This window comes from Chiloscyllium punctatum, chromosome 13 (genome assembly GCF_047496795.1).
Source record: "Chiloscyllium punctatum isolate Juve2018m chromosome 13, sChiPun1.3, whole genome shotgun sequence".
NCBI lineage: Eukaryota > Metazoa > Chordata > Chondrichthyes > Orectolobiformes > Hemiscylliidae > Chiloscyllium > Chiloscyllium punctatum.
The window spans coordinates 70614773-70758951 of NC_092751.1; positions in this window are offsets into that span (position 1 = coordinate 70614773).

The following is a 144179-nucleotide window of genomic DNA, read 5'->3' on the forward strand; positions in this document are numbered from 1 at the left end:
GAGGGGAGAAGGAGAGAGAGAAGGGAAGTGGGAAGGAGAGAGGGGAGAAGGGATGAGGTGAAGGAAGGGGGGATGAGTGAGGTGAGAAGGATGGGGGAAGGAGACAGTGGAAAAGGAGAGGGGGAAAGTAAAGGGGAAGGAGAGAGGGGAAGGAAGAGGGAAGGAGAGAGGGGAGAAAGAGAGAGGGGAGAAGGAGAGAGGGGAAGGAAGGGGGAGAAGAGATGGGAGAAGGAGAGGGGGGGAAGGAGAGAAGGAATGGAAGAGGGAAGGAGAGAGGGGAGCAGGAAAGAGGCGAGAAGGAGAGGGGGCAAGGAAGCGGAAAGGCGAGAGGGGAGAAGGAGAGGGAGAAGGAAAGGGGAGGAGAGAGAGGAGAAGGAGAGGGGGTAGGAAGGGGGAAGGGGAGAGGGGAGAAAGAGAGCGGAGAAGGAAGGGGGAAGAAGGGAGAGGAGAAGGAGATGGGGGAAAGAGAGATGGGTTAAGGAGAGAGGGGAAGGAAGGGGGAAGGAGAGGTGGAGAAAAAGAGTGGGGGGTAGGAGAGAGAGAGAGGGGAAGGAAAGAGGGGAAGGTCCAGGGAAGGAGAGAGGGGAGAAGGAGAGAGGAAAGAAGGAGAGGGGGTGGAGGGGGAGAAGGAGAGAGGGGAGAAGGAGAGGATGGTAGGAAGGGGGAAGGGGAGAGGGGAGAAAGAGAGGAGGGAAGGAAGGGGGAAGGAGAGACGGGAGGAAGGAGAGGGGGTAATGAGAGGGGGAAGGAGAGAGGGGTGAAGGAGAGGATAGAAGGAAGGGGTAAGGAGAGGGGGGGAAGGAAAGGGGAAGGAGAGAGGAGAGAAGGAGAGAGGGGGTAAGGAAGGGGTAAGGAGGGAGAGGAGAAGGAGACAGGAGGAAAGAGAGATGGGTTAAGGAGAGAGGGTATGGAAGGGGGAAGGGGAGGTGGAGAAAAAGAGAGGGGGGAAGGAGAGAGTGGTGAAGTAGAGGGGGGAAGTAGAGAGTGGGGAAGGAGAGAGGGGTGGAAGGAGCGAGGGGGGAAGGAGACGGGGGCGAAAGAGAGGGGAGGGAAGGAGAGTGGGGGGAAGGAGAGTGGGGGGAAGGAGAGTGGGGGGAAGGAGAGAGGTAGGAAGGAGAGAGGGGAGAAGGAGAGAAGGGGAAGGAACGAGGGAAGAAGGAGAGAGGGGGGGAAGGAGAGACCGGAATGAAGGGGGAAGCAGACAGTGGGGAAGTAGAGAGGGGGAAGTAGAGAGGGGAGAAGGACAGAGGGGTGGAAGGAGCGAGGGGGGGAAGGAGACGGGGGCGAATGGGAGGAGAGGGAAGGGGAGAGGGGGAAGGAGAGAGGGGGAAGGAGAGTGGGGGAAAGAGAAAGGGGGAAGGAGAGAGGGAGAAGGAGAGAGGGGAAGGAGAGAGGGAAGCAAGGGGGAAAGAGAGAGGGGAGAAGGAAGGGGGAAGGAGAGGGAAAGGAAGTGGGAAGAAGAGAGGGGAGAAGGAGAGAGTGAAGGATGAGAGAGTGGAAAAGGACGGGGAAAGAGTGGGGGAAGGAGAGGGCGAAGGAGAGAGGGGTGAAGGAGAGAGGAGGATGAGAGAGGGGGGAAGGAGAGAGGAGGGAAGGAGAGGAGGGAAGGAGAGAGGATGGAAGTAGAGAATGGGGAAGGACAGAGGGGTGGAAGGAGATGGGGGCGAATGAGAGGAGAGGGAAGGAGAGAGGGGGAAGGAGAGGGGCAAAAGAGAGAGGGGGAAAGAGAGAGAGGAAGGAAGGGGGTACGAAAAGAGTGGAAAAGGAGAGAGGGGTGAAGGAGAGAGGGGAAGGAAGGGGGAAGGAGAGAGGAGAGAAGGAGAGAGGGGAGGAGAGGGAGAAGGGAAGGAGGAAGGTGAGAGGAGAGAAGGAGAGGGAGAAGGGAAGGGGGAAGGAGAGAGGGGAGAAGGAGTGTGGGGAAGGAAGGGGGAAGGAAGGGAGGAGAGAGGGGAGAAGGAGAGAGGAGGGAAGGAGAGAGGGGAGGCAGAGAGGGGGAGGAGTGAGAGGGGAAGGAATGGGGAAGGAGACAGGGGGAGGAAGGGGGAAGGAGAGAGGTGAGAAGGACAGAGGGCAAGGAAGGGCCAAGGTGAGAGGGGAGAAGGAGAGAGGGGGAAGGAAAGAGGAGGGAAGCAGAGAGAGGAAGGAAGGGGGAAGGAGAGAGGGGAGAAGTAAGAGTGGGGAACGAGAGGGGGAAGGAGAGGGGGAGAAGGAGAGGGTGGAAGGAAGGGGGAATAAGAGAGGGGTGAAGGAGAGAGGGGAGAAGGAGAGAGGGGAGAAGGAGGGGGGAAAGGAAGGGGGGAAGGTAGAGGGGGCAAGGTAGAGAGGGAAGGAGAGAGGGGAGAAGGAGAGAGGGGGAAGGAGAGAGAGAGGGAAAGGACAGAGGGGAAGAACTGGGGAAGGAGAGAGGGGAGAAGGAGAGAGAGAGGGAAAGGACAGAGGGGAAGAACTGGGGAAGGAGAGAGGGGAGAAGGAGAGAGAGGGGTATGAGAGGGGGGGAATAAGAGAGGGGGATGGAGAGAGGGAGGAGGAGGAGAGAGAGAGGGGAAGCAGCGAGGGGAGAAGGTGAGGGGGGAGGAGACGGTGGGGGGGAAAAGGAGAGAGGAGAAGGAAGGGGGAAGGAGAGAGGGGAGAAGGGACAGAGAGGGGAAGGAAGGGGGGAGGAGACAGTGGAAAAGGAGAGGGGGAAAGGAAGGGAGAAGAAGAGAGGGGAATGAAGGGGGAAGGAGAGAGGGAAGGAAGGGGGAAGGAGAGAGGGGAGAAGGAGAGAGGGGAAGGAAGGAGGGAGGAGAGAGGGGGAAGAAGAGAGGGGAGAATGAGACAGGGGGAAGGAGAGAGGGGAGAAGGAGAGGGGGAAGAAGGGGGAAGGAGAGAGTGGAGAAGGAGAGGGGTGAAAGAGAGAGGGGAAGGAAGGGGGGAGGAGCGAGAGGAGATGGAGGGCAGGAAGGAGAGGGGGAACGAGAAAGGGGAGAAGGGAGGGGAGAAGGAGAGACGGGAAGGAGAGAGAGGAGAAGGAGAGACGGGAAGGAAAGGGGAAGGAGCGAGGGGAGAAGGAGAGGGGGGAAGGAGAGTGGGGACGAGAGAGGGGAGAAGGAGGGGGGGAAAGGAAGGGGGAAGGAGACGGGAAGAAAGAAAGAGGGGAGAAGGAGAGAAGGGAAGAAAGGGGGAAGGAGAGAGGGGGAGAAGGATAGAGGGGGTATCAGAGAGGGGGGAATGAGAGGGGTTAAGGAAGGAGGAAGGAGAGGGGGAAGGAGAGAGAGGAGAAAGAGAGGGGGGAAAGGAGAGAGGGGGAAAGGAGAGAGGGGAAGGAAGGGGGAAGGAGAGAGGGGAGAAGGAGAGAGAGAGAAGGGAAGTGGGAAGGAGAGAGGGGAGAAGGAGAGAGGTGAAGGAAGCGGGGAGGAGTGAGGTGAGAAGGAGGGGGGAAGGAGACAGTAGAAAAGGAGAGGGGGAAAGTAAAGGGGAAGGAGAGAGGGAAAGGAAGAGGGAAGGAGAGAGGGGAGAAGGAGAGAGGGTAAGGAAGGGGGAGAGGAGAGAGGGCCGAAGGAGAGGGGGGAAGGAAGGGGGAGGAGAGAGGGGGGAAGGAGAGAGGGGAGAAGGAGAGATGGGAAGGAAGGGGGAAGGAAAGAGGGGAGAAGGAGAGAGGGGAGAAGAAGAGAGGGGAAGGAAGGGGGAGAGGAGAGAGGGCCGAAGGAGAGGGGGGAAGGAAGGGGGAGGAGAGAGGGGGGAAGGAGAGAGGGGGGAAGGAGAGAGGGGAGGAGAGAGGGGAGAAGGAGAGATGGGAAGGAAGGGGGAAGGAGAGAGGGGAGAAGGAGAGAGGGTAAGGAAGGGGGAGAGGAGAGAGGGCCGAAGGAGAGGGTGGAAGGAAGGGGGAGGAGAGAGGGGGGAAGGAGAGAGGGGAGGAGAGAGGGGAGAAGGAAAGATGGGAAGGAAGGGGGAAGGAGAGAGGGGAGAAGAAGAGAGGGGAAGGAAGAGGGAAGGAGAGAGGAGAGGGGGGTAGAAGAGAGGGGGGAAGAAGAGAGGGGAGAAGGAGAGAGGGGGAAAGAGAGATGGTTTAAGGAGAGGGGGGAAGGAAGGGGGAACTAGAGGGGAAGAAGGAGAGAGGTGAAGGAAGGGGGAAGGCGAGAGGTGAGAAGGAGAGAGGGGAAGGAAGGGGGGAGGAGAGAGGGGAGAAAGAAGGGGGAAGGAGATGGGGGAAGGAGAGAGGGGAAGGAAGAGGGAAGGAGAGAGAGGAGAAGCAGAGGGGGGTAGGAAGGGGGTAGGGGAGAGGGGAGAAAGAAAGAGGAGAAGGAAGGGGGAAGGAGAGAGGGGAGAAGGAGAGAGGGGAAGGAAGTGGAAAGGAGCGAGGGGAGAAGGGGAGAAGAGAGGAGGGAGGAGAGAGTGGAGAAGGAGAGGGTGGGGGAAGGAACAAGGAGAGACAGGAATGAAGGGGAGAAGGAGAGAGGGGAGAAGGAGAGAGGGGAGAAGGTGGGGGGGAAAGGAAGGGGTAGGAGAGAGGGGAATGGACAGAACGGAAAGACGGGGGAAGGAGAGAGGGGAGAAGGAGAGGGGCGAAGGAAGGGGGAAGGAGAGAGGGGAGAGGAGAGAGGGGAGAAAGAGAGGGGGAGGAGGGGGGAGTGGGGGAACGAGAAGGGAGGGAGGAGAGAGTGGGGGAAGGAGAGAGGGGGAGAAGGAGAGAGGGGAAGGAAGGGGGAAGGGAAGGAGTATAAATGTCCTCGTAATATATATTTAACCAGCCAGCGCAGATTAAGTGCCGTAAACTGAGGAGAGTGGAAATCTGCTGGTTATATATATTTAACAAGCCAACACAGTGTCAGTGCCAGAAACTGCGGGAAGTGTAAATCTCCTGGTTTTATATATTCAACCAGCCAGCATAGAGTCAGTTCCCTTACCTGAGGAGAGTGTATACCTCCTGGTTATGTATATTTAACCAGCCTGCACATAGTCAGTGCCCTGAACAAGGGAGAGTGTAAATCTCCTGGTTTTACATTTATTTAACCAACCAGCACAGACTCAGTGCCCTAAACTGAGGAGAGTGTAAATCTCCTGGTTATATATATTTAACCAGCCTGCACAGAGTCAGTGCGCTGAACTGAGGAGAGTGTAAATCTCCTGGTTTTACACATATTTAACCAGCCAGCACAGACTCAGTGCCCTAAACTGAGGAGAGTGTAAATCTCCTGGTGATATATATTTAAACAGCCAGTACAGAGTCACTGCCCTAAACTGAGGAGAGTGTAAATCTCCTGGTTATATATATTTAACCAGACAGCACAGATCAGTTCCCTAAACTGAGGAGACTGTAAATCTCTTGGTTATCTATATTTAACCAGTCAGCACAGAGCCAGTGCCATAAACTGCGGAGAGTATAAATCTCCAGGTTTTATATATTTAACCAGCCAACACAGAGTCAGTGCCCTAAATTGAGGAGAGTGTAAATCACCTGGTAACATATATTTAACCAGCTAGCACAGAGTCAGTGCCCTAAACTGAGGAGAGTGTAAATCTCCCTGGTGAGATTAATTTTACCAGCCAACACAGACTCAGTACCCTAAACTGAGGACAATGGAAATCTCCTTGTTGGATACATTTAACCAGCCAGCGCAGAGTTAGTGCGCGAAACCGAGGAGAGGGTAAATCTCCCAGGTTGTATAAATTTAACCAGTCGGCACAGTCAGTGCCCTAAACTGAGGAGAGTGTAAATCTCCTGGTTATATATATTTAACCAGCCAGCAAAGACTCAGTGCCCTAAAATGAGGAGAGTGTAAATCTCCAGGTTATAAATAATTAACCATCCAGCACAGAGTCAGTGCCATAAACTGAAGAGAGTGTAAATCTCCTGGTTATATATATTTAACCAGCCAACACAGAATCAGTGCCCTAAACTGAGGAGAGTGTAAATCCCCTGGATACAAATACTTAACCATCCAGCACAGAGTCAATGCCCTAAACTGAGGAGATTGGAAATCTCCTGGTTACATAAATTTAACCAGCCAGCGCAGACTCAGTGCCCTAAACTGAGGAGAGTGTAAATCTTCTGGTTATACATATTTAAACAGCCAGCACAGACTCAGTGTCATAAACTGAGGAGAGGGTAAATCTCCTCGTTATATATATTTTACTAGCCAGCACAGAGTCAGTGCCATAAACTGCGGGAAGTGTAAATCTCCTGGTTTTATATATTCAACCAGCCAGCATAGAGTCAGTTCCCTAAACTGTGGAGAGTGTAAATCTCCTGGTTTTACCTTTATTTAACCAGCCAGCACAGACTTAGTGCCCTAAACTGAGGAGAGTGTAAATCTCCTGGTTATATATATTTAACCAGACGGCACAGACTCAGTGCCATAAACTGAGGAGAGGGAAAATCTCCTGGTTATATATATTTAACCAGCCAGCGCAGAGTTAGTGCCCTAAACTGAGGAGAGTGCAAATCTCCTGGTTATATATAATTATCCAGTCAGCAGAGAGTCAGTGCCCTAAACTGAGGAGAGTGTAAATCTCCTGGTTAAATATATTTAACCAGCCAACACAGAATCAGTGCCCCAAACTGAGGAGAGTGTAAATCCCTGGATACAGGTACTTAACCATCCAGCACAGAGTCAGTGCCCGAAACTGCGGAGAGTGTAAATCTCCTGGTTACGTAAATTTAACCACCCAGCAAAGAGTCAGTGCCCTAAACTGAGGAGAGTGTAAATCTCCTGGTTATATATATTTCACCAGACAGCACAGACTCAGTGCCATAAACTGAGGAGAGGGAAAATCTCCTGGTTATATATATTTAACCACCCAGCAAAGAGTCAGTGCCCTAAACTGAGGAGAGTGTAAATCTCCTGGTTATATATATTTCACCAGACAGCACAGACTCAGTGCCATAAACTGAGGAGAGGGAAAATCTCCTGGTTATATATATTTAACCACCCAGCAAAGAGTCAGTGCCCTAAACTGAGGAGAGTGTAAATCTCCTGGTTATATATATTTAACCACCCAGCAAAGAGTCAGTGCCCTAAACTGAGGAGAGTGTAAATCTCCTGGTTATATATATTTAACCAGCCCGCACAGACTCAGTGCCCTAAAGTGAGGAGAGTGTAAATCTTCTGGTTATATATATTTAAACAGCCAGCACAGACTCAGTGTCATAAACTGAGGAGCGCGTAAATCTCCTGGTTATATATATTTAAGCAGCCCGCACAGAGTCAGTGCCATAAACTGAGGAGAGTGTAAATCTCCTGGTTAGGAATATTTAACCACCCAGCAAAGAGTCAGTGCCCTAAACTTAGGAGAGTGTAAATCTCCCTGGTTATATGTATTTAACCAGCCCGCACAGAGTCAGTGCCGTAAACTGAGGAGAGTGTAAATCTCCTGGTTATACATATTTAACCAGCCAGCACAGACTCAGTGCCATAAACTGAGGTGAGGGTAAATCTCCTAGTTATATATATTTAACCAGACAGCACAGACTCAGTGCCATAAACTGAGGAGAGGGTAAATATCCTGGTTATATATATTTTACCAGCCAGCACAGAGTCACTGACCGAAACAGAGGAGACGAGAAACCTCCTGGTAATATAAATTTAACAAAACAGCACAGAGTCAGTCCCCTAAACTGCGGAAAGTGTAAATCTCCTGGTTATATATATTTAACCAGCCAGCTCAGAGTCAGTTCCCAAAACTGAGGAGAGTGTAAATCTCCTGGTTATATATATTTAACCAGCCAGCAAAGACTCAGTGCCCTAAAATGAGGAGAGTGTAAATCTCCAGGTTATAAATAATTAACCATCCAGCACAGAGTCAGTGCCATAAACTGAAGAGAGTGTAAATCTCCTGGTTATATATATTTAACCAGCCAACACAGAATCAGTGCCCTAAACTGAGGAGAGTGTAAATCCCCTGGATACAAATACTTAACCATCCAGCACAGAGTCAATGCCCTAAACTGAGGAGATTGGAAATCTCCTGGTTACATAAATTTAACCAGCCAGCGCAGACTCAGTGCCCTAAACTGAGGAGAGTGTAAATCTTCTGGTTATACATATTTAAACAGCCAGCACAGACTCAGTGTCATAAACTGAGGAGAGGGTAAATCTCCTCGTTATATATATTTTACTAGCCAGCACAGAGTCAGTGCCATAAACTGCGGGAAGTGTAAATCTCCTGGTTTTATATATTCAACCAGCCAGCATAGAGTCAGTTCCCTAAACTGTGGAGAGTGTAAATCTCCTGGTTTTACCTTTATTTAACCAGCCAGCACAGACTTAGTGCCCTAAACTGAGGAGAGTGTAAATCTCCTGGTTATATATATTTAACCAGACGGCACAGACTCAGTGCCATAAACTGAGGAGAGGGAAAATCTCCTGGTTATATATATTTAACCAGCCAGCGCAGAGTTAGTGCCCTAAACTGAGGAGAGTGCAAATCTCCTGGTTATATATAATTATCCAGTCAGCAGAGTGTCAGTGCCCTAAACTGAGGAGAGTGTAAATCTCCTGGTTAAATATATTTAACCAGCCAACACAGAATCAGTGCCCCAAACTGAGGAGAGTGTAAATCCCTGGATACAGGTACTTAACCATCCAGCACAGAGTCAGTGCCCGAAACTGCGGAGAGTGTAAATCTCCTGGTTACGTAAATTTAACCACCCAGCAAAGAGTCAGTGCCCTAAACTGAGGAGAGTGTAAATCTCCTGGTTATATATATTTCACCAGACAGCACAGACTCAGTGTCATAAACTGAGGAGAGGGAAAATCTCCTGGTTATATATATTTAACCACCCAGCAAAGAGTCAGTGCCCTAAACTGAGGAGAGTGTAAATCTCCTGGTTATATATATTTCACCAGACAGCACAGACTCAGTGCCATAAACTGAGGAGAGGGAAAATCTCCTGGTTATATATATTTAACCACCCAGCAAAGAGTCAGTGCCCTAAACTGAGGAGAGTGTAAATCTCCTGGTTATATATATTTAACCACCCAGCAAAGAGTCAGTGCCCTAAACTGAGGAGAGTGTAAATCTCCTGGTTATATATATTTAACCAGCCCGCACAGACTCAGTGCCCTAAAGTGAGGAGAGTGTAAATCTTCTGGTTATATATATTTAAACAGCCAGCACAGACTCAGTGTCATAAACTGAGGAGCACGTAAATCTCCTGGTTATATATATTTAAGCAGCCCGCACAGAGTCAGTGCCATAAACTGAGGAGAGTGTAAATCTCCTGGTTAGGAATATTTAACCACCCAGCAAAGAGTCAGTGCCCTAAACTTAGGAGAGTGTAAATCTCCCTGGTTATATGTATTTAACCAGCCCGCACAGAGTCAGTGCCGTAAACTGAGGAGAGTGTAAATCTCCTGGTTATACATATTTAACCAGCCAGCACAGACTCAGTGCCATAAACTGAGGTGAGGGTAAATCTCCTAGTTATATATATTTAACCAGACAGCACAGACTCAGTGCCATAAACTGAGGAGAGGGTAAATATCCTGGTTATATATATTTTACCAGCCAGCACAGAGTCACTGACCGAAACAGAGGAGACGAGAAACCTCCTGGTAATATAAATTTAACAAAACAGCACAGAGTCAGTTCCCTAAACTGCGGAAAGTGTAAATCTCCTGGTTATATATATTTAACCAGCCAGCTCAGAGTCAGTTCCCAAAACTGAGGAGAGTGTAAATCTCCTGGTTATATATATTTAACCAGCCAGCACAGAGTCACTGACCGAAACTGAGGACAGTGTAAATCTCCTGGTTTCATATATTTAACCAGCCAGCAGACAGTCAGTGCCCTAAACTGAGCAGAGTGTAAATCTCCTGGTCATTTCTATTTAACCAGCCAGCACAGAGTCAGTGCCCCAAACTGAGGAGAGTGTAAATTTCCTGGTTAAATAAATTTAAACAGCCAGCACAGAGTCAGTGCGATAAACTGAGGAGAGGGTAAATCTCCTCTTTTTATATATTTTACGAGCCATCACAGAGTCAGTGTCATAAACTGCGGGAAGTGTAAATCTCCTGGTTTTATCTATTCAACCAGCCAGCATAGAGTCAGTGCCCTAAACTGAGGAGAGTGTAAATCTCCTGGTTATATATATTTCACCAGACAGCACAGACTCAGTGCCATAAACTGAGGAGAGCGAAAATCTCCTGGTTATATATATTTAACCAGCCAGCAAAGAGTCAGTGCCCTAAACTGAGGAGAGTGTAAATCTCCTGGTTATATATATTTAACCAAACAGCACAGACTCAGTGCCATAAACTGAGGCGAGTGTAAATCTCCTGTTTATATATATTTAACCAGCCAGCACAGAGTCACTGACCGAAACTGAGGAGAATGTAAAACTCCTGGTTATATATAATTATCCAGCCAGCAGAGAGTCAATGCCCGAAACTGAGGAGAGTGTAAATCTCCTGGTTATATATATTTAACCAGCCAGCACAGAGTCAGTTCCCTAAACTGAGGAGAGTGTAAATCTCCTGGTTATATATATTTGACCACCCAGCAAAGTGTCAGTGAAATAAACTGAGGAGAGTGTAAATCTCCTGGTTATATATATTTAACCAGACAGCACAGACTCAGTGACCTAAACTGAGGAGAGTGTAAATCTCCAGGTTATAAATAATTAACCATCCAGCACAGAGTCAGTGCCATAAACTGAAGAGAGTGTAAATCTCCTGGTTATATATATTTAACCAGCCAACACAGAATCAGTGCCCAAAACTGAGGAGAGTGTAAATCCCCTGGATACAAATACTAAACCATCCAGCACAGAGTCAATGCCCTAAACTGAAGAGATTGGAAATCTCCTGGTTACATAAATTTAACCATCCAGCACAGAGTCAATGCCCCAAACAGAGGAGAGTGTAAATCTCCCTGGTTATATAAATTTAACCAGCCAGCGCAGACTCAGTGCCCTAAACTGAGGAGAGTGTAAATCTTCTGGTTATATATATTTAAACAGCCAGCACAGACTCAGTGTCATAAACTGAGGAGAGGGTAAATCTCCTCGTTATATATATTTTACTAGCCAGCACAGAGTCAGTGCCATAAACTGCGGGAAGTGTAAATCTCCTGGTTTTATATATTCAACCAGCAAGCATAGAGTCAGTTCCCTAAACTGTGGAGAGTGTAAATCTCCTGGTTTTACCTTTATTTAACCAGCCAGCACAGACTTAGTGCCCTAAACTGAGGAGAGTGTAAATCTCCTGGTTATATATATTTAACCAGCCAACACAGAATCAGTGCCCTAAACTGAGGAGAGTGTAAATCCCTGGATACAGATACTTAACCATCCAGCACAGAGTCAGTGCCCGAAACTGCGGAGAGTGTAAATCTCCTGGTTACGTAAATTTAACCACCCAGCAAAGAGTCAGTGCCCTAAACTGAGGCGAGTGTAAATCTCCTGGTTATATATATTTCACCAGACAGCACAGACTCAGTGCCATAAACTGAGGAGAGGGAAAATCTCCTGGTCATATATATTTAACCACCCAGCAAAGAGTCAGTGCCCTAAACTGAGGAGAGTGTAAATCTCCTGGTTATATATATTTAACCAAACAGCACAGATTCAGTCCCATAAACTGAGGAGAGGGAAAATCTCCTGGTTATATATATTTAACCAGCCAGCACAGAGTCTGTGCCCTCAACTGAGGAGAGTGTCAATCTGCTGGTTATATATAATTATCCAGCCAGCAGAGAGTCAGTGCCCGAAACTGAGGAGAGTGTAAATCTCCTGGTTATGTATATTTAACCACCCAACAAAGTGTCAGTGCCCTCAACTGAGGCGAGTGTAAATCTCCTGGTTATATATATTTAACCAGACAGCACAGACTCAGTGCCCTAAACTGAGGAGAGTGTAAATCTCCTGGTTACATAAATTTAACCAGCCAGCACAGACTCAGTGTCATAAACTCAGGAGAGGGTAAATCTCCTCGTTATATATATTTTACGAGCCAGCACAGAGTCAGTGCCATAAACTGCGGAAGTGTAAATCTCCTGGTTTTATATATTCAACCAGCCAGCATAGAGTCAGTGCCCTAAACTGAGGAGAGTGTAAATCTCCTGGTTATATATATTTAACCACCCAGCAAAGAGTCAGTGCCCTAAACTGAGGAGAGTGTAAATCTCCTGGTCAGATATATTTAACCAGCCAGCGTAGAGTTAGTGCCCTAAACTGAGGAGAGGGTAAATCTCCTGGTTATATATATTTAACCAGCCAGCACAGAGTCAGTGCTGTAAACAGAGGAGAGTGTAAATCTCCGGGTGACATAAAATTAACCAGCCAGCACAGACTCAGTGCCGTAAACTGAGGAGTGTATAAATCTCCTGGCTATGGATATTTTTCCAGCCAGCACAGCCTCAGTGCCATAAACTGAGGAGAGGGTAAATCTCCTCGTTATATATATTTTACCAGCCAGCACAGAGTCACTGACCGAAACTTAGGAGAGGGTAAATCTTCTGGTTATATAAATTTAACTAAACAGCACAGAGTCAGTTCCCTAAACTGCGGAGAGTGTAAATCTCCTGGTTATATATATTTAACCAGCCAGCACAGACTCAGTGCCATAAACTGAGGAGAGTGTAAATCTCCTGGTGATATATATTGAACCAGCCAGCACAGACTCAGTGCCATAAACTGAGGAGAGGGTAAATCTCCTGGTTATATATATTTAACCAGACAGCACAGAATTATTGCCATAAACTGAGGAGAGGGTAAATCTCCTGGTTATATATATTTTACCAGTCAGCACAGAGTCACTGACCGAAACTGAGGAGAGTGTAAATCTCCTGGTAATATCTATTAAATCAGCCAGCACAGAGTCAGTTGCCTAAACTGAGGAGAGTGTAAATCTCCTAGTTATATATATTTATCCAGCCAGCACAGAGACAGTGCCGTAAACTGATGAGAGTGTAAATTTCCTGGTTAGGAATAATTAACCACCCAGCAAAGAGACAGTACCCCAAACTGAGGAGAGTGTATATCTCCTGGTTATATATATTTAACCAGCCCGCACAGAGTCAGTGCCGTAAACTGAGGAGCATGTAAATCTCCCTGGTTATATATATTTAACCAGCCCGCACAGAGTCAGTGCCGTAAACTGAGGAGCGTGTAAATCTCCTGGTTATATTAATTTAACAAGGCAGCACACACTCAGTGCCATAAACTGAGGAGAGGGTAAATCTCCTGGTTAGGAATATTTAACCACCCAGCAAAGAGTCAGTGCCCTAAACTGAGGAGAGTGTAAATCTCCCTGGTTATATATATTTAACCAGCCCACACAGAGTCAGTGCCGTAAACTGAGGAGAGTGTAAATCTCCTGGTTATATATATTTAACCAGCCAGCACAGACTCAGTGCCATAAACTGAGGAGAGGGTGAATCTCCTAGTTTTCTATATTTAACCAGATAGCACAGACTCAGTGCCATAAACTGAGGAGAGGGTAAATATCCTGGTTATATATATTTTACCAGCCAGCACAGAGTCACTGACCGAAACGGAGGAGAGTATAAATCTCCTGGTAATATAAATTTAACAAAACAGCACAGAGTCAGTCCCCTAAACTGTGGAAAGTGTAAATCTCCTGGTTATATATATTTAACCAGCCAGCACAGATTCACTGACCGAAACTGAGGAGAATGTAAAACTCCTTGTTTCATATATTTAACCAGCCAGCAGACAGTCAGTGCCCAAAACTGAGCAGAGTGTAAATCTCCTGGTCATTTCTATTTAACCAGCCAGCACAGAGTCAGTGCCCCAAACTGAGGAGAGTGTAAATTTCCTGGTTAAATAAATTTAAACAGCCAGCACAGATTCAGTGCCCTAAACTGAGGAGAGTGTAAATCTACTGGTTAGATATATATTTAACCAGCCAGCACAGACTCAGTGCCATAAACTGAGGACAGTGTAAATCTCTTGGTTACATATAATTATCCAGCCACCACAGTCTCTGTGCCAGAAACTGTGGAGAGTGTACATCTCCTGGTTATATATATTTTAGCAGCCAGCACAGAGTAACTGACTGAAACTGAGGAGACTATAAATCTCCTGGTAATATAAATTTAACAAAACAGCACAGACTCAGTGCCATCAACTGAGGCGAGTGTAAATCTCCTGGTTATATATATTCAACCAGTTAGCGCAGAGTCAGTTCCCGAAACTGAGGAGAGTGTAAATCTCCTGGTCATAGATATATAACGAGCCAGCTCAGACTCAGTGCCATAAACAGACGAGAGGGTAAATCTCCTGGTTATATATATTTTACCAGTCAGAACAGAGTCACTGACCGAAATTTAGGAGAGGGTAAATCTTCTTGTTATATAAATTTAACTAAACAGCACAGAGTCAATGCCATAAACTGAGGAGAGTGTTAATCTCCTGGTTATATATATTTAACCAGCCAGCACAGAGTCAGTTCCCTAAACTGAGGAGAGTGTAAATCTACTGGTTATATATATTTAACCAGGCAGCACAGACTCAGTGCCATAAACTGAGGAGAGGGTAAATCTCCTGGTTAGGAATATTTAACCGCCCAGAAAAGAGTCAGTGCCCTAAACTGAGGAGAGTGTAAATCTCCCTGGTAAAAATATTTAACCAGCCAGCACAGACTCAGTGCCATAAACTGAGGAGAGGGTAAATCTCCTACTTATATATATTTAACCAGACAGCACAGACTCAGTGCCATAAACTGAGGAAAGTGTAAATTTCCTGGTTATATCTATTTAACCAGACAGCACAGAATCAGTTCCCTCAACTGAGGAGAGTGTAAATCTCCTGCTCATATTTATTTAACCAGCCAGCACAGACTCAGTGCCATAAACTGACGAGATGGTAAATCTCCTGGTTATATATATTTTACCAGTCAGAACACAGTCACTGACCAAAACTTAGGAGAGGGTAAATCTTCTGGTTATATAAATTTAACGAAACAGCACAGACTCAGTTCCCTAAACTGCAGAGAGTGTAAATCTCCTGGTTATATGTATTTAACCAGCCAGCACAGACTCAGTGCCATAAACTGAGGAGAGGGTATATCTCCTGGTTATATATATTTAACAAGCCAGCACAGAGTAACTGACTGAAACTGAGGAGACTATAAATCTCCTGGTAATATAAATTTAACAAAACAGCACAGACTCAGTGCCATCAACTGAGGCGAGTGTAAATCTCCTGGTTATATATATTCAACCAGTTAGCGCAGAGTCAGTTCCCGAAACTGAGGAGAGTGTAAATCTCCTGGTCATAGATATATAACGAGCCAGCTCAGACTCAGTGCCATAAACAGACGAGAGGGTAAATCTCCTGGTTATATATATTTTATCAGTCAGAACAGAGTCACTGACCGAAATTTAGGAGAGGGTAAATCTTCTGGTTATATAAATTTAACTAAACAGCACAGAGTCAATGCCATAAACTGAGGAGAGTGTTAATCTCCTGGTTATATATATTTAACCAGCCAGCACAGAGTCAGTTCCCTAAACTGAGGAGAGTGTAAATCTACTGGTTATATATATTTAACCAGCCAGCACAGAGTCAGTTCCCTAAACTGAGGAGAGTGTAAATCTACTGGTTATATATATTTAACCAGGCAGCACAGACTCAGTGCCATAAACTGAGGAGAGGGTAAATCTCCTGGTTAGGAATATTTAACCGCCCAGAAAAGAGTCAGTGCCCTAAACTGAGGAGAGTGTAAATCTCCCTGGTAAAAATATTTAACCAGCCAGCACAGACTCAGTGCCATAAACTGAGGAGAGGGTAAATCTCCTACTTATATATATTTAACCAGACAGCACAGACTCAGTGCCATAAACTGAGGAGAGGGTAAATATCCTGGTTATATATATTTTACCAGCCAGCACAGAGTGACTGACCGAAACGGAGGAGACTATAAATCTCCTGGTAATATAAATTTAACAAAACAGCACAGAGTCAGGGGTCCCCTAAACTGCGGAGAGTGTAAATCACCTAGTTATACATATTTAACCAGCCAGCACAGACTCAGTGCCCTAAACTGAGGAGAGTGTAAATCTACTGGTTATATATATATTTAACCAGCCAGCACAGACTCGGTGCCATAAACTGAGGAGAGTGTAAATCTCCGGGTTATATACAATTATCCAGCCACCACAGTGTCTGTGCCCGAAATTGTGGAGTGTGTAAATCTCCTGGTTTAATATAATTATCCAGCCACCACAGTGTCTGTGCCCGAAATTGTGGAGAGTGTAAATCTCCTGGTTACATATATTTTACCAGCCAGCACAGACTCAGTGCCCGAAACTGAGGAGAGTGTAAATCTCACTGGTTATATAAATTTAACCAGCCAGCGCAGACTCAGTGCCATCAACTGAGGCGAGTGTAAATCTCCTGGTTATATATATTTAACCAGACAGCACAGAATTATTGCCATAAACTTAGGAGAGGGTAAATCTCATGGTTATATATATTTTACCAGTCAGCACAGAGTCACTGACCGAAACTAAGGAGAGTGTAAATCTCCTGGTAATATAAATTTAACAAGCCAGCACAGAGTCAATGGCATAAACTGCGGAGAGTGTAAATCTCCTGGTTAAATATATTAAATCAGCCAGCACAGAGTGAGTTGTCTGAACTGAGGAGAGTGTAAATCTCCTAGTTATATATATTTAACCAGCCCGCACAGAGTCAGTGCCATAAACTGAGGAGAGGGTAAATCTCCCTGGTTGTATATATTTAACCAGCCACCACAGTGTCTGTGCCCGAAATTGTGGAGTGTAAATCTCCTGGTTACATATATTTTAACAGCCAGCACAGACTCAGTGCCATAAACTGAGGACAGGGTAAATCTCCTGATTATATATATTTAACCAGCCAGCACAGTGTCAGTGCCCTAAACTGAGGAGTGTGTAAATCTCCTGGCTATATATATTTTCCCAGCCAGCACAGCCTCAGTGCCATAAACTGAGGAGAGGGTAAATCTCCTGGTTATATATATTTATCCAGCCAGCACAGAGTCAGTGCCGTAAACTGAGGAGCGTGTAAATCTCCTGGTAATATAAATTTAACAAAACAGCACAGACTCAGTGCCATCAAATGAGGAGAGTGTAAATCTCCTGGTTATATATATTTAACCAGGCATCACAGACTCAGTGCCATAAACTGAGGAGAGTGTAAATCTCCTGGTTAGGAATATTTAACTACCCAGCACAGACTCAGTGCCATAAACTGAGGAGTGTGTAAATCTCCTGGTTACATATATTTAACCAGCCAGCACAGAGTCAGTGCTCTAAACTGAGGAGAGTGTAAATCGCCTACTTATGTAAATTTAACAAGCCAGCACAGAGTCAGTGCCATAAACTGCGAAGTGTGTAAATCTCCTGGTTATATAAATTTAACCAGCCAGCGCAGAGTCTGTGCCCTAAACTGAGGAGAGTGTAAATCTCCGGGTTACATATATTTAACCAGCCAGCACAGACTTAGTGCCCTCAACTGAGGAGAGTGGAAATCTCCTGGTCATATATATTTAACCAGCCAGCACAGAGTCAGTGCCATAAACTGAGAAGAGTGTAAATCTCCTGGTTATATAAATTTAACCAGCCAGTACAGACACAGTGCCCTAAGCTGAGGAGAGTGGAAATCTCCTGGTCATATATATTTAACCAGCCAGCGCAGAGTTTGTGCCCTAAACTGAGGAGAGTGTAAATCTCCTGTTTATATATATTTAACCAGCCCACACAGAGTCAGGGCCCTACACTAAGGAGAGTGTAAGTCTCCTGGTTAGAAATATTTAACCACCCAGCAAAGAGTCAGTGCCCAAAACTGAGGAGAGTGTAAATCTCCCTGGTTATATATATTTAACCAGCCAGCACACACTCAGTTCCCTCAAATGAGGAGAGTGTAAATCTCCCTGGTTATATATATTTAACCCGCCCGCATAGAGTCAGTGCCCTAAACTGAGGAGAGTGCAAATCTCCCTGGTTATCTATGTTTAACCAGCCCGCACAGAGTCAGTGCCCTAAACTGAGGTGACTGTAAATCTCCTGGTTATATATATTTATCCAGCCCGCACAGAGTCAGTGCCGTAAACTGATGAGAGTGTAAATCTCCTGGTTAGAAATATTTAACCACCCAGCAAAGATTCATTGCCCTAAACTGAGGAGAGTGTAAATCTCCCTGGTTATATATGTTTAACCAGCTCGCACAGAGTCACTGCCCTAAACTGAGGAGAGTGTAAATCTCCCTGGTTATATATGTTTAACCAGCCCGCACAGACTCAGTGCCCTAAACTGAGGAGGGTGTAAATCTCCTAGTTATATATATTTAACCAGCCAGCACAGACTCAGTGACATAAACTGAGGAGAGAGTAAATCTCCGAGTTATACATATTTAAACAGACAGCACAGACTCAGTGCCCTAAACTGAGGAGAGTGGAAATCTCCTGGTCATATATATTTAACCAGCCAGTGCAGAGTTTGTGCCCTAAACTGAGGAGAGTGTAAATCTCCTGTTTATATATATTTAACCAGCCCGCACAGAGTCAGGGCCCTACACTGAGGAGAGTGTAAATCTCCTGGTTAGAAATATTTAACCACCCAGCAAAGAGTCAGTGCCCAAAACTGAGGAGAGTGTAAATCTCCCTGGTTATATATATTTAACCAGCCAGCACACACTCAGTTCCCTCAACTGAGGAGAGTGTAAATCTCCCTGGTTATATATATTTAACCCGCCCGCACAGAGTCAGTGCCCTCAACTGAGGAGAGTGTAAATCTCCCTGGTTATATATATTTAACCCGCCCGCACAGAGTCAGTGCCCTAAACTGAGGAGAGTGTAAATCTCCTGGTTATATATATTTAACCACCCAGCAAAGAGTCTGTGCCCTAAACTGAGGAGAGTGTAAATCTCCTGGTCATATACATTTAACCAGCCAGCATAGAGTCAGTGCCCTAAACTGAGGAGAGTGTAAATTCCACGTTACATATCTTGAACCAGCCAGCACAGAGTCAGTGCCCTAAACTGAGGACAGTGGAAATCTCCTGATTATATATATCAAACCAGCAAGCACAGAGTCAGTGCCATAAACTGAGGAGAGAGTAAATGTCCTGGTTGTGTATATATATAACGAGACAGCACAGTCTCAGTGCCATAAACTGAGTAGGGTGTAAATCTCCTGGTTACATATATTTAACAAGCCAGCACAGAGTCAGTGCCCGAAACTGAGGAGAGTGTTAATCTCCTGGTAATATAAATTTCACCAGCCAGCACAGACTCAGTGCCCTAAACTGAGAGTGTAAATCTCCTGGTTAAATTAATGTAACGAGCCAGCACAGATTCAGTGCCCTAAACTGAGGAGAGTGTAAATTTCCTGGTTATATATATTTAACCAGCCATCACAGAGTCAGTTCCCGAAACTGATGAGAGTGTAAATCTCCTGGTTAGAAATATTTAACCACCCAGCAAAGAGTCAGTGCCCGAAATTGAGAGGAGTGTAAATCTCCTGTTTATATATGTTTAACCAGCCAGCACAGAGTCAGTTCCCGAAACTGAGGAGAGTGTAAATCTCCTGTTTATATATATTTAACCAGCCAGCACAGAGTCACTGACCGAAACTCAGGGGAGTTTAAATCTCCTGGTTATATATATTTAACCAGCCAGCAAAGAGTCAGTGCCCTAAACTGAGGGGCGTGTAAAACTCCTGGTTATATATAATTAACCAGCCAGCAGAGAGTCAGTGCCCTAAACTGAGGACAGTGGAAATCTCCTCGTTATATATATCTAACCAGCCAGCACAGAGTCAGTGCCCTAAACAGAGGAGAGTGTTAATCTCCTGGTCATATATATTTAACCAGCCAGCGCAGACTTAGTGCCCTCAACTGAGGAGAGTGTAAATCTTCTGCTCATATATATTTAACCAGCCAGCACAGAGTCAGTGCCCTAAACTGAGAAGAGTGTAAATGTCCTGGTTATATAAATTTAACCAGCCAGCACAGACACAGTGCCCTAAACTGAGGAGAGTGGAAATCTCCTGGTCATATATATTTAACCAGCCAGCGCAGAGTTTGTGCCCTAAACTGAGGAGAGTGTAAATCTCCTGTTTATATATATTAAACCAGCCAACACAGACTCAGGGCCGAAAACTCCGGAGTGTGTAAATCTCCTGGTTATATATATTTAACCAGCCAGCACAGACTCAGTGCCCTAAACTGAGGAGAGTGTAAATCTCCTGGTTAGAAATATTTAACCACCGAGCAAAGACTCAGTGCCCTAAACTGAGGTGACTGTAAATCTCCGGGTTATATATATTTATCCAGCCAGCACAGAGTCAGTGACGTAAACTGATGAGAGTCTAAATCCCCTGGTTAGAATTATTTAACCACCCAGCAAAGAGTCATTGCCCTAAACTGAGGAGAGTGTAAATCTCCCTGGTTATACATATTTAACCAGCCCGCAACAAACTCAGTGCCATAAACTGAGGAGGGTGTAAATTTCCTAGTTATATATATTTAACCAGCCAGCACAGACTCAGTGCCTTAAACTGAGGAGAGGGTAAATCTCCTGGTTATGTGTATTTTACCAGCCAGCACAGAGTACTTACCGAAACTGAGGAGACTATAAATCTCCTGGTAATATAACTTTAACAAAACAGCACAGAGTCAGTTCCCTAAACTGCAGAGAGTGTAAATCTCCTGTTTATATATGTTTAACCAGCCAGCACAGAGTCAGTTCCCGAAACTGAGGAGAGTGTAAATCTCCTGGTTATATGTATTTAACCAGCCAGCACAGAGTCATTTCCCGAAACTGAGGAGAGTGTAAATCTCCAGGTTGAATGTATTTAACCAGCCAGCAAAGAGTCAGTGCCCTAAACTGAGGAGCGTGTAAAACCCCTGGTTATATATAATTAACCAGCCAGCATAGAGTCAGTGCCCTAAATTGAGGAGAGTGTAAATTTCCTGGTTAAATAAATTTAACCAGCCAGCACAGAGTCACTGACCAAAACTGAGGAGAGTGTAAATCTCCTGGTTATATATATTTAACCAGCCAGCACCGACTCAGTGCCATAAACTGAGGAGAGAGTAAATCTCCTGGTTGTATATATTTAACGAGACAGCACAGACTCACTGCCCTAAACTGAGGAGAGTGTAAATCTCCTGGTTATATATGTTTAACCAGCCCGCACAGAGTCAGTGCCCGAAACTGAGGAGAGGGTAAATCTCCTGGTTATATATATTTAAACAGACAGCACAGACTCAGTGCCATAAACTGAGGAGAGGGTAAATCTCCTGGTTATATATATTTTACCAGCCAGCACAGAGTCACTGACCGAAACTGAGAAGAGTGTAAATCGCCTGCTGATGTAAATTTAACAAGCCAGCACAGAGTCAGTGCCATAAACTGCGAAGTGTGTAAATCTCCTGGTTATATAAATTTAACCAGCCAGCGCAGAGTCTGTGCCCTAACCTGAGGAGAGTGTAAAACTCCTGGTCATATCTATTTAACCAGCCAGCACAGACTTAGTGCCCTAAACTGAGAAGAGTGTAAATCTCCTGGTTATTTCAATTTAACCAGCCAGTACAGACACAGTGCCCTAAGCTGAGGAGAGTGGAAATCTCCTGGTCATATATATTTAACCAGCCAGCGGACAGTTTGTGCCCTAAACTGAGGAGAGTGTAAATCTCCTGTTTATATATATTTAACCAGTCCGCACAGAGTCAGGGCCCTACACTGAGGAGAGTTTAAGTCTCCTGGTTAGAAATATTTAACCACCCAGCAAAGAGTCAGTGCCCAAAACTGAGGAGAGTGTAAATCTCCCAGGTTATATATATTTAACCAGCCAGCACACACTCAGTTCCCTCAACTGAGGAGAGTGTAAATCTCCCTGGTTATATATATTTAACCCGCCCGCATAGAGTCAGTGCCCTAAACTGATGAGAGTGTAAATCTCCTGGTTATATATATTTAACCACCCAGCAAAGAGTCTGTGCCTTAAACTGAGGAGAGTGCAAATCTCCCTGGTTATATATGTTTAACCAGCCCGCACAGAGTCAGTGCCCTAAACTGAGGTGACTGTAAATCTCCTGGTTATATATATTTATCCAGCCAGCACAGAGTCAGTGCCGTAAACTGATGAGAGTGTAAATCTCCTGGTTAGAAATATTTAACCACCCAGCAAAGAGTCATTGCCCTAAACTGAGGAGAGTGTAAATCTCCCTGGTTATATATGTTTAACCAGCTCGCATACAGTCACTGCCCTAAACTGAGGAGAGTATACTTCTCCCTGGTTATATATATTTAACCATCCCGCACAGACTCAGTGCCATAAACTGAGGAGGGTGTAAATCTCCTAGTTATATTTATTTAACCAGCCAGCACAGACTCAGTGACATAAACTGAGGAGAGAGTAAATCTCCGAGTTATATATATTTAAACAGACAGCACAGACTCAGTGCCCAAAACTGAGGAGAGTGGAAATCTCCTGGTCATATATATTTAACCAGCCAGTGCATAGTTTGTGCCCTATACTGAGGAGAGTGTAAATCTCCTGTTTATATATATTTAACCAGCCCGCACAGAGTCAGGGCCCTACACTGAGGAGAGTGTAAATCTCCTGGTTAGAAATATTTAACCACCCAGCAAAGAGTCAGTGCCCAAAACTGAGGAGAGTGTAAATCTCCCTGGTTATATATATTTAACCAGCCAGCACACACTCAGTTCCCTCAACTGAGGAGAGTGTAAATCTCCCTGGTTATATATATTTAACCCGCCCGCACAGAGTCAGTGCCCTCAACTGAGGAGAGTGTAAATCTCCTGGTTATATATATTTAACCACCCAGCAAAGAGTCAGTGCCCTAAACTGAGGAGAGTGTAAATCTCCTGGTAATATACATTTAACCAGCCAGCATAGAGTCAGTGCCCTAAACTGAGGAGAGTGTAAATTCCACGTTACATATCTTTAACCAGCCAGCACAGAGTCAGTGCCCTAAACTGAGGACAGTGGAAATCTCCTGATTATATATATCAAACCAGCAAGCACAGAGTCAGTGCCCTAAACTGAGGAGAGTGTAAATTTCCTGGTTAAATATATTTAACCAGCCAGCACAGGCTCACTGCCATAAACTGAGGAGAGAGTCAATCTCCTGGTTGTGTATATATATAACGAGACAGCACAGACTCAGTGCCATAAACTGAGTAGGGTGTAAATCTCCTGGTTACATATATTTAACCAGCCAGCACAGAGTCAGTGCCCGAAACTGAGGAGAGTGTAAATCTCCTGGTAATATAAATTTCACCAGCCAGCACAGACTCAGTGCCCTAAACTGAGAGTGTAAATCTCCTGGTTAAATTAATGTAACGAGCCAGCACAGATTCAGTGCCCTAAACTGAGGAGAGTGTAAATTTCCTGGTGATATATATTTAACCAGCCAGCACAGAGTCAGTTCCCGAAACTGAGGAGAGTGTAAATCTCCTGGTTATATATATTTAACCAGACAGTGCAGACTCAGTACCATAAAGTGAGGAGAGGGTAAATCTCCTGGTTATATATATTTTACCAGCCAGCACAGAGTCACTGACCGAAACTGCGGAGAGTGTAAATCTCCTGGTTATATATATTTAACCAGTCAGCACAGACTCAGTGCCATAAACTGAGGAGAGGGTAAATCTCCTAGTTAGAAATATTTAACCAGACAGCACAGACTCAGTGTCATAAGCTGAGGAGAGGGTAAATATCCTGGTTATATATATTTTACCAGCCAGCACAGAGTCACTGACCGAAACTGAGGAGACTATAAAGCTCCTGATAATGTAAATTTAACAAAACAGTACAGAGTCAGTTCCCTAAACTGCGGAGAGTGTAAATCTCCTGGTTATATAAATTTAACCACCCAGCAAAGAGTCCGTTCCTTAAACTGAGGAGAGTGTAAATCTCCTGGTCATATATATTTAATCAGCCAGCGCAGATTTAGTGCCCTAAACTGAGGAGAGTGTAAATCTCCTGGTTAGAAATATTTCACCACCCAGCAAAGAGTCAGTGCCCTAAACTGAGGAGAGTGTAAATCTCCTTGGCGAGTTAAATATACATAACCAGGGAGATTTACACTCTCCTCAGTTTAGGGCACTGACTCTGTGCAGGCTGATTAAATATATGGAACCAGGCGATTTACACTTTCCTCAGTTTAGGGCACTAACTCTGCGCTGGCTGGTTAATTATATATAACCAGGAGATTTCAACTCTCCTCAGTTTCAGTCACTGACTCTGCGCTGGCTGGTTAAAGATATATAACCAGGAGATTTGCACTCTCCTCAGTTTAGCGCACTGACTCTGTGCTGGCTGGTTAGATATATATAATCAGGAGATTTCCACTGTCCTCAGTTTAGGGCACTGACTCTGTGCTGGCTGGTTAAAGATATGTAACGTGGAATTTACACTCTCCTCTGTTTAGGGCACTGACTCTGTGCAGACTAGTTAAATATACATCACCAAGGAGATTTACACTCTCCTCAGATATGTAACTGAGGAGAGTGTAAATTCCACGTTACATATCTTGAACCAGCCAGCACAGAGTCAGTGCCCTAAACTGAGGACAGTGGAAAACTCCTGGTTATATATGTCTAACCAGCCAGTACAAAGTCAGTGCCCTAAACTGAGGAGAGTGCAAATCTCCTGGTTATATATGTTTAACCAGCCCGCACAGAGTCAGTGCCCTAAACTGAGGAGAGTGTAAATCTCCCTGGTTATAGATATTTACCTAGCCTGCACATAGTCAGTGCCCCAAACGAAGGACAGTGGAAATCTCCTGGTTATATGTATCTAACCAGCCAGCACAGACTCAGTGCCATAAACTGATGAGAGTGTAAATCTCCTCATTATATATATTTAACTAGTCTGCACAGAGTCAGTGCCATAAACTGTGGAGAGGGTAAATCTCCTGGTTATATATATTTTACCAGCCAGCACAGAGTCACTGACCGAAACTGAGGAGACTATACATCTCTTGGTAATATAAGTTTAACAAAACAGCACAGAGTCAGTTCCCTAAACTGCGGAGAGTGTAAATCTTATGGTTATATATATTTAACCACCCAGCAAAGAGTCTGTGCCTTAAACTGAGGAGAGTGCAAATCTCCCTGGATATATATGTTTAACCAGCCCGCACAGAGTCAGTGCCCGAAACTGAGGTGACTGTAAATCTCCTGGTTATATATATTTATCCAGCCAGCACAGAGTCAGTGCCGTAAACTGATGAGAGTGTAAATCCCCTGGTTAGAAATATTTAACCACCCAGCAAAGAGTCATTGCCCTAAACTGAGGAGAGTGTAAATCTCCCTGGTTATATATGTTTAACCAGCCCGCACAGAGTCAGTGCCCTAAACTGAGCAGAGTGTGAATCTCCCTGGTTATATATGTTTAACCAGCCCGCACAGACTCAGTGCCCTAAACTGAGGAGAGTATAAATCTCCCTGGTTATATATATTTAACCAGCCCGCACAGACTCAGTGCCATAAACTGAGGAGGGTGTAAATCTCCTAGTTATATATATTTAACCAGCCAGCACAGACTCAGTGACATAAACTGAGGAGAGAGTAAATCTCCTAGTTGTATATATTTAAACAGACAGCACAGACTCAGTGCCCTAAACTGAGGAGAGGGTAAGTCTCCTGGTTATATATATTTAACCAGCCAGCACAGAGTTCGTGCCCTAAACAGAGGAGAGTGTAAATCTCCTGGTCATATATATATTTAACCAGCCAGCGCAGACTTAGTGCCCTCAATTGAGGAAAGTGTAAATCTGCTGGTTATATGGAATTAACCAGCCAGCAGACAGTCAGTGCCCAAAACTGAGCAGAGTGTAAGTCTCCTGGTTATATATATTTAACCAGCCAGCGCAGAGTTTGTGCCCTAAACTGAGGAGAGTGTAAATCTCACTGGTTATATAAATTTAACCAGCCAGCACAGACACAGGGCCCAAAACTGCAGAGAGTGTAAATCTCCTGGTTATATATATTTAACTAGTCTGCACAGAGTCAGTGCCCAAAACTGAGGAGAGTGTAAATCTCCTGGTTAGAAATATTTAACCACCCAGCAAGGAGTCAGTGCCCTAAACTGAGGAGAGTGTAAATCTCCCTGGTTATATATGTTTAACCAGCCCGCACAGAGTCAGTACACTAAACTGAGGAGAGTGTAAATCTCCTGGTAATATAAATTTAACCAGCCAGCACAGACTCAGTGCCCTGAACTGCGGAGAGTGTAAATCTCACTGGTTATATAAATTTAACCAGCCAGCGCAGACTCAGTGCCCTAAACTGAGGAGTGTGTAAATCTCCTGCTTAAATAAATTTAACAAGACAGCACAGAGTCAGTGCCAGAAACTGCGAAGAGTGTAAATCTCCTGGTTATATAAATTTAACCAGCCAGCACAGACTCAGTGCCCTCAACAAAGGAGAGTGTAAATCTCCTGGTTATATATATTTATCCACCCAGCAAAGGGTCAGTGCCCTTAACTGAGGAGAATGTAAAACTCCTGGTCATATATATTTAACCAGCCAGCACAGAGTTAGTGCCCAAAACAGAGGAGAGTGTTCATGTCCTGGTCATATATATTTAACGAGCCAGCGCAGACTTCGTGCCTTCAACTGAGGAGAGTGTAAATTTCCTGGTTATATGTAATTAACCAGCCAGCAGACAGTTAGTGCCCAAAACTGAGCAGAGTGTAAATCTCCTGTTCATATATATTTAACCAGCCAGCACAGAGTCAGTGCCCTAAACTGAGAAGAGTGTAAATCTCCTGGTTGTATAAACTTAACCAGCCAGCACAGACTCAGTGCCCTAAACTGAGGAGAGTGTAAACCTCCTGGTTAGAAATATTTAACCACCCAGCAAAGAGTCAGTGCCCAAAACTGAGGAGAGTGTAAATCTCCCTGGTTATTTATGTTTAACCAGCCCGCACAGAGTCAGTGCCCTAAACTGAGGAGAGTGTAAATCTCCTGGTTATATATATTTAACCAGCCAGCACAGACTCAGTGCAATAAACTGAGGAGAGTGTAAATCTCCTGGTTATATATATTTAAACAGACAGCACCGACTCAGTGCCATAAAGTGAGGACAGGGTAAATCTCCTGGTGATATATATTTTACCAGCCAGCACAGAGTCACTGACCGAAACTGAGGAGAGTGTAAATCTCCTGGTTATATAAATTTAACCATCCAGCGCAGAGTCCGTGCCCTAACTGAGGAGAGTGTAAATCTCCTGGTTGCATGTATTTAACCAGCCAGCACAGAGTCTGTGCCCTAAACTGAGGAGAGTGTAAATCTCCCTGATTATATATATTTAACCAGCCAGCACAGACTCAGTGCCCTAAACTGAGGAGAGTGTAAATTTCCTGGTTATAAATATTCAACTAGCCTGCACAAAAACAGCATCCTAAACTGTAGAGTGTGTTAGTCTTCTGTTTATATATATTTAACCAGCCAGCACAGAGTCACTGACCGAAACTCAGTGGAGTGTAAATCTACTGGATATATATATTTAACCAGCCAGCAAAGAGTCAGTGCCCTAAACTGAGGAGCGTGTAAAACTCCTGGTTATATATAATTAACCAGCCAGCACAGAGTCAGTGCCCGAAACTGAGGAGAATGTAAATCTCCTGGTTATATATATTTAACGTGCCAGTACAAATTCAGTGCCCAAAAACTGAGGAGAGGGTAAATCTCCTGGTTATATATATTGAACCAGCCAACACAGTGTCAGTGCCCTAATCTGAGAAGAGTGTATAACTCCTGGCTATATATATTCAACTAGCCTGCACAAACTCTGCCCTAAACTGTAGAGAGTGTTAAACTTCTGTTTATATATATTTAACTAGCCAGTGTCGTAAAATGAGGAGAGGAGAAATCTCCTTGTTATATATATTTCACCAGCCAGCACAGAGTCATTGCACTAAACTGAGGAGAGTGTAAATCTCCTGGTTATATATATTTAAACAGCCAGCACAGAGTCAGTAACCTAAGCTGAGGAGAGTGGAAATCTCCTGCTTATATATTTTTAACGTGCCAGTACAAATTCAGTGCCCTAAAACTGAGGAGAGGGTAAATCTGCTGGTTTTATATATATATTTAACCCGCCAGCACAGAGTTAGTGCCCTCAACTGAGGAGAGGGTATATCTCCTTGTTATATCTATTTAACCAGCCAGCACAGAGTTCGTGCACTAAACTGAGGAGAGTGTAAATCTCCTGATTGCGTATATTTAACTAGACACCAGAAAGTCAGTGCTCTAAACTGAGGAGAGTGTAAATCTCCTGGTGATACATATTTAACCAGCCTGCAGAGTCATTGCCCTAAATTGAGGAGAGTGAAAATAACCTGGTTATATATATATTTAAACAGCTTGCACAGAGTCAGTGCCCTAAAATGAGGAGAGTGTAAATCTCCTGGTTATATGTATTTAACCAGCCAGCACAGAGTCAGTGCCCTAAACTGAGGAGAGTGTAAATCTCCTGGTAATATATATTTAACCAGCCAACACAGAGTCAGTGCCCAAAACTGAGGAGAATGTAAAACTCCTGTTTTCATATATTTAACCAGCCAGCACAGAGTTAGTGCCCAAAACAGAAGAGAATGTTAATGTCCTGGTCATATATATTTAACCACCCAGCGCAGACTTAGTGCCCTAAACTGAGGAGAGTGTTAATCTCCTGGTAATATATATTTAACCAGCCACCACAGAGTCAGTGCACTAAACTGAGGAGAGTGTAAATCTCCTGGTTATACATATTTAAACAGACAGCACCGACTCAGTGCCATAAAGTGAGGAGAGGGTAAATCTCCTGGTTATATATATTTTACCAGCCAGCACAGAGTCACTGACCGAAACTGAGGAGACTGTAAATCTCCTGCTTATATAAATTTCACAAGCCAGCACAGAATCAGTTCCATAAACTGCGAAGAGTGTAAATCTCCTGGTTATATAAATTTAACCAGCCAGCACAGATGCAGTGCCCTAAACTGAGGAGAGTGGAAATCTCTTGGTCATATATATTTAACCAGCCAGCACAGAGTCCGTGCCCGAAACTGAGGAGAGTGTAAATCTCCTGGTTACATATATTTAACCAGCCAGCGCAGAGTCCGTGCGCTAAACTGAGGAGAGTGTAAATCTCCCTGGTTATATAAATTTAACTAGCCAGCACAGACTCATTGCCATAAACTGAGGAGAGTGTAAATCTCCTGGTTATATATATTTAACCACACAGGAAATAGTCAGTGCCCTAAACTGAGGAGAGTGTAAATCTCCTGGTTATATGTATTTAACCAGCCAGCACAGAGTCAGTGCCCTAAACTGAGGAGAATGTAAAACTCCTGTTTTCATATATTTAACCAGCCAGCACAGAGTTCGTGCCCAAAACAGAAGAGAGTGTTAATGTCCTGGTCATATATATTTAACCACCCAGCGCAGACTTAGTGCCCGAAACTGAGGAGAGTGTAAATCTCCTGGTAATATATATTTAACCAGCCAGCACAGAGTCAGTGCCCTAAACTGAGGAGAGTGTAAATCTCCTGGTGATATATATTTAACCAGCCAGCACAGAGTCAGTGCCCTAAACTGAGGAGAGTGTAAATCTCCTGGTTATACATATTTAAACAGACAGCACCGACTCAGTGCCATAAAGTGAGGAGAGGGTAAAAAATCTCCTGGTTATATATATTTTACCAGCCAGCACAGAGTCACTGACCGAAACTGAGGAGACTGTAAATCTCCTGCTTATATAAATTTAACAAGCCAGCACAGAATCAGTGCCATAAACTGCGAAGAGTGTAAATCTCCTGGTTATATAAATTTAACCAGCCAGCACAGACGCAGTGCCCTAAACTGAGGAGAGTGGAAATCTCCTGGTCATATATATTTAACCAGCCAGCACAGAGTCCGTGCCCTAAACTGAGGAGAGTGTCAATCTCCTGGTGATATAAATTTAACTAGCCAGCACAGACTCAGTGCCCTAAACTGAGGAGAGTGTAAATTTCCTGGTAATATATATTTAACCAGCCAGCACAGAGTCAGTGCCCTAAACTGAGGAGAGTGTAAATCTCCCTGGTTATATATATTTAACAAGCCTGCACAGAGTCAGTGCCCTAAACAGAGGAGAGTGTAAATTCCTTGTTACATATCTTTAACCAGCCAGCACAGAGTCAGTGCCCTAAACTGAGGAGAGTTTAAATCTCCCTGGTTATATATATTTAACCAGCCAGCACAGAGTCAGTGCCCTAAACTGAGGAGAGTGTAAATCTCCCTGGTTATATATATCTAACCAGCCAGCATAGTGTCAGTGCCATAAACTGAGGAGTGTGTAAATCTCCTGGTTACATATATTTAACCAGCCAGCACAGAGTCAGTGCTATAAACTGCGGAGAGTGTAAATCTCCTGGTTATATATATTAAATCAGCCAGCACAGAGTCAGTTCACTAAACTGAGGTGACTGTAAATCTCCTGGTAATATAAATTTAACCAGCCAGTACATACTCAGTGCCCTAAACTGAGGAGAGAGTAAATTTCCTGGTTAAATTAATGTAACCAGAAAGCACAGATTCAGTGCCCCAAACTGAGGAGAGTGTAAATCTCCTGGTTATATATATGTAACCAGCCAGCACAGACTCAGTGACATAAACTGAGGAGAGGGTAAATATCCTGGTTATATATATTTTACCAGCCAGCACAGAGTCACTGACCGAAACTGAGGAGACTATAAATCTCCTGGTAATATAAATTTAACAAAACAGCACAGAGTCAGTTCCCTAAACTGCAGAGAGTGTAAATCTCCTGGTTATATATATTTAACCAGCCAGCAGAGAGTCACTGATCGAAACTCAGGAGAGTGTAAATCTCCTGGTTATATATATTTAACCAGCCAGGACAGACTCAGTGCCATAAACTGAGGAGAGTGTAAATCTCCTGGTAATATAAATTTAACCAGCCAGCACAGAGTCAGTGCCCTAAACTGAGGAGAGTGTAAATCTCCCTGGTTATATATATTTAACAAGCCTGCACAGAGTCAGTGCCCTAAACAGAGGAGAGTGTAAATTCCTTGTTACATATCTTTAACCAGCCAGCACAGAGTCAGTGCCCTAAACTGAGGAGAGTTTAAATCTCCCTGGTTATATATATTTAACCAGCCAGCACAGAGTCAGTGCCCTAAACTGAGGAGAGTGTAAATCTCCCTGGTTATATATATCTAACCAGCCAGCATAGTGTCAGTGCCATAAACTGAGGAGTGTGTAAATCTCCTGGTTACATATATTTAACCAGCCAGCACAGAGTCAGTGCTATAAACTGCGGAGAGTGTAAATCTCCTGGTTATATATATTAAATCAGCCAGCACAGAGTCAGTTCACTAAACTGAGGTGACTGTAAATCTCCTGGTAATATAAATTTAACCAGCCAGTACAGACTCAGTGCCCTAAACTGAGGAGAGAGTAAATTTCCTGGTTAAATTAATGTAACCAGAAAGCACAGATTCAGTGCCCCAAACTGAGGAGAGTGTAAATCTCCTGGTTATATATATGTAACCAGCCAGCACAGACTCAGTGACATAAACTGAGGAGAGGGTAAATATCCTGGTTATATATATTTTACCAGCCAGCACAGAGTCACTGACCGAAACTGAGGAGACTATAAATCTCCTGGTAATATAAATTTAACAAAACAGCACAGAGTCAGTTCCCTAAACTGCAGAGAGTGTAAATCTCCTGGTTATATATATTTAACCAGCCAGCAGAGAGTCACTGATCGAAACTCAGGAGAGTGTAAATCTCCTGGTTATATATATTTAACCAGCCAGGACAGACTCAGTGCCATAAACTGAGGAGAGTGTAAATCTCCTGGTAATATAAATTTAACCAGCCAGCACAGAGTCAGTGCCCTAAACTGAGGAGAGTGTAAATCTCCCTGGTTATATAAATTTAACTAGCCAGCACAGACTCATTGCCATAAACTGAGGAGAGTGTAAATCTCCTGGTTATATATATTTAACCACACAGGAAATAGTCAGTGCCCTAAACTGAGGAGAGTGTAAATCTCCTGGTTATATGTATTTAACCAGCCAGCACAGAGTCAGTGCCCTAAACTGAGGAGAATGTAAAACTCCTGTTTTCATATATTTAACCAGCCAGCACAGAGTTCGTGCCCAAAACAGAAGAGAGTGTTAATGTCCTGGTCATATATATTTAACCACCCAGCGCAGACTTAGTGCCCGAAACTGAGGAGAGTGTAAATCTCCTGGTAATATATATTTAACCAGCCAGCACAGAGTCAGTGCCCTAAACTGAGGAGAGTGTAAATCTCCTGGTGATATATATTTAACCAGCCAGCACAGAGTCAGTGCCCTAAACTGAGGAGAGTGTAAATCTCCTGGTTATACATATTTAAACAGACAGCACCGACTCAGTGCCATAAAGTGAGGAGAGGGTAAAAAATCTCCTGGTTATATATATTTTACCAGCCAGCACAGAGTCACTGACCGAAACTGAGGAGACTGTAAATCTCCTGCTTATATAAATTTAACAAGCCAGCACAGAATCAGTGCCATAAACTGCGAAGAGTGTAAATCTCCTGGTTATATAAATTTAACCAGCCAGCACAGACGCAGTGCCCTAAACTGAGGAGAGTGGAAATCTCCTGGTCATATATATTTAACCAGCCAGCACAGAGTCCGTGCCCTAAACTGAGGAGAGTGTCAATCTCCTGGTGATATAAATTTAACTAGCCAGCACAGACTCAGTGCCCTAAACTGAGGAGAGTGTAAATTTCCTGGTAATATATATTTAACCAGCCAGCACAGAGTCAGTGCCCTAAACTGAGGAGAGTGTAAATCTCCCTGGTTATATATATTTAACAAGCCTGCACAGAGTCAGTGCCCTAAACAGAGGAGAGTGTAAATTCCTTGTTACATATCTTTAACCAGCCAGCACAGAGTCAGTGCCCTAAACTGAGGAGAGTTTAAATCTCCCTGGTTATATATATTTAACCAGCCAGCACAGAGTCAGTGCCCTAAACTGAGGAGAGTGTAAATCTCCCTGGTTATATATATCTAACCAGCCAGCATAGTGTCAGTGCCATAAACTGAGGAGTGTGTAAATCTCCTGGTTACATATATTTAACCAGCCAGCACAGAGTCAGTGCTATAAACTGCGGAGAGTGTAAATCTCCTGGTTATATATATTAAATCAGCCAGCACAGAGTCAGTTCACTAAACTGAGGTGACTGTAAATCTCCTGGTAATATAAATTTAACCAGCCAGTACATACTCAGTGCCCTAAACTGAGGAGAGAGTAAATTTCCTGGTTAAATTAATGTAACCAGAAAGCACAGATTCAGTGCCCCAAACTGAGGAGAGTGTAAATCTCCTGGTTATATATATGTAACCAGCCAGCACAGACTCAGTGACATAAACTGAGGAGAGGGTAAATATCCTGGTTATATATATTTTACCAGCCAGCACAGAGTCACTGACCGAAACTGAGGAGACTATAAATCTCCTGGTAATATAAATTTAACAAAACAGCACAGAGTCAGTTCCCTAAACTGCAGAGAGTGTAAATCTCCTGGTTATATATATTTAACCAGCCAGCAGAGAGTCACTGATCGAAACTCAGGAGAGTGTAAATCTCCTGGTTATATATATTTAACCAGCCAGGACAGACTCAGTGCCATAAACTGAGGAGAGTGTAAATCTCCTGGTAATATAAATTTAACCAGCCAGCACAGAGTCAGTGCCCTAAACTGAGGAGAGTGTAAATCTCCCTGGTTATATATATTTAACAAGCCTGCACAGAGTCAGTGCCCTAAACAGAGGAGAGTGTAAATTCCTTGTTACATATCTTTAACCAGCCAGCACAGAGTCAGTGCCCTAAACTGAGGAGAGTTTAAATCTCCCTGGTTATATATATTTAACCAGCCAGCACAGAGTCAGTGCCCTAAACTGAGGAGAGTGTAAATCTCCCTGGTTATATATATCTAACCAGCCAGCATAGTGTCAGTGCCATAAACTGAGGAGTGTGTAAATCTCCTGGTTACATATATTTAACCAGCCAGCACAGAGTCAGTGCTATAAACTGCGGAGAGTGTAAATCTCCTGGTTATATATATTAAATCAGCCAGCACAGAGTCAGTTCACTAAACTGAGGTGACTGTAAATCTCCTGGTAATATAAATTTAACCAGCCAGTACAGACTCAGTGCCCTAAACTGAGGAGAGAGTAAATTTCCTGGTTAAATTAATGTAACCAGAAAGCACAGATTCAGTGCCCCAAACTGAGGAGAGTGTAAATCTCCTGGTTATATATATGTAACCAGCCAGCACAGACTCAGTGACATAAACTGAGGAGAGGGTAAATATCCTGGTTATATATATTTTACCAGCCAGCACAGAGTCACTGACCGAAACTGAGGAGACTATAAATCTCCTGGTAATATAAATTTAACAAAACAGCACAGAGTCAGTTCCCTAAACTGCAGAGAGTGTAAATCTCCTGGTTATATATATTTAACCAGCCAGCAGAGAGTCACTGATCGAAACTCAGGAGAGTGTAAATCTCCTGGTTATATATATTTAACCAGCCAGGACAGACTCAGTGCCATAAACTGAGGAGAGTGTAAATCTCCTGGTAATATAAATTTAACCAGCCAGCACAGAGTCAGTGCCCTAAACTGAGGAGAGTGTAAATCTCCCTGGTTATATATATTTAACAAGCCTGCACAGAGTCAGTGCCCTAAACAGAGGAGAGTGTAAATTCCTTGTTACATATCTTTAACCAGCCAGCACAGAGTCAGTGCCCTAAACTGAGGAGAGTTTAAATCTCCCTGGTTATATATATTTAACCAGCCAGCACAGAGTCAGTGCCCTAAACTGAGGAGAGTGTAAATCTCCCTGGTTATATATATCTAACCAGCCAGCATAGTGTCAGTGCCATAAACTGAGGAGTGTGTAAATCTCCTGGTTACATATATTTAACCAGCCAGCACAGAGTCAGTGCTATAAACTGCGGAGAGTGTAAATCTCCTGGTTATATATATTAAATCAGCCAGCACAGAGTCAGTTCACTAAACTGAGGTGACTGTAAATCTCCTGGTAATATAAATTTAACCAGCCAGTACAGACTCAGTGCCCTAAACTGAGGAGAGAGTAAATTTCCTGGTTAAATTAATGTAACCAGAAAGCACAGATTCAGTGCCCCAAACTGAGGAGAGTGTAAATCTCCTGGTTATATATATGTAACCAGCCAGCACAGACTCAGTGACATAAACTGAGGAGAGGGTAAATATCCTGGTTATATATATTTTACCAGCCAGCACAGAGTCACTGACCGAAACTGAGGAGACTATAAATCTCCTGGTAATATAAATTTAACAAAACAGCACAGAGTCAGTTCCCTAAACTGCAGAGAGTGTAAATCTCCTGGTTATATATATTTAACCAGCCAGCAGAGAGTCACTGATCGAAACTCAGGAGAGTGTAAATCTCCTGGTTATATATATTTAACCAGCCAGGACAGACTCAGTGCCATAAACTGAGGAGAGTGTAAATCTCCTGGTAATATAAATTTAACCAGCCAGCACAGACTCAGTGCCCTAAACTGCGGAGAGTGTAAATCTCCTGGTTATATATATTTAACCCGTCAACACAGAGTCAATGCCGTAAACTGAGGAGAGTGTAAATCTCCTGGTTATATATACTTTACCAGTCAATGCAGATTTAGTGCCCTAAACTGAGGAGAGTGTAAATCTCCTGGTTAGAAATATTTAACCACACAGCAAAGAGTCAATACCCTAAACTGAGGAGAGTGTAAATCTCCCTGGTTATATATATTTAACCACCCAGGAAAGAGTCAGTGCCCTAAACTGAGGAGAGTGTAAATCTCCTGGTAATATACATTTAACCAGCCAGCAAAGAGTCAGTGCCCTAAACTGAGGAGAGTGTAAATCTCCCTGGTTATGTATATTTAACTAGCCTGCACAGAGTCAGTGCCCTAAACAGAGGAGAGTGTAAATTCCACGTTACATATCTTTAACCAGCCAGCACAGAGTCAGTGCCCTAAACTGAGGAGAGTGCAAATCTCCTGGTTATATATCTTTAACCAGCCAGCGCAGAGTCAGTGACTGAAACTGAGGAGAGTTGAAATCTCCTGGTTATATATAATTAACCAGCCAGCGCAGAGTTAGTGCCCTAAACTGAGGAAAGTGTAAATCGTCTGGTTACATATATTTAATCAGCCAGCACAGAGTCAGTGCCCTAAACTGAGGAGAGTGTAAATCTCCCTGGTTATATATATTTAACTAGCCTGCACAGAGTCAGTGCCCTAAACAGATGAGAGTGTAAATTCCTCGTTACATATCTTTAACCAGCCAGCACAGAGTCAGTGCCCTAAACTGAGGAGAGTGCAAAACTCCTGGTTATATATATCTAACCAGCCAGCACAGAGTCAGTGCCCGAAACTGAAGAGAGTGGAAATCTCCCTGGTTATATATATTTAACCAGCCCGCACAGATTCAGTGCTCTAAACTGAGGAGAGTGTAAATCTCACTGATTATATAAATTTAACCAGCCAGCATAGACTCACTGCCCTAAATTGAGGAGAGTGGAAATCTCCTGGTTATTTAAATTTAACCAGCCAGCACAGAATCAGTGCCCACAACTAAGGAGAGTGTAAATGTCCTGGTCATATATATTTAACCAGCCAGCACAGAGTCCGTGCCGAAACTGAGGAGAGTGTAAATCTCCTGGTTACATATATTTAACCAGCCAGCGCAGAGTGCGTGCCCTAAACTGAGGAGAGTGTAAATCTCCCTGGTTATATAAATTTAACTAGCCAGCACAGACTCAGTGCCATAAACTGAGGAGAGTGTAAATCTCCTGGTTATATATATTTAACCACACAGGAAATAGTCAGTGCCCTAAACTGAGGAGAGTGTAAATCTCCTGGTTATATGTATTTAACCAGCCAGCACAGAGTCAGTGCCCTAAACTGAGGAGAATGTAAAACTCCTGTTTTCATATATTTAACCAGCCAGCACAGAGTTAGTGCCCAAAACAGAAGAGAGTGTTAATGTCCTGGTCATATATATTTAACCACCCAGCGCAGACTTAGTGCCCTAAACTGAGGAGAGTGTAAATCTCCTGGTAATATATATTTAACCAGCCAGCACAGAGTCAGTGCCCTAAACTGAGGAGAGTGTAAATCTCCTGGTGATATATATTTAACCAGCCAGCACAGAGTCAGTGCCCTAAACTGAGGAGAGTGTAAATCTCCTGGTTATACATATTTAAACAGACAGCACCGACTCAGTGCCATAAAGTGAGGAGAGGGTAAATCTCCTGGTTATATATATTTTACCAGCTAGCACAGAGTCACTGACCGAAACTGAGGAGACTGTAAATCTCCTGCTTATATAAATTTAACAAGCCAGCACAGAATCAGTGCCATAAACTGCGAAGAGTGTAAATCTCCTGGTTATATAAATTTAACCAGCCAGCACAGACGCAGTGCCCTAAACTGAGGAGAGTGGAAATCTCCTGGTCATATATATTTAACCAGCCAGCACAGAGTCCATGCCCTAAACTGAGGAGAGTGTAAATCTCCTGGTTATATAAATTTAACTAGCCAGCACAGACTCAGTGCCCTAAACTGAGGAGAGTGTAAATTTCCTGGTTAAATAAATTTAACCAGCCAGCACAGACTCAGTGCCATAAACTGAGGAGAGTGTAAATCTCCTGGTTATATATATTTAACCACACAGGAAATAGTCAGTGCCCTAAACTGAGGAGAGTGTAAATCTCCTGGTTATATGTAATTAACCAGCCAGCACAGAGTCAGTGCCCTCAACTGAGGAGAGTGTAAATCTCCCTGGTTATATAAACTTAACTAGCCAGCACAGACTCAGTGCCCTAAACTGAGGAGAGTGTAAATTTCCTGGTTAAATAAATTTAACCAGCCAGCACAGACTCAGTGCCATAAACTGAGGAGAGTGTAAATCTCCTGGTTATATATATTTAACCACACAGGAAATAGTCAGTGCCCTAAACTGAGGAGAGTGTAAATCTCCTGGTTATATATATTTAACCACACAGGAAATAGTCAGTGCCCTAAACTGAGGAGAGTGTAAATCTCCTGGTTATATAAATTTAACTAGCCAGCACAGACTCAGTGCCCTCAACTGAGGAGAGTGTAAATCTCCCTGGTTATATAAACTTAACTAGCCAGCACAGACTCAGTGCCCTAAACTGAGGAGAGTGTAAATTTCCTGGTTAAATAAATTTAACCAGCAAGCACAGACTCAGTGCCATAAACTGAGGAGAGTGTAAATCTCCTGGTAATATATATTTAACCACACAGGAAATAGTCAGTGCCCTAAACTGAGGAGAGTGTAAATCTCCTGGTTATATGTAATTAACCAGCCAGCACAGAGTCAGTGCCCGAAACTGAGGAGAGTGTAAATCTCCTGGTAATATATATTTAACCAGCCAACACAGAGTCAGTGCCCAAAACTGAGGAGAATGTAAAACTCCTGTTTTCATATATTTAACCAGCCAGCACAGAGTTAGCGCCCAAAACAGAAGAGAGTGTTAATGTCCTGGTCATATATATTTAACCACCCAGTGCAGACTTAGTGCCCTAAACTGAGGAGAGTGTAAATCTCCTGGTAATATATATTTAACCAGCCAGCACAGAGTCAGTGCCCTAAACTGAGGAGAGTGTAAATCTCCCTGGTTATATATATTTAACAAGCCTGCACAGAGTCAGTGCCCTAAACAGAGGAGAGTGTAAATTCCTTGTTACATATCTTTAACCAGCCAGCACAGAGTCAGTGCCCTAAACTGAGGAGAGTTTAAATCTCCCTGGTTATATATATTTAACCAGCCAGCACAGAGTCAGTGCCCTAAACTGAGGAGAGTGTAAATCTCCCTGGTTATATATATCTAACCAGCCAGCATAGTGTCAGTGCCATAAACTGAGGAGTGTGTAAATCTCCTGGTTACATATATTTAACCAGCCAGCACAGAGTCAGTGCTATAAACTGCGGAGAGTGTAAATCTCCTGGTTATATGTCATTAACCAGCCAGCACAGAGTCAGTGCCCGAAACTGAGGAGAGTGTAAATCTCCTGGTAATATATATTTAACCAGCCAACACAGAGTCAGTGCCCAAAACTGAGGAGAATGTAAAACTCCTGTTTTCATATATTTAACCAGCCAGCACAGAGTTAGCGCCCAAAACAGAAGAGAGTGTTAATGTCCTGGTCATATATATTTAACCACCCAGTGCAGAATTAGTGCCCTAAACTGAGGAGAGTGTAAATCTCCTGGTAATATATATTTAACCAGCCAGCACAGAGTCAGTGCCCTAAACTGAGGAGAGTGTAAATGTCCTGGTCATATATATTTAACCAGCCAGCACAGAGTCCGTGCCCGAAACTGAGGAGAGTGTAAATCTCCTGGTTACATATATTTAACCAGCCAGCGCAGAGTGCGTGCCCTAAACTGAGGAGAGTGTAAATCTCCCTGGTTATATAAATTTAACTAGCCAGCACAGACTCAGTGCCATAAACTGAGGAGAGTGTAAATCTCCTGGTTATATATATTTAACCACACAGGAAATAGTCAGTGCCCTAAACTGAGGAGAGTGTAAATCTCCTGGTTATTTGTATTTAACCAGCCAGCACAGAGTCAGTGCCCTAAACTGAGGAGAATGTAAAACTCCTGTTTTCATATATTTAACCAGCCAGCACAGAGTTAGTGCCCAAAACAGAAGAGAGTGTTAATGTCCTGGTCATATATATTTAACCACCCAGCGCAGACTTAGTGCCCTAAACTGAGGAGAGTGTAAATCTCCTGGTAATATATATTTAACCAGCCAGCACAGAGTCAGTGCCCTAAACTGAGGAGAGTGTAAATCTCCTGGTGATATATATTTAACCAGCCAGCACAGAGTCAGTGCCCTGAACTGAGGAGAGTGTAAATCTCCTGGTTATACATATTTAAACAGACAGCACCGACTCAGTGCCATAAAGTGAGGAGAGGGTAAATCTCCTGGTTATATATATTTTACCAGCCAGCACAGAGTCACTGACCGAAACTGAGGAGACTGTAAATCTCCCGCTTATATAAATTTAACAAGCCAGCACAGAATCTGTGCCATAAACTGCGAAGAGTGTAAATCTCCTGGTTATATAAATTTAACCAGCCAGCACAGACGCAGTGCCCTAAACTGAGGAGAGTGGAAATCTCCTGGTCATATATATTTAACCAGCCAGCACAGAGTCCGTGCCCTAAACTGAGGAGAGTGTAAATCTCCTGGTTATATAAATTTAACTAGCCAGCACAGACTCAGTGCCCTAAACTGAGGAGAGTGTAAATTTCCTGGTTAAATAAATTTAACCAGCAAGCACAGACTCAGTGCCATAAACTGAGGAGAGTGTAAATCTCCTGGTAATATATATTTAACCACACAGGAAATAGTCAGTGCCCGAAACTGAGGAGAGTGTAAATCTCCTGGTAATATATATTTAACCAGCCAACACAGAGTCAGTGCCCAAAACTGAGGAGAATGTAAAACTCCTGGTTTCATATATTTAACCAGCCAGCACAGAGTTAGCGCCCAAAACAGAAGAGAGTGTTAATGTCCTGGTCATATATATTTAACCACCCAGTGCAGACTTAGTGCCCTAAACTGAGGAGAGTGTAAATTTCCTGGTTAAATAAATTTAACCAGCCAGCACAGACTCAGTGCCATAAACTGAGGAGAGTGTAAATCTCCTGGTTATATATATTTAACCACACAGGAAATAGTCAGTGCCCTAAACTGAGGAGAGTGTAAATCTCCTGGTTATATGTAATTAACCAGCCAGCACAGAGTCAGTGCCCTCAACTGAGGAGAGTGTAAATCTCCCTGGTTATATAAACTTAACTAGCCAGCACAGACTCAGTGCCCTAAACTGAGGAGAGTGTAAATTTCCTGGTTAAATAAATTTAACCAGCAAGCACAGAATCAGTGCCATAAAGTGAGGAGAGGGTAAATCTCCTGGTTATATATATTTAACCACCCAGCGCAGACTCAGTGCCCTAAACTGAGGAGAGTGTAAATATCCTGGTAATATATATTTAACCAGCCAGCACAGAGTCAGTGCCCTAAACTGAGGAGAGTGTAAATCTCCTGGTGATATATATTTAACCAGCCAGCACAGAGTCAGTGCCCTAAACTGAGGAGAGTGTAAATCTCCTGGTTATACATATTTAAACAGACAGCACCGACTCAGTGCCATAAAGTGAGGAGAGGGTAAATCTCCTGGTTATATATATTTTACCAGCCAGCACAGAGTCACTGACCGAAACTGAGGAGACTGTAAATCCCCTGCTTATATAAATTTAACAAGCCAGCACAGAATCAGTGCCATAAACTGCGAAGAGTGTAAATCTCCTGGTTATATAAATTTAACCAGCCAGCACAGACGCAGTGCCCTAAACTGAGGAGAGTGGAAATCTCCTGGTCATATATATTTAACCAGCCAGCACAGAGTCCGTGCCCTAAACTGAGGAGAGTGTAAATCTCCTGGTTATATAAATTTAACTAGCCAGCACAGACTCAGTGCCCTAAACTGAGGAGAGTGTAAATTTCCTGGTTAAATAAATTTAACCAGCCAGCACAGACTCAGTGCCATAAACTGAGGAGAGTGTAAATCTCCTGGTTATATATATTTAACCACACAGGAAATAGTCAGTGCCCTAAACTGAGGAGAGTGTAAATCTCCTGGTTATATAAATTTAACTAGCCAGCACAGACTCAGTGCCCTCAACTGAGGAGAGTGTAAATCTCCCTGGTTATATAAACTTAACTAGCCAGCACAGACTCAGTGCCCTAAACTGAGGAGAGTGTAAATTTCCTGGTTAAATAAATTTAACCAGCAAGCACAGACTCAGTGCCATAAACTGAGGAGAGTGTAAATCTCCTGGTAATATATATTTAACCACACAGGAAATAGTCAGTGCCCTAAACTGAGGAGAGTGTAAATCTCCTGGTTATATGTAATTAACCAGCCAGCACAGAGTCAGTGCCCGAAACTGAGGAGAGTGTAAATCTCCTGGTAATATATATTTAACCAGCCAACACAGAGTCAGTGCCCAAAACTGAGGAGAATGTAAAACTCCTGTTTTCATATATTTAACCAGCCAGCACAGAGTTAGCGCCCAAAACAGAAGAGAGTGTTAATGTCCTGGTCATATATATTTAACCACCCAGTGCAGACTTAGTGCCCTAAACTGAGGAGAGTGTAAATCTCCTGGTAATATATATTTAACCAGCCAGCACAGAGTCAGTGCCCTAAACTGAGGAGAGTGTAAATCTCCCTGGTTATATATATTTAACAAGCCTGCACAGAGTCAGTGCCCTAAACAGAGGAGAGTGTAAATTCCTTGTTACATATCTTTAACCAGCCAGCACAGAGTCAGTGCCCTAAACTGAGGAGAGTTTAAATCTCCCTGGTTATATATATTTAACCAGCCAGCACAGAGTCAGTGCCCTAAACTGAGGAGAGTGTAAATCTCCCTGGTTATATATATCTAACCAGCCAGCATAGTGTCAGTGCCATAAACTGAGGAGTGTGTAAATCTCCTGGTTACATATATTTAACCAGCCAGCACAGAGTCAGTGCTATAAACTGCAGAGAGTGTAAATCTCCTGGTTATATATATTAAATCAGCCAGCACAGAGTCAGTTCACTAAACTGAGGTGACTGTGAATCTCCTGGTTATATATATGTAACCAGCCAGTACAGACTCAGTGCCCTAAACTGAGGAGAGAGTAAATTTCCTGGTTAAATTAATGTAACCAGAAAGCACAGATTCAGTGCCCCAAACTGAGGAGAGTGTAAATCTCCTGGTTATATATATGTAACCAGCCAGCACAGACTCAGTGACATAAACTGAGGAGAGGGTAAATCTCCGAGTTATATATATTTAACCAGAAAGCACAGACTCAGTGCCATAAACTGAGGAGAGTGTAAATATCCTGGTTATATATATTTTACCAGCCAGCACAGAGTCACTGACCGAAACTGAGGAGACGATAAATCTCCTGGTAATATAAATTTATCAAAACAGCACAGAGTCAGTTCCCTAAACTGCGGACAGTGTAAATCTCCTGGTTATATATATTTAACCAGCCAGCACAGAGTCAGTTCCCGAAACTGAGGAGAGTGTAAATCTCCTGGTTATATATATTTAACCAGCCAGCAGAGAGTCACTGATCGAAACTCAGGAGAGTGTAAATCTCCTGGTTATATATATTTAACCAGCCAGGACAGACTCAGTGCCAAAAACTGAGGAGAGTGTAAATCTCCTGGTAATATAAATTTAACCAGCCAGCACAGAATCAGTGCCCTAAACTGCGGAGAGTGTAAATCTCCTGGTTATATATATTTAACCAGCCAGCACAGACTCAGTGCCCTAAACTGCGGAGAGTGTAAATCTCCTAGTAATATATATTTAACCAGCCAGCACAGAGTCAGTGCCCTAAACTGAGGAGAGTGTAAATCTCCTGGTTATATATATTTAACCAGTCAACACAGAGTCAATGCCGTAAACTGAGGAGAGTGTAAATCTCCTGGTTATATATACTTTACCAGTCAATGCAGATTTAGTGCCCTAAACTGAGGAGAGTGTAAATCTCCTGGTTAGAAATATTTAACCACACAGCAAAGAGTCAATACCCTAAACTGAGGAGAGTGTAAATCTCCTGGTTATATATATTTAACCACCCAGAAAAGAGTCAGTGCCCTAAACTGAGGAGAGTGTAAATCTCCTGGTAATATACATTTAACCAGCCAGCAAAGAGTCAGTGCCCTAAACTGAGGAGAGTGTAAATCTCCCTGGTTATGTATATTTAACTAGCCTGCACAGAGTCAGTGCCCTAAACAGAGGAGAGTGTAAATTCCACGTTACATATCTTTAACCAGCCAGCACAGAGTCAGTGCCCTAAACTGAGGAGAGTGCAAATCTCCTGGTTATATATCTTTAACCAGCCAGCGCAGAGTCAGTGACTGAAACTGAGGAGAGTTGAAATCTCCTGGTTATATATAATTAACCAGCCAGCGCAGTATTCGTGCCCTAAACTGAGGAAAGTGTAAATCGTCTGGTTACATATATTTAATCAGCCAGCACAGAGTCAGTGCCCTAAACTGAGGAGAGTGTAAATCTCCCTGGTTATATATATTTAACTAGCCTGCACAGAGTCAGTGCCCTAAACAGATGAGAGTGTAAATTCCTCGTTACATATCTTTAACCAGCCAGCACAGAGTCAGTGCCCTAAACTGAGGAGAGTGCAAAACTCCTGGTTATATATATCTAACCAGCCAGCACAGAGTCAGTGCCCGAAACTGAAGAGAGTGGAAATCTCCCTGGTTATATATATTTAACCAGCCCGCACAGATTCAGTGCTCTAAACTGAGGAGAGTGTAAATCTCACTGATTATATAAATTTAACCAGCCAGCATAGACTCACTGCCCTAAATTGAGGAGAGTGGAAATCTCCTGGTTATTTAAATTTAACCAGCCAGCACAGACTCAGTGCCCACAACTAAGGAGAGTGTAAATGTCCTGGTCATATATATTTAACCAGCCAGCACAGAGTCCGTGCCCGAAACTGAGGAGAGTGTAAATCTCCTGGTTACATATATTTAACCAGCCAGCGCAGAGTGCGTGCCCTAAACTGAGGAGAGTGTAAATCTCCCTGGTTATATAAATTTAACTAGCCAGCACAGACTCAGTGCCATAAACTGAGGAGAGTGTAAATCTCCTGGTTATATATATTTAACCACACAGGAAATAGTCAGTGCCCTAAACTGAGGAGAGTGTAAATCTCCTGGTTATATGTATTTAACCAGCCAGCACAGAGTCAGTGCCCTAAACTGAGGAGAATGTAAAACTCCTGTTTTCATATATTTAACCAGCCAGCACAGAGTTAGTGCCCAAAACAGAAGAGAGTGTTAATGTCCTGGTCATATATATTTAACCACCCAGCGCAGACTTAGTGCCCTAAACTGAGGAGAGTGTAAATCTCCTGGTAATATATATTTAACCAGCCAGCACAGAGTCAGTGCCCTAAACTGAGGAGACTATAAATCTCCAGGTAATATAAATTTAACAAGACAGCACAGAGTCAGTTCCCTAAACTGCGGAGAGTGTAAATCTCCTGGTTATATATATTTAACCAGCCAGCACCGAGTCAGTTCCCGAAAGTGAGGAGTGTGTAAATCTCCTGGTTATTTTTATTTAACCAGCCAGCATAGAGTCACTGACCGAAACTCAGGAGAGTGTTAATGTCCTGGTCATATATATTTTACCAGCCAGCGCAGACTTCGTGCCCTAAACTGAGGAGAGTGTAAATCTCCTGGTTAGAAATATTTAACCACCCAGCAAAGAGTGAGTGCCCTAAACTGAGGACAGTGTAAATCTCCTGGTTATATATATTTAACGAGACATCTCAGACTCAGTGCCATAAACTTAGGAGTGTGTAAATCTCCTGGTTACATATATTTAACCAGCCAGCACAGAGTCAGTGCCCAAAACTGAGGAGTGTGTTAATCTCCTGGTAATATAACTTTAACCAGCCAGCACAGACCCAGTGCCCAAAACTGAGGAGTGTGTAAATCTCCTGGTTATATATATTTAACCAGCCATCACAGAGTCAGTGCCCAAAACTGAGGAGTGTGTTAATCTCCTGGTTATATAACTTGAACCAGCTAGCACAGACCCAGTGCCCAAAACTGAGAAGAGTGTTAATCTCCTGGTTATATATATTTAACCAGCCAGCTCAGACTCAGTGCCCTAATTTGAGGAGAGTGTAAATCTCCTCGTGAGAAATATTTAACCACCCAACAAAGAGTCAGTGCCCTAAACTGAGAAGAGTGTAAATCTCCTGGTTATATATATTTACCCAGTCAGCACAGACTCAGTGCCCTAAACTGGGGAGAGTTTAAATCTCCTGGTTATATATATTTAACCAGCCAGCACAGAGTCAGTGCCATAAACTGAGGAGATGGTAAATCTCCTAGCTATATATCTTTAACCAGCCAGCACAGACTCAGTGCCATAAACTGAGGAGAGGGTAAATCTCCTGGTGATATATATTTTACCAGCCAGCACAGAGTCACTGACCGAAACAGAGGAGACTATAAATCTCCAGGTAATATAAATTTAACAAAACAGCACAGAGTCAGTTCCCTAAACTGCGGAGAGTGTAAATCTCCTGGTTATATATATTTAACCAGCCAGCACAGAGACAGTTCCCGTAACTGAGGAGTGTGTAAATCTCCTGGTTATTTTTATTTAACCAGCCAGCACAGTGTCACTGACCGAAACTCAGGAGAGTGTTAATGTCCTGGTCATAGATATTTTACCAGCCAGCGCAGACTTCGTGCCCTCAACTGAGGATAGTGTAAATCTCCTGGTTATATGTAATTAACCAGCCAGCAGACAGTCAGTGCCCAAAACTGAGCAGAGTGTAAATCTCCTGGTTATATATATTTAACCAGCCAGCACAGAGTCAGTGCCCTAAACTGAGGAGAATGTAAAACTCCGGGTTTCACATATTTAACCAGCCAGCACAGAGTTAGTGCCCAAAACAGAGGAGAGTGTTAATGTCCTGGTCATATATTTTTAACCACCCAGCGCAGACTTCGTGCCCTCAACTGAGGAGAGTGTAATTCTCCTGGTTATATATATTTAACCAGACAGCATAGACACAGTGCCATAAACTGAGGAGCGGGTAAATCTCCTGGTTATATATATTTAACCAGACAGCACAGACTCAGTGCCATAAACTGAGGAGTGCGTAAATCGCCTGGTTACATATATTTAACCAGCCAGCACAGAGTCAGTGCCCTAAACTGAGGAGAGTGTCAGTCTCCCTGGTAAAATATATTTAACCAGCCTGCACAGAGTCAGTGCCCGAAACTGAGGAGAGTGTAAATTCCTGAGGAGAGTGTAAAATCTCCTGGTAATATAAATTTAACCAGCCAGCAAAGAGTCAGTTCCCTAAACTGAGGAGAGTGTAAATCTCCTGGTTATATATATTGAACTAGCCTGCACAGAGGCAGTGCCCGAAACGGAGGAGAGTGCAAATTGCTCGTTACATATCTTTAACCAGCCAGCACAGAATCAGTGCGCGAAACTGAGGACAGTGGAAATCTCCTGGTTATATATATCTAACCAGCCAGCACAGACTCAGTGCCATAAACTGAGGAGAGGCTAAATCTCCTGGTTATATATATTTTACCAGCCAGCACAGAGTCACTGACCGAAACTGAGACTATAAATCTCCTGGTAATATAAATTTAACAAAACAGCACAGAGTCAGTTCCCTAAACTGCGGAGAGTGTAAATCTTATGGTTATGTATATTTAACCAGCCAGCACAGAGTCAGTGCCCGAAACTGAGGAGAGTGTAAATCTCCTGGTTATATATATTTAACCCCACAGCAAAGAGTCAGTGCCCTAAACTGAGGAGAGTGTAAATCTCCTGGTTATGTAAATTTAACCACCCAGCACAGTGTCAGTACCCTAAACTGAGGAGAGTGTAAATTTCCTGGTTATGTAAATTTAACCAGCCAGCACAGACGCAGTGCCCTGAACTGAGGAGAGTGGAAATCTCCTGGTCATATATATTTAACCAGCCAGCGCAGAGTTAATGCACAAAAGTGAGGACAGTGTAAATCTCCTGGTTACATATATTTAACCAGCCAGCACAGACTCAGTGCTCTAAACTGAGGACAGTGTAAATTTGCTGGTTAAATAAATGTAACCAGACAGCACAGACTCAGTGCCATAAACTGAGGAGAGGGTGAATCTCCTGGTTACATATATTTAACCACCCAGCACAGACTCAGTGCCCTAAACTGAGGAGACTGTAAATCTCCCTGGTTATATATATTAAACCAGCCCGCACAGAGTCAGTGCCCTAAACTGAGGAGAGTGTAAATCTCCTGGTAATATATATTTAACCAGACAGCACAGGCTCAGTGCCCTGACCTGAGGACTGTGGAAATCTCCTGGTTATATATCTTTAACCAGCCAGCACAGAGTCAGTAACATAAACTGAGGAGAGTGTAAATCTCCTGGTTATATATATTTAACCAGCAAGCACAGGCTCAGTTCCATAAACTGAGGAGAGGGTAAATCTCCTGGTTATATATATTTTCCCAGACAGAACAGAGTCACTGACCGAAACTGAGGAGAGTGTAAATCTCCTGGTTATATATATTTAACCAGCCAGCACCGAGTCTGTGCCCTAAACTGAGGAGAGTGTAAATCTCCTGGTTATACATATTTAACCAGCCAGCACAGACTCAGTGCCATAAACTGAGGATAGAGTAAATCTCCTGGTTAAATAAATTTAACCAGCCCGCACAGAGTCAGTGCCCTAAACTGAGGGGAGTGTAAATTTCCTGGTTAAATAAATTTAACCAGCCAGCACAGACTCAGTGCCCTACACTGAGGAGAGTGTAAAACTCCTGGTTATATATATTTAACCAGCCAGCACAGACCCAGTGCCCAAAACTGAGGAGAGTGTAAATCTCCTGGTTATATATATTTAACGAGACATCTCAGACTCAGTGCCATAAACTTAGGAGTGTGTAAATCTCCTGGTTACATATATTTAACCAGCCAGCACAGAGTCAGTGCTCTAAACTGAGGAGAGTGTAAATCTCACTGGTTATATAAATTTAACCAGCCAGCACAGACTCAGTGCCCTAAACTGAGGAATGTGTTAATCTCCTGGTTATATAAATTTAACCAGCCAGCGCAGACCCAGTGCCCAAAACTGACGAGAGTGTAAATCTCCTGGTTATATATATTTAACCAGCCAGCACAGACTCAGTGCCCTAATCTGAGGAGAGTGTAAATCTCCTGGTTAGAAATATTTCACCACCCAACAAAGAGTCAGTGCCCTAAACTGAGGAGAGTGTAAATCTCCCTGGTTGTATATATTTAACCAGCCCGAACAGACTCAGTGCCATAAACTGAGGAGAGTTTAAATCTCCTGGTTATATATATTTAACCAGCCAGCACAGACTCAGTGACATAAACTGAGGAGAGGGTAAATCTCCTAGTTATATATATTTAACCAGACAGCACAGACTCAGTGTCATAAACTGAGGAGAGGGTAAATATCCTGGTTATATATATTTTACCAGCCAGCACAGAATCTCTGACCGAAACACAGGAGACTATAAATCTCCTGGGAATATAAATTTAACAAGACAGCACAGAGTCAGTTCCCTAAACTGCGGAGAGTGTAAATCTCCTGGTTATATATATTTAACCAGCCAGCACCGAGTCTGTTCCCGAAACTGAGGAGTGTGTAACTCTCCTGGTTATTTTTATTGAACCAGCCAGCATAGAGTCACTGACCGAAACTCAGGAGAGTGTTAATGTCCTGGTCATATATATTTTACCAGCCAGCGCAGACTTCGTGCCCTGAACTGAGGAGAGTGTAAATCTCACTGGTTATATATATTTAACCAGCCAGCACAGACTCAGTGCCCTAAACTGAGGAGAGTGTAAATCTCCTGGTTAGAAATATTTAACCACCCAACAAAGAGTGAGTGCCCTAAACTGAGGAGAGTGTAAATCTCCCTGGTTGTATATATTTAACCAGCCCGAACAGACTCAATGCCATAAACTGAGGAGAGTTTAAATCTCCTGGTTATATATATTTAACCAGCCAGCACAGACTCAGTGACATAAACTGAGGAGAGGGTAAATCTCCTAGTTATATATATTTAACCAGACAGCACAGACTCAGTGTCATAAACTGAGGAGAGGGTAAATATCCTGGTTATATATATTTTACCAGCCAGCACAGAATCTCTGACCGAAACACAGGAGACTATAAATCTCCTGGGAATATAAATTTAACAAGACAGCACAGAGTCAGTTCCCTAAACTGCGGAGAGTGTAAATCTCCTGGTTATATATATTTAACCAGCCAGCACCGAGTCTGTTCCCGAAACTGAGGAGTGTGTAACTCTCCTGGTTATTTTTATTGAACCAGCCAGCATAGAGTCACTGACCGAAACTCAGGAGAGTGTTAATGTCCTGGTCATATATATTTTACCAGCCAGTGCAGACTTCGTGCCCTGAACTGAGGAGAGTGTAAATCTCACTGGTTATATATATTTAACCAGCCAGCACAGACTCAGTGCCCTAAACTGAGGATAGTGTAAATCTCCTGGTTAGAAATATTTAACCACCCAGCAAAGAGTGAGTGCCCTAAACTGAGGAGAGTGTAAATCTCCCTGGTTATATATATTTAACCAGCCTGCACAGAGTCAGTGCCCTAAACTGAGGAGAGTGTAAATCTCCTGGTAAAATAAATTTAACCAGCCAGCACAGACTCAGTGCCCTAAACTGCGGAGAGTGTAAATCTCCTGGTTATATATATATTCAACCAGTCAGTGCCCTAAACTGAGGAGAGTGTAAATCTCCTGGTTATATATATGTCACCACACAGGAAATAGTCAGTGCCCTAAACTGAAGAGAGTGTAAATCTCCTGGTTATACATAATTAACCAGCCAGCACAGAGTCAGTTCCCTAAACTGAGGAGAGTGTATATCTCCTGGTTATATATATTTAACCAGTCAATACAGAGTCAGTGCCGTAAACTGAGGAGAGTGTAAATCTCACTGGTTATATATATTTAACCACCCAGCAAAGAGTCCGTTCCCTAAACTGAGGAGAGTGTAAATCTCCTGGTCAGATATATTTAACCAGCCAGCGCAGATTTAGTGCCCTAAACTGAGGAGAGTGTAAATCTCCTGGTTAGAAATATTTAACCACCCAGCAAAGAGTCAGTGCCCTAAACTGAGGAGAGTGTAAATCTCCCTGGTTATATATATTTAACCCGCCCGCATAGAGTCAGTGCCCTAAACTGAGGAGAGTGTTAATCTCCTGGTTATATATATTTAACCACCCAGCAAAGAGTCTGTGCCCTAAACTGAGGAGAGTGTAAATCTCCCTGGTTATATAAATTTAACCAGCCAGCATAGACTCAGTGCCCTAAACTGAGGAGAGTGTAAATCTCCTGGTGATTTAAATTTCACCAGCCAGCACAGACTCAGTGCCCAAAACTGAGCAGAGTGTAAATCTCCTGGTAATGTAAATTTAACAAGCCAGCACAGAGTCAGTGCCGTAAACTGATGAGAGTGTAAATCTCCTGGTTAGAAATATTTAACCACCCAGCAAACAGTCATTGCCCGAAACTGAGGAGAGTGTAAATCTCCTGGTAATATAAATTTAACCAGCCAGCACAGACTCAGTGCCCTAAACTGCGGAGAGTGTAAATCTCCTGGTTATATATATTTTCCCAGACAGAACAGAGTCACTGACCGAAACTGAGGAGAGTGTAAATCTCCTGGTAAAATAAATTTAACCAGCCAGCACAGACTCAGTGCCCTAAACTGCGGAGAGTGTAAATCTCCTGGTTATATATATATTCAACCAGTCAGTGCCCTAAACTGAGGAGAGTGTAAATCTCCTGGTTATATATATGTCACCACACAGGAAATAGTCAGTGCCCTAAACTGAGGAGAGTGTAAATCTCCTGGTGATTTAAATTTCACCAGCCAGCACAGACTCAGTGCCCAAAACTGAGGAGAGTGTTAATCTCCTGGTAATGTAAATTTAACAAGCCAGCACAGAGTCAGTGCCGTAAACTGATGAGAGTGTAAATCTCCTGGTTAGAAATATTTAACCACCCAGCAAACAGTCATTGCCCGAAACTGAGGAGAGTGTAAATCTCCTGGTAATATAAATTTAACCAGCCAGCACAGACTCAGTGCCGTAAACTGAGGAGAGAGTAAATTTCCTGGTTAAATTAATGTAACCAGCCAGCACAGATTCAGTGCCCTAAACTGAGGAGAGTGTAAATCTCCTGGTTATATATATTTAACCAGCAAGCACAGAGTCAGTTCCGAAAACTGATGAGAGTGTAAATCTCCTGGTTATATATATTTAACCAGCCAGCACAGAGTCAGTGCCATAAATTGCAGAGAGTGTAAATCTCCTGGTTATATATATTAAACCAGCCAGCACAGAGTCAATTCACTAAATTGAGGTGACTGTAAATCTCCTGGTTGTATATATTTATCCAGCCAGCACAGAGTCAGTTCCGAAAACTGATGAGAGTGTAAATCTCCTGGTTATATATATTTAACCAGCCAGCACAGAGTCTGTGCCCTAAACTGAGGAGAGTGTAAATCTCCCTGGTTATATAAATTTAACCAGCCAGCACAGACTCAGTGCCCTAAACTGAGGAGAGTGTAAATCTACTGGTTAAATAAATTTAACCAGCCAGCACAGACTCAGTGCCCTAAACTGAGGAGAGTGTAAATCTACTGGTTAAATAAATTTAACCAGCCAGCACAGACTCAGTGCCATAAACTGAGGAGTGTGTAAATCTCCTGGTTACATATATTTAACCAGCCATCACAGACTCAGTGCCATAAACTGAGGAGAGAGTAAATCTCCTGGTTGTATATATTTAACGAGACAGCTCAGACTCAGTGCCATAAACTGAGGAGTGTGTAAATCTCCTGGTTATATATATTGAACTAGCCTGCACAGAGGCAGTGCCCTAAACGGAGGAGAGTGCAAATTGCTCGTTACATATATTTAACCAGCCAGCACAGAGTCAGTGCCCAAAACTGAGGAGTGTGTTAATCTCCTGGTTATAGAACTTTAACCAGCCAGCACAGACCCAGTGCCCAAAACTGAGGAGTGTGTAAATCTCCTGGTTATATATATTTAACCAGCCATCACAGAGTCAGTGCCCAAAACTGAGGAGTGTGTTAATCTCCTGGTTATATAACTTTAACCAGCCAGCACAGACCCAGTGCCCAAAACTGAGGAGAGTGTTAATCTCCTGGTTATTTTTATTTAACCAGCCAGCACAGTGTCACTGACCGAAACTCAGGAGAGTGTTAATGTCCTGGTCATATATATTTTACCAGCCAGCGCAGACTTCGTGCCCTCAACTGAGGATAGTGTAAATCTCCTGGTTATATGTAATTAACCAGCCAGCAGACAGTCAGTGCCCAAAACTGAGCAGAGTGTAAATCTCCTGGTTATATATATTTAACCAGCCAGCACAGAGTCAGTGCCCTAAACTGAGGAGAATGTAAAACTCCGGGTTTCACATATTTAACCAGCCAGCACAGAGTTAGTGCCCAAAACAGAGGAGAGTGTTAATGTCCTGGTCATATATTTTTAACCACCCAGCGCAGACTTCGTGCCCTCAACTGAGGAGAGTGTAATTCTCCTGGTTATATATATTTAACCAGACAGCATAGACACAGTGCCATAAACTGAGGAGCGGGTAAATCTCCTGGTTATATATATTTAACCAGACAGCACAGACTCAGTGCCATAAACTGAGGAGTGCGTAAATCGCCTGGTTACATATATTTAACCAGCCAGCACAGAGTCAGTGCCCTAAACTGAGGAGAGTGTCAGTCTCCCTGGTAAAATATATTTAACCAGCCTGCACAGAGTCAGTGCCCGAAACTGAGGAGAGTGTAAATTCCTGAGGAGAGTGTAAAATCTCCTGGTAATATAAATTTAACCAGCCAGCAAAGAGTCAGTTCCCTAAACTGAGGAGAGTGTAAATCTCCTGGTTATATATATTGAACTAGCCTGCACAGAGGCAGTGCCCGAAACGGAGGAGAGTGCAAATTGCTCGTTACATATCTTTAACCAGCCAGCACAGAATCAGTGCGCGAAACTGAGGACAGTGGAAATCTCCTGGTTATATATATCTAACCAGCCAGCACAGACTCAGTGCCATAAACTGAGGAGAGGGTAAATCTCCTGGTTATATATATTTTACCAGCCAGCACAGAGTCACTGACCGAAACTGAGACTATAAATCTCCTGGTAATATAAATTTAACAAAACAGCACTGAGTCAGTTCCCTAAACTGCGGAGAGTGTAAATCTTATGGTTATGTATATTTAACCAGCCAGCACAGAGTCAGTGCCCGAAACTGAGGAGAGTGTAAATCTCCTGGTTATATATATTTAACCCCACAGCAAAGAGTCAGTGCCCTAAACTGAGGAGAGTGTAAATCTCCTGGTTATGTAAATTTAAGCAGCCAGCACAGAGTCAGTACCCTAAACTGAGGAGAGTGTAAATTTCCTGGTTATGTAAATTTAACCAGCCAGCACAGACGCAGTGCCCTGAACTGAGGAGAGTGGAAATCTCCTGGTCATATATATTTAACCAGCCAGCGCAGAGTTAATGCCCAAAAGTGAGGACAGTGTAAATCTCCTGGTTACATATATTTAACCAGCCAGCACAGACTCAGTGCTCTAAACTGAGGAGAGTGTAAATTTGCTGGTTAAATAAATGTAACCAGCCTGCACAGACTCAGTGCCATAAACTGAGGTGAGGGTAAATCTCCTGGTTGTATATATTTATCCAGACAGCACAGACTCAGTGCCATAAACTGAGGAGAGGGTGGATCTCCTGGTTATATATATTTAACCAGCCAGCAGAGACTCAGGAACCGAAACTGAGGAGAGTGTAAATCTCCTGGTTACATATATTTAACCACCCAGCACAGACTCAGTGCCCTAAACTGAGGAGACTGTAAATCTCCCTGGTTATATATATGCAACCAGCCCGCACAGAGTCAGTGCCCTAAACTGAGGAGAGTGTAAATCTCCTGGTAATATATATTTAACCAGACAGCACAGGCTCAGTGCCATAAACTGAGGAGTGCGTAAATCGCCTGGTTACATATATTTAACCAGCCAGCACAGAGTCAGTGCCCTAAACTGAGGAGAGTGTCAGTCTCCCTGGTTATATATATTTAACCAGCCTGCACAGAGTCAGTGCCCTAAACTGAGGAGAGTGTAAATTCCTCGTTACATATATTTAACGAGCCAGCACATAGTCAGTGCCCTGACCTGAGGACTGTGGAAATCTCCTGGTTATATATCTTTAACCAGCCAGCACAGAGTCAGTTACATAAACTGAGGAGAGTGTAAATCTCCTGGTTATATATATTTAACCAGCAAGCACAGGCTCAGTTCCATAAACTGAGGAGAGGGTAAATCTCCTGGTTATATATATTTTCCCAGACAGAACAGAGTCACTGACCGAAACTGAGGAGAGTGTAAATCCCCTGGTAATATAAATTTAACAAGCCAGCACAGAGTCAGTGCCATAAACTGCGGAGAGTGTAAATCTCCTGGTTATATATATTAAACCAGCCAGCACAGAGTCAGTTCACTGAACTGAGGTGAGTGTAAATCTCCTGGTTGTATATATTTATCCAGCCAGCACAGAGTCAGTTCCGAAAACTGATGAGAGTGTAAATCTCCTGGTTATATATATTTAACCAGCCAGCACCGAGTCTGTGCCCTAAACTGAGGAGAGTGTAAATCTCCTGGTTATATATATTTAACCAGACAGCACAGACTCAGTGTCATAAACTGAGGAGAGGGTAAATATCCTGGTTATATATATTTTACCAGCCAGCACAGAATCTCTGACCGAAACACAGGAGACTATAAATCTCCTGGGAATATAAATTTAACAAGACAGCACAGAGTCAGTTCCCTAAACTGCGGAGAGTGTAAATCTCCTGGTTATATATATTTAACCAGCCAGCACCGAGTCTGTTCCCGAAACTGAGGAGTGTGTAACTCTCCTGGTTATTTTTATTGAACCAGCCAGCATAGAGTCACTGACCGAAACTCAGGAGAGTGTTAATGTCCTGGTCATATATATTTTACCAGCCAGCGCAGACTTCGTGCCCTGAACTGAGGAGAGTGTAAATCTCACTGGTTATATATATTTAACCAGCCAGCACAGACTCAGTGCCCTAAACTGAGGAGAGTGTAAATCTCCTGGTTAGAAATATTTAACCACCCAACAAAGAGTGAGTGCCCTAAACTGAGGAGAGTGTAAATCTCCCTGGTTGTATATATTTAACCAGCCCGAACAGACTCAATGCCATAAACTGAGGAGAGTTTAAATCTCCTGGTTATATATATTTAACCAGCCAGCACAGACTCAGTGACATAAACTGAGGAGAGGGTAAATCTCCTAGTTATATATATTTAACCAGACAGCACAGACTCAGTGTCATAAACTGAGGAGAGGGTAAATATCCTGGTTATATATATTTTACCAGCCAGCACAGAATCTCTGACCGAAACACAGGAGACTATAAATCTCCTGGGAATATAAATTTAACAAGACAGCACAGAGTCAGTTCCCTAAACTGCGGAGAGTGTAAATCTCCTGGTTATATATATTTAACCAGCCAGCACCGAGTCTGTTCCCGAAACTGAGGAGTGTGTAACTCTCCTGGTTATTTTTATTGAACCAGCCAGCATAGAGTCACTGACCGAAACTCAGGAGAGTGTTAATGTCCTGGTCATATATATTTTACCAGCCAGCGCAGACTTCGTGCCCTGAACTGAGGAGAGTGTAAATCTCACTGGTTATATATATTTAACCAGCCAGCACAGACTCAGTGCCCTAAACTGAGGATAGTTTAAATCTCCTGGTTAGAAATATTTAACCACCCAGCAAAGAGTGAGTGCCCTAAACTGAGGAGAGTGTAAATCTCCCTGGTTATATATATTTAACCAGCCTGCACAGAGTCAGTGCCCTAAACTGAGGAGCGTGTAAATCTCCTGGTAAAATAAATTTAACCAGCCAGCACAGACTCAGTGCCCTAAACTGCGGAGAGTGTAAATCTCCTGGTTATATATATATTCAACCAGTCAGTGCCCTAAACTGAGGAGAGTGTAAATCTCCTGGTTATATATATGTCACCACACAGGAAATAGTCAGTGCCCTAAACTGAAGAGAGTGTAAATCTCCTGGTTATACATAATTAACCAGCCAGCTCAGAGTCAGTTCCCTAAACTGAGGATAGTGTATATCTCCTGGTTATATATATTTAACCAGTCAATACAGAGTCAGTGCCGTAAACTGAGGAGAGTGTAAATCTCACTGGTTATATATATTTAACCACCCAGCAAAGAGTCCGTTCCCTAAACTGAGGAGAGTGTAAATCTCCTGGTCAGATATATTTAACCAGCCAGCGCAGATTTAGTGCCCTAAACTGAGGAGAGTGTAAATCTCCTGGTTAGAAATATTTAACCACCCAGCAAAGAGTCAGTGCCCTAAACTGAGGAGAGTGTAAATCTCCCTGGTTATATATATTTAACCCGCCCGCATAGAGTCAGTGCCCTAAACTGAGGAGAGTGTTAATCTCCTGGTTATATATATTTAACCACCCAGCAAAGAGTCTGGGCCCTAAACTGAGGAGAGTGTAAATCTCCCTGGTTATATAAATTTACCCAGCCAGCATAGACTCAGTGCCCTAAACTGAGGAGAGTGTAAATCTCCTGGTGATTTAAATTTCACCAGCCAGCACAGACTCAGTGCCCAAAACTGAGCAGAGTGTAAATCTCCTGGTAATGTAAATTTAACAAGCCAGCACAGAGTCAGTGCCGTAAACTGATGAGAGTGTAAATCTCCTGGTTAGAAATATTTAACCACCCAGCAAACAGTCATTGCCCGAAACTGAGGAGAGTGTAAATCTCCTGGTAATATAAATTTAACCAGCCAGCACAGACTCAGTTCCGAAAACTGATGAGAGTGTAAATCTCCTGGTTATAATTATTTAACCAGCCAGCACAGAGTCAGTGCCATAAATTGCAGAGAGTGTAAATCTCCTGGTTATATATATTAAACCAGCCAGCACAGAGTCAATTCACTAAATTGAGGTGACTGTAAATCTCCTGGTTGTATATATTTATCCAGCCAGCACAGAGTCAGTTCCGAAAACTGATGAGAGTGTAAATCTCCTGGTTATATATATTTAACCAGCCAGCACAGAGTCTGTGCCCTAAACTGAGGAGAGTGTAAATCTCCCTGGTTATATAAATTTAACCAGCCAGCACAGACTCAGTGCCCTAAACTGAGGAGAGTGTAAATCTACTGGTTAAATAAATTTAACCAGCCAGCACAGACTCAGTGCCATAAACTGAGGAGTGTGTAAATCTCCTGGTTACATATATTTAACCAGCCATCACAGACTCAGTGCCATAAACTGAGGAGAGAGTAAATCTCCTGGTTGTATATATTTAACGAGACAGCTCAGACTCAGTGCCATAAACTGAGGAGTGTGTAAATCTCCTGGTTATATATATTGAACTAGCCTGCACAGAGGCAGTGCCCTAAACGGAGGAGAGTGCAAATTGCTCGTTACATATATTTAACCAGCCAGCACAGAGTCAGTGCCCAAAACTGAGGAGTGTGTTAATCTCCTGGTTATAGAACTTTAACCAGCCAGCACAGACCCAGTGCCCAAAACTGAGGAGTGTGTAAATCTCCTGGTTATATATATTTAACCAGCCATCACAGAGTCAGTGCCCAAAACTGAGGAGTGTGTTAATCTCCTGGTAAAATAACTTTAACCAGCCAGCACAGACCCAGTGCCCAAAACTGAGGAGAGTGTTAATCTCCTGGTTATTTTTATTTAACCAGCCAGCACAGTGTCACTGACCGAAACTCAGGAGAGTGTTAATGTCCTGGTCATATATATTTTACCAGCCAGCGCAGACTTCGTGCCCTCAACTGAGGATAGTGTAAATCTCCTGGTTATATGTAATTAACCAGCCAGCAGACAGTCAGTGCCCAAAACTGAGCAGAGTGTAAATCTCCTGGTTATATATATTTAACCAGCCAGCACAGAGTCAGTGCCCTAAACTGAGGAGAATGTAAAACTCCGGGTTTCACATATTTAACCAGCCAGCACAGAGTTAGTGCCCAAAACAGAGGAGAGTGTTAATGTCCTGGTCATATATTTTTAACCACCCAGCGCAGACTTCGTGCCCTCAACTGAGGAGAGTGTAATTCTCCTGGTTATATATATTTAACCAGACAGCATAGACACAGTGCCATAAACTGAGGAGCGGGTAAATCTCCTGGTTATATATATTTAACCAGACAGCACAGACTCAGTGCCATAAACTGAGGAGTGCGTAAATCGCCTGGTTACATATATTTAACCAGCCAGCACAGAGTCAGTGCCCTAAACTGAGGAGAGTGTCAGTCTCCCTGGTAAAATATATTTAACCAGCCTGCACAGAGTCAGTGCCCGAAACTGAGGAGAGTGTAAATTCCTGAGGAGAGTGTAAAATCTCCTGGTAATATAAATTTAACCAGCCAGCAAAGAGTCAGTTCCCTAAACTGAGGAGAGTGTAAATCTCCTGGTTATATATATTGAACTAGCCTGCACAGAGGCAGTGCCCGAAACGGAGGAGAGTGCAAATTGCTCGTTACATATCTTTAACCAGCCAGCACAGAATCAGTGCGCGAAACTGAGGACAGTGGAAATCTCCTGGTTATATATATCTAACCAGCCAGCACAGACTCAGTGCCATAAACTGAGGAGAGGGTAAATCTCCTGGTTATATATATTTTACCAGCCAGCACAGAGTCACTGACCGAAACTGAGACTATAAATCTCCTGGTAATATAAATTTAACAAAACAGCACAGAGTCAGTTCCCTAAACTGCGGAGAGTGTAAATCTTATGGTTATGTATATTTAACCAGCCAGCACAGAGTCAGTGCCCGAAAACTGATGAGAGTGTAAATCTCCTGGTTATATATATTTAACCAGCCAGCACAGAGTCAGTGCCATAAATTGCAGAGAGTGTAAATCTCCTGGTTATATATATTAAACCAGCCAGCACAGAGTCAATTCACTAAATTGAGGTGACTGTAAATCTCCTGGTTGTATATATTTATCCAGCCAGCACAGAGTCAGTTCCGAAAACTGATGAGAGTGTAAATCTCCTGGTTATATATATTTAACCAGCCAGCACAGAGTCTGTGCCCTAAACTGAGGAGAGTGTAAATCTCCCTGGTTATATAAATTTAACCAGCCAGCACAGACTCAGTGCCCTAAACTGAGGAGAGTGTAAATCTACTGGTTAAATAAATTTAACCAGCCAGCACAGACTCAGTGCCATAAACTGAGGAGTGTGTAAATCTCCTGGTTACATATATTTAACCAGCCATCACAGACTCAGTGCCATAAACTGAGGAGAGAGTAAATCTCCTGGTTGTATATATTTAACGAGACAGCTCAGACTCAGTGCCATAAACTGAGGAGTGTGTAAATCTCCTGGTTATATATATTGAACTAGCCTGCACAGAGGCAGTGCCCTAAACGGAGGAGAGTGCAAATTGCTCGTTACATATATTTAACCAGCCAGCACAGAGTCAGTGCCCAAAACTGAGGAGTGTGTTAATCTCCTGGTTATAGAACTTTAACCAGCCAGCACAGACCCAGTGCCCAAAACTGAGGAGTGTGTAAATCTCCTGGTTATATATATTTAACCAGCCATCACAGAGTCAGTGCCCAAAACTGAGGAGTGTGTTAATCTCCTGGTAAAATAACTTTAACCAGCCAGCACAGACCCAGTGCCCAAAACTGAGGAGAGTGTTAATCTCCTGGTTATTTTTATTTAACCAGCCAGCACAGTGTCACTGACCGAAACTCAGGAGAGTGTTAATGTCCTGGTCATATATATTTTACCAGCCAGCGCAGACTTCGTGCCCTCAACTGAGGATAGTGTAAATCTCCTGGTTATATGTAATTAACCAGCCAGCAGACAGTCAGTGCCCAAAACTGAGCAGAGTGTAAATCTCCTGGTTATATATATTTAACCAGCCAGCACAGAGTCAGTGCCCTAAACTGAGGAGAATGTAAAACTCCGGGTTTCACATATTTAACCAGCCAGCACAGAGTTAGTGCCCAAAACAGAGGAGAGTGTTAATGTCCTGGTCATATATTTTTAACCACCCAGCGCAGACTTCGTGCCCTCAACTGAGGAGAGTGTAATTCTCCTGGTTATATATATTTAACCAGACAGCATAGACACAGTGCCATAAACTGAGGAGCGGGTAAATCTCCTGGTTATATATATTTAACCAGACAGCACAGACTCAGTGCCATAAACTGAGGAGTGCGTAAATCGCCTGGTTACATATATTTAACCAGCCAGCACAGAGTCAGTGCCCTAAACTGAGGAGAGTGTCAGTCTCCCTGGTAAAATATATTGAACCAGCCTGCACAGAGTCAGTGCCCGAAACTGAGGAGAGTGTAAATTCCTGAGGAGAGTGTAAAATCTCCTGGTAATATAAATTTAACCAGCCAGCAAAGAGTCAGTTCCCTAAACTGAGGAGAGTGTAAATCTCCTGGTTATATATATTGAACTAGCCTGCACAGAGGCAGTGCCCGAAACGGAGGAGAGTGCAAATTGCTCGTTACATATCTTTAACCAGCCAGCACAGAATCAGTGCGCGAAACTGAGGACAGTGGAAATCTCCTGGTTATATATATCTAACCAGCCAGCACAGACTCAGTGCCATAAACTGAGGAGAGGGTAAATCTCCTGGTTATATATATTTTACCAGCCAGCACAGAGTCACTGACCGAAACTGAGACTATAAATCTCCTGGTAATATAAATTTAACAAAACAGCACAGAGTCAGTTCCCTAAACTGCGGAGAGTGTAAATCTTATGGTTATGTATATTTAACCAGCCAGCACAGAGTCAGTGCCCGAAACTGAGGAGAGTGTAAATCTCCTGGTTATATATATTTAACCAGCCAGCACAGAGTCAGTGCCCGAAACTGAGGAGAGTGTAAATCTCCTGGTTATGTAAATTTAACCAGCCAGCACAGAGTCAGTACCCTAAACTGAGGAGAGTGTAAATTTCCTGGTTATGTAAATTTAACCAGCCAGCACAGACGCAGTGCCCTGAACTGAGGAGAGTGGAAATCTCCTGGTCATATATATTTAACCAGCCAGCGCAGAGTTAATGCCCAAAAGTGAGGACAGTGTAAATCTCCTGGTTACATATATTTAACCAGCCAGCACAGACTCAGTGCTCTAAACTGAGGAGAGTGTAAATTTGCTGGTTAAATAAATGTAACCAGCCTGCACAGACTCAGTGCCATAAACTGAGGTGAGGGTAAATCTCCTGGTTGTATATATTTATCCAGACAGCACAGACTCAGTGCCATAAACTGAGGAGAGGGTGGATCTCCTGGTTATATATATTTAACCAGCCAGCAGAGACTCAGGAACCGAAACTGAGGAGAGTGTAAATCTCCTGGTTACATATATTTAACCACCCAGCACAGACTCAGTGCCCTAAACTGAGGAGACTGTAAATCCCCCTGGTTATATATATTAAACCAGCCCGCACAGAGTCAGTGCCCTAAACTGAGGAGAGTGTAAATCTCCTGGTAATATATATTTAACCAGACAGCACAGGCTCAGTGCCATAAACTGAGGAGTGCGTAAATCGCCTGGTTACATATATTTAACCAGCCAGCACAGAGTCAGTGCCCTAAACTGAGGAGAGTGTAAATTCCTCGTTACATATATTTAACGAGCCAGCACATAGTCAGTGCCCTGACCTGAGGACTGTGGAAATCTCCTGGTTATATATCTTTAACCAGCCAGCACAGAGTCAGTAACATAAACTGAGGAGAGTGTAAATCTCCTGGTTATATATATTTAACCAGCAAGCACAGGCTCAGTTCCATAAACTGAGGAGAGGGTAAATCTCCTGGTTATATATATTTTCCCAGACAGAACAGAGTCACTGACCGAAACTGAGGAGAGTGTAAATCCCCTGGTAATATAAATTTAACAAGCCAGCACAGAGTCAGTGCCATAAACTGCGGAGAGTGTAAATCTCCTGGTTATATATATTAAACCAGCCAGCACAGAGTCAGTTCACTGAACTGAGGTGACTGTAAATCTCCTGGTTATATATATTTATCCAGCCAGCACAGAGTCAGTTCCGAAAACTGATGAGAGTGTAAATCTCCTGGTTATATATATTTAACCAGCCAGCACCGAGTCTGTGCCCTAAACTGAGGAGAGTGTAAATCTCCTGGTTATATATATTTAACCAGCCAGCTCAGACTCAGTGCCATAAACTGAGGAGTGTGTAAATCTCCTGGTTACATAAATTTAACCAGCCATCACAGACTCAGTGCCATAAACTGAGGAGAGAGTAAATCTCCTGGTTGTATATATTTAACGAGACAGCTCAGACTCAGTGCCATAAACTGAGGAGTGTGTAAATCTCCTGGTTATATATATTGAACTAGCCTGCACAGAGGCAGTGCCCTAAACGGAGGAGAGTGCAAATTGCTCGTTACATATCTTTAACCAGCCAGCACAGAATCAGTGCGCGAAACTGAGGACAGTGGAAATCTCCTGGTTATATATATCTAACCAGCCAGCACAGACTCAGTGCCATAAACTGAGGAGTGTGTAAATCTCCTGGTTACATATATTTAACCAGCCATCACAGACTCAGTGCCATAAACTGAGGAGAGAGTAAATCTCCTGGTTGTATATATTTAACGAGACAGCTCAGACTCAGTGCCATAAACTGAGGAGTGTGTAAATCTCCTGGTTATATATATTGAACTAGCCTGCACAGAGGCAGTGCCCTAAACGGAGGAGAGTGCAAATTGCTCGTTACATATATTTAACCAGCCAGCACAGAGTCAGTGTCCAAAACTGAGGAGTGTGTTAATCTCCTGGTTATCGAACTTTAACCAGCCAGCACAGACCCAGTGCCCAAAACTGAGGAGTGTGTAAATCTCCTGGTTATATATATTTAACCAGCCATCACAGAGTCAGTGCCCAAAACTGAGGAGTGTGTTAATCTCCTGGTTATATAACTTTAACCAGCCAGCACAGACCCAGTGCCCAAAACTGAGGAGAGTGTTAATCTCCTGGTTATTTTTATTTAACCAGCCATCACAGTGTCACTGACTGAAACTCAGGAGAGTGTTAATGTCCTGGTCATATATATTTTACCAGCCAGCGCAGACTTCGTGCCCTCAACTGAGGATAGTGTAAATCTCCTGGTTATATGTAATTAACCAGCCAGCAGACAGTCAGTGCCCAAAACTGAGCAGAGTGTAAATCTCCTGGTTATATATATTTAACCAGCCAGCACAGAGTCAGTGCCCTAAACTGAGGAGAATGTAAAACTCCGGGTTTCACATATTTAACCAGCCAGCACAGAGTTAGTGCCCAAAACAGAGGAGAGTGTTAATGTCCTGGTCATATATTTTTAACCACCCAGCGCAGACTTCGTGCCCTCAACTGAGGAGAGTGTAATTCTCCTGGTTATATATATTTAACCAGACAGCATAGACACAGTGCCATAAACTGAGGAGCGGGTAAATCTCCTGGTTATATATATTTAACCAGACAGCACAGACTCAGTGCCATAAACTGAGGAGTGCGTAAATCGCCTGGTTACATATATTTAACCAGCCAGCACAGAGTCAGTGCCCTAAACTGAGGAGAGTGTCAGTCTCCCTGGTAAAATATATTTAACCAGCCTGCACAGAGTCAGTGCCCGAAACTGAGGAGAGTGTAAATTCCTGAGGAGAGTGTAAAATCTCCTGGTAATATAAATTTAACCAGCCAGCAAAGAGTCAGTTCCCTAAACTGAGGAGAGTGTAAATCTCCTGGTTATATATATTGAACTAGCCTGCACAGAGGCAGTGCCCTAAACGGAGGAGAGTGCAAATTGCTCGTTACATATCTTTAACCAGCCAGCACAGAATCAGTGCGCGAAACTGAGGACAGTGGAAATCTCCTGGTTATATATATCTAACCAGCCAGCACAGACTCAGTGCCATAAACTGAGGAGAGGGTAAATCTCCTGGTTATATATATTTTACCAGCCAGCACAGAGTCACTGACCGAAACTGAGGAGAGTGTAAATCTCCCTGGTTATATATATTTAACCAGCCTGCACAGAGTCAGTGCCCTAAACTGAGGAGAGTGTAAATCTCCTGGCAAAATAAATTTAACCAGCCAGCACAGACTCAGTGCCCTAAACTGCGGAGAGTGTAAATCTCCTGGTTATATATATATTTAACCAGTCAGTGCCCTAAACTGAGGAGAGTGTAAATCTCCTCGTTATATAGATGTCACCACACAGGAAATAGTCAGTGCCCTAAACTGAGGAGAGAGTAAATTTCCTGGTTAAATTAATGTAACCAGCCAGCACAGATTCAGTGCCCTAAACTGAGGAGAGTGTAAATCTCCTGGTTATATATATTTAACCAGCAAGCACAGACTCAGTTCCATAAACTGAGGAGAGGGTAAATCTCCTGGTTATATATATTTCACCAGACAGAACAGAGTCACTGACCGAAACTGAGGAGAGTGTAAATCCCCTGGTAATATAAATTTAACAAGCCAGCACAGAGTCAGTGCCATAAATTGCAGAGAGTGTAAATCTCCTGGTTATATATATTAAACCAGCCAGCAAAGTGTCAATTCACTAAATTGAGGTGACTGTAAATCTCCTGGTTGTATATATTTATCCAGCCAGCACAGAGTCAGTTCCGAAAACTGATGAGAGTGTAAATCTCCTGGTTATATATATTTAACCAGCCAGCACAGAGTCAGTGCCCTAAACTGAGGAGAGTGTAAATCTCCCTGGTTATATGAATTTAACCAGCCAGCACAGACTCAGTGCCCTAAACAGAGGAGAGTGTAAATCTACTGGTTAAATAAATTTAACCAGCCAGCACAGACTCAGTGCCCTAAACTGAGGAGAGTGTAACTCTCCTGGTTATATATATTTAACCAGCCAGCTCAGACTCAGTGCCATAAACTGAGGAGTGTGTAAATCTCCTGGTTACATATATTTAACCAGCCAGCACAGAGTCAGTGCCCTAAACTGAGGAGAGTGTAAAATCCTCGTTACATATATTTAACCAGCCAGCATAGAGTCACTGCCCTAAACTGAGGACAGTGTAAATCTCCTGGTTATATATATTTTACCAGCCAGCGCACAGTTCGTGCCCTAAACTGAGGACAGTGTAAATCTCCTGGTTATACATCTTTAACCAGCCAGCACAGAGTCAGTAACATAAACAGAGGAGAGTGTAAATCTCCTGGTTATATATATTTAACCAGCAAGCACAGGCTCAGTTTCATAAACTGAGGAGAGGGTAAATCTCCTGGTTATATATATTTTACCAGACAGAACAGAGTCACTGACCGAAACTGAGGAGAGTGTAAATCCCCTGGTAATATAAATTTAACAAGCCAGCACAGAGTCAGTGCCATAAACTGCGGAGAGTGTAAATCTCCTGGTTATATATATTAAACCAGCCAGCACAGAGTCAGTTCACTGAACTGAGGTGACTGTAAATCTCCTGGTTATATATATTTATCCAGCCAGCACAGAGTCAGTTCCGAAAACTGATGAGAGTGTAAATCTCCTGGTTATATATATTTATCCAGCCAGCACAGAGTCAGTGCCATAAACTGCGGAGAGTGTAAATCTCCTGGTTATATATATTAAACCAGCCAGCACAGAGTCAGTTCACTGAACTGAGGTGACTGTAAATCTCCTGGTTATATATAGTTAACCAGCCAGCACAGACTCAGTGCCATAAACTGAGGATAGAGTAAATCTCCTGGTTAAATAAATTTAACCAGCCCGCACAGAGTCAGTGCCCTAAACTGAGGGGAGTGTAAATTTCCTGGTGAAATAAATTTAACCAGCCAGCACAGACTCATTGCCCTAAACTGAGGAGAGTGTAAAACTCCTGGTTATATATATTTAACCAGCCAGCACAGACCCAGTGCCCAAAACTGAGGAGAGTGTAAATCTCCTGGTTATATATATTTAACGAGACATCTCAGACTCAGTGCCATAAACTTAGGAGTGTGTAAATCTCCTGGTTACATATATTTAACCAGCCAGCACAGAGTCAGTGCTCTAAACTGAGGAGAGTGTAAATCTCACTGGTTATATAAATTTAACCAGCCAGCACAGACTCAGTGCCCTAAACTGAGGAATGTGTTAATCTCCTGGTTATATAAATTTAACCAGCCAGCACAGACCCAGTGCCCAAAACTGACGAGAGTGTAAATCTCCTGGTTATATATATTTAACCAGCCAGCACAGACTCAGTGCCCTAATCTGAGGAGAGTGTAAATCTCCTGGTTAGAAATATTTAACCACCCAACAAAGAGTCAGTGCCCTAAACTGAGGAGAGTGTAAATCTCCCTGGTTATATATATTTAACCAGCCTGCACAGAGTCAGTGCCCTAAACTGAGGAGAGTGTAAATCTCCTGGCAAAATAAATTTAACCAGCCAGCACAGACTCAGTGCCCTAAACTGCGGAGAGTGTAAATCTCCTGTTATATATATATTTAACCAGTCAGTGCCCTAAACTGAGGAGAGTGTATATCTCCTGGTTATATATATTTAACCAGTCAATACAGAGTCAGTGCCGTAAACTGAGGAGAGTGTAAATCTCACTGGTTATATATATTTAACCACCCAGCAAAGAGTCCGTTCCCTAAACTGAGGAGAGTGTAAATCTCCTGGTCAGATATATTTCACCAGCCAGCGCAGATTTAGTACCCTAAACTGAGGAGAGTGTAAATCTCCTGGTTAGAAATATTTCACCAGCCAGCACAGACTCAGTGCCCAAAACTGAGCAGAGTGTAAATCTCCTGGTAATATAAATTTAACAAGCCAGCACAGAGTCAGTGCCGTAAACTGAGGAGAGTGTTAATCTCCTGGTTATATATATTTAACCACCCAGCAAAGAGTCTGTGCCCTAAACTGAGGAGAGTGTAAATCTCACTGGTTATATAAATTTAACCAGCCAGCATAGACTCAGTGCCCTAAACTGAGGAGAGTGTAAATCTCCTGATGATTTAAATTTCACCAGCCAGCACAGACTCAGTGCCCAAAACTGAGCAGAGTGTAAATCTCCTGGTAATATAAATTTAACCAGCCAGCACAGACTCAGTGCCCTAAACTGAGGAGAGAGTAAATTTCCTGGTTAAATTAATGTAACCAGCCAGCACAGATTCAGTGCTCTAAACTGAGGAGAGTGTAAATCTCCTGGTTATATATATTTAACCAGCAAGCACAGACTCAGTTCCATAAACTGAGGAGAGGGTAAATCTCCTGGTTATATATATTTCACCAGACAGCACAGAGTCACTGACCGAAACTGAGGAGAGTGTAAATCCCCTGGTAATATAAATTTAACAAGCCAGCACAGAGTCAGTGCCATAAATTGCAGAGAGTGTAAATCTCCTGGTTATATATATTAAACCAGCCAGCACAGAGTCAATTCACTAAATTGAGGTGACTGTACATCTCCTGGTTGTATATATTTATCCAGCCAGCACAGAGTCAGTTCCGAAAACTGATGAGAGTGTAAATCTCCTGGTTATATATATTTAACCAGCCAGCATAGAGTCTGTGCCCTAAACTGAGGAGGGTGTAAATCTCCCTGCATATAAATTTAACCAGCCAGCACAGACTCAGTGCCCTAAACTGAGGAGAGTGTAAATCTACTGGTTAAATAAATTTAACCAGCCAGCACAGACTCAGTGCCCTAAACTGAGGAGAGTGTAAATCTCCTGGTTATATATATTTAACCAGCCAGCTCAGATTCAGTGCCATAAACTGAGGAGTGTGTAAATCTCCTGGTTATATATATTGAACTAGCCTGCACAGAGGCAGTGCCCTAAACGGAGGAGAGTGCAAATTGCTCGTTACATATATTTAACCAGCCAGCACAGAGTCAGTGCCCGAAACTGAGGAGTGTGTTAATCTCCTGGTTATATAACTTTAACCAGCCAGCACAGACCCAGTGCCCAAAACTGAGGAGTGTGTAAATCTCCTGGTTATATATATTTAACCAGCCATCACAGAGTCAGTGCCCAAAACTGAGGAGTGCGTTAATCTCCTGGTTAAATAACTTTAACCAGCCAGCACAGACCCAGTGCCCAAAACTGAGGAGAGTGTTAATCTCCTGGTTATATATATTTAACCAGCCAGCACAGACTCAGTGCCCTAATCTGAGGAGAGTGTAAATCTCCTCGTGAGAAATATTTAACCACCCAACAAAGAGTCAGTGCCCTAAACTGAGGAGAGTGTAAATCTCCTGGTTATATATATTTAACCAGTCAGCACAGACTCAGTGCCATAAACTGGGGAGAGTTTAAATCTCCTGATTATATATATTTAACCAGCCAGCACAGAGTCAGTGCCATAAACTGAGGAGATGGTAAATCTCCTAGTTATATATATTTAACCAGACAGCACAGACTCAGTGCCATAAACTGAGGAGAGGGTAAATCTCTTGGTTATATATATTTTACCAGCCAGCACAGAGTCACTGACCGAAACAGAGGAGACTATAAATCTCCTGGTAATATAAATTTAACAAAACAGCACAGAGTCAGTTCCCTAAACTGCGGAGAGTGTAAATCTCCTGGTTATATATATTTAACCAGCCAGCACAGAGACAGTTCCCGTAACTGAGGAGTGTGTAAATTTCCTGGTTATGTTTATTTAACCAGCCAGCACAGTGTCACTGACCGAAACTCAGGAGAGTGTTAATGTCCTGGTCATATATATTTTACCAGCCAGCGCAGACTTCGTGCCCTCAACTGAGGAGAGTGTAAATCTCCTGGTTATATGTAATTAACCAGCCAGCAGACAGTCAGTGCCCAAAACTGAGCAGAGTGTAAATCTCCTGGTTATATATATTTAACCAGCCAGCACGGACTCAGTGCCCTAAACTGAGGAGAATGTAAAACTCCGGGTTTCACATATTTAACCAGCCAGCACAGAGTTAGTGCCCAAAACAGAGGAGAGTGTTAATGTCCTGGTCATATATTTTTAACCACCCAGCGCAGACTTCGTGCCCTCAACTGAGGAGAGTGTAATTCTCCTGGTTATATGTAATTAACCAGCCAGCAGACAGTCAGTGCCCTAAACTGAGGAGAGTGTAAATCTCCTGGTTATATATATTTAACCAGACAGCACAGACTCAGTGCCATAAACTGAGGAGTGCGTAAATCGCCTGGTTACATATATTTAACCAGCCAGCACAGAGTCAGTGCCCTAAACTGAGGAGAGTGTCAGTCTCCCTGGTAAAATATATTTAACCAGCCTGCACAGAGTCAGTGCCCGAAACTGAGGAGAGTATAAATTCCCGAGGAGAGTGTAAAATCTCCTGGTAATTTAAATTTAACCAGCCAGCAAAGAGTCAGTTCCCTAAACTGAGGAGAGTGTAAATCTCCTGGTTATATATATTGAACTAGCCTGCACAGAGGCAGTGCCCTAAACGGAGGAGAGTGCAAATTGCTCGTTACATATCTTTAACCAGCCAGCACAGAATCAGTGCCCTAAACTGAGGAGAGTGTAAATCTCCTGGTAATATATATTTAACCAGACAGCACAGGCTCAGTGCCATAAACTGAGGAGTGCGTAAATCGCCTGGTTACATATATTTAACCAGCCAGCACAGAGTCAGTGCCCTAAACTGAGGAGAGTGTAAATTCCTCGTTACATATATTTAACGAGCCAGCACATAGTCAGTGCCCTGACCTGAGGACTGTGGAAATCTCCTGGTTATATATCTTTAACCAGCCAGCACAGAGTCAGTTACATAAACTGAGGAGAGTGTAAATCTCCTGGTTATATATATTTAACCAGCAAGCACAGGCTCAGTTCCATAAACTGAGGAGAGGGTAAATCTCCTGGTTATATATATTTTCCCAGACAGAACAGAGTCACTGACCGAAACTGAGGAGAGTGTAAATCCCCTGGTAATATAAATTTAACAAGCCAGCACAGAGTCAGTGCCATAAACTGCGGAGAGTGTAAATCTCCTGGTTATATATATTAAACCAGCCAGCACAGAGTCAGTTCCGAAAACTGATGAGAGTGTAAATCTCCTGGTTATATATATTTAACCAGCCAGCACCGAGTCTGTGCCCTAAACTGAGGAGAGTGTAAATCTCCTGGTTATATATATTTAACCAGCCAGCACCGAGTCTGTGCCCTAAACTGAGGAGAGTGTAAATCTCCTGGTTATATATATTTAACCAGACAGCACAGACTCAGTGTCATAAACTGAGGAGAGGGTAAATATCCTGGTTATATATATTTTACCAGCCAGCACAGAATCTCTGACCGAAACACAGGAGACTATAAATCTCCTGGGAATATAAATTTAACAAGACAGCACAGAGTCAGTTCCCTAAACTGCGGAGAGTGTAAATCTCCTGGTTATATATATTTAACCAGCCAGCACCGAGTCTGTTCCCGAAACTGAGGAGTGTGTAACTCTCCTGGTTATTTTTATTGAACCAGCCAGCATAGAGTCACTGACCGAAACTCAGGAGAGTGTTAATGTCCTGGTCATATATATTTTACCAGCCAGCGCAGACTTCGTGCCCTGAACTGAGGAGAGTGTAAATCTCACTGGTTATATATATTTAACCAGCCAGCACAGACTCAGTGCCCTAAACTGAGGAGAGTGTAAATCTCCTGGTTAGAAATATTTAACCACCCAACAAAGAGTGAGTGCCCTAAACTGAGGAGAGTGTAAATCTCCCTGGTTGTATATATTTAACCAGCCCGAACAGACTCAATGCCATAAACTGAGGAGAGTTTAAATCTCCTGGTTATATATATTTAACCAGCCAGCACAGACTCAGTGACATAAACTGAGGAGAGGGTAAATCTCCTAGTTATATATATTTAACCAGACAGCACAGACTCAGTGTCATAAACTGAGGAGAGGGTAAATATCCTGGTTATATATATTTTACCAGCCAGCACAGAATCTCTGACCGAAACACAGGAGACTATAAATCTCCTGGGAATATAAATTTAACAAGACAGCACAGAGTCAGTTCCCTAAACTGCGGAGAGTGTAAATCTCCTGGTTATATATATTTAACCAGCCAGCACCGAGTCTGTTCCCGAAACTGAGGAGTGTGTAACTCTCCTGGTTATTTTTATTGAACCAGCCAGCATAGAGTCACTGACCGAAACTCAGGAGAGTGTTAATGTCCTGGTCATATATATTTTACCAGCCAGCGCAGACTTCGTGCCCTGAACTGAGGAGAGTGTAAATCTCACTGGTTATATATATTTAACCAGCCAGCACAGACTCAGTGCCCTAAACTGAGGATAGTGTAAATCTCCTGGTTAGAAATATTTAACCACCCAGCAAAGAGTGAGTGCCCTAAACTGAGGAGAGTGTAAATCTCCCTGGTTATATATATTTAACCAGCCTGCACAGAGTCAGTGCCCTAAACTGAGGAGAGTGTAAATCTCCTGGTAAAATAAATTTAACCAGCCAGCACAGACTCAGTGCCCTAAACTGCGGAGAGTGTAAATCTCCTGGTTATATATATATTCAACCAGTCAGTGCCCTAAACTGAGGAGAGTGTAAATCTCCTGGTTATATATATGTCACCACACAGGAAATAGTCAGTGCCCTAAACTGAAGAGAGTGTAAATCTCCTGGTTATACATAATTAACCAGCCAGCTCAGAGTCAGTTCCCTAAACTGAGGATAGTGTATATCTCCTGGTTATATATATTTAACCAGTCAATACAGAGTCAGTGCCGTAAACTGAGGAGAGTGTAAATCTCACTGGTTATATATATTTAACCACCCAGCAAAGAGTCCGTTCCCTAAACTGAGGAGAGTGTAAATCTCCTGGTCAGATATATTTAACCAGCCAGCGCAGATTTAGTGCCCTAAACTGAGGAGAGTGTAAATCTCCTGGTTAGAAATATTTAACCACCCAGCAAAGAGTCAGTGCCCTAAACTGAGGAGAGTGTAAATCTCCCTGGTTATATATATTTAACCCGCCCGCATAGAGTCAGTGCCCTAAACTGAGGAGAGTGTTAATCTCCTGGTTATATATATTTAACCACCCAGCAAAGAGTCTGGGCCCTAAACTGAGGAGAGTGTAAATCTCCCTGGTTATATAAATTTACCCAGCCAGCATAGACTCAGTGCCCTAAACTGAGGAGAGTGTAAATCTCCTGGTGATTTAAATTTCACCAGCCAGCACAGACTCAGTGCCCAAAACTGAGCAGAGTGTAAATCTCCTGGTAATGTAAATTTAACAAGCCAGCACAGAGTCAGTGCCGTAAACTGATGAGAGTGTAAATCTCCTGGTTAGAAATATTTAACCACCCAGCAAACAGTCATTGCCCGAAACTGAGGAGAGTGTAAATCTCCTGGTAATATAAATTTAACCAGCCAGCACAGACTCAGTTCCGAAAACTGATGAGAGTGTAAATCTCCTGGTTATATATATTTAACCAGCCAGCACAGAGTCAGTGCCATAAATTGCAGAGAGTGTAAATCTCCTGGTTATATATATTAAACCAGCCAGCACAGAGTCAATTCACTAAATTGAGGTGACTGTAAATCTCCTGGTTGTATATATTTATCCAGCCAGCACAGAGTCAGTTCCGAAAACTGATGAGAGTGTAAATCTCCTGGTTATATATATTTAACCAGCCAGCACAGAGTCTGTGCCCTAAACTGAGGAGAGTGTAAATCTCCCTGGTTATATAAATTTAACCAGCCAGCACAGACTCAGTGCCATAAACTGAGGAGTGTGTAAATCTCCTGGTTACATATATTTAACCAGCCATCACAGACTCAGTGCCATAAACTGAGGAGAGAGTAAATCTCCTGGTTGTATATATTTAACGAGACAGCTCAGACTCAGTGCCATAAACTGAGGAGTGTGTAAATCTCCTGGTTATATATATTGAACTAGCCTGCACAGAGGCAGTGCCCTAAACGGAGGAGAGTGCAAATTGCTCGTTACATATATTTAACCAGCCAGCACAGAGTCAGTGCCCAAAACTGAGGAGTGTGTTAATCTCCTGGTTATAGAACTTGAACCAGCCAGCACAGACCCAGTGCCCAAAACTGAGGAGTGTGTAAATCTCCTGGTTATATATATTTAACCAGCCATCACAGAGTCAGTGCCCAAAACTGAGGAGTGTGTTAATCTCCTGGTAAAATAACTTTAACCAGCCAGCACAGACCCAGTGCCCAAAACTGAGGAGAGTGTTAATCTCCTGGTTATTTTTATTTAACCAGCCAGCACAGTGTCACTGACCGAAACTCAGGAGAGTGTTAATGTCCTGGTCATATATATTTTACCAGCCAGCGCAGACTTCGTGCCCTCAACTGAGGATAGTGTAAATCTCCTGGTTATATGTAATTAACCAGCCAGCAGACAGTCAGTGCCCAAAACTGAGCAGAGTGTAAATCTCCTGGTTATATATATTTAACCAGCCAGCACAGAGTCAGTGCCCTAAACTGAGGAGAATGTAAAACTCCGGGTTTCACATATTTAACCAGCCAGCACAGAGTTAGTGCCCAAAACAGAGGAGAGTGTTAATGTCCTGGTCATATATTTTTAACCACCCAGCGCAGACTTCGTGCCCTCAACTGAGGAGAGTGTAATTCTCCTGGTTATATATATTTAACCAGACAGCATAGACACAGTGCCATAAACTGAGGAGCGGGTAAATCTCCTGGTTATATATATTTAACCAGACAGCACAGACTCAGTGCCATAAACTGAGGAGTGCGTAAATCGCCTGGTTACATATATTTAACCAGCCAGCACAGAGTCAGTGCCCTAAACTGAGGAGAGTGTCAGTCTCCCTGGTAAAATATATTTAACCAGCCTGCACAGAGTCAGTGCCCGAAACTGAGGAGAGTGTAAATTCCTGAGGAGAGTGTAAAATCTCCTGGTAATATAAATTTAACCAGCCAGCAAAGAGTCAGTTCCCTAAACTGAGGAGAGTGTAAATCTCCTGGTTATATATATTGAACTAGCCTGCACAGAGGCAGTGCCCGAAACGGAGGAGAGTGCAAATTGCTCGTTACATATCTTTAACCAGCCAGCACAGAATCAGTGCGCGAAACTGAGGACAGTGGAAATCTCCTGGTTATATATATCTAACCAGCCAGCACAGACTCAGTGCCATAAACTGAGGAGAGGGTAAATCTCCTGGTTATATATATTTTACCAGCCAGCACAGAGTCACTGACCGAAACTGAGACTATAAATCTCCTGGTAATATAAATTTAACAAAACAGCACTGAGTCAGTTCCCTAAACTGCGGAGAGTGTAAATCTCCTGGTTATATATATTTAACCAGCCAGCACAGAGTCAGTGCCCGAAACTGAGGAGAGTGTAAATCTCCTGGTTATGTAAATTTAACCAGCCAGCACAGAGTCAGTACCCTAAACTGAGGAGAGTGTAAATTTCCTGGTTATGTAAATTTAACCAGCCAGCACAGACGCAGTGCCCTGAACTGAGGAGAGTGGAAATCTCCTGGTCATATATATTTAACCAGCCAGCGCAGAGTTAATGCCCAAAAGTGAGGACAGTGTAAATCTCCTGGTTACATATATTTAACCAGCCAGCACAGACTCAGTGCTCTAAACTGAGGAGAGTGTAAATTTGCTGGTTAAATAAATGTAACCAGCCTGCACAGACTCAGTGCCATAAACTGAGGTGAGGGTAAATCTCCTGGTTGTATATATTTATCCAGACAGCACAGACTCAGTGCCATAAACTGAGGAGAGGGTGGATCTCCTGGTTATATATATTTAACCAGCCAGCAGAGACTCAGGAACCGAAACTGAGGAGAGTGTAAATCTCCTGGTTACATATATTTAACCACCCAGCACAGACTCAGTGCCCTAAACTGAGGAGACTGTAAATCCCCCTGGTTATATATATTAAACCAGCCCGCACAGAGTCAGTGCCCTAAACTGAGGAGAGTGTAAATCTCCTGGTAATATATATTTAACCAGACAGCACAGGCTCAGTGCCATAAACTGAGGAGTGCGTAAATCGCCTGGTTACATATATTTAACCAGCCAGCACAGAGTCAGTGCCCTAAACTGAGGAGAGTGTAAATTCCTCGTTACATATATTTAACGAGCCAGCACATAGTCAGTGCCCTGACCTGAGGACTGTGGAAATCTCCTGGTTATATATCTTTAACCAGCCAGCACAGAGTCAGTAACATAAACTGAGGAGAGTGTAAATCTCCTGGTTATATATATTTAACCAGCAAGCACAGGCTCAGTTCCATAAACTGAGGAGAGGGTAAATCTCCTGGTTATATATATTTTCCCAGACAGAACAGAGTCACTGACCGAAACTGAGGAGAGTGTAAATCCCCTGGTAATATAAATTTAACAAGCCAGCACAGAGTCAGTGCCATAAACTGCGGAGAGTGTAAATCTCCTGGTTATATATATTAAACCAGCCAGCACAGAGTCAGTTCACTGAACTGAGGTGACTGTAAATCTCCTGGTTATATATATTTATCCAGCCAGCACAGAGTCAGTTCTGAAAACTGATGAGAGTGTAAATCTCCTGGTTATATATATTTAACCAGCCAGCACCGAGTCTGTGCCCTAAACTGAGGAGAGTGTAAATCTCCTGGTTATATATATTTAACCAGCCAGCTCAGACTCAGTGCCATAAACTGAGGAGTGTGTAAATCTCCTGGTTACATAAATTTAACCAGCCATCACAGACTCAGTGCCATAAACTGAGGAGAGAGTAAATCTCCTGGTTGTATATATTTAACGAGACAGCTCAGACTCAGTGCCATAAACTGAGGAGTGTGTAAATCTCCTGGTTATATATATTGAACTAGCCTGCACAGAGGCAGTGCCCTAAACGGAGGAGAGTGCAAATTGCTCGTTACATATCTTTAACCAGCCAGCACAGAATCAGTGCGCGAAACTGAGGACAGTGGAAATCTCCTGGTTATATATATCTAACCAGCCAGCACAGACTCAGTGCCATAAACTGAGGAGTGTGTAAATCTCCTGGTTACATATATTTAACCAGCCATCACAGACTCAGTGCCATAAACTGAGGAGAGAGTAAATCTCCTGGTTGTATATATTTAACGAGACAGCTCAGACTCAGTGCCATAAACTGAGGAGTGTGTAAATCTCCTGGTTATATATATTGAACTAGCCTGCACAGAGGCAGTGCCCTAAACGGAGGAGAGTGCAAATTGCTCGTTACATATATTTAACCAGCCAGCACAGAGTCAGTGTCCAAAACTGAGGAGTGTGTTAATCTCCTGGTTATCGAACTTTAACCAGCCAGCACAGACCCAGTGCCCAAAACTGAGGAGTGTGTAAATCTCCTGGTTATATATATTTAACCAGCCATCACAGAGTCAGTGCCCAAAACTGAGGAGTGTGTTAATCTCCTGGTTATATAACTTTAACCAGCCAGCACAGACCCAGTGCCCAAAACTGAGGAGAGTGTTAATCTCCTGGTTATTTTTATTTAACCAGCCATCACAGTGTCACTGACTGAAACTCAGGAGAGTGTTAATGTCCTGGTCATATATATTTTACCAGCCAGCGCAGACTTCGTGCCCTCAACTGAGGATAGTGTAAATCTCCTGGTTATATGTAATTAACCAGCCAGCAGACAGTCAGTGCCCAAAACTGAGCAGAGTGTAAATCTCCTGGTTATATATATTTAACCAGCCAGCACAGAGTCAGTGCCCTAAACTGAGGAGAATGTAAAACTCCGGGTTTCACATATTTAACCAGCCAGCACAGAGTTAGTGCCCAAAACAGAGGAGAGTGTTAATGTCCTGGTCATATATTTTTAACCACCCAGCGCAGACTTCGTGTCCTCAACTGAGGAGAGTGTAATTCTCCTGGTTATATATATTTAACTAGACAGCATAGACACAGTGCCATAAACTGAGGAGCGGGTAAATCTCCTGGTTATATATATTTAACCAGACAGCACAGACTCAGTGCCATAAACTGAGGAGTGCGTAAATCGCCTGGTTACATATATTTAACCAGCCAGCACAGAGTCAGTGCCCTAAACTGAGGAGAGTGTCAGTCTCCCTGGTAAAATATATTTAACCAGCCTGCACAGAGTCAGTGCCCGAAACTGAGGAGAGTGTAAATTCCTGAGGAGAGTGTAAAATCTCCTGGTAATATAAATTTAACCAGCCAGCAAAGAGTCAGTTCCCTAAACTGAGGAGAGTGTAAATCTCCTGGTTATATATATTGAACTAGCCTGCACAGAGGCAGTGCCCTAAACGGAGGAGAGTGCAAATTGCTCGTTACATATCTTTAACCAGCCAGCACAGAATCAGTGCGCGAAACTGAGGACAGTGGAAATCTCCTGGTTATATATATCTAACCAGCCAGCACAGACTCAGTGCCATAAACTGAGGAGAGGGTAAATCTCCTGGTTATATATATTTTACCAGCCAGCACAGAGTCACTGACCGAAACTGAGGAGAGTGTAAATCTCCCTGGTTATATATATTTAACCAGCCTGCACAGAGTCAGTGCCCTAAACTGAGGAGAGTGTAAATCTCCTGGCAAAATAAATTTAACCAGCCAGCACAGACTCAGTGCCCTAAACTGCGGAGAGTGTAAATCTCCTGGTTATATATATATTTAACCAGTCAGTGCCCTAAACTGAGGAGAGTGTAAATCTCCTCGTTATATAGATGTCACCACACAGGAAATAGTCAGTGCCCTAAACTGAGGAGAGAGTAAATTTCCTGGTTAAATTAATGTAACCAGCCAGCACAGATTCAGTGCCCTAAACTGAGGAGAGTGTAAATCTCCTGGTTATATATATTTAACCAGCAAGCACAGACTCAGTTCCATAAACTGAGGAGAGGGTAAATCTCCTGGTTATATATATTTCACCAGACAGAACAGAGTCACTGACCGAAACTGAGGAGAGTGTAAATCCCCTGGTAATATAAATTTAACAAGCCAGCACAGAGTCAGTGCCATAAATTGCAGAGAGTGTAAATCTCCTGGTTATATATATTAAACCAGCCAGCAAAGTGTCAATTCACTAAATTGAGGTGACTGTAAATCTCCTGGTTGTATATATTTATCCAGCCAGCACAGAGTCAGTTCCGAAAACTGATGAGAGTGTAAATCTCCTGGTTATATATATTTAACCAGCCAGCACAGAGTCAGTGCCCTAAACTGAGGAGAGTGTAAATCTCCCTGGTTATATGAATTTAACCAGCCAGCACAGACTCAGTGCCCTAAACAGAGGAGAGTGTAAATCTACTGGTTAAATAAATTTAACCAGCCAGCACAGACTCAGTGCCCTAAACTGAGGAGAGTGTAACTCTCCTGGTTATATATATTTAACCAGCCAGCTCAGACTCAGTGCCATAAACTGAGGAGTGTGTAAATCTCCTGGTTACATATATTTAACCAGCCAGCACAGAGTCAGTGCCCTAAACTGAGGAGAGTGTAAAATCCTCGTTACATATATTTAACCAGCCAGCATAGAGTCACTGCCCTAAACTGAGGACAGTGTAAATCTCCTGGTTATATATATTTTACCAGCCAGCGCACAGTTCGTGCCCTAAACTGAGGACAGTGTAAATCTCCTGGTTATACATCTTTAACCAGCCAGCACAGAGTCAGTAACATAAACAGAGGAGAGTGTAAATCTCCTGGTTATATATATTTAACCAGCAAGCACAGGCTCAGTTTCATAAACTGAGGAGAGGGTAAATCTCCTGGTTATATATATTTTACCAGACAGAACAGAGTCACTGACCGAAACTGAGGAGAGTGTAAATCCCCTGGTAATATAAATTTAACAAGCCAGCACAGAGTCAGTGCCATAAACTGCGGAGAGTGTAAATCTCCTGGTTATATATATTAAACCAGCCAGCACAGAGTCAGTTCACTGAACTGAGGTGACTGTAAATCTCCTGGTTATATATATTTATCCAGCCAGCACAGAGTCAGTTCCGAAAACTGATGAGAGTGTAAATCTCCTGGTTATATATATTTATCCAGCCAGCACAGAGTCAGTGCCATAAACTGCGGAGAGTGTAAATCTCCTGGTTATATATATTAAACCAGCCAGCACAGAGTCAGTTCACTGAACTGAGGTGACTGTAAATCTCCTGGTTATATATAGTTAACCAGCCAGCACAGACTCAGTGCCATAAACTGAGGATAGAGTAAATCTCCTGGTTAAATAAATTTAACCAGCCCGCACAGAGTCAGTGCCCTAAACTGAGGGGAGTGTAAATTTCCTGGTGAAATAAATTTAACCAGCCAGCACAGACTCATTGCCCTAAACTGAGGAGAGTGTAAAACTCCTGGTTATATATATTTAACCAGCCAGCACAGACCCAGTGCCCAAAACTGAGGAGAGTGTAAATCTCCTGGTTATATATATTTAACGAGACATCTCAGACTCAGTGCCATAAACTTAGGAGTGTGTAAATCTCCTGGTTACATATATTTAACCAGCCAGCACAGAGTCAGTGCTCTAAACTGAGGAGAGTGTAAATCTCACTGGTTATATAAATTTAACCAGCCAGCACAGACTCAGTGCCCTAAACTGAGGAATGTGTTAATCTCCTGGTTATATAAATTTAACCAGCCAGCACAGACCCAGTGCCCAAAACTGACGAGAGTGTAAATCTCCTGGTTATATATATTTAACCAGCCAGCACAGACTCAGTGCCCTAATCTGAGGAGAGTGTAAATCTCCTGGTTAGAAATATTTAACCACCCAACAAAGAGTCAGTGCCCTAAACTGAGGAGAGTGTAAATCTCCCTGGTTTTATATATTTAACCAGCCCGAACAGACTCAGTGCCATAAACTGAGGAGAGTGTAAATCTCCTGGTTAGAAATATTTAACCACCCAGCAAAGAGTCAGTGCCCTAAACTGAGGAGAGTGTAAATCTCCCTGGTTATATATATTTAACCAGCCTGCACAGAGTCAGTGCCCTAAACTGAGGAGAGTGTAAATCTCCTGGCAAAATAAATTTAACCAGCCAGCACAGACTCAGTGCCCTAAACTGCGGAGAGTGTAAATCTCCTGTTATATATATATTTAACCAGTCAGTGCCCTAAACTGAGGAGAGTGTATATCTCCTGGTTATATATATTTAACCAGTCAATACAGAGTCAGTGCCGTAAACTGAGGAGAGTGTAAATCTCACTGGTTATATATATTTAACCACCCAGCAAAGAGTCCGTTGCCTAAACTGAGGAGAGTGTAAATCTCCTGGTCAGATATATTTCACCAGCCAGCGCAGATTTAGTACCCTAAACTGAGGAGAGTGTAAATCTCCTGGTTAGAAATATTTCACCAGCCAGCACAGACTCAGTGCCCAAAACTGAGCAGAGTGTAAATCTCCTGGTAATATAAATTTAACAAGCCAGCACAGAGTCAGTGCCGTAAACTGAGGAGAGTGTTAATCTCCTGGTTATATATATTTAACCACCCAGCAAAGAGTCTGTGCCCTAAACTGAGGAGAGTGTAAATCTCACTGGTTATATAAATTTAACCAGCCAGCATAGACTCAGTGCCCTAAACTGAGGAGAGTGTAAATCTCCTGATGATTTAAATTTCACCAGCCAGCACAGACTCAGTGCCCAAAACTGAGCAGAGTGTAAATCTCCTGGTTATATATATTTAACCAGCCAGCTCAGACTCAGTGCCATAAACTGATGAGAGTGTAAATCTCCTGGTTAGAAATATTTAACCACCCAGCAAACAGTCATTGCCCGAAACTGAGGAGAGTGTAAATCTCCTGGTAATATAAATTTAACCAGCCAGCACAGACTCAGTGCCCTAAACTGAGGAGAGAGTAAATTTCCTGGTTAAATTAATGTAACCAGCCAGCACAGATTCAGTGCTCTAAACTGAGGAGAGTGTAAATCTCCTGGTTATATATATTTAACCAGCAAGCACAGACTCAGTTCCATAAACTGAGGAGAGGGTAAATCTCCTGGTTATATATATTTCACCAGACAGCACAGAGTCACTGACCGAAACTGAGGAGAGTGTAAATCCCCTGGTAATATAAATTTAACAAGCCAGCACAGAGTCAGTGCCATAAATTGCAGAGAGTGTAAATCTCCTGGTTATATATATTAAACCAGCCAGCACAGAGTCAATTCACTAAATTGAGGTGACTGTACATCTCCTGGTTGTATATATTTATCCAGCCAGCACAGAGTCAGTTCCGAAAACTGATGAGAGTGTAAATCTCCTGGTTATATATATTTAACCAGCCAGCATAGAGTCTGTGCCCTAAACTGAGGAGGGTGTAAATCTCCCTGCATATAAATTTAACCAGCCAGCACAGACTCAGTGCCCTAAACTGAGGAGAGTGTAAATCTACTGGTTAAATAAATTTAACCAGCCAGCACAGACTCAGTGCCCTAAACTGAGGAGAGTGTAAATCTCCTGGTTATATATATTTAACCAGCCAGCTCAGATTCAGTGCCATAAACTGAGGAGTGTGTAAATCTCCTGGTTATATATATTGAACTAGCCTGCACAGAGGCAGTGCCCTAAACGGAGGAGAGTGCAAATTGCTCGTTACATATATTTAACCAGCCAGCACAGAGTCAGTGCCCGAAACTGAGGAGTGTGTTAATCTCCTGGTTATATAACTTTAACCAGCCAGCACAGACCCAGTGCCCAAAACTGAGGAGTGTGTAAATCTCCTGGTTATATATATTTAACCAGCCATCACAGAGTCAGTGCCCAAAACTGAGGAGTGCGTTAATCTCCTGGTTAAATAACTTTAACCAGCCAGCACAGACCCAGTGCCCAAAACTGAGGAGAGTGTTAATCTCCTGGTTATATATATTTAACCAGCCAGCACAGACTCAGTGCCCTAATCTGAGGAGAGTGTAAATCTCCTCGTGAGAAATATTTAACCACCCAACAAAGAGTCAGTGCCCTAAACTGAGGAGAGTGTAAATCTCCTGGTTATATATATTTAACCAGCCAGCTCAGACTCAGTGCCATAAACTGAGGAGTGTGTAAATCTCCTGGTTACATAAATTTAACCAGCCATCACAGACTCAGTGCCATAAACTGAGGAGAGAGTAAATCTCCTGGTTGTATATATTTAACGAGACAGCTCAGACTCAGTGCCATAAACTGAGGAGTGTGTAAATCTCCTGGTTATATATATTGAACTAGCCTGCACAGAGGCAGTGCCCTAAACGGAGGAGAGTGCAAATTGCTCGTTACATATCTTTAACCAGCCAGCACAGAATCAGTGCGCGAAACTGAGGACAGTGGAAATCTCCTGGTTATATATATCTAACCAGCCAGCACAGACTCAGTGCCATAAACTGAGGAGTGTGTAAATCTCCTGGTTACATATATTTAACCAGCCATCACAGACTCAGTGCCATAAACTGAGGAGAGAGTAAATCTCCTGGTTGTATATATTTAACGAGACAGCTCAGACTCAGTGCCATAAACTGAGGAGTGTGTAAATCTCCTGGTTATATATATTGAACTAGCCTGCACAGAGGCAGTGCCCTAAACGGAGGAGAGTGCAAATTGCTCGTTACATATATTTAACCAGCCAGCACAGAGTCAGTGTCCAAAACTGAGGAGTGTGTTAATCTCCTGGTTATCGAACTTTAACCAGCCAGCACAGACCCAGTGCCCAAAACTGAGGAGTGTGTAAATCTCCTGGTTATATATATTTAACCAGCCATCACAGAGTCAGTGCCCAAAACTGAGGAGTGTGTTAATCTCCTGGTTATATAACTTTAACCAGCCAGCACAGACCCAGTGCCCAAAACTGAGGAGAGTGTTAATCTCCTGGTTATTTTTATTTAACCAGCCATCACAGTGTCACTGACTGAAACTCAGGAGAGTGTTAATGTCCTGGTCATATATATTTTACCAGCCAGCGCAGACTTCGTGCCCTCAACTGAGGATAGTGTAAATCTCCTGGTTATATGTAATTAACCAGCCAGCAGACAGTCAGTGCCCAAAACTGAGCAGAGTGTAAATCTCCTGGTTATATATATTTAACCAGCCAGCACAGAGTCAGTGCCCTAAACTGAGGAGAATGTAAAACTCCGGGTTTCACATATTTAACCAGCCAGCACAGAGTTAGTGCCCAAAACAGAGGAGAGTGTTAATGTCCTGGTCATATATTTTTAACCACCCAGCGCAGACTTCGTGTCCTCAACTGAGGAGAGTGTAATTCTCCTGGTTATATATATTTAACCAGACAGCATAGACACAGTGCCATAAACTGAGGAGCGGGTAAATCTCCTGGTTATATATATTTAACCAGACAGCACAGACTCAGTGCCATAAACTGAGGAGTGCGTAAATCGCCTGGTTACATATATTTAACCAGCCAGCACAGAGTCAGTGCCCTAAACTGAGGAGAGTGTCAGTCTCCCTGGTAAAATATATTTAACCAGCCTGCACAGAGTCAGTGCCCGAAACTGAGGAGAGTGTAAATTCCTGAGGAGAGTGTAAAATCTCCTGGTAATATAAATTTAACCAGCCAGCAAAGAGTCAGTTCCCTAAACTGAGGAGAGTGTAAATCTCCTGGTTATATATATTGAACTAGCCTGCACAGAGGCAGTGCCCTAAACGGAGGAGAGTGCAAATTGCTCGTTACATATCTTTAACCAGCCAGCACAGAATCAGTGCGCGAAACTGAGGACAGTGGAAATCTCCTGGTTATATATATCTAACCAGCCAGCACAGACTCAGTGCCATAAACTGAGGAGAGGGTAAATCTCCTGGTTATATATATTTTACCAGCCAGCACAGAGTCACTGACCGAAACTGAGGAGAGTGTAAATCTCCCTGGTTATATATATTTAACCAGCCTGCACAGAGTCAGTGCCCTAAACTGAGGAGAGTGTAAATCTCCTGGCAAAATAAATTTAACCAGCCAGCACAGACTCAGTGCCCTAAACTGCGGAGAGTGTAAATCTCCTGGTTATATATATATTTAACCAGTCAGTGCCCTAAACTGAGGAGAGTGTAAATCTCCTCGTTATATAGATGTCACCACACAGGAAATAGTCAGTGCCCTAAACTGAGGAGAGAGTAAATTTCCTGGTTAAATTAATGTAACCAGCCAGCACAGATTCAGTGCCCTAAACTGAGGAGAGTGTAAATCTCCTGGTTATATATATTTAACCAGCAAGCACAGACTCAGTTCCATAAACTGAGGAGAGGGTAAATCTCCTGGTTATATATATTTCACCAGACAGAACAGAGTCACTGACCGAAACTGAGGAGAGTGTAAATCCCCTGGTAATATAAATTTAACAAGCCAGCACAGAGTCAGTGCCATAAATTGCAGAGAGTGTAAATCTCCTGGTTATATATATTAAACCAGCCAGCAAAGTGTCAATTCACTAAATTGAGGTGACTGTAAATCTCCTGGTTGTATATATTTATCCAGCCAGCACAGAGTCAGTTCCGAAAACTGATGAGAGTGTAAATCTCCTGGTTATATATATTTAACCAGCCAGCACAGAGTCAGTGCCCTAAACTGAGGAGAGTGTAAATCTCCCTGGTTATATGAATTTAACCAGCCAGCACAGACTCAGTGCCCTAAACAGAGGAGAGTGTAAATCTACTGGTTAAATAAATTTAACCAGCCAGCACAGACTCAGTGCCCTAAACTGAGGAGAGTGTAACTCTCCTGGTTATATATATTTAACCAGCCAGCTCAGACTCAGTGCCATAAACTGAGGAGTGTGTAAATCTCCTGGTTACATATATTTAACCAGCCAGCACAGAGTCAGTGCCCTAAACTGAGGAGAGTGTAAAATCCTCGTTACATATATTTAACCAGCCAGCATAGAGTCACTGCCCTAAACTGAGGACAGTGTAAATCTCCTGGTTATATATATTTTACCAGCCAGCGCACAGTTCGTGCCCTAAACTGAGGACAGTGTAAATCTCCTGGTTATACATCTTTAACCAGCCAGCACAGAGTCAGTAACATAAACAGAGGAGAGTGTAAATCTCCTGGTTATATATATTTAACCAGCAAGCACAGGCTCAGTTTCATAAACTGAGGAGAGGGTAAATCTCCTGGTTATATATATTTTACCAGACAGAACAGAGTCACTGACCGAAACTGAGGAGAGTGTAAATCCCCTGGTAATATAAATTTAACAAGCCAGCACAGAGTCAGTGCCATAAACTGCGGAGAGTGTAAATCTCCTGGTTATATATATTAAACCAGCCAGCACAGAGTCAGTTCACTGAACTGAGGTGACTGTAAATCTCCTGGTTATATATATTTATCCAGCCAGCACAGAGTCAGTTCCGAAAACTGATGAGAGTGTAAATCTCCTGGTTATATATATTTATCCAGCCAGCACAGAGTCAGTGCCATAAACTGCGGAGAGTGTAAATCTCCTGGTTATATATATTAAACCAGCCAGCACAGAGTCAGTTCACTGAACTGAGGTGACTGTAAATCTCCTGGTTATATATAGTTAACCAGCCAGCACAGACTCAGTGCCATAAACTGAGGATAGAGTAAATCTCCTGGTTAAATAAATTTAACCAGCCCGCACAGAGTCAGTGCCCTAAACTGAGGGGAGTGTAAATTTCCTGGTGAAATAAATTTAACCAGCCAGCACAGACTCATTGCCCTAAACTGAGGAGAGTGTAAAACTCCTGGTTATATATATTTAACCAGCCAGCACAGACCCAGTGCCCAAAACTGAGGAGAGTGTAAATCTCCTGGTTATATATATTTAACGAGACATCTCAGACTCAGTGCCATAAACTTAGGAGTGTGTAAATCTCCTGGTTACATATATTTAACCAGCCAGCACAGAGTCAGTGCTCTAAACTGAGGAGAGTGTAAATCTCACTGGTTATATAAATTTAACCAGCCAGCACAGACTCAGTGCCCTAAACTGAGGAATGTGTTAATCTCCTGGTTATATAAATTTAACCAGCCAGCACAGACCCAGTGCCCAAAACTGACGAGAGTGTAAATCTCCTGGTTATATATATTTAACCAGCCAGCACAGACTCAGTGCCCTAATCTGAGGAGAGTGTAAATCTCCTGGTTAGAAATATTTAACCACCCAACAAAGAGTCAGTGCCCTAAACTGAGGAGAGTGTAAATCTCCCTGGTTTTATATATTTAACCAGCCCGAACAGACTCAGTGCCATAAACTGAGGAGAGTGTAAATCTCCTGGTTAGAAATATTTAACCACCCAGCAAAGAGTCAGTGCCCTAAACTGAGGAGAGTGTAAATCTCCCTGGTTATATATATTTAACCAGCCTGCACAGAGTCAGTGCCCTAAACTGAGGAGAGTGTAAATCTCCTGGCAAAATAAATTTAACCAGCCAGCACAGACTCAGTGCCCTAAACTGCGGAGAGTGTAAATCTCCTGTTATATATATATTTAACCAGTCAGTGCCCTAAACTGAGGAGAGTGTATATCTCCTGGTTATATATATTTAACCAGTCAATACAGAGTCAGTGCCGTAAACTGAGGAGAGTGTAAATCTCACTGGTTATATATATTTAACCACCCAGCAAAGAGTCCGTTGCCTAAACTGAGGAGAGTGTAAATCTCCTGGTCAGATATATTTCACCAGCCAGCGCAGATTTAGTACCCTAAACTGAGGAGAGTGTAAATCTCCTGGTTAGAAATATTTCACCAGCCAGCACAGACTCAGTGCCCAAAACTGAGCAGAGTGTAAATCTCCTGGTAATATAAATTTAACAAGCCAGCACAGAGTCAGTGCCGTAAACTGAGGAGAGTGTTAATCTCCTGGTTATATATATTTAACCACCCAGCAAAGAGTCTGTGCCCTAAACTGAGGAGAGTGTAAATCTCACTGGTTATATAAATTTAACCAGCCAGCATAGACTCAGTGCCCTAAACTGAGGAGAGTGTAAATCTCCTGATGATTTAAATTTCACCAGCCAGCACAGACTCAGTGCCCAAAACTGAGCAGAGTGTAAATCTCCTGGTTATATATATTTAACCAGCCAGCTCAGACTCAGTGCCATAAACTGATGAGAGTGTAAATCTCCTGGTTAGAAATATTTAACCACCCAGCAAACAGTCATTGCCCGAAACTGAGGAGAGTGTAAATCTCCTGGTAATATAAATTTAACCAGCCAGCACAGACTCAGTGCCCTAAACTGAGGAGAGAGTAAATTTCCTGGTTAAATTAATGTAACCAGCCAGCACAGATTCAGTGCTCTAAACTGAGGAGAGTGTAAATCTCCTGGTTATATATATTTAACCAGCAAGCACAGACTCAGTTCCATAAACTGAGGAGAGGGTAAATCTCCTGGTTATATATATTTCACCAGACAGCACAGAGTCACTGACCGAAACTGAGGAGAGTGTAAATCCCCTGGTAATATAAATTTAACAAGCCAGCACAGAGTCAGTGCCATAAATTGCAGAGAGTGTAAATCTCCTGGTTATATATATTAAACCAGCCAGCACAGAGTCAATTCACTAAATTGAGGTGACTGTACATCTCCTGGTTGTATATATTTATCCAGCCAGCACAGAGTCAGTTCCGAAAACTGATGAGAGTGTAAATCTCCTGGTTATATATATTTAACCAGCCAGCATAGAGTCTGTGCCCTAAACTGAGGAGGGTGTAAATCTCCCTGCATATAAATTTAACCAGCCAGCACAGACTCAGTGCCCTAAACTGAGGAGAGTGTAAATCTACTGGTTAAATAAATTTAACCAGCCAGCACAGACTCAGTGCCCTAAACTGAGGAGAGTGTAAATCTCCTGGTTATATATATTTAACCAGCCAGCTCAGATTCAGTGCCATAAACTGAGGAGTGTGTAAATCTCCTGGTTATATATATTGAACTAGCCTGCACAGAGGCAGTGCCCTAAACGGAGGAGAGTGCAAATTGCTCGTTACATATATTTAACCAGCCAGCACAGAGTCAGTGCCCGAAACTGAGGAGTGTGTTAATCTCCTGGTTATATAACTTTAACCAGCCAGCACAGACCCAGTGCCCAAAACTGAGGAGTGTGTAAATCTCCTGGTTATATATATTTAACCAGCCATCACAGAGTCAGTGCCCAAAACTGAGGAGTGCGTTAATCTCCTGGTTAAATAACTTTAACCAGCCAGCACAGACCCAGTGCCCAAAACTGAGGAGAGTGTTAATCTCCTGGTTATATATATTTAACCAGCCAGCACAGACTCAGTGCCCTAATCTGAGGAGAGTGTAAATCTCCTCGTGAGAAATATTTAACCACCCAACAAAGAGTCAGTGCCCTAAACTGAGGAGAGTGTAAATCTCCTGGTTATATATATTTAACCAGTCAGCACAGACTCAGTGCCATAAACTGGGGAGAGTTTAAATCTCCTGATTATATATATTTAACCAGCCAGCACAGAGTCAGTGCCATAAACTGAGGAGATGGTAAATCTCCTAGTTATATATATTTAACCAGACAGCACAGACTCAGTGCCATAAACTGAGGAGAGGGTAAATCTCTTGGTTATATATATTTTACCAGCCAGCACAGAGTCACTGACCGAAACAGAGGAGACTATAAATCTCCTGGTTATATATATTTAACCAGCCAGCACAGAGACAGTTCCCGTAACTGAGGAGTGTGTAAATTTCCTGGTTATGTTTATTTAACCAGCCAGCACAGTGTCACTGACCGAAACTCAGGAGAGTGTTAATGTCCTGGTCATATATATTTTACCAGCCAGCGCAGACTTCGTGCCCTCAACTGAGGAGAGTGTAAATCTCCTGGTTATATGTAATTAACCAGCCAGCAGACAGTCAGTGCCCAAAACTGAGCAGAGTGTAAATCTCCTGGTTATATATATTTAACCAGCCAGCACGGACTCAGTGCCCTAAACTGAGGAGAATGTAAAACTCCGGGTTTCACATATTTAACCAGCCAGCACAGAGTTAGTGCCCAAAACAGAGGAGAGTGTTAATGTCCTGGTCATATATTTTTAACCACCCAGCGCAGACTTCGTGCCCTCAACTGAGGAGAGTGTAATTCTCCTGGTTATATGTAATTAACCAGCCAGCAGACAGTCAGTGCCCTAAACTGAGGAGAGTGTAAATCTCCTGGTTATATATATTTAACCAGACAGCACAGACTCAGTGCCATAAACTGAGGAGTGCGTAAATCGCCTGGTTACATATATTTAACCAGCCAGCACAGAGTCAGTGCCCTAAACTGAGGAGAGTGTCAGTCTCCCTGGTAAAATATATTTAACCAGCCTGCACAGAGTCAGTGCCCGAAACTGAGGAGAGTATAAATTCCCGAGGAGAGTGTAAAATCTCCTGGTAATTTAAATTTAACCAGCCAGCAAAGAGTCAGTTCCCTAAACTGAGGAGAGTGTAAATCTCCTGGTTATATATATTGAACTAGCCTGCACAGAGGCAGTGCCCTAAACGGAGGAGAGTGCAAATTGCTCGTTACATATCTTTAACCAGCCAGCACAGAATCAGTGCGCGAAACTGAGGACAGTGGAAATCTCCTGGTTATATCTATCTAACCAGCCAGCACAGACTCAGTGCCATAAACTGAGCAGAGGGTAAATCTCCTGGTTATATATATTTAACCAGCCATCACAGACTCAGTGCCATAAACTGAGGAGAGGGTAAATCTCCTGGTTACACATATTTTACCAGCCAGCACAGAGTCACTGACCGAAACTGAGACTATAAATCTCCTGGTAATATAAATTTAACAATACAGCACAGAGTCAGTTCCCTAAACTGCAGAGAGTGTAAATCTTATGGTGATGTATATTTAACCAGCCAGCACAGAGTCAGTGCCCGAAACTGAGGAGAGTGTAAATCTCCTGGTTATATATATTTAACCCCACAGCAAAGAGTCAGTGCCCTAAACTGAGGAGAGTGTAAATCTCCTGGTTATGTAAATTTAACCAGCCAGCACAGACGCAGTGCCCTGAACTGAGGAGAGTGGAAATCTCCTGGTCATATATATTTAACCAGCCAGCGCAGAATTAATGCCCAAAAGTGAGGACAGTGTAAATCTCCTGGTTACATATATTTAACCAGCCAGCACAGACTCAGTGCTCTAAACTGAGGAGAGTGTAAATTTGCTGGTTAAATAAATGTAACCAGCCAGCACAGACTCAGTGCCCAAAACTGAGCAGAGTGTAAATCTCCTGGTAATATAAATTTAACAAGCCAGCACAGAGTCAGTGCCGTAAACTGATGAGAGTGTAAATCTCCTGGTTAGAAATATTTAACCACCCAGCAAACAGTCATTGCCCGAAACTGAGGAGAGTGTAAATCTCCTGGTAATATAAATTTAACCAGCCGGCACAGACTCAGTGCCCTAAACTGAGGAGAGAGTAAATTTCCTGGTTAAATTAATGTAACCAGCCAGCACAGATTCAGTGCCCTAAACTGAGGAGAGTGTAAATCTCCTGGTTATATATATTTAACCAGAAAGCCCAGACTCAGTTCCATAAACTGAGGAGAGGGTAAATCTCCTGGTTATATATATTTCACCAGACAGCACAGAGTCACTGACCGAAACTGAGGAGAGTGTAAATCCCCTGGTAATATAAATTTAACAAGCCAGCACAGAGTCAGTGCCATTAATTGCAGAGAGTGTAAATCTCCTGGTTATATATATTAAACCAGCCAGCACAGAGTCAATTCACTAAATTGAGGTGACTGTAAATCTCCTGGTTGTATATATTTATCCAGCCAGCACTGAGTCAGTTCCGAAAACTGATGAGAGTGTAAATCTCCTGGTTATATATATTTAACCAGCCAGAACAGAGTCTGTGTCCTAAACTGAGGAGAGTGTAAATCTCTCTGGTTATATAAATTTAACCAGCCAGCACAGACTCAGTGCCCTAAACTGAGGAGAGTGTAAATCTACTAATTAAATAAATTTAACCAGCCAGCACAGACTCAGTGCCCTAAACTGAGGAGAGTGTAAATCTCCTGGTTATATATATTTAACCAGCCAGCTCAGACTCAGTGCCATAAACTGAGGAGTGTGTAAATCTCCTGGTTACATATATTTAACCAGCCATCACAGACTCAGTGCCATAAACTGAGGAGAGAGTAAATCTCCTGGTTGTATATATTTAACGAGACAGCTCAGACTCAGTGCCATAAACTGAGGAGTGTGTAAATCTCCTGGTTATATATATTGAACTAGCCTGCACAGAGTCAGTGCCCTAAACGGAGGAGAGTGCAAATTGCTCGTTAAATATATTTAACCAACCAGCACAGAGTCAGTGCCCAAAACTGAGGAGTGTGTTAATCTCCTGGTTATATAACTTTAACCAGCCAGCACAGACCCAGTGCCCAAAACTGAGGAGAGTGTTAATCTCCTGGTTATATATATTTAACCAGCCAGCACAGACTCAGTGCCCTAATCTGAGGAGAGTGTAAATCTCCTCGTGAGAAATATTTAACCACCCAACAAAGAGTCAGTGCCCTAAACTGAGGAGAGTGTAAATCTCCTGGTTATATATATTTAACCAGTCAGCACAGACTCAGTGCCATAAACTGGGGAGAGTTTAAATCTCCTGGTTATATATATTTAACCAGCCAGCACAGAGTCAGTGCCATAAACTGAGGAGATGGTAAATCTCCTAGTTATATATATTTAACCAGACAGCACAGACTCAGTGCCATAAACTGAGGAGAGGGTAAATCTCCTGGTTATATATATTTTACCAGCCAGCACAGAGTCACTGTCCGAAACAGAGGAGACTATAAATCTCCTGGTAATATAAATTTAACAAAACAGCACAGAGTCAGTTCCCTAAACTGCGGAGAGTGTAAATCTCCTGGTTATATATATTTAACCAGCCAGCACAGAGACAGTTCCCGTAACTGAGGAGTGTGTAAATCTCCTGGTTATTTTTATTTAACCAGCCAGCACAGTGTCACTGACCGAAACTCAGGAGAGTGTTAATGTCCTGGTCATATATATTTTACCAGCCAGCGCAGACTTCGTGCCCTCAACTGAGGAGAGTGTAAATCTCCTGGTTATATGTAATTAACCAGCCAGCAGACAGTCAATGCCCATAACTGAGCAGAGTGTAAATCTCCTGGTTATATATATTTAACCAGCCAGCACAGACTCAGTGCCGTAAACTGTGGAGCGGGTAAATCTCCTTGTTATATATATTTAACCAGACAGCACAGACTCAGTGCCATAAACTGAGGAGTGCGTAAATCGCCTGGTTACATATATTTAACCAGACAGCACAGAGTCAGTGCCCTAAACTGAGGAGAGTGTAAATTCCTGAGGAGAGTGTAAAATCTCCTGGTAATATAAATTTAACCAGCCAGCAAAGAGTCAGTTCCCTAAACTGAGGAGAGTGTAAATCTCCTGGTTATATATATTGAACTAGCCTGCACAGAGGCAGTGCCCTAAACGGAGGAGAGTGCAAATTGCTCGTTACATATCTTTAACCAGCCAGCACAGAATCAGTGCGCGAAACTGAGGACAGTGGAAATCTCCTGGTTATATATATCTAACCAGCCAGCACAGACTCAGTGCCATAAACTGAGGAGAGGGTAAATCTCCTGGTTATATATATTTAACCAGCCAGCACAGACTCAGTGCCATAAACTGAGGAGAAGGTAAATCTCCTTTTTATATATATTTAACCAGCCAGCACAGAGTCAGTGCCCGAAACTGAGGAGAGTGTAAATCTCCTGGTTATATATATTTAACCCCACAGCAAAGAGTCAGTGCCCTAAACTGAGGAGAGTGTAAATCTCCTGGTTATGTAAATTTAACCAGCCAGCACAGAGTCAGTACCCTAAACTGAGGAGAGTGTAAATTTCCTGGTTATGTAAATTTAACCAGCCAGCACAGACGCAGTGCCCTGAACTGAGGAGAGTGGAAATCTCCTGGTCATATATATTTAACCAGCCAGCGCAGAGTTAATGCCCAAAAGTGAGGACAGTGTAAATCTCCTGGTTACATATATTTAACCAGCCAGCACAGACTCAGTGCTCTAAACTGAGGAGAGTGTAAATTTGCTGGTTAAATAAATGTAACCAGCCAGCACAGACTCAGTGCCATAAACTGAGGTGAGGGTAAATCTCCTGGTTGTATATATTTATCCAGACAGCACAGACTCAGTGCCATAAACTGAGGAGAGGGTGAATCTCCTGGTTATATATATTTAACCAGCCAGCAGAGACTCAGTAACCGAAACTGAGGAGAGTGTAAATCTCCTGGTTACATATATTTAACCAGCCGGCACAGACTCAGTGCCCTAAACTGAGGAGAGTGTAAATCTCCTGGTAATATATATTAAACCAGCCCGCACAGGCTCAGTGCCATAAACTGAGGAGTGCGTAAATCGCCTGGTTACATATATTTAACCAGCCAGCACATAGTCAGTGCCCTAACCTGAGGACTGTGGAAATCTCCTGGTTATATATATCTAACCAGCCAGTACAGAGTCTGTGCCCTAAACTGAGGAGAGTGTAAAATCCTCGTTACATATATTTAACCAGCCAGCATAGAGTCACTGCCCTAAACTGAGGACAGTGTAAATCTCCTGGTTATATATATTTTACCAGCCAGCGCACAGTTCGTGCCCTAAACTGAGGACAGTGTAAATCTCCTGGTTATACATCTTTAAACAGCCAGCACAGAGTCAGTAACATAAACAGAGGAGAGTGTAAATCTCCTGGTTATATATATTTAACCAGCAAGCACAGGCTCAGTTCCATAAACTGAGGAGAGGGTAAATCTCCTGGTTATATATATTTTACCAGACAGAACAGTGTCACTGACCGAAACTGAGGAGAGTGTAAATCCCCTGGTAATATAAATTTAACAAGCCAGCACAGAGTCAGTGCCATAAACTGCGGAGAGTGTAAATCTCCTGGTTATATCTATTAAACCAGCCAGCACAGAGTCAGTTCACTGAACTGAGGTGACTGTAAATCTCCTGGTTATATATCTTTATCCAGCCAGCACAGAGTCAGTTCCGAAAACTGAGGAGAGTGTAAATCTCCTGGTTATATATATTTAACCAGCCAGCACCGAGTCAGTGCCCTAAACTGAGGAGAGTGTAAATCTCCTGGTTATATATATTTAACCAGCCAGCACAGACTCAGTGCCATAAACTGAGGATAGAGTAAATCTCCTGGTTAAATAAATGTAACCAGCCCGCACAGAGTCAGTGCCCTAAACTGAGGGAAGTGTAAATTTCCTGGTTAAATAAATTTAACCAGCCAGCACAGACTCAGTGCCCTAAACTGAGGAGAGTGTAAAACTCCTGGTTATATATATTTAACCAGCCAGCACAGACCCAGTGCCCAAAACTGAGGAGAGTGTAAATCTCCTGGTTATATATATTTAACGAGACATCTCAGACTCAGTGCCAGAAACTTAGGAGTGTGGAAATCTCCTGGTTACATATATTTAACCAGCCAGCACAGAGTCAGTGCCCTAAACTGAGGAGAGTGTCAATCTCCCTGGTTGTATATATTAAACTAGCCTGCACAGCGTCAGTGCCCTAAACTGAGGACAGTGGATATCTCCCTGGTGATAGATATTTACCTAGCCTGCACATAGTCAGTGCCATAAACTGATGAGAGTGTAAATCTCCCTGGTTATGTATTTTTAACCAGCCAGCACAGAGTCTGTGCCCTAAACTGAGGACAGTGGAAATCTCCTGATTGTATATATCTAACCAGCCAGCACAGACTCTGTGCCCTAAACTGAGGAGAGTGCAAATTTCCTGGTTAAATAAATTTAACCAGCCAGCACAGACTCAGTGCCCTAAACTGAGGAGAGTGTAAATCTCCTGGTTAATTATATTTAACCAGCCAGCACAGACTCAGTGCCATAAACAGGGGAGAGAGTAAATCTCCTGGTTGCATATATTTAACGAGATAGCACAGACTCAGTGCCATGAACTGAGTAGTGTGTAAATCTCCTGGTTACATATATTTAACCAGCCAGCACAGACTCAGTGCCATAAACTGAGAAGAGGGTAAATCTCCTGGTTATATATATTTTACCAGCCAGCACAGAGTCACTGACCGAAACTGAGACTATAAATCTCCTGGTAATATAAATTTAACAAAACAGCACAGAGTCAGTTCCCTAAACTGCGGAGAGTGTAAATCTTATGGTTATGTATATTTAACCAGCCAGCACAGAGTCAGTGCCCGAAACTGAGGAGAGTGTAAATCTCCTGGTTATGTAAATTTAACCAGCCAGCACAGAGTCAGTACCCTAAACTGAGGAGAGTGTAAATTTCCTGGTTATGTAAATTTAACCAGCCAGCACAGACGCAGTGCCCTGAACTGAGGAGAGTGGAAATCTCCTGGTCATATATATTTAACCAGCCAGCGCAGAGTTAATGCCCAAAAGTGAGGACAGTGTAAATCTCCTGGTTACATATATTTAACCAGCCAGCACAGACTCAGTGCTCTAAACTGAGGAGAGTGTAAATTTGCTGGTTAAATAAATGTAACCAGCCTGCACAGACTCAGTGCCATAAACTGAGGTGAGGGTAAATCTCCTGGTTGTATATATTTATCCAGACAGCACAGACTCAGTGCCATAAACTGAGGAGAGGGTGAATCTCCTGGTTATATATATTTAACCAGCCAGCAGAGACTCAGTAACCGAAACTGAGGAGAGTGTAAATCTCCTGTTTACATATATTTAACCACCCAGCACAGACTCAGTGCCCTAAACTGAGGAGACTGTAAATCTCACTGGTTATATATATTAAACCAGCCCGCACAGAGTCAGTGCCCTAAACTGAGGAGAGTGTAAATCTCCTGGTAATATATATTTAACCAGACAGCACAGGCTCAGTGCCCTAAACTGAGGAGAGTGTAAATTCCTCGTTACATATATTTAACGAGCCAGCACATAGTCAGTGCCCTAACCTGAGGACTGTGGAAATCTCCTGGTTATATATATCTAACCAGCCAGCACAGAGTCTGTGCCCTAAACTGAGGAGAGTGTAAAATCCTCGTTAGATATATTTAACCAGCCAGCATAGAGTCACTGCCCTAAACTGAGGACAGTGTAAATCTCCTGGTTATATATATTTTACCAGCCAGCGCACAGTTCGTGCCCTAAACTGAGGACAGTGTAAATCTCCTGGTTATACATCTTTAACCAGCAAGCACAGGCTCAGTACCATAAACTGAGGAGAGGGTAAATCTCCTGGTTATATATATTTTACCAGACAGAACAGAGTCACTGACCGAAACTGAGGAGAGTGTAAATCCCCTGGTAATATAAATTTAACAAGCCAGCACAGAGTCAGTGCCATAAACTGCGGAGAGTGTAAATCTCCTGGTTATATATATTAAACCAGCCAGCACAGAGTCAGTTCACTGAACTGAGGTGACTGTAAATCTCCTGGTTATATATATTTATCCAGCCAGCACAGAGTCAGTTCTGAAAACTGATGAGAGTGTAAATCTCCTGGTTATATATATTTAACCAGCCAGCACAGACTCAGTGCCATAAACTGAGGATAGAGTAAATCTCCTGGTTAAATAAATGTAACCAGCCCGCACAGAGTCAGTGCCCTAAACTGAGGGGAGTGTAAATTTCCTGGTTAAATAAATTTAACCAGCCAGCACAGACTCAGTGCCCTAAACTGAGGAGAGAGTAAAACTCCTGGTTATATATAGTTAACCAGCCAGCACAGACCCAGTGCCCAAAACTGAGGAGAGTGTAAATCTCCTGGTTATATATATTTAACGAGACATCTCAGACTCAGTGCCATAAACTTAGGAGTGTGTAAATCTCCTGGTTACATATATTTAACCAGCCAGCACAGAGTCAGTGCTCTAAACTGAGGAGAGTGTAAATCTCACTGGTTATATAAATTTAACCAGCCAGCACAGACCCAGTGCCCAAAACTGACGAGAGTGTAAATCTCCTGGTTATATATATTTAACCAGCCAGCACAGACTCAGTACCCTAATCTGAGGAGAGTGTAAATGTCCTCGTGAGAAATATTTAACCACCCAACAAAGAGTCAGTGCCCTAAACTGAGGAGAGTGTAAATCTCCCTGGTTGTATATATTTAACCAGCCTGCACAGAGTCAGTGCCCTAAACTGAGGAGAGTGTAAATCTCCTGGTAAAATAAATTTAACCAGCCAGCACAGACTCAGTGCCCTAAACTGCGGAGAGTGTAAATCTCCTGGTTATATATATATTCAACCAGTCAGTGCCCTAAACTGAGGAGAGTGTAAATCTCCTGGTTATATATATGTCACCACACAGGAAATAGTCAGTGCCCTAAATTGAAGAGAGTGTAAATCTCCTGGTTATACATAATTAACCAGTCAGCACAGAGTCAGTTCCCTAAACTGAGGAGAGTGTATATCTCCTGGTTATATATATTTAACCAGTCAATACAGAGTCAGTGCCGTAAACTGAGGAGAGTGTAAATCTCACTGGTTATATATATTTAACCACCCAGCAAAGAGTCCGTTCCCTAAACTGAGGAGAGTGTAAATCTCCTGGTCAGATATATTTAACCAGCCAGCGCAGATTTAGTGCCCTAAACTGAGGAGAGTGTAAATCTCCTGGTTAGAAATATTTAACCACCCAGCAAAGAGTCAGTGCCCTAAACTGAGGAGAGTGTAAATCTCCCTGGTTATATATATTTAACCCGCCCGCATAGAGTCAGTGCCCTAAACTGAGGAGAGTGTTAATCTCCTGGTTATATATATTTAACCACCCAGCAAAGAGTCTGTGCCCTAAACTGAGGAGAGTGTAAATCTCACTGGTTATATAAATTTAACCAGCCAGCATAGACTCAGTGCCCTAAACTGAGGAGAGTGTAAATCTCCTGGTGATTTAAATTTCACCAGCCAGCACAGAGTCAGTGCCCTAAACTGAGGAGAGTGTAAATCTCCTGGTTATATATATTTAACCAGCAAGCACAGACTCAGTTCCATAAACTGAGGAGAGGGTAAATCTCCTGGTTATATATATTTCACCAGACAGCACAGAGTCACTGACCGAAACTGAGGAGAGTGTAAATCCCCTGGTAATATAAATTTAACAAGCCAGCACAGAGTCAGTGCCATAAATTGCAGAGAGGGTAAATCTCCTGGTTATATATATTAAACCAGCCAGCACAGAGTCAATTCACTAAATTGAGGTGAGTGTAAATCTCCTGGTTGTATATATTTATCCAGCCAGCACAGAGTCAGTTCCGAAAACTGATGAGAGTGTAAATCTCCTGGTTATATATATTTAACCAGCCAGCACAGAGTCTGTGCCCTAAACTGAGGAGAGTGTAAATCTCCCTGGTTATATAAATTTAACCAGCCAGCACAGACAGTCTGTGCTGGCTGGTTAAATTTATATAACCAGGGAGATTTACACTCTCCTCAGTTTAGGGCACAGACTCAGTACCCTAAACTGAGGAGAGTGTAAATCTACTGGTTAAATAAATTTAACCAGCCAGCACAGACTCAGTGCCCTAAACTGAGGAGAGTGTAAATCTCCTGGTTATATATATTTAACCAGCCAGCTCAGACTCAGTGCTATAAACTGAGGAGTGTGTAAATCTCCTGGTTACATATATTTAACCAGCCATCACAGACTCAGTGCCATAAACTGAGGAGAGAGTAAATCTCCTGGTTGTATATATTTAACGAGACAGCTCAAACTCAGTGCCATAAACTGAGGAGTGTGTAAATCTCCTAGTTATATATATTGAACTAGCCTGCACAGAGGCAGTGCCCTAAACGGAGGAGAGTGCAAATTGCTTGTTACATATATTTAACCAGCCAGCACAGAGTCAGTGCCCAAAACTGAGGAGTGTGTTAATCTCCTGGTTATATAACTTTAACCAGCCAGCACAGACCCAGTACCCAAAACTGAGGAGTGTGTAAATCTCCTGGTTATATATATTTAACCAGCCATCACAGAGTCAGTGCCCAAAACTGAGGAGTGTGTTAATCTCCTGGTTATATATATTTAACCAGCCAGCACAGACCCAGTGCCCAAAACTGAGGAGAGTGTTAATCTCCTGGTTATATAACTTTAACCAGCCAGCACAGACTCAGTGCCCTAATCTGAGGAGAGTGTAAATCTCCTCGTGAGAAATATTTAACCACCCAACAAAGAGTCAGTGCCCTAAACTGAGGAGAGTGTAAATCTCCTGGTTATATATATTTAACCATTCAGCACAGACTCAGTGCCCTAAACTGGGGAGAGTTTAAATCTCCTGGTTATATATATTTAACCAGCCAGCACAGACTCAGTGCCATAAACTGAGGAGATGGTAAATCTCCGAGTTATATATATTTAACCAGACAGCACAGACTCAGTGCCATAAACTGAGGAGAGGGTAAATCTCCTGGTTATATATATTTTACCAGCCAGCACAGAGTCACTGACCGAAACAGAGGAGACTATAAATCTCCTGGTAATATAAATTTAACAAAACAGCACAGAGTCAGTTCCCTAAACTGCGGAGAGTGTAAATCTCCTGGTTATATATATTTAACCAGCCAGCACAGAGACAGTTCCCGTAACTGAGGAGTGTGCAAATCTCCTGGTTATTTTTATTTAACCAGCCAGCACAGTGTCACTGACCGAAACTCAGGAGAGTGTTCATGTCCTGGTCATATATATTTTACCAGCCAGCGCAGACTTCGTGCCCTCAACTGAGGAGAGTGTAAATCTCCTGGTTATATGTAATTAACCAGCCAGCAGACAGTCAGTGCCCAAAACTGAGCAGAGTGTAAATCTCCTGGTTATATATATTTAACCAGCCTGCACAGAGTCAGTGCCCTAAACTGAGGAGAATGTAAAACTCCGGGTTTCACATATTTAACCAGCCAGCACAGAGTTAGTGCCCAAAACAGAGGAGAGTGTTAATGTCCTGGTCATATATTTTTAACCACCCAGCGCAGACTTCGTGCCCTCAACTGAGGAGAGTGTAATTCTCCTGGTGACATGTAATGAACCAGCCAGCAGACAGTCAGTGCCATAAACTGAGGAGAGTGTAAATCTCCTGGTTATATATATTTAACCAGCCAGCGCAGAGTCAGTGCCATAAACTGAGGAGTGCGTAAATCTCTTGGTTATATATATTTAACCAGCCCGCACAGACTCAGTGCCATAAACTGAGGAGCGGGTAAATCTCCTGGTTATATATATTTAACCAGACAGCACAGACTCAGTGCCATAAACTGAGGAGTGCGTAAATCGCCTGGTTACATATATTTAACCAGCCAGCACAGAGTCAGTGCCCTAAACTGAGGAGAGTGTCAGTCTCCCTGGTAAAATATATTTAACCAGCCTGCACAGAGTCTGTGCCCGAAACTGAGGAGAGTGTAAATTCCTGAGGAGAGTGTAAAATCTCCTGGTAATATAAATTTAACCAGCCAGCAAAGAGTCAGTTCCCTAAACTGAGGAGAGTGTAAATCTCCTGGTTATATATATTGAACTAGCCTGCACAGAGGCAGTGCCCTAAATGGAGGAGAGTGCAAATTGCTCGTTACATATCTTTAACCAGCCAGCACAGAATCAGTGCGCGAAACTGAGGACAGTGGAAATCTCCTGGTTATATATATCTAACCAGCCAGCACAGACTCAGTGCCATAAACTGAGGAGAGGGTAAATCTCCAGGTTATATATATTTTACCAGCCAGCACAGAGTCACTGACCGAAACTGAGACTATAAATCTCCTGGTAATATAAATTTAACAAAACAGCACAGAGTCAGTTCCCTAAACTGCGGAGAGTGTAAATCTTATGGTTATGTATATTTAACCAGCCAGCACAGAGTCAGTGCCCGAAACTGAGGAGAGTGTAAATCTCCTGGTTACATATATTTAACCACCCAGCACAGACTCAGTGCCCTAAACTGAGGAGACTGTAAATCTACCTGGTTATATATATTAAACCAGCCCGCACAGAGTCAGTGCCCTCAACTGAGGAGAGTGTAAATCTCCTGGTAATATATATTAAACCAGCCAGCACAGAGTCAGTTCACTGAACTGAGGTGACTGTAAATCTCCTGGTTATATATATTTATCCAGCCAGCACAGAGTCAGTTCCGAAAACTGATGAGAGTGTAAATCTCCCGGTTATATATATTTAACCAGCCAGCACTGAGTCTGTGCCCTAAACTGAGGAGAGTGTAAATCTCCTGGTTATATATATTTACCCAGCCAGCACAGACTCAGTGCCATAAACTGAGGATAGAGTAAATCTCCTGGTTAAATAAATTTAACCAGCCCGCACAGAGTCAGTGCCCTAAACTGAGGGGAGTGTAAATTTCCTGGTGAAATAAATTTAACCAGCCAGCACAGACTCAGTGCCCTAAACTGAGGAGAGTGTAAAACTCCTGGTTATATATATTTAACCAGCCAGCACAGACCCAGTGCCCAAAACTGAGGAGAGTGTAAATCTCCTGGTTATATATATTTAACGAGACATCTCAGACTCAGTGCCATAAACTTAGGAGTGTGTAAATCTCCTGGTTACATATATTTAACCAGCCAGCACAGAGTCAGTGCTCTAATCTGAGGAGAGTGTAAATCTCACTGGTTATATAAATTTAACCAGCCAGCACAGACTCAGTGCCCTAAACTGAGGAATGTGTTAATCTCCTGGTTATATAAATTTAACCAGCCAGCACAGACCCAGTGCCCAAAACTGAGGAGAGTGTAAATCTCCTGGTTATATATATTTAACCAGCCAGCACAGACTCAGTGCCCTAATCTGAGGAGAGTGTAAATCTCCTGGTTCGAAATATTGAACCACCCAACAAAGAGTCAGTGCCCTAAACTGAGGAGAGTGTAAATCTCCCTGGTTGTCTATATTTAACCAGCCCGAACAGATTCAGTGCCATAAACTGAGGAGAGTTTAAATCTCCTGGTTATATATATTTAACCAGCCAGCACAGACTCAGTGACATAAACTGAGGAGAGGGTAAATCTCCTAGTTATATATATTTAACCAGACAGCACAGACTCAGTGTCATAAACTGAGGAGAGGGTAAATATCCTGGTTATATATATTTTACCAGCCAGCACAGAATCTCTGACCGAAACAGAGGAGACTATAAATCTCCTGGGAATATAAATTTAACAAAACAGCACAGAGTCAGTTCCCTCAACTGCGGAGAGGGTAAATCTCCTGGTTATATATATTTAACCAGCCAGCACAGAGTCAGTTCCCGAAACTGAGGAGTGTGTAAATCTACTGGTTATTTTTATTGAACCAGCCAGCACAGAGTCAGTTCCCGAAACTCAGGAGAGTGTTAATGTCCTGGTCATATATATTTTACCAGCCAGCGCAGACTTCGTGCCCTGAACTGAGGAGAGTGTAAATCTCCTGGTTATATATATTTAACCAGCCAGCACAGACTCAGTGCCCTAAACTGAGGAGAGTGTAAATCTCCTGGTTAGAAATATTTAACCACCCAGCAAAGAGTCAGTGCCCTAAACTGAGGAGAGTGTAAATCTCCCTGGTTATATATATTTAACCAGCCTGCACAGAGTCAGTGCCCTAAACTGAGGAGAGTGTAAATCTCCTGGTAAAATAAATTTAACCAGCCAGCACAGACTCAGTGCCCTAAACTGCGGAGAGTGTAAATCTCCTGGTTATATATATATATATTCAACCAGTCAGTGCCCTAAACTGAGGAGAGTGTAAATCTCCTGGTTATATATATGTCACCACACAAGAAATAGTCAGTGCCCTAAACTGAAGAGAGTGTAAATCTCCTGGTTATACATAATTAACCAGCCAGCACAGAGTCAGTTCCCTAAACTGAGGAGAGTGTATATCTCCTGGTTATATATATTTAACCAGTCAATACAGAGTCAGTGCCGTAAACTGAGGAGAGTGTAAATCTCACTGGTTATATATATTTAAACACCCAGCAAAGAGTCCGTTCCCTAAACTGAGGAGAGTGTAAATCTCCTGGTCAGATATATTTAACCAGCCAGCGCAGATTTAGTGCCCTAAACTGAGGAGAGTGTAAATCTCCTGGTTAGAAATATTTAACCACCCAGCAAAGAGTCAGTGCCCTAAACTGAGGAGAGTGTAAATCTCCTGGTTATGTAAATTTAACCAGCCAGCACAGAGTCAGAACCCTAAACTGAGGAGAGTGTAAATTTCCTGGTTATATATATTTAACCACCCAGCAAAGAGTCTGTGCCCTAAACTGAGGAGAGTGTAAATCTCACTGGTTATATAAATTTAACCAGCCAGCATAGACTCAGTGCCCTAAACTGAGGAGAGTGTAAATCTCCTGGTGATTTAAATTACACCAGCCAGCACAGACTCAGTGCCGAAAACTGAGCAGAGTGTAAATCTCCTGGTAATATAAATTTAACAAGCCAGCACAGAGTCAGTGCCGTAAACTGATGAGAGTGTAAATCTCCTGGTTATATATATTTAACCAGTCAATACAGAGTCAGTGCCGTAAACTGAGGAGAGTGTAAATCTCACTGGTTATATATATTTAACCACCCAGCAAAGAGTCCGTTCCCTAAACTGAGGAGAGTGTAAATCTCCTGGTCAGATATATTTAACCAGCCAGCGCAGATTTAGTGCCCTAAACTGAGGAGAGTGTAAATCTCCTGGTTAGAAATATTTAACCACCCAGCAAAGAGTCAGTGCCCTAAACTGAGGAGAGTGTAAATCTCCCTGGTTATATATATTTAACCCGCCCGCATAGAGTCAGTGCCCTAAACTGAGGAGAGTGTAAATCTCCTGGTAATATAAATTTAACAAGCCAGCACAGAGTCAGTGCCGTAAACTGATGAGAGTGTAAATCTCCTGGTTAGAAATATTTAACCACCCAGCAAACAGTCATTGCCCGAAACTGAGGAGAGTGTAAATCTCCTGGTAATATAAATTTAACCAGCCAGCACAGACTCACTGCCCTAAACTGAGGAGACAGTAAATTTCCTGGTTAAATTAATGTAACCAGCCAGCACAGATTCAGTGCCCTAAACTGAGGAGAGTGTAAGTCTCCTGGTTATATATATTTAACCAGCAAGCACAGACTCAGTTCCATAAACTGAGGAGAGGGTAAATCTCCTGGTTATATATATTTCACCAGACAGCACAGAGTCACTGACCGAAACTGAGGAGAGTGTAAATCCCCTGGTAATATAAATTTAACAAGCCAGCACAGAGTCAGTGCCATAAATTGCAGATAGTGTAAATCTCCTGGTTATATATATTAAACCAGCCAGCACAGAGTCAATTCACTGAATTGAGGTGACTGTAAATCTCCTGGTTGTATATATTTATCCAGCCAGCACAGAGTCAGTTCCGAAAACTGATGAGAGTGTAAATCTCCTGGTTATATATATTTAACCAGCCAGCACAGAGTCAGTGCCCTAAACTGAGGAGAGTGTAAATCTCCCTGGTTATATAAATTTAACCAGCCAGCACAGACTCAGTGCCCTAAACTGAGGAGAGTGTAAATCTACTGGTTAAATAAATTTAACCAGCCAGCACAGACTCAGTGCCCTAAACTGAGGAGAGTGTAAATCTCCTGGTTATATATATTTAACCAGCCAGCTCAGACTCAGTGCCATAAACTGAGGAGTGTGTAAATCTCCTGGTTACATATATTTAACCAGCCATCACAGACTCAGTGCCATAAACTGAGGAGAGAGTAAATCTCCTGGTTGTATATATTTAACGAGACAGCTCAGACTCAGTGCCATAAACTGAGGAGTGTGTAAATCTCCTGGTTATATATATTGAACTAGCCTGCACAGAGGCAGTGCCCTAAACGGAGGAGAGTGCAAATTGCTCGTTACATATATTTAACCAGCCAGCACAGAGTCAGTGCCCAAAACTGAGGAGTGTGTTAATCTCCTGGTTATATAACTTTAACCAGCCAGCACAGACCCAGTGCCCAAAACTGAGGAGAGTGTTAATCTCCTGGTTATATATATTTAACCAGCCAGCACAGACTCAGTGCCCTAATCTGAGGAGAGTGTAAATCTCCTCGTGAGAAATATTTAACCACCCAACAAAGAGTCAGTGCCCTAAACTGAGGAGAGTGTAAATCTCCTGGTTATTTTTATTTAACCAGCCAGCACAGTGTCACTGACCGAAACTCAGGAGAGTGTTAATGTCCTGGTCATATATATTTTACCAGCCAGCGCAGACTTCGTGCCCTCAACTGAGGAGAGTGTAAATCTCCTGGTTATATGTAATTAACCAGCCAGCAGACAGTCAGTGCCCAAAACTGAGCAGAGTGTAAATCTCCTGGTTATATATATTTAACCAGCCAGCACAGAGTCAGTGCCCTAAACTGAGGAGAATGTAAAACTCCGGGTTATATATATTTAACCAGCCAGCTCAGACTCAGTGCTATAAACTGAGGAGTGTGTAAATCTCCTGGTTACATATATTTAACCAGCCATCACAGACTCAGTGCCATAAACTGAGGAGAGAGTAAATCTCCTGGTTGTATATATTTAACGAGACAGCTCAAACTCAGTGCCATAAACTGAGGAGTGTGTAAATCTCCTAGTTATATATATTGAACTAGCCTGCACAGAGGCAGTGCCCTAAACGGAGGAGAGTGCAAATTGCTTGTTACATATATTTAACCAGCCAGCACAGAGTCAGTGCCCAAAACTGAGGAGTGTGTTAATCTCCTGGTTATATAACTTTAACCAGCCAGCACAGACCCAGTACCCAAAACTGAGGAGTGTGTAAATCTCCTGGTTATATATATTTAACCAGCCATCACAGAGTCAGTGCCCAAAACTGAGGAGTGTGTTAATCTCCTGGTTATATATATTTAACCAGCCAGCACAGACCCAGTGCCCAAAACTGAGGAGAGTGTTAATCTCCTGGTTATATAACTTTAACCAGCCAGCACAGACTCAGTGCCCTAATCTGAGGAGAGTGTAAATCTCCTCGTGAGAAATATTTAACCACCCAACAAAGAGTCAGTGCCCTAAACTGAGGAGAGTGTAAATCTCCTGGTTATATATATTTAACCATTCAGCACAGACTCAGTGCCCTAAACTGGGGAGAGTTTAAATCTCCTGGTTATATATATTTAACCAGCCAGCACAGACTCAGTGCCATAAACTGAGGAGATGGTAAATCTCCGAGTTATATATATTTAACCAGACAGCACAGACTCAGTGCCATAAACTGAGGAGAGGGTAAATCTCCTGGTTATATATATTTTACCAGCCAGCACAGAGTCACTGACCGAAACAGAGGAGACTATAAATCTCCTGGTAATATAAATTTAACAAAACAGCACAGAGTCAGTTCCCTAAACTGCGGAGAGTGTAAATCTCCTGGTTATATATATTTAACCAGCCAGCACAGAGACAGTTCCCGTAACTGAGGAGTGTGCAAATCTCCTGGTTATTTTTATTTAACCAGCCAGCACAGTGTCACTGACCGAAACTCAGGAGAGTGTTCATGTCCTGGTCATATATATTTTACCAGCCAGCGCAGACTTCGTGCCCTCAACTGAGGAGAGTGTAAATCTCCTGGTTATATGTAATTAACCAGCCAGCAGACAGTCAGTGCCCAAAACTGAGCAGAGTGTAAATCTCCTGGTTATATATATTTAACCAGCCTGCACAGAGTCAGTGCCCTAAACTGAGGAGAATGTAAAACTCCGGGTTTCACATATTTAACCAGCCAGCACAGAGTTAGTGCCCAAAACAGAGGAGAGTGTTAATGTCCTGGTCATATATTTTTAACCACCCAGCGCAGACTTCGTGCCCTCAACTGAGGAGAGTGTAATTCTCCTGGTGACATGTAATGAACCAGCCAGCAGACAGTCAGTGCCATAAACTGAGGAGAGTGTAAATCTCCTGGTTATATATATTTAACCAGCCAGCGCAGAGTCAGTGCCATAAACTGAGGAGTGCGTAAATCTCTTGGTTATATATATTTAACCAGCCCGCACAGACTCAGTGCCATAAACTGAGGAGCGGGTAAATCTCCTGGTTATATATATTTAACCAGACAGCACAGACTCAGTGCCATAAACTGAGGAGTGCGTAAATCGCCTGGTTACATATATTTAACCAGCCAGCACAGAGTCAGTGCCCTAAACTGAGGAGAGTGTCAGTCTCCCTGGTAAAATATATTTAACCAGCCTGCACAGAGTCTGTGCCCGAAACTGAGGAGAGTGTAAATTCCTGAGGAGAGTGTAAAATCTCCTGGTAATATAAATTTAACCAGCCAGCAAAGAGTCAGTTCCCTAAACTGAGGAGAGTGTAAATCTCCTGGTTATATATATTGAACTAGCCTGCACAGAGGCAGTGCCCTAAATGGAGGAGAGTGCAAATTGCTCGTTACATATCTTTAACCAGCCAGCACAGAATCAGTGCGCGAAACTGAGGACAGTGGAAATCTCCTGGTTATATATATCTAACCAGCCAGCACAGACTCAGTGCCATAAACTGAGGAGAGGGTAAATCTCCAGGTTATATATATTTTACCAGCCAGCACAGAGTCACTGACCGAAACTGAGACTATAAATCTCCTGGTAATATAAATTTAACAAAACAGCACAGAGTCAGTTCCCTAAACTGCGGAGAGTGTAAATCTTATGGTTATGTATATTTAACCAGCCAGCACAGAGTCAGTGCCCGAAACTGAGGAGAGTGTAAATCTCCTGGTTACATATATTTAACCACCCAGCACAGACTCAGTGCCCTAAACTGAGGAGACTGTAAATCTACCTGGTTATATATATTAAACCAGCCCGCACAGAGTCAGTGCACTCAACTGAGGAGAGTGTAAATCTCCTGGTAATATATATTAAACCAGCCAGCACAGAGTCAGTTCACTGAACTGAGGTGACTGTAAATCTCCTGGTTATATATATTTATCCAGCCAGCACAGAGTCAGTTCCGAAAACTGATGAGAGTGTAAATCTCCCGGTTATATATATTTAACCAGCCAGCACTGAGTCTGTGCCCTAAACTGAGGAGAGTGTAAATCTCCTGGTTATATATATTTACCCAGCCAGCACAGACTCAGTGCCATAAACTGAGGATAGAGTAAATCTCCTGGTTAAATAAATTTAACCAGCCCGCACAGAGTCAGTGCCCTAAACTGAGGGGAGTGTAAATTTCCTGGTGAAATAAATTTAACCAGCCAGCACAGACTCAGTGCCCTAAACTGAGGAGAGTGTAAAACTCCTGGTTATATATATTTAACCAGCCAGCACAGACCCAGTGCCCAAAACTGAGGAGAGTGTAAATCTCCTGGTTATATATATTTAACGAGACATCTCAGACTCAGTGCCATAAACTTAGGAGTGTGTAAATCTCCTGGTTACATATATTTAACCAGCCAGCACAGAGTCAGTGCTCTAATCTGAGGAGAGTGTAAATCTCACTGGTTATATAAATTTAACCAGCCAGCACAGACTCAGTGCCCTAAACTGAGGAATGTGTTAATCTCCTGGTTATATAAATTTAACCAGCCAGCACAGACCCAGTGCCCAAAACTGAGGAGAGTGTAAATCTCCTGGTTATATATATTTAACCAGCCAGCACAGACTCAGTGCCCTAATCTGAGGAGAGTGTAAATCTCCTGGTTCGAAATATTGAACCACCCAACAAAGAGTCAGTGCCCTAAACTGAGGAGAGTGTAAATCTCCCTGGTTGTCTATATTTAACCAGCCCGAACAGATTCAGTGCCATAAACTGAGGAGAGTTTAAATCTCCTGGTTATATATATTTAACCAGCCAGCACAGACTCAGTGACATAAACTGAGGAGAGGGTAAATCTCCTAGTTATATATATTTAACCAGACAGCACAGACTCAGTGTCATAAACTGAGGAGAGGGTAAATATCCTGGTTATATATATTTTACCAGCCAGCACAGAATCTCTGACCGAAACAGAGGAGACTATAAATCTCCTGGGAATATAAATTTAACAAAACAGCACAGAGTCAGTTCCCTCAACTGCGGAGAGGGTAAATCTCCTGGTTATATATATTTAACCAGCCAGCACAGAGTCAGTTCCCGAAACTGAGGAGTGTGTAAATCTCCTGGTTATTTTTATTGAACCAGCCAGCACAGAGTCAGTTCCCGAAACTCAGGAGAGTGTTAATGTCCTGGTCATATATATTTTACCAGCCAGCGCAGACTTCGTGCCCTGAACTGAGGAGAGTGTAAATCTCCTGGTTATATATATTTAACCAGCCAGCACAGACTCAGTGCCCTAAACTGAGGAGAGTGTAAATCTCCTGGTTAGAAATATTTAACCACCCAGCAAAGAGTCAGTGCCCTAAACTGAGGAGAGTGTAAATCTCCCTGGTTATATATATTTAACCAGCCTGCACAGAGTCAGTGCCCTAAACTGAGGAGAGTGTAAATCTCCTGGTAAAATAAATTTAACCAGCCAGCACAGACTCAGTGCCCTAAACTGCGGAGAGTGTAAATCTCCTGGTTATATATATATATATATTCAACCAGTCAGTGCCCTAAACTGAGGAGAGTGTAAATCTCCTGGTTATATATATGTCACCACACAAGAAATAGTCAGTGCCCTAAACTGAAGAGAGTGTAAATCTCCTGGTTATACATAATTAACCAGCCAGCACAGAGTCAGTTCCCTAAACTGAGGAGAGTGTATATCTCCTGGTTATATATATTTAACCAGTCAATACAGAGTCAGTGCCGTAAACTGAGGAGAGTGTAAATCTCACTGGTTATATATATTTAAACACCCAGCAAAGAGTCCGTTCCCTAAACTGAGGAGAGTGTAAATCTCCTGGTCAGATATATTTAACCAGCCAGCGCAGATTTAGTGCCCTAAACTGAGGAGAGTGTAAATCTCCTGGTTAGAAATATTTAACCACCCAGCAAAGAGTCAGTGCCCTAAACTGAGGAGAGTGTAAATCTCCTGGTTATGTAAATTTAACCAGCCAGCACAGAGTCAGAACCCTAAACTGAGGAGAGTGTAAATTTCCTGGTTATATATATTTAACCACCCAGCAAAGAGTCTGTGCCCTAAACTGAGGAGAGTGTAAATCTCACTGGTTATATAAATTTAACCAGCCAGCATAGACTCAGTGCCCTAAACTGAGGAGAGTGTAAATCTCCTGGTGATTTAAATTACACCAGCCAGCACAGACTCAGTGCCGAAAACTGAGCAGAGTGTAAATCTCCTGGTAATATAAATTTAACAAGCCAGCACAGAGTCAGTGCCGTAAACTGATGAGAGTGTAAATCTCCTGGTTATATATATTTAACCCCACAGCAAAGAGTCAGTGCCGTAAACTGAGGAGAGTGTAAATCTCACTGGTTATATATATTTAACCACCCAGCAAAGAGTCCGTTCCCTAAACTGAGGAGAGTGTAAATCTCCTGGTCAGATATATTTAACCAGCCAGCGCAGATTTAGTGCCCTAAACTGAGGAGAGTGTAAATCTCCTGGTTAGAAATATTTAACCACCCAGCAAAGAGTCAGTGCCCTAAACTGAGGAGAGTGTAAATCTCCCTGGTTATATATATTTAACCCGCCCGCATAGAGTCAGTGCCCTAAACTGAGGAGAGTGTAAATCTCCTGGTAATATAAATTTAACAAGCCAGCACAGAGTCAGTGCCGTAAACTGATGAGAGTGTAAATCTCCTGGTTAGAAATATTTAACCACCCAGCAAACAGTCATTGCCCGAAACTGAGGAGAGTGTAAATCTCCTGGTAATATAAATTTAACCAGCCAGCACAGACTCACTGCCCTAAACTGAGGAGACAGTAAATTTCCTGGTTAAATTAATGTAACCAGCCAGCACAGATTCAGTGCCCTAAACTGAGGAGAGTGTAAGTCTCCTGGTTATATATATTTAACCAGCAAGCACAGACTCAGTTCCATAAACTGAGGAGAGGGTAAATCTCCTGGTTATATATATTTCACCAGACAGCACAGAGTCACTGACCGAAACTGAGGAGAGTGTAAATCCCCTGGTAATATAAATTTAACAAGCCAGCACAGAGTCAGTGCCATAAATTGCAGAGAGTGTAAATCTCCTGGTTATATATATTAAACCAGCCAGCACAGAGTCAATTCACTGAATTGAGGTGACTGTAAATCTCCTGGTTGTATATATTTATCCAGCCAGCACAGAGTCAGTTCCGAAAACTGATGAGAGTGTAAATCTCCTGGTTATATATATTTAACCAGCCAGCACAGAGTCAGTGCCCTAAACTGAGGAGAGTGTAAATCTCCCTGGTGATATAAATTTAACCAGCCAGCACAGACTCAGTGCCCTAAACTGAGGAGAGTGTAAATCTACTGGTTAAATAAATTTAACCAGCCAGCACAGACTCAGTACCCTAAACTGAGGAGAGTGTAAATCTCCTGGTTATATATATTTAACCAGCCAGCTCAGACTCAGTGCCATAAACTGAGGAGTGTGTAAATCTCCTGGTTACATATATTTAACCAGCCATCACAGACTCAGTGCCATAAACTGAGGAGAGAGTAAATCTCCTGGTTGTATATATTTAACGAGACAGCTCAGACTCAGTGCCATAAACTGAGGAGTGTGTAAATCTCCTGGTTATATATATTGAACTAGCCTGCACAGAGGCAGTGCCCTAAACGGAGGAGAGTGCAAATTGCTCGTTACATATATTTAACCAGCCAGCACAGAGTCAGTGCCCAAAACTGAGGAGTGTGTTAATCTCCTGGTTATATAACTTTAACCAGCCAGCACAGACCCAGTGCCCAAAACTGAGGAGAGTGTTAATCTCCTGGTTATATATATTTAACCAGCCAGCACAGACTCAGTGCCCTAATCTGAGGAGAGTGTAAATCTCCTCGTGAGAAATATTTAACCACCCAACAAAGAGTCAGTGCCCTAAACTGAGGAGAGTGTAAATCTCCTGGTTATTTTTATTTAACCAGCCAGCACAGTGTCACTGACCGAAACTCAGGAGAGTGTTAATGTCCTGGTCATATATATTTTACCAGCCAGCGCAGACTTCGTGCCCTCAACTGAGGAGAGTGTAAATCTCCTGGTTATATGTAATTAACCAGCCAGCAGACAGTCAGTGCCCAAAACTGAGCAGAGTGTAAATCTCCTGGTTATATATATTTAACCAGCCAGCACAGAGTCAGTGCCCTAAACTGAGGAGAATGTAAAACTCCGGGTTTCACATATTTAACCAGCCAGCACAGAGTTAGTGCCCAAAACAGAGGAGAGTGTTAATGTCCTGGTCATATATTTTTAACCACCCAGCGCAGACTTCGTGCCCTCAACTGAGGAGAGTGTAATTCTCCTGGTTATATGTAATTAACCAGCCAGCAGACAGTCAGTGCCCTAAACTGAGGAGAGTGTAAATCTCCTGGTTATATATATTTAACCAGCCAGCGCAGAGTCAGTGCCATAAACTGAGGAGTGCGTAAATCGCCTGGTTACATATATTTAACCAGCCTGCACAGAGTCAGTGCCCGAAACTGAGGAGAGTGTAAATTCCTGAGGAGAGTGTAAAATCTCCTGGTAATATAAATTTAACCAGCCAGCAAAGAGTCAGTTCCCTAAACTGAGGAGAGTGTAAATCTCCTGGTTATATATATTGAACTAGCCTGCACAGAGGCAGTGCCCTAAACGGAGGAGAGTGCAAATTGCTCGTTACATATCTTTAACCAGCCAGCACAGAATCAGTGCGCGAAACTGAGGACAGTGGAAATCTCCTGGTTATATATATCTAACCAGCCAGCACAGACTCAGTGCCATAAACTGAGGAGAGGGTAAATCTCCTGGTTATATATATTTTACCAGCCAGCACAGAGTCACTGACCGAAACTGAGACTATAAATCTCCTGGTAATGTAAATTTAACAAAACAGCACAGAGTCAGTTCCCTAAACTGCGGAGAGTGTAAATCTTATGGTTATGTATATTTAACCAGCCAGCACAGAGTCAGTGCCCGAAACTGAGGAGAGTGTAAATCTCCTGGTTATATATATTTAACCCCACAGCAAAAAGTCAGTGCCCTAAACTGAGGAGAGTGTAAATCTCCTGGTTATGTAAATTTAACCAGCCAGCACAGAGTCAGTACCCTAAACTGAGGAGAGTGTAAATTTCCTGGTTATGTAAATTTAACCAGCCAGCACAGACGCAGTGCCCTGAACTGAGGAGAGTGGAAATCTCCTGGTCATATATATTTAACCAGCCAGCGCAGAGTTAATGCCCAAAAGTGAGGACAGTGTAAATCTCCTGGTTACATATATTTAACCAGCCAGCACAGACTCAGTGCTCTAAACTGAGGAGAGAGTAAATTTCCTGGTTAAATTAATGTAACCAGCCAGCACAGATTCAGTGCCCTAAACTGAGGAGAGTGTAAGTCTCCTGGTTATATATATTTAACCAGCAAGCACAGACTGAGTTCCATAAACTGAGGAGAGGGTAAATCTCCTGGTTGTTTCTATTTATCCAGACAGCACAGACTCAGTGCCATAAACTGAGGAGAGGGTGAATCTCCTGGTTATATATATTTAACCAGCCAGCAGAGACTCAGTAACCGAAACTGAGGAGAGTGTAAATCTCCTGTTTACATATATTTAACCACCCAGCACAGACTCAGTGCCCTAAACTGAGCAGAGTGTAAATCTCCTGGTAATATAAATTTAACAAGCCAGCACAGAGTCAGTGCCGTAAACTGAGGAGAGTGTAAGTCTCCTGGTTATATATATTTAACCAGCAAGCACAGACTCAGTTCCATAAACTGAGGAGAGGGTAAATCTCCTGGTTATATATATTTCACCAGACAGCACAGAGTCACTGACCGAAACTGAGGAGAGTGTAAATCCCCTGGTAATATAAATTTAACAAGCCAGCACAGAGTCAGTGCCATAAATTGCAGAGAGTGTAAATCTCCTGGTTATATATATTAAACCAGCCAGCACAGAGTCAGTGCCCTAAACTGAGGAGAGTGTAAATCTCCCTGGTTATATAAATTTAACCAGCCAGCACAGACTCAGTGCCCTAAACTGAGGAGAGTGTAAATCTACTGGTTAAATAAATTTAACCAGCCAGCACAGACTCAGTGCCCTAAACTGAGGAGAGTGTAAATCTCCTGGTTATATATATTTAACCAGCCAGCTCAGACTCAGTGCCATAAACTGAGGAGTGTGTAAATCTCCTGGTTACATATATTTAACCAGCCATCACAGACTCAGTGCCATAAACTGAGGAGAGAGTAAATCTCCTGGTTGTATATATTTAACGAGACAGCTCAGACTCAGTGCCATAAACTGAGGAGTGTGTAAATCTCCTGGTTATATATATTGAACTAGCCTGCACAGAGGCAGTGCCCTAAACGGAGGAGAGTGCAAATTGCTCGTTACATATATTTAACCAGCCAGCACAGACCCAGTGCCCAAAACTGAGGAGAGTGTTAATCTCCTGGTTATATATATTTAACCAGCCAGCACAGACTCAGTGCCCTAATCTGAGGAGAGTGTAAATCTCCTCGTGAGAAATATTTAACCACCCAACAAAGAGTCAGTGCCCTAAACTGAGGAGAGTGTAAATCTCCTGGTTATTTTTATTTAACCAGCCAGCACAGTGTCACTGACCGAAACTCAGGAGAGTGTTAATGTCCTGGTCATATATATTTTACCAGCCAGCGCAGACTTCGTGCCCTCAACTGAGGAGAGTGTAAATCTCCTGGTTATATGTAATTAACCAGCCAGCAGACAGTCAGTGCCCAAAACTGAGCAGAGTGTAAATCTCCTGGTTATATATATTTAACCAGCCAGCACAGAGTCAGTGCCCTAAACTGAGGAGAATGTAAAACTCTGGGTTTCACATATTTAACCAGCCAGCACAGAGTTAGTGCCCAAAACAGAGGAGAGTGTTAATGTCCTGGTCATATATTTTTAACCACCCAGCGCAGACTTCGTGCCCTCAACTGAGGAGAGTGTAATTCTCCTGGTTATATGTAATTAACCAGCCAGCAGACAGTCAGTGCCCTAAACTGAGGAGAGTGTAAATCTCCTGGTTATATATATTTAACCAGCCAGCGCAGAGTCAGTGCCATAAACTGAGGAGTGCTTAAATCGCCTGGTTACATATATTTAACCAGCCTGCACAGAGTCAGTGCCCGAAACTGAGGAGAGTGTAAATTCCTGAGGAGAGTGTAAAATCTCCTGGTAATATAAATTTAACCAGCCAGCAAAGAGTCAGTTCCCTAAACTGAGGAGAGTGTAAATCTCCTGGTTATATATATTGAACTAGCCTGCACAGAGGCAGTGCCCTAAACGGAGGAGAGTGCAAATTGCTCGTTACATATCTTTAACCAGCCAGCACAGAATCAGTGCGCGAAACTGAGGACAGTGGAAATCTCCTGGTTATATATATCTAACCAGCCAGCACAGACTCAGTGCCATAAACTGAGGAGAGGGTAAATCTCCTGGTTATATATATTTTACCAGCCAGCACAGAGTCACTGACCGAAACTGAGACTATAAATCTCCTGGTAATATAAATTTAACAAAACAGCACAGAGTCAGTTCCCTAAACTGCGGAGAGTGTAAATCTTATGGTTATGTATATTTAACCAGCCAGCACAGAGTCAGTGCCCGAAACTGAGGAGAGTGTAAATCTCCTGGTTATATATATTTAACCCCACAGCAAAGAGTCAGTGCCCTAAACTGAGGAGAGTGAAAATCTCCTGGTTATGTAAATTTAACCAGCCAGCACAGAGTCAGTACCCTAAACTGAGGAGAGTGTAAATTTCCTGGTTATGTAAATTTAACCAGCCAGCACAGACGCAGTGCCCTGAACTGAGGAGAGTGGAAATCTCCTGGTCATATATATTTAACCAGCCAGCGCAGAGTTAATGCCCAAAAGTGAGGACAGTGTAAATCTCCTGGTTACATATATTTAACCAGCCAGCACAGACTCAGTGCTCTAAACTGAGGAGAGTGTAAATTTGCTGGTTAAATAAATGTAACCAGCCTGCACAGACTCAGTGCCATAAACTGAGGTGAGGGTAAATCTCCTGGTTGTATATATTTATCCAGACAGCACAGGCTCAGTGCCATAAACTGAGGAGAGGGTGAATCTCCTGGTTATATATATTTAACCAGCCAGCAGAGACTCAGTAACCGAAACTGAGGAGAGTGTAAATCTCCTGTTTATATATATTTAACCACCCAGCACAGACTCAGTGCCCTAAACTGAGGAGATTGTAAATCTCCCTGGTTATATATATTAAACCAGCCCGCACAGAGTCAGTGCCCTAAACTGAGGAGAGTGTAAATCTCCTGGTAATATATATTTAACCAGACAGCACAGGCTCAGTGCCATAAACTGAGGAGTGCGTAAATCGCCTGGTTACATATATTTAACCAGCCAGCACAGAGTCAGTGCCCGAAACTGAGGAGAGTGTAAATTCCTCGTTACATATATTTAACGAGCCAGCACATAGTCAGTGCCCTAACCTGAGGACTGTGGAAATCTCCTGGTTATACATATCTAACCAGCCAGCACAGAGTCTGTGCCCTAAACTGAGTAGAGTGTAAAATCCTCGTTACATATATTTAACCAGCCAGCATAGAGTCACTGCCCTAAACTGAGGACAGTGTAAATCTCCTGGTTATATATATTTTACCAGACAGCGCACAGTTCGTGCCGTAAACTGAGGACAGTGTAAATCTCCTGGTTATACATCTTTAACCAGCCAGCACAGAGTCAGTAACATAAACAGAGGAGAGTGTAAATCTCCTGGTTATATATATTTAACCAGCAAGCACAGGCTCAGTTCCATAAACTGAGGAGAGGGTAAATCTCCTGGTTATATATATTTTACCAGACAGAACAGAGTCACTGACCGAAACTGAGGAGAGTGTAAATCCCCTGGTAATATAAAGTTAACAAGCCAGCACAGAGTCAGTGCCATAAACTGCGGAGAGTGAAAATCTCCTGGTTATATATATTAAACCAGCCAGCACAGAGTCAGTTCACTGAACTGAGGTGACTGTAAATCTCCTGGTTATATATATTTATCCAGCCAGCACAGAGTCAGTGCCCTAAACTGAGGAGAATGTAAATCTCCTGGTTATATATATTTAACCAGCCAGCACCGAGTCTGTGCCCTAAACTGAGGAGAGTGTAAATCTCCTGGTTATATATATTTAACCAGCCAGCACAGACCCAGTGCCCAAAACTGAGGAGAGTGTAAATCTCCTGGTTATATATATTTAACGAGACATCTCAGACTCAGTGCCATAAACTTAGGAGTGTGTAAATCTCCTGGTTACATATATTTAACCAGCCAGCACAGAGTCAGTGCTCGAAACTGAGGAGAGTGTAAATCTCACTGGTTATATAAATGTAACCAGCCAGCACAGACTCAGTGCCCTAAACTGAGGAATGTGTTTATCTCCTGGTTCTATATATTTAACCAGCCAGCACAGACTCAGTGCCCTAATCTGAGGAGAGTGTAAATCTCCTGGTTAGAAATATTTAACCACCCAACAAAGAGTCAGTGCCCTAAACTGAGGAGAGTGTAAATCTCCCTGGTTGTATATATTTAACCAGCCCGAACAGACTCAGTGCCATAAACTGAGGAGAGTTTAAATCTCCTGGTTATATATATTTAACCAGCCAGCACAGACTCAGTGACATAAACTGAGGAGAGGGTAAATCTCCTAGTTATATATATTTAACCAGACAGCACAGACTCAGTGTCATAAACTGAGGAGAGGGTAAATATCCTGGTTATATATATTTTACCAGCCAGCACAGAGTCAGTTCCCGAAACTGAGGAGTGTGTAAATCTCCTGGTTATTTTTATTGAACCAGCCAGCACAGAGTCAGTTCCCGAAACTCAGGAGAGTGTTAATGTCCTGGTCATATCTATTTTACCAGCCAGCGCAGACTTCGTGCCCTGAACTGAGGAGAGTGTAAATCTCCTGGTTATATATATTTAACCAGCCAGCACAGATTCAGTGCCCGAAACTGAGGAGAGTGTAAATCTCCTGGTTAGAAATATTTAACCACCCAGCAAAGAGTCAGTGCCCTAAACTGAGGAGAGTGTAAATCTCCCTGGTTATATATATTTAACCAGCCTGCACAGAGTCAGTGCCCTAAACTGAGGAGAGTGTAAATCTCCTGGCAAAATAAATTTAACCAGCCAGCACAGACTCAGTGCCCTAAACTGCGGAGAGTGTAAATCTCCTGGTTATATATATATTTAACCAGTCAGTGCCCTAAACTGAGGAGAGTGTAAATCTCCTGGTTATATAGATGTCACCACACAGGAAATAGTCAGTGCCCTAAACTGAAGAGAGTGTAAATCTCCTGGTTATACATAATTAACCAGCCAGCACGGAGTCAGTTCCCTAAACTGAGGAGAGTGTATATCTCCTGGTTATATATATTTAACCAGTCAATACAGAGTCTGTGCCGTAAACTGAGGAGAGTGTAAATCTCACTGGTTATATATATTTAACCACCCAGCAAAGAGTCCGTTCCCTAAACTGAGGAGAGTGTAAATCTCCTGGTTACAAATATTTAACCACCCAGCAAAGAGTCAGTACCCTAAACTGAGGAGAGTGTAAATCTCCCTGGTTATATATATTTAACCAGCCTGCACAGAGTCAGTGCCCTAAACTGAGGAGAGTGTAAATCTCCTGGTTAGAAATATTTAACCACCCAGCAAAGAGTCAGTGGCCTAAACTGAGAAGAGTGTAAATCTCCCTGGTTATATATATTTAACCCGCCCGCATAGAGTCAGTGCCCTAAACTGAGGAGAGTGTTAATCTCCTGGTTATATATATTTAACCACCCAGCAAAGAGTCTGTGCCCTAAACTGAGGAGAGTGTAAATCTCACTGGTTATATAAATTTAACCAGCCAGCATAGACTCAGTGCCCTAAACTGAGGAGAGTGTAAATCTCCTGGTGATTTAAATTTCACCAGCCATCACAGACTCAGTGCCCAAAACTGAGCAGAGTGTAAATCTCCTGGTAATATAAATTTAACAAGCCAGCACAGAGTCAGTGCCGTAAACTGAGGAGAGTGTTAATCTCCTGGTTATATATATTTAACCACCCAGCAAAGAGTCATTGCCCGAAACTGAGGAGAGTGTAAATCTCCTGGTAATATAAATTTAACCAGCCAGCACAGACTCAGTGCCCTAAACTGAGGAGAGAGTAAATTTCCTGGTTAAATTAATGTAACCAGCCAGCACAGATTCAGTGCCCTAAACTGAGGAGAGTGTAAATCTCCTGGTTATATATATTTAACCAGCAAGCACAGACTCAGTTCCATAAACTGAGGAGAGGGTAAATCTCCTGGTTATATATATTTCACCAGACAGCACAGAGTCACTGACCGAAACTGAGGAGAGTGTCAATCCCCTGGTAATATAAATTTAACAAGCCAGCACAGAGTCAGTGCCATAAATTGCAGAGAGTGTAAATCTCCTGGTTATATATATTAAACCAGCCAGCACAGAGTCAATTCACTAAATTGAGGTGACTGTAAATCTCCTGGTTGTATATATTTATCCAGCCAGCACAGAGTCAGTTCCGAAAACTGATGAGAGTGTAAATCTCCTGGTTATATATATTTAACCAGCCAGCACAGAGTCTGTGCCCTAAACTGAGGAGAGTGTAAATCTCCCTGGTTATATAAATTTAACCAGCCAGCACAGACTCAGTGCCCTAAACTGAGAGTGTAAATCTACTGGTTAAATAAATTTAACCAGCCCGCACAGACTCAGTGCCCTAAACTGAGGAGAGTGTAAATCTCCTGGTTATATATATTTAACCAGCCAGCTCAGACTCAGTGCCATAAACTGAGGAGTGTGTAAATCTCCTGGTTAAATATATTAAACCAGCCATCACAGACTCAGTGCCATAAACTGAGGAGAGAGTAAATCTCCTGGTTGTATATATTTAACGAGACAGCTCAGACTCAGTGCCATAAACTGAGGAGTGTGTAAATCTCCTGGTTATATATATTGAACTAGCCTGCACAGAGGCAGTGCCCTAAACGGAGGAGAGTGCAAATTGCTCGTTACATATATTTAACCAGCCAGCACAGAGTCAGTGCCCAAAACTGAGGAGTGTGTTAATCTCCTGGTTATATAACTTTAACCAGCCAGCACAGACCCAGTGCCCAAAACTGAGGAGTGTGTAAATCTCCTGGTTATATATATTTAACCAGCCATCACAGAGTCAGTGCCCAAAACTGAGGAGTGTTTTAATCTCCTGGTTATATAACTTTAACCAGCCAGCACAGACCCAGTGCCCAAAACTGAGGAGAGTGTTAATCTCCTGGTTATATATATTTAACGAGACATCTCAGACTCAGTGCCATAAACTTAGGAGTGTGTAAATCTCCTGGTTACATATATTTAACCAGCCAGCACAGAGTCAGTTCCCGAAACTCAGGAGAGTGTTAATGTCCTGGTCATATCTATTTTACCAGCCAGCGCAGACTTCGTGCCCTGAACTGAGGAGAGTGTAAATCTCCTGGTTATATATATTTAACCAGCCAGCACAGACTCAGTGCCCGAAACTGAGGAGAGTGTAAATCTCCTGGTTAGAAATATTTAACCACCCAGCAAAGAGTCAGTGCCCTAAACTGAGGAGAGTGTAAATCTCCCTGGTTATATATATTTAACCAGCCTGCACAGAGTCAGTGCCCTAAACTGAGGAGAGTGTAAATCTCCTGGCAAAATAAATTTAACCAGCCAGCACAGACTCAGTGCCCTAAACTGCGGAGAGTGTAAATCTCCTGGTTATATATATATTTAACCAGTCAGTGCCCTAAACTGAGGAGAGTGTAAATCTCCTGGTTATATAGATGTCACCACACAGGAAATAGTCAGTGCCCTAAACTGAAGAGAGTGTAAATCTCCTGGTTATACATAATTAACCAGCCAGCACGGAGTCAGTTCCCTAAACTGAGGAGAGTGTATATCTCCTGGTTATATATATTTAACCAGTCAATACAGAGTCAGTGCCGTAAACTGAGGAGAGTGTAAATCTCACTGGTTATATATATTTAACCAGCCTGCACAGAGTCAGTGCCCTAAACTGAGGAGAGTGTAAATCTCCTGGTTAGAAATATTTAACCACCCAGCAAAGAGTCAGTGGCCTAAACTGAGAAGAGTGTAAATCTCCCTGGTTATATATATTTAACCCGCCCGCATAGAGTCAGTGCCCTAAACTGAGGAGAGTGTTAATCTCCTGGTTATATATATTTAACCACCCAGCAAAGAGTCTGTGCCCTAAACTGAGGAGAGTGTAAATCTCACTGGTTATATAAATTTAACCAGCCAGCATAGACTCAGTGCCCTAAACTGAGGAGAGTGTAAATCTCCTGGTGATTTAAATTTCACCAGCCATCACAGACTCAGTGCCCAAAACTGAGCAGAGTGTAAATCTCCTGGTAATATAAATTTAACAAGCCAGCACAGAGTCAGTGCCGTAAACTGAGGAGAGTGTTAATCTCCTGGTTATATATATTTAACCACCCAGCAAAGAGTCATTGCCCGAAACTGAGGAGAGTGTAAATCTCCTGGTAATATAAATTTAACCAGCCAGCACAGACTCAGTGCCCTAAACTGAGGAGAGAGTAAATTTCCTGGTTAAATTAATGTAACCAGCCAGCACAGATTCAGTGCCCTAAACTGAGGAGAGTGTAAATCTCCTGGTTATATATATTTAACCAGCAAGCACAGACTCAGTTCCATAAACTGAGGAGAGGGTAAATCTCCTGGTTATATATATTTCACCAGACAGCACAGAGTCACTGACCGAAACTGAGGAGAGTGTCAATCCCCTGGTAATATAAATTTAACAAGCCAGCACAGAGTCAGTGCCATAAATTGCAGAGAGTGTAAATCTCCTGGTTATATATATTAAACCAGCCAGCACAGAGTCAATTCACTAAATTGAGGTGACTGTAAATCTCCTGGTTGTATATATTTATCCAGCCAGCACAGAGTCAGTTCCGAAAACTGATGAGAGTGTAAATCTCCTGGTTATATATATTTAACCAGCCAGCACAGAGTCTGTGCCCTAAACTGAGGAGAGTGTAAATCTCCCTGGTTATATAAATTTAACCAGCCAGCACAGACTCAGTGCCCTAAACTGAGAGTGTAAATCTACTGGTTAAATAAATTTAACCAGCCCGCACAGACTCAGTGCCCTAAACTGAGGAGAGTGTAAATCTCCTGGTTATATATATTTAACCAGCCAGCTCAGACTCAGTGCCATAAACTGAGGAGTGTGTAAATCTCCTGGTTACATATATTAAACCAGCCATCACAGACTCAGTGCCATAAACTGAGGAGAGAGTAAATCTCCTGGTTGTATATATTTAACGAGACAGCTCAGACTCAGTGCCATAAACTGAGGAGTGTGTAAATCTCCTGGTTATATATATTGAACTAGCCTGCACAGAGGCAGTGCCCTAAACGGAGGAGAGTGCAAATTGCTCGTTACATATATTTAACCAGCCAGCACAGAGTCAGTGCCCAAAACTGAGGAGTGTGTTAATCTCCTGGTTATATAACTTTAACCAGCCAGCACAGACCCAGTGCCCAAAACTGAGGAGTGTGTAAATCTCCTGGTTATATATATTTAACCAGCCATCACAGAGTCAGTGCCCAAAACTGAGGAGTGTTTTAATCTCCTGGTTATATAACTTTAACCAGCCAGCACAGACCCAGTGCCCAAAACTGAGGAGAGTGTTAATCTCCTGGTTATATATATTTAACCAGCCAGCACAGACTCAGTGCCCTAATCTGAGGAGAGTGTAAATCTCCTCGTGAGAAATATTTAACCACCCAACAAAGAGTCAGTGCCCTAAACTGAGGAGAGTGTAAATCTCCTGGTTATATATATTTAACCAGTCAGCACAGACTCAGTGCCATAAACTGGGGAGAGTTTAAATCTCCTGGTTATATATATTTAACCAGCCAGCACAGACTCAGTGCCATAAACTGAGGAGATGGTAAATCTCCTAGTTACATATGTTTAACCAGACAGCACAGACTCAGTGCCATAAACTGAGGAGTGTGTAAATCTCCTGGTTATATATATTGAACTAGCCTGCACAGAGGCAGTGCCCTAAACGGAGGAGAGTGCAAATTGTTCGTTACATATATTTAACCAGCCAGCACAGAGTCAGTGCCCAAAACTGAGGAGTGTGTTAATCTCCTGGTTATATAACTTTAACCAGCCAGCACAGACCCAGTGCCCAAAACTGAGGAGTGTGTAAATCTCCTGGTTATATATATTTAACCAGCCATCACAGAGTCAGTGCCCAAAACTGAGGAGTGTTTTAATCTCCTGGTTATATAACTTTAACCAGCCAGCACAGACCCAGTGCCCAAAACTGAGGAGAGTGTTAATCTCCTGGTTATATATATTTAACCAGCCAGCACAGACTCAGTGCCCTAAACTGAGGAGAGTGTAAATCTCCTGGTTATATATATTTAACCAGTCAGCACAGACTCAGTGCCATAAACTGGGGAGAGTTTAAATCTCCTGGTTATATATATTTAACCAGCCAGCACAGACTCAGTGCCATAAACTGAGGAGATGGTAAATCTCCTAGTTACATATGTTTAACCAGACAGCACAGACTCAGTGCCATAAACTGAGGAGAGGGTAAATCTCCTGGTTATATATATTTTACCAGCCAGCACAGAGTCACTGACCGAAACTGAGACTATAAATCTCCTGGTAATATAAATTTAACAAAACAGCACAGAGTCAGTTCCCTAAACTGCGGAGAGTGTAAATCTTATGGTTATGTATATTTAACCAGCCAGCACAGAGTCAGTGCCCGAAACTGAGGAGAGTGTAAATCTCCTGGTTATATATATTTAACCCCACAGCAAAGAGTCAGTGCCCTAAACTGAGGAGAGTGTAAATCTCCTGGTTATGTAAATTTAACCAGCCAGCACAGAGTCAGTACCCTAAACTGAGGAGAGTGTAAATTTCCTGGTTATGTAAATTTAACCAGCCAGCACAGACGCAGTGCCCTGAACTGAGGAGAGTGGAAATCTCCTGGTCATATATATTTAACCAGCCAGCGCAGAGTTAATGCCCAAAAGTGAGGACAGTGTAAATCTCCTGGTTACATATATTTAACCAGCCAGCACAGACTCAGTGCTCTAAACTGAGGAGAGTGTAAATTTGCTGGTGAAATAAATGTAACCAGCCTGCACAGACTCAGTGCCATAAACTGAGGTGAGGGTAAATCTCCTGGTTGTATATATTTATCCAGACAGCACAGACTCAGTGCCATAAACTGAGGAGAGGGTGAATCTCCTGGTTATATATATTTAACCAGCCAGCAGAGACTCAGTAACCGAAACTGAGGAGAGTGTAAATCTCCTGGTTACATATATTTAACCAGCCAGCACATAGTCAGTGCCCTAACCTGAGGACTGTGGAAATCTCCTGGTTATATATATCTAACCAGCCAGCACAGAGTCTGTGCCCTAAACTGAGGAGAGTGTAAAATCCTCATTACATATATTTAACCAGCCAGCATAGAGTCACTGCCCTAAACTGAGGACAGTGTAAATCTCCTGGTTATATATATTTTACCAGCCAGCGCACAGTTCGTGCCCTAAACTGAGGACAGTGTAAATCTCCTGGTTATACATCTTTAACCAGCCAGCACAGAGTCTGTAACATAAACAGAGGAGAGTGTAAATCTCCTGGTTATATATATTTAACCAGCAAGCACAGGCTCAGTTCCATAAACTGAGGAGAGGGTAAATCTCCTGGTTATATATATTTTACCAGACAGAACAGTGTCACTGACCGAAACTGAGGAGAGTGTAAATCCCCTGGTAATATAAATTTAACAAGCCAGCACAGAGTCAGTGCCATAAACTGCGGAGAGTGAAAATCTCCTGGTTATATATATTAAACCAGCCAGCACAGAGTCAGTTCACTGAACTGAGGTGACTGTAAATCTCCTGGTTATATATATTTATCCAGCCAGCACAGAGTCAGTTCCAAAAACTGATGAGAGTGTAAATCTCCTGGTTATATATATTTAACCAGCCAGCACCGAGTCTGTGCCCTAAACTGAGGAGAGTGTAAATCTCCTGGTTATATATATTTAACGAGACATCTCAGACTCAGTGCCATAAACTGAGGATAGAGTAAATCTCCTGGTTAAATAAATTTAACCAGCCCGCACAGAGTCAGTGCCCTAAACTGAGGGAAGTGTAAATTTCCTGGTTACATAAATTTAACCAGCCAGCACAGACTCGGTGCCCTAAACTGAGGAGAGTGTAAAACTCCTGGTTATATATATTTAACCAGCCAGCACAGACCCAGTGCCCAAAACTGAGGAGAGTGTAAATCTCCTGGTTATATATATTTAATGAGACATCTCAGACTCAGTGCCATAAACTTAGGAGTGTGGAAATCTCCTGGTTACATATATTTAACCAGCCAGCACAGAGTCAGTGCTCTAAACTGAGGAGAGTGTAAATCTCACTGGTTATATAAATTTAACCAGCCAGCACAGACTCAGTGCCCTAATCTGAGGAGAGTGTAAATCTCCTGGTTAGAAATATTTAACCACCCAACAAGGGTCAGTGCCCTAAACTGAGGAGAGTGTAAATCTCCCTGGTTGTATATATTTAACCAGCCCGAACAGACTCAGTGCCATAAACTGTGGAGAGTTTAAATCTCCTGGTTATATATATTTAACCAGCCAGCACAGACTCAGTGACATAAACTGAGGAGAGGGTAAATCTCCTAGTTATATATATTTAACCAGACAGCACAGACTCAGTGTCATAAACTGAGGAGAGGGTAAGTATCCTGGTTCTATATATTTTACCAGCCAGCACAGAATCTCTGACCGAAACAGAGGAGACTATAAATCTCCTGGGAATATAAATTTAACAAAACAGCACAGAGTCAGTTCCCTAAACTGCGGAGAGTGTAAATCTCCTGGTTATATATATTTAACCAGCCAGCACAGAGTCAGTTCCCGAAACTGAGGAGTGTGTAAATCTCCTGGTTATTTTTATTGAACCAGCCAGCACAGAGTCAGTTCCCGAAACTCAGGAGAGTGTTAATGTCCTGGTCATATATATTTTACCAGCCAGCGCAGACTTCGTGCCCTGAACTGAGGAGAGTGTAAATCTCCTGGTTATATATATTTAACCAGCCAGCACAGACTCAGTGCCCTAAACTGAGCAGAGTGTAAATCTCCTGGTTAGAAATATTTAACCACCCAGCAAAGAGTCTGTGCCCTAAACTGAGGAGAGTGTAAATCTCCTGGTAAAATAAATTTAACCAGCCAGCACAGACTCAGTGCCCTAAACTGCGGAGAGTGTAAATCTCCTGGTTATATATATATTCAACCAGTCAGTGCCCTAAACTGAGGAGAGTGTAAATCTCCTGGTTATATATATGTCACCACACAGGAAATAGTCAGTGCCCTAAACTGAAGAGAGTGTAAATCTCCTGGTTATACATAATTAACCAGCCAGCACAGAGTCAGTTCCCTAAACTGAGGAGAGTGTATATCTCCTGGTTATATATATTTAACCAGTCAATACAGAGTCAGTGCCGTAAACTGAGGAGAGTGTAAATCTCCTGGTTATATATATTTAACCACCCAGCAAAGAGTCCGTTCCCTAAACTGAGGAGAGTGTAAATCTCCTGGTCAGATATATTTAACCAGCCAGCGCAGATTTAGTGCCCTAAACTGAGGAGAGTGTAAATCTCCTGGTTCGAAATATTTAACCACCCAGCAAAGAGTCAGTGCCCGAAACTGAGAAGAGTGTAAATCTCCCTGGTTATATATATTTAACCCGCCCGCATAGAGTCAGTGCCCTAAACTGAGGAGAGTGTTAATCTCGTGGTTATATATATTTAACCACCCAGCAAAGAGTCTGTGCCCTAAACTGAGGAGAGTGTAAATCTCACTGGTTATATAAATTTAACCAGCCAGCATAGACTCAGTACCCAAAACTGAGCAGAGTGCAAATCTCCTGGTAATATAAATTTAACCAGCCAGCACAGACTCAGTGCTCTAAACTGAGGAGAGTGTAAATTTGCTGGTTAAATAAATGTAACCAGCCTGCACAGACTCAGTGCCATAAACTGAGGTGAGGGTAAATCTCCTGGTTGTATATATTTATCCAGACAGCACAGACTCAGTGCCATAAACTGAGGAGAGGGTGAATCTCCTGGTTATATATATTTAACCAGCCAGCAGAGACTCAGTAACCGAAACTGAGGAGAGTGTAAATCTCCTGGTTACATATATTTAACCACCCAGCACAGACTCAGTGCCCTAAACTGAGGAGACTGTAAATCTCCCTGGTTATATATATTAAACCAGCCCGCACAGAGTCAGTGCCCTAAACTGAGGAGAGTGTAAATCTCCTGGTAATATATATTTAACCAGACAGCACAGGCTCAGTGCCATAAACTGAGGAGTGCGTAAATCGCCTGGTTACATATATTTAACCAGCCAGCACAGAGTCAGTGCCCTGAACTGAGGAGAGTGTAAATTCCTCGTTACATATATTTAACGAGCCAGCACATAGTCAGTGCCCTAACCTGAGGACTGTGGAAATCTCCTGGTTATATATATCTCACCAGCCAGCACAGAGTCTGTGCCCTAAACTGAGGAGAGTGTAAAATCCTCGTTACATATATTTAACCAGCCAGCATAGAGTCACTGCCCTAAACTGAGGACAGTGTAAATCTCCTGGTTATATATATTTTACCAGCCAGCGCACAGTTCGTGCCCTAAACTGAGGACAGTGTAAATCTCCTGGTTATACATCTTTAACCAGCCAGCACAGAGTCAGTGCCCTAAACTGCAGAGAGTGTAAATAACTTGGTTATATATATTTAACCAGCCAACACAGAGTCAGTGCCCTAATCTGAGGTGAGTGTAAATCTCCTGGTAATATAAATTTAACAAGCCAGCACAGAGTCAGTGCCCTAAACTGAGGAGAGTGGAAATCTCCTGGTAATATAAATTTAACAAGCCAGCACAGAGTCAGTGCCCTAAACTGAGGAGAGTGGAAATCTCCTGGTCATATAAATTTAACCAGCCAGCAAAGAGTCAGTTCCCTAAACTGAGGAGAGTGTAAATCTCCTGGTTATATATATTGAACGAGCCTGCACAGAGGCAGTGCCCTAAACGGAGGAGAGTGCAAATTGCTTGTTACATATCTTTAACCAGCCAGCACAGAGTCAGTGCGCGAAACTGAGAACAGTGGAAATCTGCTGGTTATACATATCTAACCAGCCAGCACAGACTCAGTGCCATAAACTGAGGAGAGGGTAAATCTCCTGGTTATATCTATTTTACCAGCCAGCACAGAGTCACTGACCGAAACTGAGTCTATAAATCTCCTGGTAATATAAATTTAACAATACAGCACAGAGTCAGTTCCCTAAACTGCGGAGAGTGTAAATCTTATGGTTATATATATTTAACCCCCCAGCAAAGAGTCGGTGCCCTAAACTGAGGAGAGTGTAAATCTCTTGGTTATGTAAATTTAACTAGCCAGCACAGAGTCAGTACCCTAAACTGAGGAGAGAGTAAATTTCCTGGTTATGTAAATTTAACCAGCCAGCACAGACGCAGTGCCCTGAACTGAGGAGAGGGTAAATCTCATGGTTATATATATTTTACCAGCCAGCACAGAGTCAGTGCCCTAAGCTGAGTAGAGTGTAAATCTCCTGGTTATATATATTTAACCAACCAGCACAGAGTCAGTGCCCTAAACTGAGGAGAGTGTAAATCTCCTGGTAATATATATTTAACCAGCCAACACAGAGTCAGTGCCCTTAACTGAGGAGAGTGTAAATCTCCCTGGTTATATGGATTTAACCAGCCTGCACAGAGTCAGTGCCCTAAACTGAGGAGAGTGTATATCTCCTGGTAATATAAACTTAACCAGCCAGCAAAGAGTCAGTTCCCTAAACTGAGGAGAGTGTAAATCTCCTGATGATATAAACCTAACCAGCCAGCACAGAGTCAGTGCCATAAACTGAGGAGTGCGTAAATCGCCAGGTTACATATATTTAACCAGCCAGCACAGAGTCAGTGCCCTTAACTGAGGAGGATGTCAATCTCCCTGGTTATATATACTTAACCAGCCTGCACAGAGTCAGTGCCCTAAACTGAGGAGAGTGTAAATTCCTCGTTACATATATTTAACGAGCCAGCACATAGTCAGTGCCCTAACCTGAGGACTGTGGAAATCTCCTGGTTATATATATCTAACCAGCCAGCACAGAGTCTGTGCCCTAAACTGAGGAGAGTGTAAAATCCTCGTTACATATATTTAACCAGCCAGCATAGAGTCACTGCCCTAAACTGAGGACAGTGTAAATCTCCTGGTTATATATATTTTACCAGCCAGCGCACAGTTCGTGCCCTAAACTGAGGACAGTGTAAATCTCCTGGTTATATATCTTTAACCAGCCAGCACAGAGTCAGTCACATAAACAGACGAGAGTGTAAATCTCCTGGTTTCATATAGTTAACCAGCCAGCACAGAGTCAGTGCCCTAAACTGCAGAGAGTGTAAATAACTTGGTTATATATATTTAACCAGCCAACACAGAGTCAGTGCCCTAAACTGAGGTGAGTGTAATTCTCCTGGTAGTATAAATTTATCAAGCCAGCACAGAGTCAGTGCCCTAAATTGAGGAGAGTGGAAATCTTCTGGTTATATAAATTTAACCAGCCAGCAAAGAGTCAGTTCCTAAACTGAGGAGAGTGTAAATCTCCTGGTTATATATATTGAACTAGCCTGCACAGAGGCAGTGCCCTAAACGGAGGAGAGTGCAAATTGCTCGTTACATATCTTTAACCAGCCAGCACAGAGTCAGTGCGCTAAACTGAGGACAGTGGAAATCTGCTGGTTATATATATCTACCAGCCAGCACAGACTCAGTGCCATAAACTGAGGAGAGGGTAAATCTCCTGGTTATATCTATTTTACCAGCCAGCACAGAGTCACTGACCGAAACTGAGTCTATAAATCTCCTGGTAATATAAATTTAACAAAACAGCACAGAGTCAGTTCCCTAAACTGCGGAGAGTGTAAATCTTATGGTTATATATATTTAACCCCCCAGCAAAGAGTCAGTACCCTAAACTGAGGAGAGTGTAAATTTCCTGGTTATGTAAATTTAACCAGCCAGCACAGACGCAGTGCCCTGAACTGAGGAGAGTGGAAATCTCCTGGTCATATATATTTAACCAGCCAGCGCAGAGTTAATGCCCAAAAGTGAGGACAGTGTAAATCTCCTGGTAATATACATTTAACCAGCCAGCACAGACTCAGTGCCATAAACTGAGGAGAGGGTAAATCTCATGGTTATATATATTTTACCAGCCAGCACAGAGTCACTGACCGAAACTGAGGAGAGTGTAAATCTCCTGGTTATATATATTAAACCAGCCAGCATCGAGTCGGTTCACTAAACTGAGGTGACTGTAAATCTCCTGGTTAAATATATTTATCCAACCAGCACAGAGTCAATGCTGTAAACTGATGAGAGTGTAAATCTCCTCTTTAGAAATATTTAACCACCCAGCAAAGAGTCAGTGCCCTAAACTGAGGAGAGTGTAAATCTCCCTGGTTATGTATATTTAACCAACCCGCACAGAGTCATTGCCCGAAACTGAGGAAAGTGTAAATCTCCTGGTAATATAAACTTAACCAGCCAGCACAGACTCAGTGCCCTAAACTGAGGAGAGTGTAAATTTCCTGGTTATATAAATTTAACCAGCCAGCACAGACTCAGTGCCCGAAACTGAGGAGAGTGTAAATCTCCTGGTTTCATCTATTTAACCAGCCAGCACCGATTCAGTGCCCTAAACTGAGGAGAGTGTAAATCTCCTGGTTATATATATTTAACCAGCCAGCACATAGTCAGTGCCCTAAACTGCAGAGAGTGTAAATCTCCTGGTTATATATATTTTACCAGCCAGCGCACAGTTCGTGCCCTAAACTGAGGAGAGTGTGTATCTCCTGGTTATATATCTTTAACCAGTCAGCACAGAGTCAGTAACATAAATAGAGGAGAGTGTAAATCTCCTGGGTTCATATAATTAACCAGCCAGCACAGAGTCAGTGCCCTAAACTGCAGAGAGTGTAAATAACCTGGTTATATTTATTTAACCAGCCAACACAGAGTCAGTGCCCTTAACTGAGGAGAGTGTAAATCTCTCTGGTTATATGTATTTAACCAGCCTGCACAGACGCAGTGCCCTGAACTGAGGAGAGTGGAAATCTCCTGGTCATATATATTTAACCAGCCAGCGCAGAGTTAATGCCCAAAAGTGAGGACAGTGTAAATCTCCTGGTAATATACATTTAACCAGCCAGCACAGACTCAGTGCCATAAACTGAGGAGAGGGTAAATCTCATGGTTATATATATTTTACCAGCCAGCACAGAGTCACTGACCGAAACTGAGGAGAGTGTAAATCTCCTGGTTATATATATTAAACCAGCCAGCATCGAGTCGGTTCACTAAACTGAGGTGACTGTAAATCTCCTGGTTAAATATATTTATCCAACCAGCACAGAGTCAATGCTGTAAACTGATGAGAGTGTAAATCTCCTCTTTAGAAATATTTAACCACCCAGCAAAGAGTCAGTGCCCTAAACTGAGGAGAGTGTAAATCTCCCTGGTTATGTATATTTAACCAACCCGCACAGAGTCATTGCCCGAAACTGAGGAAAGTGTAAATCTCCTGGTAATATAAACTTAACCAGCCAGCACAGACTCAGTGCCCTAAACTGAGGAGAGTGTAAATTTCCTGGTTATATAAATTTAACCAGCCAGCACAGACTCAGTGCCCGAAACTGAGGAGAGTGTAAATCTCCTGGTTTCATCTATTTAACCAGCCAGCACCGATTCAGTGCCCTAAACTGAGGAGAGTGTAAATCTCCTGGTTATATATATTTAACCAGCCAGCACATAGTCAGTGCCCTAAACTGCAGAGAGTGTAAATCTCCTGGTTATATATATTTTACCAGCCAGCGCACAGTTCGTGCCCTAAACTGAGGAGAGTGTGTATCTCCTGGTTATATATCTTTAACCAGTCAGCACAGAGTCAGTAACATAAATAGAGGAGAGTGTAAATCTCCTGGGTTCATATAATTAACCAGCCAGCACAGAGTCAGTGCCCTAAACTGCAGAGAGTGTAAATAACCTGGTTATATTTATTTAACCAGCCAACACAGAGTCAGTGCCCTTAACTGAGGAGAGTGTAAATCTCTCTGGTTATATGTATTTAACCAGCCTGCACAGAGTCAGTGCCCTAAACTGAGGAGAGTGTATATCTCCTGGTAATATAAACTTAACCAGCCAGCAAAGAGTCAGTCCCTAAACTGAGGAGAGTGTAAATCTCCTGGTTATATATAATTAACCAGCCAGCACAGAGTCCGTGCGCTAACTGAGGAGAGTGTAAATCTCCTGGTTGTATATATTTAAGCAGCTAACACAGAGTCAGTGTCCTAAACTGAGGAAAGTGTCAATCTCCCTGTTATATATGTTTAAGCAGCCAGCACAGACTCCGTGCCCTAAACTGAGGAGAGTGTAAATCTCCTGGTTATATATAGTTAACTAGCAAACACAGACTCAGTGCCCTAAACTGAATAGAGTGTAAATCTCCTCGTTATAAATATTTTACAATCAAGCACAGAGTCAGTGCCCTGAACTGAGGAGTGTGTAATTCTCCTGGTTATATACAATTTTCCAGCCAGCACAGAGTCAGTGCCCTAAACTGAGGGCAGTGTAAATCTCCTGTTTAAATTTATTTTGCCAGCCAGCACAGAGTCAGTGCCCTTAGCTGAGTAGAGTGTAAATCTCCTGGTTATATATATTTAACCAGCCAGCTCAGAGTCAGTGCCCTAAACTGAGGAGAGTGTAAATCTCCAGATTTTATATATTTAACCAGCCAGCACAGAGTCAATGCCATCAACTGTGGAGACTCTAAATCTCCTGATTATGTATACTTAATTTGAGAGCCCGAAGTCAGTGCCCTAAACTGAGCAGACTCTAAAGCTCCTGGTTATTTACATTTAAGCAGACAGGACAGACTCACTGCCTTAACTGAGGTAACTCTCAATCTCCTGGTTATGAGGATGTAAAATTTTAATTTAGGCAACAAGTTTGTGTAGATTTCTATTTACTCCAATATGGTTTCTTGATTTAAAGAAATAGTCTAAAATGGACTGATTTGCAGAATTAAGCTGGACTTCAAAGATAAGGGGACAACAGAGTTTTCATAAATTGAATACTGACACATTAATTTCCCATTTGAACTAACATTGAACTGACACATGGCATGTGTGGGATGTCGGTAAAGCAGTGTTACTTCTACAACCATAATGGTTTATTAACATCAGTATATAACTGTTTCAGCAAAATTAATAATTGCTTATTACCACCAGTATCAGCCAAAAGCTGAATTAGTGATTGCTTATGTAAGGCAAAAATAAAAACTAACACAGGAATGAAAACTATGTGGAAGAAAAACATAGTTACTTTTCATTTGCTAAAATGTGCAAACAGGAATGAAATGTGCCTGCTAACAAGGGAAGATGTTACAGACAGACCGATAAGGTCAAAAGAACATCAAGATATGCCAAGCTCAGCGCATTTCCCTCATGGCAGCACTGAAGTGAGCCAAGTCATTTACAAATAAGGGATAGGGGTGAGGGTGGCCCGGCTTGGAGTAGGTGGAGAAGTAAACAAGGGCAGAGTGCAGAACACAATTAGGAATTGTGATAGGTTTGAATGCCAATGAGGTAAACGGGTAAGTACCCAGAATTAAACTGTATAAATTGTGGAGTCATTTCTGGATTGGGGTGGCTACTTGCTAGTCACCCCTTCGTGCAAGAATGTTTCAATAAAATTCGCTGCTTCAGAATTTGACTCTGACTGAAATTTATTATATTGTGAGCTCTGTTTCTCACAGCATGACAATTTATGTAAATAAGATTTCTTTTTCAAGGAATACCATTGGATTAGCCTGTTCTCAATTATATCACCACATTACAGTTGATTGGACTTTTCTTGTAATTAAGAGCCCTTTCCCAGGAAATAAGATTGGATTAACTTGCTGGAAATCATGTCACCTCACGATATGTGATTGGTCTTTCTTGTAATTAAGGCTGTACTATTTCTTCAAGAACATATAAATAATGTGTAATTTTCAAATGTAATTGTGTAACTTCACCACGGAACACAGAAGCTTCAATCTCTGTGTTGCTGGACAGAATCGCGTCAAGGTACTTTAATTCAATAAACTAATGGCCCTTGCGTTTTGAACAGACCACATGTGTCGATTCCTTTGACCAATCTCGAACCAAGAAGCCCCTCTTGAGGGGTCTAGGTTCTTCATTTTGGTGTTGTGACATGTTTTCGGCTCAGATAGATTGTGAACAGTGTAAGAGTTAAATGTCCTTCACTATTGTGTATTTTAAGAGCGTTTGGTTTTCATCTCATTCAAGTGGTGTCTGACATGACCCCCCCCCCCCCCGCGTTTGTTTTCCAGTCCAGCCCGAAAGGATCGGCCTGAGCAAGGGTTGGGTCTGGGGGACTTCTTAAATGTTAAAAAATAAAGTGGGGAGAGATTAATTGAAGTTGAAGGTGTTTTGGTACTTACGGACAGTGGTCTTTGAAAATTGCTCAACTCTGAGGGGAGGGTTGAAATCTGAATTCCCGAGTCTTGTTAATTTGGGGGTTTTAAAAAAAAACTTCGGTTGCGTAAACTTTTTCATTTATTTTCGGGTTTGGATCGTTTGGACTTCATTTCTTTTCGGTTTTAAAAAAGACTTCGATTGCTTGAACTTTGTTAATTTCTGGGTTTTTGAAAAAAAAATTCGATCTCCCCCAAACTTTATACGTTTCCAGGTTGTGAAAAAAACCGGCTGTTTGTATTTTCAACAGCATTTTCGGAAGCTGTTGCCCTCAACAGTTCCAATATAGGCAGTTATTAAAGAAGTTCGATATTTAAAGTGTTTAGGGAGGGAAGAGGCCTCCAGTTTTTAATGATAGGTTATTATTAATATAATAAAATATAATGTAAGGTATTGGGTTAAAATTGTGCAGAATAAGGGAACAGGTGTTGCTTCTGCAAAAGCTTACATTATAAAATTAAGCTGTGCATGCAAATTCTCAACAATGAGAAGCGAAAACAGACAGAATTATCTATGACTTATCGGGCAGAGCGACGTGTAGCAGGATGTACCAGGAAGAGGAAAGCATAAGAGGCAAAAACAGGTTGAATTATCTCTGACTAATAGGGCAGAGTGACCATGTAGCAGGATGTACCAGGCAAAGGAAAGCATAAGAAACAAAAACAGGTGGAATTTTCTCTGACTAATAGGGCAGAGCGACCGTGTTGCGGGATGTACCAGTAACAGGAGAATAGTGTGCCAGTCTCAGGAAGGATGTGGCCAACGGATGGAATTTAGTTTGGCAGGATGATCGCACGAAGACAGCAAACTATGCCAGGATCGTCACATATAAGGAATGAGATAAGTAAGAGTAAGGGGCAACAGGCTTAGAGTAATGGGAGAAGTAAACAGAGGCGGAGAGAAACTAGACAAAGGTGGAGTGAAGCTAGAGCTTGTGATAGGCTACATGCTACAGTAAAAGTAACCAATGGGGTGAAAGGGGAGGACCGAGAGATGCAGCTGAGCAGCATAAATCAGAATGTAACCCTCAGATTGGGGTGCTTACTCATGAGGCACCCGTTCTTGCAAGGACATATCAATAAAATTTGCTGCTTCAGAATTTGACTCTGACTGGAATTTATTAATATGTGAGTTTTGTTTCTCACATTTAATAATTTAATAAATAAAAACTCAATACTTAAGTTGATTTTTTAAAAATGAAATGATATCGCAATATTTTATAATAAAAGTTAATTTTTAACCAAAGGTTTTGTGAAATACTTAGTCTTTGTAGAATTCTGATTACTGAGTAATGTTTAAAAATTAGTTGCTATAAAACTGAAGTAATTTTGGTTCGCACTGCTACCTCACAGCGCCAGAGACCCAGGTTCAATTCCCGCCTCAGGCGACTGACTGTGTGAAGTTTGTACATTCTCCCCGCGTCTGCATGGGTTTCCTCCAGATGCTCCGGTTTCCTCACACAGTCCAAAAATGTACAGGTTAGATGAATTGGCCAGGCTAAATTGCCCATAGTGTTAGGTGAAGGGATAAAAGTAGGGGAATGGGTCTGGGTGGGTTGCGCTTCGGCGGGTCAGTGTGGACTTGTTGGGCCGAAGGGTCTGTTTCCACACTGTAAGGAATGTAATGTAATGTAATCATGTACATAGACAGAACAAATGATCCATCATCAGTTAGTGAAATTATGTGAAAAATTTCCCTAAAAGTCTGGGGCCTTTAGAAAACGGTCTGGATGTCTAAACAAAACATTGGGTGATGAAGAATGGCCAATGAGGTGTCCTTAAATCTGTCCAATTGGTTAAATCAGCTCAGCAATTGATTTGGCAATGTAACATGGGAGCGGGAACGAAAGAGTTAATTGGACAATGGCAACAGTTTTGTGATGAGAGGCACAAAGAATCAGTTTTGTGCCCGTGGCAGGATGATGCCACCAAATTGGGGATTGAATTAACTGCAAATGGTGCTATGAAGTCTGTTGAGGTTCTTAAAAGTGAAGGTGCTCAAGGAAAACAATGACTGAATCAAAAGGAGAAGTCACAAGTGACTGGTTAAAAAAAACAGCACTGTGCAGTTCGATGGTTGGCTGTAGTTTTAACGAGGAAGACAATGATAATTCAGATGTAGATGAGTAGTGTTCCTTTTATGTGGCTCCCATTTCAAACTCTTCCTTACAGGCTGATAAGTCTTTGGAATGTATAGCTGTTTTACTTAATTCTCAATAACTTTAGTGCTTTCACTAATGCTGTAGTCCAGGAACAACAACGAGAATATAATATTCCCGCTGCTGCATCTGTTATATTCACAAAGCCTATTGGCTTTACACGTATCCTTGAACTTCGCCCCCAAAATAAGGAGACTGCTGAGGATTTTTTTAGAACGTTTTAGATAATGTTCTGAGTCCTATTCCGGCGATCGGGCTTGGAATTTAAATGCTATTAATGCTCAGTATAATTCTATGCTATTAAACTGCCTGTCTCTCTCTAGTTACAGCAGTCTAAACAAACCATCTAGGCTGGGTTGGAGCCCCCCCGTCCCCCCCCTAATCAACTCCATCGTTCTATTCGGGCCTTGTGGAAGAGGCAGAGGATGAATCACCAGTTTTTCACAAAGTAATCCCCTTTCCCCACTCAAAGGTTCGATGGTTGGACACTCATTAGTTTTGTTGTTTGTTGTACCTGTTACATCTGTCCAGCTCGGCCTGTCTTGGTTTGTTGCTTTTTCTGATGTTTAGGTGATTATTCTTTGTTTATGGAATATGGAAGGTGGCTGTTCTTTCTTGATGTGTTAAAAGATAAAGCTGGCCAGCAGTAACAATTCTTCCACACTTGGTTAAGTCAGGATTTATCAGACTAAACTCCCAAGCTAAAAACTGTGATATGGTGTGTGTGAGAGAGACAGAGAGAGGAAAAAGAGCTGTACAGCTAGTCGAAAGTTTAACCCTTTGTGATTCGGTTTGAATACACACTTGGTGATTGAATGTTTGTGCTTTGTTCCCTGGAGCTTGAGAACCGGGACTGTTTAAAATCTCATTTTATTATGTACATTTAATATGATTTCTTTTAAGGTTAAGGATTTTTCAGTGATTATGAAATAAAATATTAACTCCTGTTCTTTTTACAGGTCATGCCTGCCTTCCTGTCAGTTTCTAACTAATCTCTGTTATCCTTACATGAAAGCCAACCTTATTAGATTTCAAATCAGCTTAATATGGAGGAAAACAACATTATAACCATTTTTATTGTTTCAGACTCATTTGTTTCCACTTAATGTTAAGACTGATGTGTTTCATTGGTGATTATGATATGCCAGCCAAAGTTTTATTCAGGAAGTCCACTTCCTCAATACAGTTGAAGTTTCGGTTCAACATTAGATTGTAATAAATCATCAAAAGAAAATCCCATGGTTAATATCTGTGTCCTTGGATGCGACGATTATACATACATTAGAAGTTTTTTTTTAATTTGATAAAACAAATGCTTTCAAGGCAGCTCCAGTTATTTCATGACCTATAGCATTATAATGGAGCAATGACTCATCGGGACGACTTAAGGAACTTAATTTTGGATTTAAATTAAGGGACTAAAACTGGGTAATTATAGTGGATTTCAAAGTTGGGAACTGTATGTATTTTACATTTTAAATATTAAATACTGAATAAATGAATTTCATATATATAAATTAAATAAGAAAATAAAATGTTGTATGTTACTTTGGATAATATTTTTATAATATATATCTTTGATATATTAAAACAGAGGAGATCTGATCTCAAAACAAGACAATGAGAACTAAGCTCTGTTGATCCTCCAATATCCACAAAAATAACTGAAAACTTATTTTCCATAATCATCTTCAGCTGGATCCCCACTCAGTAATACATAAAGTCTGCTTGGTACCACTCCAATCAGGGCTCTCTTCAGAAATTCAAACTGAATTCTATCCATATCATTAGGTGTCCCTAACGGATAAAAAAGAACTACTGCCTGACTTAAACAGGTATTGCTGTCACCCAGTATTCCGACCTTTGGGAAAATAGGGACAGGCAAACATATCGCGGAATAGGATGGTATACCAACTACTTTCTTTTGTAGCATTGTTGCCACGTTGCCAAGGAGCTGGCAAGCTCCATAATGTCACAACCATGTGATACAGTGACCAGGACAAGTGAATGAGACAAATCACCGAGTTAGTTATTCTCCTCTTGCAATTTTTGATTAGCTGAAAATTCAAATCTTAAAACTAGCTTTCAGATTATGACAATTAAGATTCCAAAATGTATAGTTAGGAACAGGCTTTAAAGTTAGACAAGCATAAATTGGTAAATTGGTTAAATGAGGTTAAAATGAAAATAGAGGCAAGGAGATCAACTACAGAAGGGAAGAGAATGATGTAATAAGAAGGATAAACCAGCAGAGTACAGTTTTAAAATTTTTTAGTCACTTGTTGGGTTTCCACACTGAATTACAGATAATTAATATATTTATTATCATAAATATTTGTTATTTATTATATGTAATATTATTTATGTTTATAAATAAATAAATGCTCGTTGTTGTGGTTCGGTTTGCCGAGTTGGGAATTTGTGTTGCAGACGTTTTGTCCCCTGTCTTGGTGACATCCTCAGTGCTTGGGAGCCTCCTGTGAAGCGCTTCTGTGATCTTTCCTCCGGCATTTATAGTGGCCTGTCTCTGCCACTTCCGGTTGTAAGTTCCAGCTGTCCACTGCAGTGGTTGGTATATTGGGTCCAGGTCGATGTGCTTATTGATTGAATCTGTGGATGAGTGCCATGCCTCTATGAATTCCCTGGCTGTTCTCTGTTTGGCTTGTCCTATAATAGTAGTATTGTCCCAGTCGAATTCATGTTGCTTGTCATCTGTGTGTGTGTGGCTACTAAGGATAGCTGGTCATGTCATTTCATGTCTAGTTGGTGTTCATGGATGCAGATCGTTAGCTGTCTTCCTGTTTGTCCTATGTAGTGTTTTGTGCAGTCTTTGCATGGGATTTTGTACACTACGTTGGTTTTGCTCATGTTGGGTATCGGGTCCTTCGTCCTGTGAGTTGTTGTCTGAGGGTGGCTGTTGGTTTGTGTGCTGTTATGAGTCCTAGTGGTCATAGTAGTCTGGCTGTCAGTTCGGAAATGTTCTTGATATATGGTAGCGTGGCTAGTCCTTTGGATTGTGGCATGTCCTCATTCCGTTGTCTTTCCCTTAGGCATCTGTGGATGAAATTGCGGGGGTGTCCGTTTTTGGCAAATACCTTGTATAGGTGTTCCTCTTCCTCTTTTTGCAGTTCTGATGAGCTGCAGTGTATTTTGGCCCTTTTGAAATATACACATAGACAAGGAAGAAACTATGGTCTCATTCAATGTAACGGCACTGTTCACCTCTATCGACAAAACCCTAGCCAGAGAAACAATAGCCAACCTGCTGGACATACAGAACAGACAACAGGACGGGGAACCTATCAACAAAGACGGCATACTCAAACTACTGGACCTGTGTCTCACAACACACTTCACATTCAACAACCAAATATATGAACAAATCAACAGCACACCCATGGGCTCACCCATCTCTGGACTCATAGCAGAAGCGGTAATGCAAAGATTAGAACAAACAGTCTAACCGCAAATTCAACCCAAACTCTGGGTTAGATATGTGGATGACACTTTTGTAATCATTAAAAACACAGAAGTAGAGAACACACACCGGATCATCAACGCCACACTCACAGGAATCCGATTCACTAGAGAGGAAGAAAAGGACAACCAACTCCCATTCCTAGACGTGATGGTACAGAGAACACCGAACGGAGAATTCACCACAAAGGTTTACAGGAAAGCTACACACACAGACCAAGTCCTAAACGACTTAAGCAACCACCCCAACACACACAAAATAAGTTGCATCAAGACACTATTCAAAAGGGCCACAGATTCAATCAATAAGCACATCGAACTGGACCCAATATACCGACCACTGCAGCAAACAGCTGGAACTGACAACCGGAAGCGGCAGATTCAAACCACTATAAATGCCGGAGGAAAGATCACAGAAGCGCTTCACAGGAGGCTCCCAAACACTGAGGATGTCACCCAGACCGGGGACGGAACATCTGCAACACAAATTCCCAGCTCGGCGAACAGAACCACAAAATAAAGCTCAGTATTTGGGACCCGTGTGCTCCAGTGCTGAGCTTCTGAATAAATTGGGTCTATATTCGAGAAAATTGAAAGGCGATTTCATTTGAATGTATCAGATTGTGATGAGGCTTGAGAGGGGAGATGCTTAGAAATTAATCCTGTGGGTCTGGGAATCTGAAACACAATAACACAGTCTCAGGAGTTGCTGGAAAAGCTCAGCAGGTCAGGCAGCATCTGTGCAGCCTGATGTTACAGCATCCGCAGGTCATTGGGGTTTGATTGCCACCCTCTCAGGGTAAGGGGCAGGTTATTTGGGACTGAGATGAGGAGACAGCCCTTCACTCTCAGCCCTCTGAGTCTTTAATATTCTCTCTCCCTGAGGATTGTGGATGCTCCCTCACTGAGTACATTTCAGATTGGAATAGACAGATTGCCGGTGTCTCAGGGAGTCACGGGATTTGGGGAGTGGATAGGAAACCGGATTTGAAATCTGAAACCAGCTCTGATTGGATTGACTGCCAGAACAGACTGAAGAGTTTAAACAGGCTGTATAGTCTCCTCCTGCTCACATTTCCTGAGCTCTTAGATGTTTAATGAACTTATTCCCAATCCCTTTTGGATTTAGTTCCATGAAACCGTGTATCATTAAATCTCTGCAGCCTCCACTCTATTACAAACCATCTCATTCTTTCTTCAGCGTTACCCCCATTCCAATTGCTCAGAAATCATTACTTTTCTAACTTCCTTCCGCTCTGCTGAATCCCCTCACCCTCATAACACACGGGTTAACCTTTCTCTTCTCTCTATAGATGCTGCCTGACCTTATCAGATTTCTCAGCATGGCCTGTGTTTATTTCAGAGGGAATGACATCTCCCTGTTCCTGTTTCTGTGAGAGGATACATTCCCCAATCCGACTCCTTGATATTCCGTTTGTTCACAGAGAAAAGAGCTTTTCCTGGCGATGGTTCCTGTGAATTACAGTGTGGAACCGGGCAGCATTGCTCGGCATCTCGGAAGCTTTCCCCTCTGCTGCTTCCCATTTCTTATTGAAATATTGGTTGCAGCACAAGGATGGGTTTGTTTTGTTCGAAAAGTGAGAGACTGCTCCCGTCAGGAACCTGAAATAATTACAGAAGCCGCTGGAAACACTGAACAGTTCCAACAGCTTCTGTAGTGGTGGGGAGGGAGGGTTAATGTGTCAAATCTACACAAGGATAAAATAAACTCCAGGCTCAAAACAGTCAGAGTTCCTAAGTTTTACAAACATCTGCATATCATTTTTCTGAGCCATCAATTCCCCTTAAACCCTTCCCAGGGCAGTGGGAAAGGTACCTCGTGTGGACTGCAATAGGACTTTCAACACATTGTTCCAGGTCAGTTACAGAGCTCCAGGAATTCTGAATGAGGATCGGAAAAATGCATTGATTGAAGGAGGTGGATCAGGGAAACAGGATAAAGCTGATGAAATCAGCAGGATGTCTTGGTCTATAGCTGTACCATACTTTATTTTCTGCTTTATAAATCTACAATCCGGAGCTCAACCCACTCAGAGCATATAAGCTCAGAAACAAATCATTCAGTCCAACACATCCATGCTGAACTGATATCCGATGTCAATCTCATCCTATTTGTCAGAATTTGGCCCTTTTTAATTCCTACCCCCACCCAGATACCTTTTAAATGTTGTAATTGTACCAGCCTCCACTACTTCCTCTGGCAGCTCATGCACACAGTGCCCTCTGCGTGAAAAACGTTCCCCTTAGGTCCATTTTATGTTTCCCCTCTCAACTTTAACATATGCCACCTGCTTCTGGACTCCCCCACCATAGGGAAATCACCTTGCCTTTATACCCTTTTGAGGTCCTTAATGTTTTTGTGAACCTCTATAAGGATCCCCCTCAGCCACTGACGCTCCAGGGATAATAGCCTCAACCTATACAGTCTTAACCTCCAGAACAAACCCTCCAACCTTGGCAACATCCTTGTAAATCTTTTCTAAACCCTTTAAAGTTTCACAACACCCTTCTTACAGGAGGGAGTCCAGAATTGCACATTATATACCAAAAGTTGCCGAACCAATACTGCAACATGACCTCCCAACTCCTTACACAATTAACTGAGCAATAAAGACAAAAATGACAAACACCTTCTTCACTATCTTATCAGAATGTTAGTCCAATTTCAACGATCTATGAAACTGCACTCCAGGTCTATTTGTTTAGCAACATCCCTAGTACCTTGCCATTAAGTGTGTAAGTCCTGTTCTCTTTTGCTTCTCCAAAATGCAGCACCTCAGACTTATCTAAATTAATCTCCATCTTCCACTCCTCAGCCCAGAGGCCCATCTGATCAAGATCCCATTGTAATCTGAGATAATCATCTTCACTGTCCTCGACACCTCCAATTTTACTGTCATCTGCAAACTTACTAACCATTCGTCCTATGGTCACATCCAAATCATTTATATAAATTACAAAACAACAGTGGACCCAGCACCGATCATTGTGGCACACCGCTGGTCACAGGCCTCCAGTCTGAAAAGCAAAC